The 144179-nt window shown below is 36.3% G+C and overlaps 7 protein-coding genes and 1 long non-coding RNA gene across 13 annotated transcripts in view; 5 read left to right on the top strand and 3 right to left on the bottom strand.

Moving 5' to 3' along the window:
* The window catches only part of LOC106075126 (polypeptide N-acetylgalactosaminyltransferase 13-like), a 61990-nt gene extending 18833 nt beyond the window's left edge, over positions 1–43157 (top strand). For 2 of the 4 annotated variants that reach the window (XM_056015471.1, XM_056015470.1), the window contains exons 2-12: positions 14378–14722; positions 16192–16394; positions 20086–20191; positions 21537–21745; positions 22681–22759; positions 23009–23157; positions 29112–29209; positions 33549–33633; positions 34646–34824; positions 37824–38467; positions 39505–43157. In XM_056015471.1, the coding sequence (XP_055871446.1) occupies positions 14387–14722; positions 16192–16394; positions 20086–20191; positions 21537–21745; positions 22681–22759; positions 23009–23157; positions 29112–29209; positions 33549–33633; positions 34646–34824; positions 37824–38467; positions 39505–39645 (2229 nt within the window). In that variant the 5' untranslated portion in view covers positions 14378–14386 and the 3' untranslated portion in view covers positions 39646–43157. Of the gene's footprint in view, positions 24–13433; positions 13690–14377; positions 14723–16191; positions 16395–20085; positions 20192–21536; positions 21746–22680; positions 22760–23008; positions 23158–29111; positions 29210–33548; positions 33634–34645; positions 34825–37823; positions 38468–39504 lie in introns of those variants that run through there. The other 2 variants (XM_056015469.1, XM_056015468.1) reach the window with 2 other exon arrangements.
* Positions 640–3265, top strand: LOC129923623 (uncharacterized). The gene is made up of 2 exons (XM_056015472.1): positions 640–985; positions 1535–3265. The coding sequence occupies exons 1-2, from the start codon at positions 894–896 to the stop codon at positions 3219–3221; spliced, it is 1779 nt and encodes a 592-aa protein (XP_055871447.1). The 5' UTR covers positions 640–893; the 3' UTR covers positions 3222–3265.
* A 10723-nt stretch (positions 43158–53880) lies between the features above and the next one.
* Positions 53881–80203, top strand: LOC106060678 (proton channel OtopLc-like). Its single transcript, XM_056016044.1, has 17 exons — positions 53881–54091; positions 56042–56609; positions 57807–57960; positions 61818–62313; positions 63276–63387; positions 64286–64400; positions 65961–66116; positions 67421–67601; positions 68063–68226; positions 69243–69450; positions 69853–69984; positions 70636–70902; positions 72366–72503; positions 73427–73593; positions 74259–74369; positions 75813–75883; positions 77247–80203. The coding sequence occupies exons 2-17, from the start codon at positions 56089–56091 to the stop codon at positions 77341–77343; spliced, it is 3090 nt and encodes a 1029-aa protein (XP_055872019.1). The 5' UTR covers positions 53881–54091; positions 56042–56088; the 3' UTR covers positions 77344–80203.
* A 1177-nt stretch (positions 80204–81380) lies between these two features.
* Positions 81381–99886, top strand: LOC106075224 (uncharacterized). Its single transcript, XM_056016451.1, has 7 exons — positions 81381–81474; positions 85210–85366; positions 87437–87530; positions 88135–88274; positions 93200–93370; positions 93670–93953; positions 95574–99886. The coding sequence occupies exons 2-7, from the start codon at positions 85297–85299 to the stop codon at positions 96792–96794; spliced, it is 1980 nt and encodes a 659-aa protein (XP_055872426.1). The 5' UTR covers positions 81381–81474; positions 85210–85296; the 3' UTR covers positions 96795–99886.
* A 1465-nt stretch (positions 99887–101351) lies between these two features.
* LOC106075223 (uncharacterized) lies at positions 101352–105251 on the bottom strand. Its single transcript, XR_008775746.1, has 3 exons — positions 105160–105251; positions 102331–102465; positions 101352–101565 (listed from the first exon to the last, which is right to left on the bottom strand). It is a non-coding gene; the product is annotated as an uncharacterized LOC106075223 (long non-coding RNA).
* A 298-nt stretch (positions 105252–105549) lies between these two features.
* On the top strand, positions 105550–119596 carry LOC106077951 (NADH dehydrogenase [ubiquinone] flavoprotein 1, mitochondrial-like). Its single transcript, XM_056015316.1, has 13 exons — positions 105550–105754; positions 111832–111905; positions 112143–112232; positions 113871–114019; positions 114620–114753; positions 115203–115267; positions 115386–115490; positions 115700–115891; positions 116692–116858; positions 117094–117247; positions 118359–118413; positions 118727–118836; positions 119440–119596. Exons 1-13 carry the CDS (start codon positions 105709–105711, stop codon positions 119512–119514), a joined length of 1416 nt encoding a protein of 471 aa, XP_055871291.1. The 5' UTR covers positions 105550–105708; the 3' UTR covers positions 119515–119596.
* Positions 119597–120979: 1383 nt separating this feature from the next.
* Positions 120980–127658, bottom strand: LOC106077952 (actinia tenebrosa protease inhibitors-like). Of its 3 annotated transcripts, none has more exons than XM_056015318.1 (3): positions 127526–127658; positions 125044–125132; positions 120980–122184 (listed from the first exon to the last, which is right to left on the bottom strand). In XM_056015318.1, exons 1-3 carry the CDS (start codon positions 127543–127545, stop codon positions 121187–121189), a joined length of 1107 nt encoding a protein of 368 aa, XP_055871293.1. In that variant the 5' UTR covers positions 127546–127658; the 3' UTR covers positions 120980–121186. The 3 variants fall into 3 exon arrangements, with proteins under 3 accessions (XP_055871293.1, XP_055871295.1, XP_055871294.1); XM_056015320.1 differs by having other exon boundaries at positions 127530–127636; XM_056015319.1 differs by lacking the exon at positions 127526–127658 and adding an exon at positions 126869–127068.
* Positions 127659–135474: 7816 nt separating this feature from the next.
* LOC106063326 (uncharacterized) lies at positions 135475–143960 on the bottom strand. The gene is made up of 3 exons (XM_013221659.2): positions 143831–143960; positions 142776–142997; positions 135475–141987 (listed from the first exon to the last, which is right to left on the bottom strand). Exons 1-3 carry the CDS (start codon positions 143877–143879, stop codon positions 141575–141577), a joined length of 684 nt encoding a protein of 227 aa, XP_013077113.2. The 5' UTR covers positions 143880–143960; the 3' UTR covers positions 135475–141574.
* Between the last annotated feature and the right edge of the window lie 219 nt (positions 143961–144179).

Here is a 144179-nt window from a genome sequence, read left to right as displayed (position 1 = left end):
ACTGCGTTCATTTAGTGCTAACAGTAAGTCGTTACATTTTGTCAAAGTCTTTAAATGTTGCAATAATTTAGCATCACCCGTGACATAATCAGACATGATGTAATCTATGTAATCAGACATGATGTAATCTATGTAATCAGACATGATGTAATCAAAGGCCATCATTGTGATATTATTATAATATGTATTACTTTTACAAGTTGACCGTCACGATGTTTTTCAAGGGAGAGCTTTGTATTGTATTGTCTCCACATATGGCATACACGTATTCGGAGGTGCCTATAAATCTATTCAACACACTACTAGGATACAAAGAAGTAAATCAGCGGGGGATGCACAGTGAGAAAACATAGATTTAGGTCAAAAATATCGATATTTTAAAATTAATTGATTTTAATAGTTTAAAATGTCTAGAATACGAATTCCCTATCAGAATACTAAAAAAAATACGTTTTATACATCAATTTTGTATTTTAAATGTATATATATTAGCAAAATTTTGATGTTTTGGTGAAAAATCAACATTTTGTAAGCTATAGTTGATAAGCTAATGTACGCTCTCATCCCTAACAGATGGTATCGATACAAAGGTCTACTTTTCTAGTTTCGATTATGTGCATGGTTTCTCATTCTATAAATAAATAGTACTGCAATAAACTTTCAAAATACGTCACTACCTCTTTTTTTTCCCTATATCCTCATATACACACCCACAAAGCCATATTTACGCATGCGCACCATCAAAGCTTCTTTGGTTACTGTACATACACGCATGCGCACTGAAAAAGCTTCCGTAACGACAAAGTATGCACGCATGCGCACATGACGTGAACCGGTCCTTCTTCTGTAAACTTCCATCACATCAACAATCGATTCATTATTGAAACTCAGAAATGCCAACAAAAGGTTATATGTTTGGAAAGAAAAAACGTTACTGTAAGCCCAGAGGACGACATGCTTCAAAGACAAATGCACAATTACAAAGGTAAGTCTAGATCTAGAGTTTGCTTTTTTTTATTTACTAGACAAGCGTGTGCTGACACATAAAATAATGAAACCTTGGCTCTTTGAGTTCGACAACTGTTTATCCAATGAATCACATCTAGATCTAGATCTAGAATCTAGATTCTATAGACATTAAATAAATATCATGAAAATGATTGCAAACATAGAGATCTATCCTTTTATAGATCTAGTCTATATTAGGAGCATAGATCACATTAGAACTAGATAATCTCTAGAGATTAGATTATCATGTATGATGATGTATTGAACAGTATTGTAGGACTTCAACTCAAGTCTTGGTCTTAGTTTTTTTTTTTTAGATCTAGTACATATTGTCATATATAGATCTACATTACATGTAACATGTCTCTATACATTCTTTACTTTTTATGATTAATACAATATATGATTTCTAAAATGCATTATAAAATTTAAAATAATCTTCATGTTGTGATAGATGTGACGTGTACTTTCATACTATTGAATTTTTTTTTAAAGACCCTCTAATTTATTTTTTATTTGTTTGCAGCTCTGTTTTGGATACAGCTGGATCTGAAGCAGCAACAACACAGCCTGCAAGTGCAGCTGAGCGAAAAATATCCCTAACTGCAGTTACTAACGCTGATAACACCAATAAGAGGCTGCCTGAAGATTTCATATACGTCATGATGAATTCAATGCAATTGACCACAATGGTCTCCTTGTTGTGCTGTCCACATTGCTTTGACAACAAATTAACTATGTGCATCACACAATCAAAAGGCATGGCTCATTTGATTAAAATCAAATGCCTAAATTGTGAAACATATTTGTGGTCCGACTGGACCTCAAAAAAAAGTAATGATGTTCATCTGGATATTAATGTCCGCGCTGTCGCTGCATTAAAAGAATCTGGAATCTCGCATTCTAAATTTGATAGGTTTTGTGGACTTATGAGTAAGCCCTGCATGCACAGAAATACTTATAACAATCTAGCTAACATAGTCAATACTGCTATAATTGAAGCTGGTGAAGAATGTATGATTAGGGCATCTGCTGTTGTGCATGGAAGAAACATTTCACAACCTCTAACTACAGATGAAAGAATAAGTTCAACAGGCTGTCCTGTTATTACAGTTTCTTTCGATGGGACTTGGCATAAAAGGGGCCACTCATCTCATTCAGGAATTGGCACAGTTATTGATTTTGATACTGGACTCGTCATCGACACCGAAGTCCTATCAAATTATTGCCATGTTTGTGATTCAAACTCTGCAGAACTAAACTTTGATGCCTCTAAGCATATGTGTCAAAAAAACTTCAGTGGCTCAGCAAATGCAATGGAGGCCGCATCAGCATCCAAAATCTTTTCGCGCTCTGTGGCATCCAGAAAACTTGTTTATGGCACGATGCTGTGTGATGGTGATAGTAAATCGCATTCATCTGCCATTACCAACTCAGGATATGATGTAGAAATCTTAAAAGAGGACTGCATTAACCACATCTCAAAAAGAATGTTTAATGCTTTGAACAATTTAAAAATGTCTAACAAAAAAGAACTAAATTATAGGCTTACAAAGCCAAAAATTGAAAAAATTACAAATTACTATTCCAAAGCTCTGCGCCAAAATGCTCCCGACATTCAAAAAATGAAGCTGGCTGTTATGGGCTCATTTTTTCATATGATGAGCTCAGACCTAGATCATAACCACAGATTGTGTCCTGATGGCGCTACATCTTGGTGTCACTTTAAGAGATCAGAGGCACTAAAACAGCCATATAAAAAACACAACCAGACCATCACATCAGAAATAGGTAAACTGTTATTTCCTATAATAAAAAGACTAACAGACACAGATCTGTTAAAAAGATGTTCTAGAATGGGAACACAAAACGCCAATGAATCTTTTCATTCCCTCATTTGGCAAAGATGCCCCAAAACAGAATTCGCAACATTAAAAACGGTAAGGGCTGCGACATACCTTGCTGTTTTAGCCTTCAATAATGGACCTGTTGGCATCAGATCAGTTTTTGACATATTAGGCATTCCCTGGACACTAAAAAACATTTCTTCTAGTGAGAAAAAGCAAAATGTCAAACTACAGCTTGTTAGAAAAAGAAAATCAATCGCATTAGTGTCCAGGAGAAAAAACTTGAAAAAACGAAGAATTGAGCATGAGCACCGGGCAGAGGTTCTAGAAGGTCCAACCTATCAATCAGGCCATTTTAATGAATAGTTTTTTTGTTTTTTTTTATTATCTATTATGTTGTTTTATGTTAATATTCCCTTTTTTTTCATTTTTATGGTTACAATAAATATTTTATATCATTTTAGAAACTTTAAATGCGTTTTTCTCAAAATGTATTTTTAGGTGCATGTTGTCCACAAGAATCTCAAAATCTTTAGTTCTGTATAAGTTAGACTAATAATTTTTCACATGTAGTTTATTGATAGTATATCATAGGTAATAGGCTGCAAAAATTTTCAATATGTATAATAAATTTCATTAAAAAATAAAAATAATGATGTGACCTCAGATGAAAAATGGGGTCGGAAAAAAATAAAAATTTTAAAAATTCATAAAAATTAAACCAGTAATAATTTTCAAAACAAAATTAGCCAGTTACCTATGGGATTCAAATATCTATCAGGTGCAATCAAAAAATTAAAAAAATTTTGAGTACTTTAGAATATTTTAAGAATTTTGTAAACATTGTTTATTTTCAAGATGGCCGCCATTTCCATAGCAACCCAAAAGGCTACACTCATAAAATGTGTATGGTTACTCATGTCTCTATATGTTCTATCAAGTCATGCATAAAGCTTTTCTATTTATCTGTAAATTACAAAAATTGAAATTTCATTGTGCATCCCCCTTAATTAAATTTTATTGAGCTTAATGCGTTCAAACTCAATTCAATAAAATGATTGATTCAAAATATGAATCACTTGCACAACGATAAAATAGAAGATAATAATTGGAATAAAACACAGTGAAGATACAAAACAAGCAGTAAATAATCCAATCGTGAATAAGCACATTAAACAATCTATTTGTACCAACGACCAATACTAATGACTTGCGACCAACCAACTCACCCCAAAAGATTGCTTCATATTCCTTGTATAGGTCTAGCAGTGTAAATAGATCTTTCTGGATTGTTTCCGACTAAAGTTCTGCCCCCCCCCCCCCCAAAAAAAAAAAAAAAAAGAATAAGTTCCCCTTTCAGACCTTACGATCTATAGTGCAGATGACGTAAAGGTCTATTTCTGTGACCCACAGTTAACGAGGGTGTCATGTGGCTAGCAACTGCCTTTACTTTCCCCAACTAATGTCAGGTACCCATTAGAGCTGGATGGAGTCAGAGGCGTCCGAAATTAAAAATCCCAGTCTTCACCAAGATTCAAATCCGGGACCCCGGAAGCCAATCGTTTTAACGCTTATCCACCCTGACTCAGTTCTGTAACATTCCCATAATTCTACATTCTCTCTATATCTAGTTTATGCAAATCAAGGCTATCTAGAATAATATGCTTTATTTTCTCACGCGCAGGCAATGTGACCTAAATAATATGAAATATAATGTTCATCAAACGTTTCTTGTGACATTCATTCTTAAGATATATAGAAAAAGATAAACGGTTCGGTGCGAAGGCAACATCAATAAATCAATAAATAAATTGATGTCAACCAGAATATAAATATATATGACTCGGACTTGTGACACTTGATGTAACTTAAAGAGGCGAGGGGGTTCCGTTATACAGGTCTCTGCATCTTGATTTCTTGCTATTATATACCAATCTATAGACATGATAGTTGATATTTATCATTATATTTTATAAAGTTATTAATCAAGGGGTAATGTAATCTATCCTAAAGTAATTAGTTTGACCGCAAGCATCACACTAAACGAAGCAACTAGAGTAAATCCAAACTAGAATCGCTAGAGCTTCATAAAAATCTAAATCCATTATTGTCCACGGTCAACTGTTTCCCCGAGATAATAAAATGGTTTCTTTGAGATATACAAAAAAATGCTGGATCAGATCACACGATGCCAACTTTAATTATTCAGAGCTTCTAGAACACTAGCCAAAATAAGTGAGTGCACATATCCATAATAGGCCTACTATAATGTAGGAAATAAAGTAGTTGTCAGCTCTACTTTTCAAGTCCAACGGAACGGAGCCTTTTCTTTATTCACTTCGGGGCTGGATAGCTTCGCGTCATGGGTCAGATATGGCCCGCGGGTCGTTGTTTGAGCATCCCTGCTTTAGAAAGTTTTAAATATGGCGTAATCAACTTTATTTTTGGTAGGAACTTCAATAGTCTCAAGTTAAGAAGACATTATTTTTGAGTGCTTGTAACGAAGTTTCTTAAGGCTTACAGTTCACAAGTAAGTCTACATTATGTCAACAGTTCACAACTGCGTTCTGTCTATTTGATCTAGAAGTCCTGCTGAAATCACCATGAAAGCTAAAATTGTTACAACAAAAGTGACTGATCCAAGGCTTACTACTAAGACTTCATCTTTCGACCGAGGAGATCAATTATTCAATTCACTTGACATAAAGGCTAAGAAAGACAAAATGTGCGACCTTTTATTGAATGCACAAAGCTTTCTGTTTTCATAATGTTCCTTTGTTCTGACTTTTAGCTGAAGAAATTACATTCTTGAACATATTTAAATGCATCCTAGAGTAAAATTCTATTTTTTTTTCTTTTTATCTCTCTACTCTAGTAGAATAAAGTAATTTTTATTGTCTAGTAGGCAATAGCGATCCTTCAGCAATGAGTCCTGGTCGTTGTTAATTGTGTCTATTTATTTCAATGTTGAGTCCTGGTCATTGTTAAGTGTGTCTATTTATTTCAATGTTGAGTCCTGGTCATTGTTAAGTGTGTCTATTTATTTCAATGTTGAGTCCTGGTCATTGTTAAGTGTGTCTATTTATTTCAATGTTGAGTCCTGGTCATTGTTAAGTGTGTCTATTTATTTCAATGTTGAGTCCTGGTCATTGTTAAGTGTGTCTATTTATTTCAATGTTGAGTCCTGGTCATTGTTAAGTGTGTCTATTTATTTCAATGTTGAGTCCTGGTCATTGTTAAGTGTGTCTATTTATTTCAATGTTGAGTCCTGGTCATTGTTAAGTGTGTCTATTTATTTCAATGTTGAGTCCTTGTCGTTGTTAAGTGTGTCTATTTATTTCAATGTTGAGTCCTGGTCATTGTTAAGTGTGTCTATTTATTTCAATGTTGAGTCCTGGTCATTGTTAAGTGTGTCTATTTATTTCAATGTTGAGTCCTGGTCATTGTTAAGTGTGTCTATTTATTTCAATGTTGAGTCCTGGTCATTGTTAAGTGTGTCTATTTATTTCAATGTTGAGTCCTGGTCATTGTTAAGTGTGTCTATTTATTTCAATGTTGAGTCCTGGTCATTGTTAAGTGTGTCTATTTATTTCAATGTTGAGTCCTGGTCATTGTTAAGTGTGTCTATTTATTTCAATGTTGAGTCCTTGTCGTTGTTAAGTGTGTCTATTTATTTCAATGTTGAGTCCTGGTCATTGTTAAGTGTGTCTATTTATTTCAATGTTGAGTCCTGGTCATTGTTAAGTGTGTCTATTTATTTCAATGTTGAGTCCTGGTCATTGTTAAGTGTGTCTATTTATTTCAATGTTGAGTCCTGGTCATTGTTAAGTGTGTCTATTTATTTCAATGTTGAGTCCTGGTCATTGTTAAGTGTGTCTATTTATTTCAATGTTGAGTCCTGATCATTGTTAAGTGTGTCTATTTATTTCAATGTTGAGTCCTGGTCGTTGTTAATTGTGTCTATTTATTTCAATGTTGAGTCCTGGTCATTGTTAAGTGTGTCTATTTATTTCAATGTATCTCAATCTTCACTTTCCATTTCCTTACATTTTTCTTTAGGTTTCATTATATCACCATCACATTTCTTTATATTAATATTCTTTATATCGCTTTCTCTTTTTCCTTTTTCTTCTTCTCTCTCTCTTACCTAGTTTTATTGCTTAAACAAGCAAAATTAAAAACAATTTTATATTGGGTTTTTATTTGAGGGGAAGAACTCTACATTTGTAGCCCTAGATCTCAATACTGTAATATTTATTTTCCTTTTTGATATCAATCAAAATTAATTAACTATCTCTAATTAATTAATTAAATTAATTTTGAGGTAGAATGAATAATTGTGCAAATGTTCAACTTGATCAGAGACAGACAAACAGACAGACGGAGTGAATTGATATATATATATGTTCTTTAAATAATCAAAGCGTAATAAAAGAGTAGATTACTATGATTAACGTATAATGTGAAAAATTCCAAATCTTTATTTTGTAATTTTGCGAAGGTTCACTTGGAGATTTTCCTCAAGTTGGTTTTCAAGGTATTCTATGCTCGGCACAGTAATATAGTTTCTCTTCCCTCACACCACCACCTCCATTGCAATCGCAATTCCTAGTTCAGCGCCCCCCCCCCCTTGTTATCTACCCTTGCTTTACATTCGTTCTGTACTTGAAGTACTGCCCAAGTTCCACGCAATCAATGTCGGGGCGTGACTTCTTCAAAGAGGGACGAGCGAGAGAAGTGAGACGAAAAGATAGGGCCCAGGGAAATGAGAAATGAAAAAAAAAAAAAAAGAGAAGATTTTTGTTAATTAAAATAAATAAATATCAATATCGGCTCCGAACCATGTAGAATATAATAAAGAAAAATATTCCAACAAGACCCAGGCATGAGATGAACAAAATGGTTTCATCTTGTGGGGTGTGGCAGTCTGTTGATTGTAAGGTTGTCTTTTCGACAAAATCTTTTATTTTGAAGTTCTTGTTTGTCCTTTGTCACGTGGCTTAGTCGCTATCTAACTGCCTCCCTTTTTAGAGAAAGAGAGAGAGAGGGGTGGGGGGGGGGGTGGGGGGGTTGGCGGGAGAGGGAAAGGGAAGACGTGTTAGCGTTGTTGTTTCTCGCTTGGTTAAAGGTCGTGGGTTCGAATTTCATTAAATCCTTAATGATTCGTTGGTGTTACTATGACTTACTAGTTGAAATGAAATGATTTATTGAGCCAGAGTGGTTTATTGGATAATCTAGAAAATGTAGCGTTAAGGCTCAGTAATCGTTAGTGACTCAATCGAGATTGAAAAATTTTAGTTTCATAAATTTATAGTCTTGGGTTCTCACTTTTTTTTTCTATGCTGTACTTTTCTTCTATTGAACCCCCCCCCCTCAATAAATCTGCATTTCATTTCGTATATTAAAACAGCTTAGAAACAGCGCACATCAAAGCGAGGATTTATAACTAATAGAAATGCAGCAGCACTCACTTTGCACCAAAGCTTCAGAGTGGTCATTGTTGCTATGCCGAGTACAGAGTTTGACTTGCACATTTCAATCAAGCTCCTTTTAGAAACAAATACGTCCTAGCTCAAAGCTCTTGATGGACGACAGAAAGTGACGACGAGCAAGACTTGAACCCTAGACCATCGCACAACTACTGGAAGCGCTTACAAGGGAGCGATGGACCTCATTCACCGAACAATGGTCACGTGACCACCATCGACGATTCACTTATTCGTATTGAAATGATTGGGAAGCAATGCGTTGCATTTGACTGTACTAATAATAAACGCAAAATATTATCTTCAATGACCATTGCTTGTGTTTGTCGTTGGCTGATACGCACAGCTTATAAGCAGTTCGCCTCGTATGGAAAGGTTGAGACAGTCAAGACGTTTAAATCAATAACTGATCGAGACTGAACTAACTAGTGGGACATGCTCCTTGATTTTTATGAGTTGTTGTGTATGGTGTGTCGTGTTTGGTGTGTCTTGTGTGTGTTACAATGGTTAGTTCTCACCCTGGCACACGCCACAATGATACACGTAAAAGTTCACACCATAAACAGACATGCACATAAACTTTCCCACAGACGTGCGTGATAATGCTTGGCACAAACATGCATACAATATAAACTAAACAATGTCAAGGACGCTAAATTTTAACTTCAATGCTGCCAACTAAATAAAAGCTAGAAACGGAGTAGCTAAGAAATTTGTATTTTCAAATTTTATTCTGCAGAGCTGAAAATAGCGCACAAAAATATTATCATATAGCATTTAAAAAAAGTTATAAACATTTCCTTTGTTGTTTGTTTTTTATCTTTTCCTTTCTTCTATACACCGGATACACCAAACAGCTTTCTATTTATGACTTAGCTTCTACGTAGGACAATCTATTGGTGTACTAATAATAACGCGAATGTCTTTGAATACGAATATCGATGAAGGTTGCATCCATAGACATAAATAAATATAGACTGGCCGATTAAAGAGTTTTATGAAACGAAAATTTGTGACTTGCAATTTTGTGTACTTTATTATACAGCATTTATGAGCAGTGTAAAAGTTAAGTATTCATATCTATTTCAGCCACACATCTATATATATTGTAAATAAGGAGGCAATGTAGTTTTGTTTAATCTCTAAGAATGAAGATCATGCAATTTTTCATAATTCGGAAATCCGAATACAATAGATATACATGTTTTCAAGTTACATCAAGTTACTTCCTTTGGCCAGTCTATATTTAATATCAGGTGACCGAGCCTCGCTCGGATGAATAATTTGTTAAGGAAGGATATATACCCGAAGTCATTTTGAGAATATTTTTGTACCAGGTGGCCGAACCTCGCTCTGTTAAATAATTTCGGAAGGTTATATACCCGAAGTCATTTTGGGAATATTCTTGTAATTACGAAAATGAACGATCGGATAAAGACTACTAATCTGAAGAGTTGTTTTAGTGTTCTGTTAGTTCTAATTGTAGGCCTAATTGTACATGTCGATTAAATTTAAAGTCTTTTAAGTCCTCCTACAGTCTAGACAAACTACAGCTCACGTCCGTCTTATAGTTTTACAATCTATCTTTTGCGTAAAACTATTGTAGGCTTACTATTATTGGCTTGGAAGAAAGTCTTTGCAATGTAACTTCTCTACGTTATAGGGTAAAACATGCACTTAGTGACAAAGTAAAATGGCGCATTTTTTCTTATTAGACTTAAATCATGGCATTAGTTTTCTAAAGAAACGTTTCCGTGGGGCACCTCTGTTACGCCAAACAATATGCTCGTTACCCATACGGGATACGTGCCCTGCCCAGCCTGACAGTCGGACTATAGAAAGTTCATACCGGCTTTTGCCATCCATCCATCCTTGTGGTACTATGGCCTGCTTTTACACATCCATCCATTCAGATCTCTCCTGGCCCTAACTCCAAGCTTTTTACCGAGGTTTATAGTTAAATCAAAAGAGGCTGCAGTGTACTCAAACTCGTTGACCGCTAGATGGATATCATGTTTAGTGTGAGCAAGTAAGGCGTAGAGAAGCTGTGTTATGACCAGTTCCTTTGTTTTGGTACAGGAGAGGTAGACACTGAAGCATGAACACATGGTAATAATTCACCAGCAAAATAATAATAATAATAAGGCTTGTCTTAGAGTCCGAAAATTAATGAGGATTGCAGCTGTGACCTACATATCTTGCCACATCCAGGGCAAGCATAACCATTGTCCGCGATGCTCGATTAAGATTTTCTTTTAGCGTCTGCGTCTGTCCTCGGCAGCAAATTTTCTTTTGGTCTCAAATGTGTATCCGCGGCCTTTGTATAGAGGGAATTCTTTAAGTCCGACAGTTACGCTGGACAGAGCAGTATCCTATATGGGAGACGAATCTTAGACGAACGCATGCCAAAGGCAGTGTTTTTTTTGGTGAGCTAAAAAGTGGTTGACGTAACACCGAAACCCTTAAAAGACCAGCTTATGGCGCAAACTTGACTTAGCTGACATAGAAGAGAGCACATGGTTGCATGCAACCTCAGAACGAGACAGCTGGAGGTCACCAGCAAAATAAACAACAAAGTAAAAGGTATCTACACCGCTCTACACAATTAAAGTGTAAACAACTTATTAAGCACTTAAAACACAATAACTAATCATATATCGGCACATTTAATTTCATTACTTTTCTTTCATAGTTCTATAATAAATCAATCTACATAAGAGTATAGGATTTATGTCTATGGTTGCATCATTTAAAGTGATAGTTTGCGCCTTTTGCTTTTCATCGTCTGTTTCCTTCGGCGGTAACCTTTTTTTTGGCCTTTCAAAGGTAGCATATAAAATAAAATAGATTTATCCGAAGGGTACGCCCGTCAACTTGTTCCCTGATTTTTAACGATAGACTCTGGTTTTGAAAACTCTAAGTTGAACCGAGACCTATTCCTTTACGACTCGAACACGAGCCTCTCACGCTCTGCTTGACTAAATTACGCTTTTTTTTTAACAATCCTACAACACTTGCTGTTTGCCCATGAATCCTTGAACTTTGATATTTGTGATACGCTATGTTGAAATAGTTTTAGCCCAGAGGCGTAGTGAGGGGGGGGGAGGGGTACGATACCCCGGGCGCCATCCTGGGGGGGGGGCGCCACAAGCAGAGAGACGCCAAGATGTAAAATTATTGTAGATATTTTAGTTAGGTAACAAATTCTAACCTTATTTGTATTATATTATTATTGAATACGTTTTATTGTATAAGTCTATATTTCTATATCATGTTCATGGAAAATGGGGGTGGGGCGCCAATAAAGTTTCTTGCCCCGGGCACACGTTTTGCTTACTACGCCTCTATTTAGCCTAATCCCAGCCCCCCCCCCTCCCTTTTTTTTTCATGCTCAATTAGAACAGCCCTCATGTTTACAAGCAACGAAGGCTGTCCCTTTTGGAAAACTAGCTGCTGCCAAGTATTCTCTTTTAAGGCGCTATGGAGGATAGTCACGATAACTTTCGAGTCTAAACATGTCGATGACGCTATAATTAAAGATCACTGTTGCCAACTAAAAGATATATCTTGGTTTATGCTACAAGGAATGAACTTTGAAATTTAATTATAATAATAAGGCGTGTCTTCGAGTCCGAAGATGAATGAGGAATGCATATTTCCCGTGGCTACGCAGCACCAGCCGCAACCTACATACTTTGCCACAGACAGTGCAGATATAACTATTTTCGGCCTGTGGTCGATTCAGATATTCTTTTCGCCGTCTACGTCTGTCCTCTGCAGTGGATTTTCTTTTCACCTCAATAGTGTATCCCGCGACCTTTGTAAGTGATCTCCAGCTGTCTCGTTCCGAAGCCGCATGTAGTCAGGTGTTCTTGTAACACAATGGTATTATATGTACATTTGCATTCTAGCGCATCAGTGCAACACCGCTTGTGTTTACGTAATAAAGGAGTTCTTAATATGTCTTCCCTCTTAAACACTAGTTTTTTTTTTGTATAACACAAATATTCTACAGCTATCTTTTATGTCAGTTATAGCAATTTGGCGCCTAAGGTGGTGTTTATAGTACCAAAAAGTGCATAACTTCTAAATTAAATAGTTATAAACATAGATTTATATATATATATATTATATCTAGACTGGAAATCGGAAACAAATTCTTATCCGTCAGTGATCGATTCACAGACCTATATAAATAGATTTTTATGTACGTAACTCTTTTTTCAATCTGTAAGGGAAGTCACCCCAATCAATCTTTTCTGTCTTAGAAAAGTAATGATCTTTAGTTTTCAAAGTTTAGAAATAATGCAAAATCATTTCTCAGATTTTCTTTAGAATGGGCTATTAATCAAAGAACTATATATTCACACAAATAACCTATATGAAACAAAGCCATTTCCTGTTAGTTTCCATTGAGATAATGTTTCAAAAATCCTATATCAAAATAATTCATGTCTGTTGATTTGAATCATATACATTTAAATAGATTGATTACCTAGATCTTTCTAGATTATGCATCTAAAAATTGCAAAATAATAATTATGAGAAGAGAGTACTTATTCTCGCTACTTTCAGGCTAGATCTAGATCTAAAAATTAAATTATATGTTACATAGGTTAGGATTGAAAAAAAACTTTACTTCTTATAACTTCTTATCTTCTTATCTTATATAATACAGACGTTACTTCAAAAAAGAAGATGATTACGTCCTACGCGTCATGCATTTAGTCATGCATATTTACCAATGACTTAAATTCTGCCAAGTCACTGGTTTTCCTGGCTAGCCTTGTTTCAACTTAAATTTTTTTTCAAATTTTTTGTAGTGCTAAAAGATCTCCTCTATGTCCAGTCTAGATATAATATATAAAAGTCTATGGTTACAAACGTTTCCAATTTTCTGTACACCGGATACACCAAATAGCTAGCTATTTATAAGTTATCCGACATAAATGAAAATCTTGAATGACAGTAGCACAGTAAATTGCAAAAATTTGCACCTTGATGTTTTTTCTTTTATGTGATTTTTTTTTCTTTTTTTTTTTTTTGCGCAATGAAGCACTGCTAGTAAACGGTTCTAAACAAAACGCCGTCTGATGTATTGTGATCATGTTGTGATCTTTAGGCTATAAATCTAGATCTAGACTCTAGTATGTTGATAGATACCGAAATGTTACAGTTTCTGTTTCAAAAATTTAAATTAACCCTTTAAACACTAGTCCAAGTAGATGCCCAACAAACTGTTCTTAACTCTTTATCAGCCGGTAGATCTAGAGCATTTTAATGACATTAAGCATTCCAGCCGAAGTGATCTATTTATAATCTCAAACATGTTAGCGAAAGCAAAGAAGGTATGAATACTAATATGGAGCTACATCTAGAATGTAGCCTAATAAATCTAGAATGTAATAAATCTAGAATGTAGATCTACTCAAAGTATATTCCAATGTTATAAGTGGTTATAAGTGGTGACACCCCCATCAAAAGGACCCTTCTTCTCTCTCTTCAAATTGCTTAATAAATAATGGTTTCTTTTTTCCCTTACGTACTTTGAATGTAAGGACTGAAGTTTGCTGATACTAAGATTCTCAAAAGTCCTTCAAGTTTCGATTTGAATTGTTCTTTGACATAAATCAGCTTGTTCGTAATTTTGGAACTTGGTGGCCGAACTGAGGTGCCAAGAGTTTGAATCCCTGTGAGGAATGTGATTTTGATCTTCGGGATTCTTAGGCTATTCCTAAGACTAATTGGTAGATGACTCCTAGGCCTCAGAAACGAATACAATTTACATCATCTTCCCCAATGAACCACAAAGTCTGTAAAAAAAAAAATGGGGGTTGGAGGAAAAGGAAGATGGGATTTGAAGATTGTGTTTAGATTTGTTTTAATTTTGTGATTTGTTTTCATTTTGTGATTTGTTTTCATTTTGTGATTTGTTTTAATTTTGTGATTTGTTTTCATTTTGTGATTTGTTTTCATTTTGTGATTTGTTTTCATTTTGTGATTTGTTTTCATTTTGTGATTTGTTTTCCTCCCTAGGTGTCGGAGATGGAGCGAAGGAGGAGGACTGTCCACAGGAAGGTTCTTGAGGACGATGACGAAGATGACCACAGCGATGTCTGCCTCTCGCCCAAAGCTGTCATCCTCCTGACCCTCTTCTCCATCTTCTTATTCTCCCTTCTCGTGGTGGTCATCGTTCTGGCTTTCGCTGGAGGCTCCGCCCCTGACTATGACGAGGAAGAAGCGATAGGCATCGCAAAGCGGAGCGGGAATGAGCAGTACAGCCTGCCGGATATGGCTCAAATCTCAAACTGGGGGCAAGATGGGATCGGAGTGATGATTGAAGCTTCAAAATTGAGCCGTGAACATCACGAGGAATACATTGTGAGAATACTATTTTATATACTATTGATAATCGTTCAGTCAACCATCAAATTAATTAATCAATAAGTAAATGAATATCAGTCAGTCATCATCCATCTGTTAGTAGTCATTCAGTTGTATTTCTGTGTATAAATATCTGTTTCACTCAAAAATTTCATAGATCCACCTATCAGCGACCAATCTATCAATTTGTTTATCAGTATATTCGTAATTTATTCATATTCTTATTTCTTAAAAAGTACTGTCAGCGCGCTTTCTTGTTAAACTGAGCCTTTAATGTATCTACCTACATATGTGTATTTTGTCTTTTGTTTTCTATTCTTTTCTATCAATATAAATATTCTCTTCTATCAATATAGATTTCTCTTCTATCAATATAAATATTCTATTCTATCAATTTAAATATTCTATTCTATCAATATAAATATTCTTTTCTATCAATATAAATATTCTATGATAAATATTGTAACGAATTTCACTATCCAGGCTCTCTGCAAACTGCACCACACGACACCACCAACTTAAAGAACCTGACAACTCAGGGCTCCAAAGTAACGTAACACTTTAATGTTCGATAAATTACAGCCAATACTGTACAATTGGCAACACGTAACACAAGGCTGTACAAATATTTCTCCGTTAACACCGTACCGCCATATCAACTCTTGCACTGGCCTCTCCGCCTAGTTCCGGGCTTGCACTGGAATTCAGAACTGACTTCACACACTGGGCTCGTTGTGTCGGACTGGATCGCTGACTAAGAACAAGTCGCCGTTCGTCTTGACTGTACTCCGCTCTGAACCGTCGTAATGCGCCGTACAGAACCACACCGAACCGTGCTGTAGTCGACCGGACTGTAGTGAATCGTCTGTAGTGAACCGTCTTGACTGCGACATCTCCGCTCTTTATATAGGGTCCCAGCTGGCCTTCTAGAAACGGACAGAACGTCACTTAACCATTCTGGTGATCACATGACCTGAGCTCTATGCACAACACCGATCCTTCCCGAACTGTCTTGGCTGACCGTCGTAACTCGTCACGGTTGACCTCTCGTCTAGCGCTGGCCTGGGGCGATTTGCGTCGGCTGTCTACACACATCTGTGCCACCACCAGGTTTATTACAATATGTCTTTCTATTGTATTCTTTTCTTTGTTATATATTCAATGGACCTCATTCACCAATCGTAAACAAACAACATTTAGTCACGTGATCTTATTGATAAACAACGAAATAAACTGTCACGTTACAACCATCATGAATTAAACATGAGATCGTAAATTATATAGAAGAGATAGAGCACCACGTGGCTAAATGTTGTTTGTTTACGATTGGTGAATGAGGTCCATTGTTGTATACTTTTATGAACATATTCTGTTTTTATTCTGTCATATATTCTAGTGTCACAATGAATTCTCACATATAATTAGTCCATTCGGTAGCCTATGTATATTTTGTTCTTATCTGACAGATAGGCTACAGACAGTTCTTTTTCAACAAATACCTAAATGACCGGATATCTATGAGGAGGAGATTGCCGGACACTCGGCCGGTTGGCTGTGAGGACGCCGCCGTTGACCATTCCCAGATGACGCTGACGGCTTCTGTTATTGTAGTATTTTACAATGAACCATGGACCATGCTACTGAGGACAGTGTACAGTATAGTCGACAGGTGACTTAGTTTATCTGTATACATTTTAAAAGTTTTGTGCAGATCCGGTTTTAAAACTAATTATTTATTCTGAGTGCAAAAATGTTACAACTAAAATCGATGCATCGTCTTTGTTAGATTTGGGTCAGTGATACATGGTTAAAAGCATATTTTAAATGAAATTACCGTCAGAGGCTTTAGCTTCTTTAGATTATGTTTATAATTTTGTTCTTAAAAAGGAAGTTTTACATAGATATATATTGTGAGTTAGAGATCCTAGGTGTCACTTAAAAAGACCGAATCACGAATAGAGATATTTAGAAACAGAATTAATGCAGCAATTGGACCCCACAATGAGCTGCTAACCACTGTCAAAAAATGTAAACTCAAACTCTATGGCCACATCACAGGGTCCTCAGGACTCGAAAAGGAACAGGGAACAGTACCAGGAAGAAGAAGAAGAAGAGGAAGACAAGGAAAGCGATGGGAAGAGAACATCAAAGAATGGACAGGTCTGTCATTGAATGAAATTCTATTCAAGGTAAAGAACAGAGAGGAATGGAGAAAGACTGTTGGCTGATCTTGTGTGGTGCCACAACGGTTCAACAGACTAAGGGATAGGTGAAGGTGAAGGTTAGAGAGAAAGAGAGAGCGTCATAGTTTGGAAATAAACTGTATGTGGAGAGTGCTTATTCAATTCCTTCTATTAGTTCTGCATTCCTCACTAATCTTCGGACTCGAAGACAAGCCTTATTATTATTACTAGTCGACGGCGGAGTAGCATACGCCGCTATTTTGCAGGGCCAATCTTAGGCCACTGCAACCTATGCGACCGCAGTGGGCCCAGCACTTTTATAGGACCCGCGTTAATTTTAGGTGTATAAATTATTAAATTAAACCAGTTTATAACTTATAACAGATTTCCCGCAGCATCCTGCCGATTAAACAGGAGGTCCTGGAAATCTCCTGAAATTGCAAAATATACGAAAAAGTCCTGGAAATATCCGGAAATTATTAAAATCTTTTGAAAACTCATACCAATCTCCTGAAATATACAGACGAAAATTGTCTTTTTTTTTCATTCTTAAATTACCTAGGATAACTCCCTCCGTCCGAGTTGCAAAAATAAAAGAGTGATCTTTCCATTGTATCCAAACTCTTGAGCGTGCTCTGTCGCTTCGATAGTTACTACAGAGTAGATTACTCTCCCCCCCCCCTCTTTTTTTAACGTGAGGTAGAAAAAAAAAGAGTGATATTGCTACGGTCCTGCCCTGCTCTGTTGTGACTACGTGTTCTCCCCCCCCCCTCTTGTTTTAACGTGAGGTAGAAAAAAAAAAGAGTGATATTGCTACGGTCCTGCCCTGCTATTTTGTGACTACGTGTTCTCCCCCCCCCCTCTTGTTTTCTCGTGGACTATCCGCAGAGTGATCTTTCTTTTACTCCTTACTACTCGTTTAAACTGTGGGGAAGAAGAGAATTATATATATAGAAGATAGATTATTGTTATTATTATTATTATTATGTTAGAAATGAACGAGTAGTCATTCTCTGGCGCTGCCAGGGTCGAGTTTCGCTAAAGAGAAACAAAATTCATCGTAGTCCCTTTAACAGTTTCCACTGAGGAATTTTCTGGTGATGTGGCAGGTCTGCAGCAGTACCGCCCTCTGACAGGCAACGAAGATGTTCCTAGGAATGTTAAGGGCCTTGAAGGTGTCTGTGAGGTCAGTTGTTATTATCCCCTCGGTTGATATAACAATGAGGTATATTGTTATTTTGGACAATTTCCATAGACGCTTAATCTCCAAGCCTAGGTTCCCATATTTTCTTTGTTTTTCTATCTCAGTTTTTCTTAAATTATGAGACAGTGGTACGGCGATATCGATAATGGTAGCGGTTTTTTCTTTTTTATCGATGAACAGCAGATCCGGGCGATTGAAATCTACCGTTTTGTCGGTCAGAATAGGCCTATCCCAGTACAGCAGATGTTCAGTAGACTCAAGAACCTCTTGCGGAGAGTATTTATAATAAGGGGGAGTGTCCTTATCCTTATTATTATTATTATTAGTTCACACTTTGGTCATAGTCCAAAAAAAAAAGAAAGAATTATTTATTTTGACATCACTTCCATAATATATCGAGCTGAAATTTCGCAAATAAACTCATTCAGCGTGAAAAAAATCTAAACGACACAAAACTATTAGCACTATTTCGTCCCGTTTAGAATGACAACTCTTGTTATTGTTTCGTTTATTGTTGTTCTCTTTTCTGTCATTGTTTTCCTTTTAGTCTTTACAGTTAGAATAACTGTTGATGTTGTTCCCGTGTTTTAAAAGTGAAAGTAGAACTATTGGAAGTGATGTTGAACTTCTGGTCAATCTATATCAAAAACGCTACTTTTGTAGTATACCGAATAACAATACTTATTTATTCTTATTAATCATTGAAATTTTAACGAGGTTTAATAAGAGTATGAACCGGCACTATAAAAAAATATGACTTGAATTTAAGCAGTTTGTGTTGAATGGCAAGACCAGCAGTTTTTTTTTTGTTCTTCCAAAGATGCTGTTCGTGTGTCTGGATCGTGTGTCTGGATCGTGTGTCTTCTTCATGTGTCTAGTTAGGTTTTTAGCGACGTGTCTGAATCATATATCTCGGTCACGAGTTTTTGTTTTCTGTATCAATCTTGTGACTTGTTCATGAGTCTTGTTCATGTGTCTTAATATCTTATCTTGGTCATGTTTTTGGATCGCGTGCTTTGGCTATACTGCCTTAATTATGTGTCTTGTTCTTGTGTCTTGATCTTGTTTCTTGATAGTGTGACTTGATCTTGTTTCTTGATTGTGTGTCTTGATCTTGTTTTTTGATTGTGTGTCTTGATCTTGATTGTGTGTCTTGATCTTGTTTCTTGATTGTGTGTCTTGATCTTGTTTCTTGATTGTGTGTCTTGATCTTGTTTGTGTATTGATCTTGTTTCTTGATTGAGTGTATTGATCTTGTATTTTGATTGTGTGTCTTGATCTTGTTTCTTGGTTGTGTGTTTTAATCTTGTTTCTTGATTGTGTGTCTTGATCTTGTGTAATGTTTTATGTTTACTACCGCTAATGTAAAAAAAAAACAACAACTTTATCTTATTTCGGCACTTACAAACGAGTTCGTGATTTAATTTATTCATAAAGTTTTTCCTAACGACTTCCGTTGATCAAACGTTTTTAGGTAGTAGCCAATAACTATAAAAGATTGAAATGGAATTGCGGTACAAACGTTTGATATAACATAAAAATAATAAAAGACATGTTGCCAGCTTTGCTAGTATCCATAGTTGTTAGTATCCAGCTTTATTATCCAGACTTTTAAAATTCAGACTTGCTAATATCTAGCTTGTTCGTATTGGTAACGCGGTAAAAGTTAAATATTTTTTAGATTCTCATCTATGGCGAATAACTATTACTAGCTAGCTATTTGGTGTATCTGGTGTACAATAGGAAGTCTTGATTAGCTATGTACTTTTATAGTGCACGATACATTGTGTGCACTTTGAAGCACTGTCAAATCAAATCTCGGCCCTCTTTTGCTTGTAGCACAAATACCTTATTTTTTAGTTGGCAACAACAAAATTTTATCGTGAGAATATCCAGTAACGAAAATTGGTTAGTCAAAAAAAAAGTGTAGAAAATGCGTCATGTTAGCAGCTAATTGTTGGATATATCATCAGGTCCCCAGCAGCGTTGCTGAAGGAGGTTATACTAGTCGACGATGGCTCCACAGCCGACTGGTTACTGTATCCAAAGTTGGAGCATTACTTGTCGGTACTCACAAAGGTGAGTAGTAGATCCTCTTTCAGACACATTGAGAGTTGGCGAATGTGGAGGAGCGAGAAAGAGAGAGACAGAAAGATAGAATAAAGACAAAGAGAGGTATAGAGCAAAGGTGAGAGAAATAAAAAGCGAGACTACAAGGGAGGACGAGTGAGAGAGAAAGAAGAAAGGGGAGAGACTAAAAGATAGAGAGAGAGAGAAAGAAGAAAGGGGAAAGACTAAAAGAGAGAGAGAGAAATAAAAAAAAACTAATAGAAAAAAATTAAGCCTTGAAGAGACATTAACATGACTGAACCTGTTATTATCTACCGTATGTTATTACAAAATTTAATAGGCCTAATTACGTTAATAAAATGTATGCTATTAATATAAATAAATCTTCTAGCTGCTAGCTGCTCTAAGTTCATTTTTATAGCACTGTAGTTTTATGACGGTGTAAATAACAACAGAATAAAGAAAAGTACGGTTTGACTTTTCGTGACTTGACATTGTACTGCAAACAGTTATTATTAATGAAGAGATTCACTTTCTTTGTCATTCTTTTAATTTTAACAATATTTTAATTGTATTTTTTTTTCTTTGTAACGAAACCCCATCAAACACTTCACACTATATGTACCACTTCTCACACTAAAACTTAATATTAGAAGAAAAAATCAGGCTTTAAGTCATGTAACTGTGAGTCAAATAGTTGTAAGTCAAAAAGCTGTAACTTGTGTAAGTCAAGTAGTAGTAAATCTAATAGTAAATCTATAAATCTACAAGAAAGGGGCCCCTACAATATAAAAAAAAATCCATATTTCGATGGGTCAGTAGCATTACGTTTTTATTAATTTTTTTTTTTTTTGACATTTTTACCAACAATACTTTAAATCTTACATTTGTCAACATTGTCTTTGTTATAAAAGTGTTCGCTTATAATGTGCTCCTATTCTCGTAATATATTGTAGATTTACTACAATTGTTTAAACCCTAAAAGTTTACACTAATGTTGCTATAATAGGCATATTAAATAATTTTTACAATTCTGTTATAATATGCATGCTTTTAGATATTAGTATATATTTTTAAAAATAATAAGTGGAGTTATATTCAAGCTTTCGAAAAAGTGTCGGGGCCTCCACATACTAAAGTCCGGCCCTGTTCTTAGGGACTTATGCAAATGCTCAGTCATTAAGCTTATACAATGCGACCACCAAGCGCATTAAACGGCAATATCTTACATTAATTTATTGAAAAAGTGAATTAATATTGAGATCATATGATTATTAAAGTTTTTAAAATTTCTTTTTACCTTGATAACTCATCACTTTATTTCCCCCTCCCCCCCCCTTTTCCAAAACCACAGGTTCAGATCTTACGCCTGCCGGCCAAAGTTGGTTTGACTAAAGCGCGCAAGCTTGGTGTAGCAGCGATGTCTGGTGATGTCGTTGTGTTCCTCCATGCCAGCTGCGAATGCACGACAGGCTGGCTCCTGCCACTTCTGAAACGAATTCTGAACGACAATGTCTCCATGGCGGTGCCTGTGGTGAATGCAATCAACGCAGATACGTTCAAGTAAGTAGATCATCGGCTGGTGCTTTTGAAAAATATAGGTCAACAAGAGGGTATTATGGAGTGTGTGTTTCCTAGGTGATATTGAAAGGGAGTATTTATTGTTATATGTATTGAGAGAGAGAGCATTAATTTAATATTAGTCTTGTAGAGTGATTCAAGATAAGCAGCGCTGTCGTATGCTGTGTGAAGTACGCCAGACGACTCCAGGATGCCAGGGTGTAAGGATGTGTTTTTATTGTCAGTTAGATTTGTTTTAAATGGAAGTTTATTTCACTTAATCTCAAGTTGAATCTGTCCATATTATAATATAAGCTATATTTATTTTTGTTCACAAAGTTATTGAAGTTATTTCAAGTATTATAAGTTAAACTATAACATGCCTACAGCGGTTTAGTTGTCTACTAGCAATCTTGTTCTATACACCAACGACTGCTAACAACAAAGAGGTTGTAGTGCCGAGTGGTAAAGCTATTCGCTTCAAAACCGAGCGGTCACGAGTTCAAATCTCGGTGAAGACTTGCATTTTGAATTTAGGGATTTTCAGGACGCCTCTGAGTGCACCCAACGCCAATGTGTAGCTGACATACTTTGGGGAAAGTGAAGTCGGTTGATTGTTGTGCTCCATACAATAATACAATACAATTGTTTAAACCTATTAATGTTTAGATCTTTGTATACTTTTCGTTGATATTGACTATATACCTATTAACAAGCCACATTTCATCCACAGCTTTGGAAGTTTCTGTTGTGTTAGAGCTTGTTTATATGCACCCTGAATCCTATATTGATCTATACAAGTTCGTCAGGGGATCAAATATTGGCCTACCATATATATATCTTTATTATTTGTGTTTGTGTGTGTGTCAATGATAGTGATGTGTAAAGTGTATTGTAGACTGTAGGTGTAGTAACTGGTTGTCTTTCTTTCTCTCAAGATATACAGCTGAACCCATGTCGATGACAACAGTAGGGTCTTTTACTTGGGATTTTAGAATCACCAAGAGACCGGTCAAGGTAGGAGTTTTTAGATAATGTGAAATTTTTTAGAGTTGGATCAATTACGATGTTTTAATTCACATTTCTTTTATTCACATTTCTGTCTTTCATTCACATTTCTGTCTTTTATTCACATTTCTGTCTTTTATTAACATTTCTGTCTTTTATTCACATGTCTGTCTTTTATTCACATGTCTGTCTTTCATTTACATGTCTGTTTCATTCCCATTTTTGTCTTTTATTCCCATTTCGTGCTATATTTGCTAGGAGGTGCCAACGTCTTGGGATGAAAGGGTCACTTGTCCAGTGGTGGCCGACGGCATCTTCGCTGTCCACAGGAAAACATTCCTTAGTCTCCGAGGCTATGATGAGCACCTGGAGGGCATGGATGCAGTGCACATGGAACTGTCCATCAGGTGAGTTGTTTTTAAGACCGAGACACATGAAACATGATTAACAAGACCGTAGGTCTAAATAGCTGGTACGTGAGGTGGGGTAAACCGGGAAAGTACACTGGAAAGAGAAGAATTAAAAGAAAATGAAAATCACAATGACATTACTAGAAAGTAAGAAATGCTAACTGATTAGCTAGGCGCTAAGTTGATGAGCTGAAGCGTTTTAGTTTGTTCCCTGTTAAGAATCTGATTTTTCTTTTCATTGCAGACCGTGTGAGTCTCATCGCACTAGGGCACCGTGTTGAGAACTCTATTCTCTGATAACACGGACAAGGAAAGCGGCAGTCCTTCTCAAAGCTTCTCTGTCTCCGTACAGAGCCAGCTCCTCATGCAAACCAGCTTTTGTTTCACTCAAATGGCCTTGTTTAGGGTGTAGTTTTGCGCACTCGTAAAGGATGTGGTTAACTGTTTCAACGTCGTCCTGACAATGCCTGCAGCGTGAGTCGAAGTTTGGCTTAAATTTAGCAAAATAGGCACCGATTGGACAGTGTCCCGTTCGGTACCTAGCGATTGTTACCTGTTCTTCCCTATTTAGCTGCCACCATTCGTCCGATTTTGAGGGCCCTTTTAAGTTTTGCCAGACTTCCCTTCCCGTATTACCGTTTTCCCAGCTTTTGCTCCATTTATTTCTTACCCATTCGTCCACTATCGTACGCGCCTGCTCAAAAGTCTGTGGCTCGTCCACAGGGTCCAGTTTTGTGCCGAGCTTGGCTAATAAGTCAGCTTTCACATTACCTTCCACATCCACGTGTCCAGGTACGTACTGGAATGTCGTCCGAATTTTGTGTTTTTCTTGGAGGCGTCCCACGCACGCCAGTGTTTTTGCCAGTGGTTCCGGGAGCGTATCTGCAGGGCTTTCAATGGCTTGTAGGCTCGACAGAGAGTCTGTAAACAGTACAATAGGACTGGGTTGCGCTGTTTTCTCGTTAAGTCGTTCTTCAATGTACTCTACTGCATTTTGAATTGCAACCATTTCAGCTACGTAATTGCTCCTGCCAGAACACGCACCTAGAATCTCATCGTTCTCAATCGTGCCAGGGAATTGAACCACCACACCATACCCAGAGGTTTTTTGTCCGAGGTTCTCTCTCGTGGAACCATCTGTGTACACTTTAATGTTATCAGCTGGGTACTGGGCGACAGTTTTCCTGGCAGTGTTTCGTAGGACAGTTTTTGTGCATTTCTTGTTAACTTCTGGGTCAATCAGCAATTTCCTCACCTCTGGGACTCCAGGAGCATTTGCCGGAGAAGAAGCCCCATGCAGAGCGAGAGCTGCTCTGTTCTGGGGTAAATCGACCTCTTTGGACAATTCCCGCACCGAGTGCATGAAAGAGTTCCGCTTCAGCCGATTTCCGCCCTGCCAATTGTCGACCAGACTCCTGACTGGGCAGCCCTCTTCTAGCCGTTTGAATTTTTCATAAGCGATCATAACGGCTCGCTCCCTTCGTAATCTCAGTGGTGGGAGATTTGTCATGACCTCACATGCCGCAGTTGGCGTCGTACGAAATGCACCACAAATGAGTCTAATTGCTTGGTTCTGCACTGAGTCCAGCCCCGCTAGAGACGTTTGTGAGGCATAGACTTGTGCAAGAGACGAGTACTCCATCCTCGACCTTACCGCTCCAATGTAGAGGGCCCGTAACACGTTCGCTTTGGCCCCCCACTTGGTCGTGGCTAACCGCTTGACTACTTTAAGGCTCTCTGACGCTTGTTCTCGCACTGTTCTCACATGGTCGGACAAACCCATTTTTGGGTCCAGGGTGACTCCCAGGTATTTCGGCCTGGCTTCCATCTTTAATTCGGTACCATTGATTGAGAGAGAAATCTTTTCTTTATAGATATCTTTGCCAAGAGTGAAAAGGGTCCAGACTGTTTTCGCACAATTAACCTCCATATTCCACAAACGTGTGTAGCAAGAAATCGTGACTAGGTCACGTTGGATTTCCGCAGCTAGAGCGGCTGCGGATCTCCCAGTTTTCCAGATCAGCAAATCGTCCGCAAAAAGTAGTGAGCGACACCCTAGGCGTTTGGTCAAATCGTTGATGAATACCAGAAAAAGTGTGCATGAGAGTGACGAGCCCTGGGGCAACCCCTGTTCGAGTACCTTCTTATTAGACAACTGCTCGCCATAACGTGTTTGAACTAACCTGTTCGTTAGGAAGCTTTTTATCCATCGATACATATTGGAGTTTACCCCGAGGTCCATCAACTTGAGCAACAAACCTTGTCTCCAGACTCTATCGTACGCCTGTTTTAGATCCAGAAAAACCGCGAGTGTCGACTCACCCTTCTTCTCCCTTCCGCCTCTCTGAAAACCGTCTGCCACCTCTTGCATAAAGACTGTAACCTGGTCCATTGCGCTACGCCGCTGTCTGAAACCACCCTGTTCCTGACAAATTAAATTGTGGGACTCTAGGTACCACGTAAGCCGTCGGTTAATGATTCTCTCCGCAATCTTCCCCACACACGATGTGAGGGAAATTGGTCTGTAACTCTCAGGGCTGTTTGCATTTTTGCCCTTTTTAAGGATAGGAACAATGGTAGCCAATCTCCATGCCTTTGGGAAGTCCCCTTGAATCCATGTCCGATTTAGTAAGCCGTGAAGTTTTAGGAGGCCAATCGTTCCAAGATTTTTTAGCATCTCAGCGCTGATGCCATCTGGCCCCACTGCCTTGTGTAGTCTCGCCTTTTTTATCGCGAAAGCCACCTCCATCATGGTAAAGGGCTCTGAGAATGTTTCCGTCCCAGCCTTGCTGTCGACCCACTTGCGTTTTTCGTTGGCTCTTCTAACACGGTCAAGGGCCATCGACACGGAAGATTTTTTGTGTGCTTTGGAGACTCCAGCAAAGTGTTTGTTCAAAGCCTCCGCTCTCTTCTTGTCAGTAATAACAGGGCCACTAGGCGTTTGCAGGGGCTCCGCTACCCTCGGTTCCCCCACTCCAGCCAAGTTGTTTAGTAACTTCCATGCCTGTCGTCCATCCGCGAGGTCCAGGTTCGCACAAGTCTCCGACCACTTTTTTAGGGATTCTTCTGACACCGTATCTCTTACCAATGCCGTGAGTTTATTGTAGGCTCGTCTCGTCTCCTCCGTTTTTTGTCTAGCATGCCGTCTTCGTGCTGCTTTTCGTTGCCGGACAAGACGTGCCAACTTTCGAGACCAAAAGGATCGGTACTTGCGCTTACCACTGGTTCGCGGAATGGCCCTACGAGCCGCAGATAAAAGAGCCTTCACAAAGAGACTGTAAGTTGCGTCAATATTCTCAAAATCAATATCAAGTCCTTCCAGGAGTGTATCTGATGAAATCCTGAAAAGCTCCCAGTCCGCCTTAGCGTACACCCACTTACGTCTAGGGCAGGCTGTTTGTTTTGTCGTTCCGAGATCAATTGAGACCATTAGCGGCAGATGATCCGATCCCAAGTCCCCCAGGACGTCTAGTCGACTCTTAGCAACTATGTCCGCAGACGCCAGGCACAAATCTGGTTTCGATTCCCCTCCATGCCCGGAGTGAATGAATGTGTTTGGAGAATCAACGTCGTTGAGGAGAACCAAATTTGTTCCGTCGCATAAGTCGATTACTTTCTGTCCCGAGAGATCGGTTGTTGTACAACCTATAACCTGGATTTTGGCATTGAAATCACCCGCCACTATCGTTCTGGTACTGGAGAGGCTTTTGCTATCGAGTGTAAGGACACTTCGCGGTGGATTATAGACATTTAGGCATTCAAATCTCTGTCCATCTTTAAATATTTCGACCAAGAGCGTGTCGGTCTCACCACATCCCCGTGAGGTGGCTCCCTTCACACGAGCAAGCAAAGGGTTCCTGACAAAAGTGACTAACTTCTGACATTTTACACAGGAACAGGTAAAGGCCGTGAAGCCCGAGAGCGAGGGCACACAGCTCCGTTTCCTACCAGCGTTGCCAGCTTCCTGCACCAAGAACGCATCGACCTCGAGTTCCGACAGCAGTCTCTCAATTTCAGGCTTTTTAAGGCGCAATTGCCTATTCGCATTAAATGATATGATTCTGAGTTGCCCAGTACCTTTAACATGTTTGGGCTTAGAGGGACCGTCCCTCTTGCGTTCCTTTTCCGAGCTTTTATTGGTCACATTTGGTGTGGGGGTCACGACTTCCCCGTCCGTGGTTTTTGATGGGTAGCTTGGCTCGACTTGCGTCGAGGGGCGCTGGCCACCCTGCAGCAACCCTTGGTTAGTTTTTGCTGTCAATATCGGTGAGCTTAGTGGGCGGACATCTTGAAGAACAACGACGGTAGCTAACTTATCGAACATCAACCCGTCGTTAGGATTGATAGAGCGGGGCCTATCGAGTGAGTAATGCCCATACTCGGGTTTAATAGATAAATTTTGTAAAGCCATGTGAGTGAAATACCCGAGTGCGGGCGAAACTGGTTGCATGTTAGACTGTTGGATTCGATCTCCTCAAGTGGGATCAATGCTACATACTCAGGAACTCGTGTTCACTGAGCTAGCTTCCAATGTCACGCTTGCCGCGAATACCTTGTGGTATAATGAGTGGTTGTCTAGACTCGTTGCTTTCACCGCCAGAAAGTTCGCCATCAGTGGGGCGACTAGATGCAATGTCGTACATCCGGAAACGTACCTTCTAGAGCCTACGGCGTTTATGGGGCGCGCTTCGCATTCCGGCGCACCCTAATCCAGCTTTTAACCAGGCACCCACACATTGGGTTGGACATCCTGGATTTAACAAGCTCCATCCACTTGGCCTTGAAAACCGTAGACGGAGGGGATCCCCGTTAGCCGCTGTTAGAGGCGTTCACAGCGTTACCAAAGTCCGCCGCGAGGAGGCCAGGATCACCAATAGGACTTTCATTGCAGACCTACCCTGATTATAGCCCGTCTGTGATGAGCATATGAAATCTATTAAGTGTATTTATTTGACAGTGGTTGTGCGGCGCTTCCCCTTAGATACATTTTTAAAAAAAGTTGTTTTTTTTTTAAATATTTTGCGTCTTGGTCTTAATTTTCGGCGTGGTAACATACGTGAAATAGTGACCTACAGAAACCTGTGACCTACAGAAACCTGTGACCTACAGAAACCTGTGACCTACAGAAACCTGTGACCTACAGAAACCTGTGACCTACAGAAACCTGTCTCCATTGTGACCAAAGCTCATAGAATATAGATGTTTGCATGTTTTAAAATCTCTATCTAAGGTGGTACAACAAATTTAATATGCATTTGTAAACATTTAACCCTGATGAAACTATAAACTAAACTTAAACAGCAAAGTTTATTTTCTGATCACGAAGATGTAAGCATCTTATTTCGCGTTCTATGGTTCTAATGAGATTTGAAAAGTATTAAGGATTACACAGTGATGTAAACCACATTCATCACCTTTCACCTATTACTTAGTCTTTTGGACCGTTAGGGTACCACAGATGATCATTCGACCGTCTCTCTCCATTCTTCTCTGTCTTTCGCCAGAAATAGAGTCGCTTTCAATGGCAGGTCTGTCCATTCTTTGATATTATATGACTTTTGTTTCTTTAGTCTGCCTCTCTTTCATTGCACTGGTTCTGTTCTCTGCCAAAAAAAGACTTTGTGGGTCCTGTGGATCTTATTATATGGCCGCACAGCCTTTGCTTTTTTTGGACAATCGCCATTTTGATCCGTTTCTAGATTCCCTCATTTGTGATGAGTTCTTTGTAGGTGAAACCTAGAATCCTTCTGTAGAGTGAATTCATAACACATATCTATGCATCATTTATGAATGCATCATATCGGGTGTAACCTTTATGAAGTCAGTCGTTGAAAAATAATCTCACCCCAACGTTGCACAAGGTAAATCTCTTGTGGTAACATTGCTTATAATAACGCAACACAACATTTTGACAATTTTAATAGATAACCTTTTCATTTCTTACCTTTAAGAACTTGGATGTGTAGTGGTGGTCCCATTGAGATGGTCTTGTGTTCACAAGTTGGCTACCTGAAACCCAAGCCTCGATCTCTGACAGAGGATGAATTAGGTCAGTCAAGTGGAAAGATATCATACAATCATATTAAAATATCTCAACCAAGAATGACCTAGGAAACAAGATAATATTGGGTGTTGTATCTCAAATTCTTCTAAGAAGTGGCTCAAAGGCAATGCCATAGGTGGTGTCAAGTGTCGCTGCCCCTTTCTCCAACTTCTTGAAAAGAAAGAAAAACAACATTATTATCCATTTTAACCAGGTGCCAAACTATACATAATTGTTTTAAATTTTTCCTTTCTTTAAAAATAAATATTCAGTGAGTATACCGATATATAGATATGAAGGGATTATATTTTTTAAAGAGCTCAAACAAAGTACATTAATAATAGTAACCATTTTTTTTTACATAGCTTATACCAACGTATTCTGTCTGTCCGGTACACATTGTGTACATGTTATTTCTCCCACACCCATACTAGGTTAAATTGAAACTTTGCACAATTATTTATTGGCATAGATACGACATGAATCAATTAAAATTAAACAACTAGTCAATTAATTACTGGCAATTAAACAACTAGTAAATTAATTACTGGTAATTTACTACTTTGTTTGATACTGCTAAATATGTAGGGTTTAGCCCCCTTAGGTACTTTTACAGGTAATTTCTCCCACACCCATTCTCGGATCAAGTTGAAATTTTAAACAATTATTTATTGTACCCAACAAAGCATGAATCAATTTAAGAAATTAACTAATTAGTCAATTAATTATTGGTAATTAATTATTGTGTTTGATATAATAAGGGAAATAACTTCTAAATTATTGAGAGATATAGTTGTAAGTGTAAAGTTCTTCATCTTAGATGAACGGGGCACCGCGATATGGATATTCTTCATTCACCATCAGCCTATCATACAAATTTGTAGTGGCTTGTGCCACGCATTCGAAAACATACCTTATAGACAAGGACTAGCAACTCGATATCGTTAAAATCATTCCGGCACCTATACCAATTAGCATTAAAGCTCTCGGGATGATATTTTGGGTAACAGATAGGATTAGGCCGTAGTGGCCGTATATGACATTTGCAAAAGCCACGCGTACTGCACTGTCACGATCTCTGTTGTTATATCACAGGGGTTCTCATCCTGTGGGTCGCGACCCCTTTGGGGGTCGAATGATCCTTAGCCAGGGGTCGCCTAACACCATTTGAAAATGGAGGGGGGGGCAATTTTTTTATCGGAATTTTTTTTTCTTATGTGTTGTAACAAGCATATTTGTACCATGGTGGATATAGATTTATATCACTAGTAGGCACGTAAAGAGACATTATTCAAATTACATTATTCGCAAATAATTTATGAAACGATCGTCAAGTTTCATTGAAAAATAAAAAGTGGGGGTGACAAATATAAACGCGGACATACTGCCAGAGGATACAGGGGCACTTTGAGTGAATGTAACATCCTTGTTTGAAAGTATACGTGTTGTTTTTTTAATAATTGTATTCAAAACCTAGATGTTACAGACCACATCTCCGTTGTTGCAGAATAAATGTTTCAACAAATGAATTTACTGTCCACAAATGCATCGAAAAACCATTGAGGGATCAAACATTTCTTTGGTGAAAATCTAATGTTACTTACTTAAACTTATGTCCTGTTGCGCCGTTCGGCGCATTGGGCAGCAAGCTGTCTCCACATCTGTCGTTGGCAATGTCTGAAGCCTCCTCATAACTGGTGTCCACTGTTCTGAGGTCCTCCATGAAGGTGTGTCGCCAAGTAATACGACGATGTCCCTGTTTGCGCTTTCCTCGTGTTGGCCTCCATGTCATCGCAACTCTTGGTATACGTAGTTCATTTTGTCGTAGAACATGTCTCGAAAACCTCATGCGACGCTCTGTCACAACCTCACTAAGTGTTCGACTCCCAGTTCGGCAAAGGATTTCCTTGTTTGAAACCCGATCTGTGTAACTGACTCCCAAAATCCGTCTCAGCCATCAGAAGATCTAATCACGTCAATAATACGCCATCGTATTCTAGTCAATGGAAATAAATTCATTATGGACCAACTCATGAACATGGACCTCGAACAAAAGAAAGTTAATAAAAGAAAAGAGAATGTGGTATAATTTTACTTCAATAGTTCAAGCAGGAATTCAGAGACCCCGATGCAGCATTTGTAATGAAGTTCTCTCTGCCGTATGTACTGAGGCCGAACAAACGTCTGAGCTTTGCCGATGACATCCAGTAGTTTAGGTTTGAATCCTGATTAAATTCAGACTTGACACAGATGGCAAGTACCATAATTAAAACATATAAGCCTATGAAGCTTCTTATTTTGGTGGCTCCCTGAGTTTTGAAACCTCACACCATTACCAAGGAGTTATTGCCAGCGGCCAAAGACATTGCTCGTTATGATTGGAGCAAAATTTATAATAAATTTAATGCAATTTCCATACCTAATGACACTATTCACAGGAGATTAGTTGACGTATCTTCTGATTTTAAGGAAAGGATGTCTGCTTCTTCTACACTATTTAGCATCCAGCCTGATGACTCCACTGGTGTTGTAAATTGTTCACAATTACTAGTTCCGGTATACTTTAGATGTATACATAATAGCGATTTTAAAGATGAGTTTCTCTGCAAACCTCTAAAAAACGACCTCTACAGTGATGTAACTGACAAAGTTGGTTCCATTTGAAATAGTAAAAGACCTATTGGACAAATATTTGTGGTGTCTGCACAGATGGTGCTCTAAGTATGCTGGGGTGTAGGTCTGGGTGTCAATGTTTGGTACAGAATGAGTCACACAGATGGTGCTCTAAGTATGCTGGGGTGTAGGTCTGGGTGTCAATGTTTGGTACAGAATGAGTCACACAGATGGTGCTCTAAGTATGCTGGGGTGTAGGTCTGGGTGTCAATGTTTGGTACAGAATGAGTCACACAGATGGTGCTCTAAGTTTGCTGGGGTGTAGGTCTGGATGTCAATGTTTGGTACAGAATGAGTCACCATTAGAGTCCATTGTAACTCATTAATGATTCATCAACATATGTTAGCAACTCCAATTTCAATGCATCTAAATATTTCTCTTCAATGTCAGTGACACAAAGTTGGATCACTTGTTTGCAGTCATTCTGTTCTATAGGAGATTTTTTCTAGACTTCCTCTTCCATTTCCAACAGTGTATCTGCCTGTCAGTCTTAATACAGAAACAAACTTGATGTGAATTCCTAATCTAGTGAAATAAAAACAAGCTCAACCTTCGCACTAACTTTGGCGTGTTTGAAAATACTGTCTCAACGATTTCAATGATTTGTAATACTTTTTAAATTATAAAATATGTATGTAATATGAATATTATAAATACTCAATGAAAAGTAAATAGATAAAAATAATAAAATCTGCTTTTTTAAAAAAGTAAATCACAATTTTTTTACACTAAATAAATAGGATACGTTTGTAACACTTAAATTAACATCATGGATATTAGATATATACATTTTGATAACCATTTTATATCATTAGCTAAATCACATTTGCCTAGACCTATGAAAATAGAAATTACGGCTGGGGGTCGCCTCCTAGTGAAAAATTGTATTAGGGGATCGCGGAGCTAAAAAGGTTGAGAACCGCTGTTATATCACCTTGTTAAAAAAAATCGTTCTCTTCGAAAAAGGATTGAAAGTTTTGGGTAGAGAGCCAAGAGGAAAAAAAAAGCCCTGGTCTCTTGTCTGCTGGATTTTGTTTTATGGACGCGTGTTTTAAACAAACTAGGAAAAGACAGCCAGTAACAAACTACCTAACACTTAACAGTTTAGTCATCTTAAAAAAACAACTAACACTTTAGGGGTTAAGAAATGTTAAAAAAAAGATGAAGCCCCAGGAGAGTCGGAGGGGGAGGGGAAGAGAAAATAACTATCGCGTTTTTTTTTTAAGTAGTTTTTTTTTCTGCTTGCTGCATTTCTTTCATTTAGATTTATATTGAAATGATTTATGTCATTCTCATTCAAGTCATTCATATTCATTTTATTCAATTTCATGTCATTCACTTTCATGCCATGTACATTTATATCATTCACTTTCATGTCATTCACTTTCATGTCATTCACTTTTATGTACTTTCAGTTCATCTATTTCATGTCATTTACTTTCATGCTATGTACATTTATGTCATTCACTTTCATGTCATTCACTTTCATGTCATTCACTTTCAGTTCATCTATTTCATGTCATTCACTTTCATGTCATTCACTTTTATGTTATGTTTCATATTTTTCGTATAAAACTAAGCAACGCCCCCATATGCAACACAATTCTATTTTTAATTACCAAATACTTTATACATTTAATAACACTGATTGCGTGTGTATGTACATTGCAGAGTCCAGCTACTCGAAAGACAGGATATTGATTTCAGAGAAATGGATGGGGGATTACAAGATATTTGTCATGGAGAGATTGCCTTCGTAAGTAGTTCGTCAATACGATTGCTATTACTTTTGAGTTATCTTCTCTTCATCAAATTCCGCCCATGCCCCCCCCCTTTTTTTTTTTCAAGATCAAGTATTACTTTTATTGTCCTAACATTGTTATTCTTCACTAAATGTGAATATCAGCATAAGTCTTCCTATCATGGGTATACATGTAAGTTTGTAATCTTTTGGAATATACTTTTAAAACTCTGTTTATAAGACGAAGTTGCCTGGGCTCCATAATAGATACTTAAGGAAGGTGTTAATAAGTTGGTCTTTGTACTGGCCACACGATACCCTCGTTATGTGTTGGCCATAGTAATAGTGGAGCGTAACATTGTCTGCCTATAGGTCGCTAGATCTCAAAAAGAAATTAAATTTTACTTCAGTGACCACAACTCGTGCTTTGCACTTTGTGACAATAACATAGCCGCTGCCTTGCCACGATCTCATTTTAGCATGGATACCTTCTCAGAGCTTCATTCACTCCTATATGTCTTTTACTAAGAATTGGGTCCTCCTGTATCTTTCAATGCATTGAACGGTATTTTGCTAATAAGAGTTACATATTACTATACAGATTGAATATTCTAGTTTATAGTAGTTATCACAGAGCAACATAGTATTTTGCAGCATATAAAGCTTTTTAAACTTGTTTTGAAAGTGGTATATGTGTAGGTAAAAATAATTTGCATATTACAGTATAAAAACGAATGGGTTCGCTTTCAGAAAACCAAAAAGCAGCTGTTGTACCTACATGGAGCACGATACATGCAATGGGGAGATCGTATTTAAAACAAAAATAATGCATCTAGTTGTTAGTATCTGAGCGTGCTACACGAAAGGACGAACAGACATAGAGTAAAAAACCAATAACGAGTTTCTCTAAGGGCACCCGCTGAAATCAACTCCGATTCATCTTACTGTTTATTTTGAAATATAATCAATACACGCCAACTAGTTAAAAGATAAAACCCTATTGTTGTTCGATATATTTCCTTCCAAGGTTGCCCATAGAGCCTGCGCCAAGAGATCGTCCTTCTCTTTCTGGAGACCTCCAGTGCCACAGTTTTAGCTGGTACTTGCAAAACGTAGAGCCGGCACTGATGCTGCACGGGGTCATCGCCAAACGAGGAAAGCTGACCCATATGGTCAATGAGACAGTGCTGATTATGGCTGTAGAAGGTCAGTCACTTTAGGAATCAGTCTTAGAAGTTCATTCTAGCTTTTAGTATGTTTAGTGCTCATTTATAGTGGTCAGTTTTAGTGGTTTTTGCCCAATTATAGTGGTCAGTTTTAGTGGTTAGTGTTCAGTTATAGTGGTCAGTTTTAGTGGTTAGAGTTGTAAATTTTAATAGTTAAGTATTCAGTTATAGTGGTCATTTTAGTGGTTAGTTTTCAGTCATAGTGGTCAATTTTAGTGGTTAGTGTTGTCAGTTTTAGTGGTAAGTGTCATCAGTTTTAATGGTTAGTGTTCTGGTATCGAGGTCAGTTTTAGTGGTTAGTGTTCAGTTACATATTCAGTGTTAGTGGTTAGTGTTTCAGTTATAGTGGCCAGTTTTAGTGGTGTTTGACTTATAGATACATTACAATGGCAATACGATACAGCTTTAAACGTACTAACAGTACTATTCTCTTTTATTTTGAGTGTCTTCAGAATGATTTCTCTGATTCAGAATTCCACATGGTAGAAGACAATAATAAAGATTCTTATGAGATTTGTTAAAAACAAAAAAACAAAAACAACAACTTATGTAGCGGAAATTTTAAAAAAATATTTTCGCTGCTCATTGAATTCCAGATGATTCAAATTTGACAAAGATGTCAGAGGTTAGGGTATTAAATTTACATTTAATTTGACTTCTATTGCTAGAGAGTTTAGTTACTTTCTAGTTTTTGTCTGGGTTACAAAATGGTAAAAATAACAGTAGAGGGCAAGAAGCGGGTAGTCCCGTCAGTTTGTTTTTTAGTTCAATTTTAAGTTATTTCTGTGCATTTACTTTTGAAATCTAATTGTGTTGTGCATTCGAACTTGGAAGTGTGTGTTTGTTGTATATACTCATTCTTTGATTTCAAGTAAGATAATTACGAAGATTAAAAAATCAAAAAGAAAAAAAAATTATAATATCCCCGACTACTCTTGGCCACGAAACCTTGTGTTAAGAAATACTAAAATTGCATTTCCCACCCAATGCCAGTGTCACACTTTGTACTATTCCTATAAATATTGTAAACCTAATGAACTAAATGAATGAAGAATTTAAATGTCTTGATTGGTTCTCTTGTGCCAGGTTTTTAAAAAGTTTTTGTTACAAGGCTCATCAATTTTTAAACAGATGCCGGAAGGCTGAAATGGAAAATTTATTATTTTTTCTTAATGGTGGCATGCTATGTTGATTAGTTTGAAAGAGGTGAGGTGAAACGTTTAATTTAAATGACCTAAAAAATTAATTAACGAAAAGTTAATTCCCTTAACAGTTTTCGAACGCTATTATTATTATTTTTTTTTTGGATCTAAATTTGGATAATAATTTAATTAAAGAAATAACACAATATTATCACGCCAAAGGCATGTATTCATTAAACCTATTTGCAATATTTGAAATGCGTAGGCCCTATGACTTCTCTATAGAGTATATTGAACCTAAAATATGTTTAATATGTTTAGCATCTCAAGGTACCGGTACCTACGTTTAATTAGTATTTTCACCTTTGTATTGTTACAAATGAACAGTGATAGATAGAGGTCAACGTATGACCCCGGCGAGATGACACAGCAGCTAGTGTTCCCTGGAATCTACATGTACAAACAAAGACAGGATGTGACGTGTCCACACGTGTTGTTCCAGGGGACGAACAGATCTAAGTAGGGGGACAGTTACTAATGAACAGTGACAGATAAAGGTCACTACGTGTGACCCCGACTTGATGACACTGCATCGAGTGTTTTCTGGAATCTACGTGTATAAATAAAGACAGGATGTGACGTTTCCTCACGTGTTATTTCAGAGGATACTAGCCGTGTTTGTGCAACTTTGGACAAGCGATAAGGGACTCTATATAAGCCAGAGAGTTAATGTGAAAGTCAGTCGTATGGAGTCGTGAGTGAGCCGTTACAGTCGATACAGACGATGTAAGACGTGTGCGGTTCTGTGGAAGAGAAATGTGTACGACTCGATGCAAGTTAACTAGGGTAGAGTTAACTGGAGTGGACTACTGTCGTTAAAGTCTATACAGCGAACTACAGTGGACTTGAGCCGTTACAGTCGATACAGTCGATGTAAGACGTGTGCGGCTCTGATTCGGTAGACTTGAGTACGACTTGGTTCAGCTTTGGGAGACCTGGAGCGACACTGGGAAGTGTGTCGTTGGTCTGTTCTGTGGAATACGGCTCGAGGAAAGTTGAGAAGAGATGAATTGCAACGAAGTGAAGAGATGAATTGCAACGAAGTATAGCTAACTGTAAACTGACAGATATTGTACAGTCTTCTACGCTACATGTTACAGTAACGAATTGTTAGAGTTAATAGTCATTAAAGTTATATGAAAGTGAAAGTTTAGTCGTCATGTTCTTTGCTGTGTTTTTATTTGTGTGCCAACTAATACATCTAGCCAGAAGATTCAGAAATACGTAACAGTATGATGAAATTATAATAAACTTATAAATAGATGCTATATAAAACTAAAATTTCGAAGTATGATTAAAGACTACATTTTGTAGATGTCATCTTCTTCTACTATTATTTTGTTTGAGGGATCAGATAAGTAGTCTAGTATCTGAGATGAACTGAGCCAGAGCCGGCCCTGTGCAGACGATATTCAATAAATGAAATGGGGCGATCGGGACCCTCGAAACTTTTGCTCAAATTACATACCTTGATGAAGCCTCAGAGGCTCTGGTTCACATTGCTTACCTTAATGAAGCCTCGGAGGCTCTGGTTCACATTGCTTACCTTAATGAAGCCTCGGAGGCTCTGGTTCACATTTCATACCTTAATGAAGCCAAAGGGGATCTGGCGCCCATTGGGATCTAAGTTTTTGCTGCAATGCGGCCGATGAGGCATGTGTCGGAAATTAATATTTCTAGATTGACAAAGGTTGGGCCAAACTTGTTTGAAAGTTTGATTAAAAATTATGATTTAAAATGTTTTTCGTGAAAATGTTTTTTTTTTTTTAACTTTAAGGTACGAATGCTGCTTTAGTAGACTGGTATGTGAGACCAACGACAATTTGGTACCTCATGGAATCAGGGCAGCTAAAAACGATTGATAACGTGTGTCTTGTTGCCAAAGTCAATAGAAAGACCAACCCCATCATCCAATTGGGTCACCTCAGTGTTACAAAGGAAGCAGCCAATCACGTACACTCCCAGCTTCAACTAGAGCCAAAGAAAGAGACTTCGGGAGAACTAGATGCCAGCCAGGACAGAAGACATGGCTTCAGAAAACTACAATCTTATTTCAAAGACTTGCAGCCATTGCAAGACGGTGAAAAGTCGGAAGACAATAACGACAACCATGCCGAGGAAGCCATATTGCAGTTCCGCAAAGAATATGCTCAATATCAGGAAAACGGAAAACCTGATTGGCTGATTCCAGACAAACAAAGTCTTGCGTTGACATCACAAGCCGAATCTTCCAAAGCGCAGCAGACGACCAAATTTAGTTCACATATATTTTTGCCAAAAGGAAGCAGAAAAGAAAAGGGTTCTTACAATATAATGAGGGCACAAACAACAAATAAATTGAGAACTGTTCCAGATATTAATGTCAAGGTCGAGTCTTGCCAGTCCAGATTTGGCAGGCGCAATCACTGGATGTTTACAAAAGTAAGTTGTTTTTTTTTTGCAGTCACTGGAGGTTTACAAAGTATTTTTAGTAGTCAACGGAGCTTTACAAAGTATTTTACTTTAATCACTGGAGTTTTACAAAACTAAGTTTTTTATTGCAATACAAAAGTAAGTATTTTACTTCAGTCACTGGAGTTTTACAAAAGTAAATATTTTATTGCAGTCACTGGATTTTAAGAACGTTAAATAACAATCACTGGATGTTAAATAAATTGTCCTAGTGCAGTCCATGGAGATTAACAAAATGAAATGTCCTAGTGCAGTCACTGGAGGTTAACAAAATGAAATGTCCTTGTGCAGTCACTGGAGGTTAACAAAATGAAATGTCCTTGTGCAGTCACTGGAGGTTAACAAAATGAAATGTCCTTGTGCAGTCACTGGAGGTTAACAAAATGAAATGTCCTTGTGCAGTCATTGGAGGTTAACAAAATGAAATGTCCTTGTGCAGTCACTGGAGGTTAACAAAGTTAAATTTCCTAAAGCAGTCCACTTACAATGGTAAGTGTCTAGGTATACTCCAGCAAGCCCCACCCCCACCTTAACCAAAGGACACTTGTACAGTGAAGCTCTCTCAGTTTAAACTTTTATCACAGAAACTGGCTGTATGATAGATCTCGTGCACAAATTAGGGTCTAATTCTCGGGAAAAAAAGGGGAGATAAGTGAACTTCTCTGAAGATATGATCATTATTTGTTTGAAGAACTTGACAAACATTGACGTTTAGTCTTTGTGCTTCATTATCCCTTCACATTTTCTACATAAACATGGTGCCCAGTTCGTACTTCAGTTTGAGGAGAGGGAGTTATCTCTGAACTGCTTTTGTTTTGATTTTGTTTTGGTTAAAGAGAATGCGCATAATAATATTATTATAGCTTTTATATTGCGCTACTTTCATGCTTATAGCATGCTCATTTAGCAACAGTCCGACATATTATATTAGCAATTTTTAGTCTTAGCACAATTGTTTTGTTAAATATAGAAATGTACTACCAGTTCTTGTGTTGTGTTCTCATCAGACTGGAGTCTTGCGTCACATTAGGCTCAACGTGTGTCTGTCTGTGCACAAAGGAACAGTCTACGAGTTACAGCTGCGGCAGTGTGATGACATGGACCCCAGTCAAATATGGCATTTCTTAGGTCTAAATCTCACCATGTGAACCAAGAGACATTCCTACAAGCCCAACTGTGATCAGTTTAGACATTGAATGACACAACAGACATCCAAGAAGTTGACATTGCATAAGCATAAACCACGTTATTTTTAAGTACATACATGAACGGGTTATTTCGCCTGTTGATGTTAGTCACACTAGATGTAAAGATCCTCCTACGAGTCGTACAATGAGATCAGACTTCTTGTACTATGGATGCCTTTAGAAAAGTCTGTGAGGACGTGTAGCTTGATTGACTAACGGACCGAAAAAATCTTTGGTCCGTGGTGCTGGCCACACAACACCATAGGTAACTATTGACGAGATTAATCGGTTTATCTTCACATCATCTGCCTCAAAGACTTTAAACTTTTAGCTTTCGAAATGTAATGTATACATCGTAAAGCATAAGACTTAATTTTATAACTTTCTAAAAAAAAATATTTGATTCGTTCCTTTTTTTTAAATTCAGTTCATGTTTTTTTTTTAAATTAACGTATCTATTTAGTTTTGTTTGATACATTATTCCTACACATGTGACAAAGTTCTTGTTAGTTTTTTAAACTGAAGGCTCAGTTAGTTTTCTTTAGCCTTTCATATAAGATAATATACATTGGTCTTAAAGCACTACACTATATAGAAGTATTGTTAGAAAAAAAACGGCTCATGCAGAAGACTGCCCACCCTTCTTAAATAAATTACCATTTATTTTAAAGATTAGAACTAGACCCACAAGAATAACCGCACGGTTTCCATTAATTATGAAGATAGAATATGCCCATTATGTACTCATGAAACAGGCGATGCCTTTTATTATCTACTGGTGTGTGAGCATTTTAAATTATACAGAAGATCGCAGTGGGCCCCCACTTTCAAAGGATCCGCATTTTTTATTGGACCCGCGCTAATTCAAGGTGTATAAATTATTATAAATTAAACCATTTTATAACTTAAAACAGATTTCTCGCGCCCTCCTGTCGATTTACCAGGAGCTTCTGGAAATCTCCCGAAATTGTGTAATCAGGTGAAAGAAGCTTCTCGTGCCTCAAACTAATGAAGAATTACTTGAGGTCAACAAATTTTCAAAGATAGATTGAAACATTTGGTAGTTCTTGCTTTTGAGCGGGATCTATGTAGGAAACAGAATTATAATGATATACTGTATGACTTAGCTACACGCAAGGCTCGTAAAGTAATTCTATACGTAGTAAAGAATGAATAAAATGCATAGACGAATTTATTTTCTAATTCAAACTCTTTAAATTTCACTTATTGTCTACTTCCCTACCCAAACTTGGCCCCGCAAAATCCGTTTCGAATAGGACCCCACAAGTCCGGCCCTGCTATTTAGTGTTTGTAAAATGTTTGTAAAATGTTTTACATGTTTCGGATGTTCCTTCAGAGTTGAAGATAGTTTACTTTTTATTCCAAACCTCCCGCAAGACGAAGGGGGATGGGAGCGGACCGGGTTTGAGAGTCCAGCGCGCAGCCATCAATAGCGACGTGTGAATACCCACGTGTTCTCCCCTCCCCCTCTTGTTTTTTCGTGGGATGACTATCCGCAGAAATAAAAGAGTGATCTTTCCTTTACTTCTTGCTTCTCGTCCAAACTCTTGAGGGAAGGAGAGAAATATATATATATATAGATAGATTATTCTCCAAGTGTGTGTTGCTATGTTGATGGCTTGGATTGTAATTAGGTGCTCGATAACCATTTCACTGTTTGTGAATCGCGTGATCTGGTAGTTGCGATACTGTTGTTCATTATTATTGTTATAATTTATATTACCAATTTTATTATAATTACTGTTCATTGATTATGTGTATATTGTTTTTGTTTACTATTTTGATTGCCTTTGTAGCACGTGTGCTTTGTGGCCAAACAAATACAATTGTGAAATGGTCAACGCGCTCTATTAGCTTTGAGCCACGAAAGAAGACTTGGGTTTTAGTCTAAACCAGATTTTTTTGGAAGTGAAGGCCCTGTCAAAGATTTTTGTGGAGCCCAGATAATACTTCAAGTTCTGATATAATTGCACTTCATAATATTAATAGATCTTGTTTTAAAAAGTCGTATTAGTAAAGGTAGAAATACAGTAGATGCAAATTTAGTCTCAATTTCATTTTTTCCCTTTATATTTAATATACAAGTTTTGTTTTTAAAAATTATTTATTGTGAAATGTTGAGATTCTCATTCTCGTGCTGTTCCAACCCAGATCTTAACCAGACGCAGTTCTGCTTAAGTCTTCACTTATTTCTCTGACTGTTCCATGACAGACGGTGCTATGCTCGAATGCGTACAATAAGTTTATTTCTCTCGCACTTGGTACCACATTTATGCGAATGTCTACTCAAGTCTAGAGGGACAATTTGTTTTAAGAAGTTTCACTTTCTTCCATTGGAAACATTTCTACATTTCATGTATGTGATACTCATGAATCATGGGATGTTGTCTATGTCGAGGTTTCTTTGTAATGCGGATGAGTCTTGTGATATGTTGTAGACTATATGTAATGTAAGCTAATGAAAAGTATTTTTGTGATATCTATGAATCGTCTGATGTAGGCGTATTGAAATCTCTGTGATGTTCAGGGCTATTGAGTCATGTGATATAGGCTATGTATCATGCCCTGTTGAGTCATGTCATCTAGGCAATGTAAAGTCACTGTGTGATGATCTGTTGAGTCATGTCAAGTAGGCTATGTAAGGTCACTGTGTGATTGCCTGTTGAGTCATGTCAAGTAGGCTATGTAAGGTCACTGTGTGATTGCCTGTTGAGTCATGTCAAGTAGGCTATGTAAGGTCACTGTGTGATTGCCTGTTGAGTCATGTCAAGTAGGCTATGTAAGGTCACTGTGTGATTGACTGTTGAGTCATGTCAAGTAGGCTATGTAAGGTCACTGTGTGATTGCCTGTTGAGTCATGTCAAGTAGGCTATGTAAGGTGACTGTGTGATTGCCTGTTGAGTCATGTCAAGTAGGCTATGTAAGGTCACTGTGTGATTGCCTGTTGAGTCATGTCAAGTAGGCTATGTAAGGTCACTGTGTGATTGCCTGTTGAGTCATGTCAAGTAGGCTATGTAAGGTCACTGTGTGATTGCCTGTTGAGTCTTGTCAAGTAGGCTATGTAACGTCACTGTGTGATGCCCTACTAAACTATGTGAAGTGGACTTAGGTCTTTGTGTGAAGTCAATTAATTACATACTATAGTTTCTGATCTACGTGATGGCTTTAAGTCACGTTGCAGACTATGTTAAAAGTCTCATTCTGCTGTGAGTTTATGCCGAGTTTTGTTTTGAATACTATCTGCATGCATGGCTGTTTGGGTTGCAAGGTTGTTTATGATAGTTTATTGTGGTTGAGCGATGGTTGTGATTTGTTGACATTAATACTTTTTAAATGTTATTTAAATTATTATTTCGTTTACTCTATTGATGCTGCTGATATTTTTTAACTGTTACAAACATCATTACAATATATTTTTGTTACTATGAATAAATAAATTGACATGAACAGAACTCTGTCTTGTGTTGTCTGATATTACATTCATAAAATATAACTAAATAACAGCAGCAAGTTTACATAAGGTAGCAGGTTTTTAAAATATGATCTATCGAAAAACTAACATATAAAATAACAGCATCATCATTACCTTAATTATCGGATAGGAGAGGCCGGTTCATCCTTTTGCAATGTCCTGCAAACTTTTCATTGGACGACCCTTCCTTCGTGTTCCCTCTACTGTACCTTGAAGGATGACTTGACAGTGAGTCATGTCTCACAATATGACCAAACCAGCTCAGCTTTGGTCTCTTCACAGTACTGAGGAGTTCCTCCTTTTTGCTTTGTAACAGTACTAACTCATGTGTTATCAATTTCCAGGTATCCGATACACATGAGATAAGATAGCTGCATGGCTAAAAAGGACTGCATTACATATGAAATGCTTCCAATGGCCTTCACGTGAGACTCAGATTATTGGCTCTTGTGGAATTGTTAACACTAAAAAGAGAAGGGGGAAAAGCGAGTCACTGGCACCTAAACAAGAAAGCTTCTTGGAGGAGGCACTCTTTAACCTTGGTAGGCTAGGCACCTAAGGGAAGTAAAACTCTGCCTTGAGGCTAAACCCAAACATGGGAAAGGCGTCGGGAGTTAATCCTGATAAAAATTCAGGAGCTGGTGACCCTTAGTCAGCTTTCTGTGAATCATTTCGTCTAATAGTCACCAAGCAGGAGGATAAACTGAAAAGATAAACTAAAAGACAGAAAATAAGACGCGTAGATCTATTTCCCTTACAATGCGATTGGGCTAATAATCTTCCCTACCCCCTAAGACGGACTAAAATAAAAAAAAAAACACTGACGGCCTAAATAGTTGCCACATCTAGTGCAGTCATAACCATTGTCCGCCGGTGGTCAATTTTTTTAAACGTTCATTTTCTAAATGAGTATAGAGTTTTTGTTTCCAGGCGACCTACCCGCTGTGAAGATTGTGTGTTAGAAAGCTTATATTCATTCACTCCGTCTGTATGTCTGTCTGTGTTTCTCACTTCCCATTCTAGGATCAAGTTGAAATTTTGCTCACATTTTTCATTGCTGATAGCAACACACGAATCAATAACAACAAAATCTTTAAAAAAAAATGCTTTAAAAAAAACAACAACAAAAGCTTATGTAAGGAAAAAACTGCACACTCATTGTCTTATCTCTCAATACTGCAAGGTTTATATTCCTTTAAAAATAGTCTTAATTAATTATTTGAGTGTTTATTATAGATAATGAAAAACTGTGCAAAAGTTTCAACTTGATCCGAGAATGGGAAGAGGGAGAAATAACGTGTAAAAGGTTTATACCGGACTAACAGACAGATTGAGAGTCAATATAAGCTTGGTAAAACAAAATAAATAATTAAATAATTATTAACCAATTAGTGATGGTTTATTAATTTTGTTTTATAGCGAAAAAGGGGAGATAAACATTGCTAAATTGAGTGATACGACAGCAATTAGACAGTGCTCTCCCTTAACTAAATGTAAAAATTTTGCTTGATGTTTTCAAATAACCTTCTCATTGTGAAGATTGTTTCTATTTCTAAGTACCCCCCCCCCCCCCCCGTCTTTTCTCATTTCTTCCCCCAGCTCTCTCTCACACACGCGCTATTTTATTTTTTGTCTCTATTTGAAACGTCTGCAACAAATCTTGTGTCCAGATTTTTGGTCTCAATGTCCTTGTTCATTAAGCGGTCCGCACCCCCAAGCCTTTGCAGGTTAAATGTATAAGCATTATGGCTGCTCTGACAAAATAAAAATCTAGCCGATAATGCCGAAACAAATATGATGTCCCAAGTTGTTTTTTTTTTTTTTTTAATAGATCAGTGTTTCATAGGACCCGTGCTAATTCTAAGTGTTAATTATTCAATTTAATCATTTTATAACTTATAACAGATTTCCCGCGGCCGTCTGATTTATCCGGAGCTCCTGGAAATCTTCTGAAATTGCAGAATATACGAAAAAGTCATGGAAATCTTCGGAAATTATGAAAAATCTTTTGAAAACTCATACAAATCTCATGAAACATATATAGACAAAAATTGTCATTTTGGGGTGTCACTCAGTATAAAAAACGCCAATCCAACGTTTTTAAATAAAAACGGCATTATGCATTAGCCGTAATTGTGTAATGTGGTGAAAGAAGCTTCTCGCGCCTCTAACTAATAAAGAATTACTTGAGATCAACAATTTTCGTAGATAGATTGAAACATTTGGTAATTCTTGCTATTGAGCGTGATCTATGTAGGAAATAAAATTTTTATGTTATACTGTATGACTTCGATGGTTCCCGGTCACTTCATCCCCGGTCACTTCATCCCCGGTCATTTCATCCCCTGGTCACTTCATCCTCTGGTCACTTCATCCCCGGTCATTTCATCCCCTGATATTTTCATCATCTGATAATTTTTATATAACAAATTGTAATTTAAAAAATCATGAAATGAGCAATATTTAATGTATTCATTTTTTATTTAAATGATAAAATTGTAACACGTTAATGTTTAAAAGGAATTAAAGCAAAACTTATACAGGCGACATGATATCACGAGGATGGGTGAACTCCGCCTTTATAAGAAAAAAATAAAACCTTATTTCAAGGCTAAAAATGAAAGTGAAACATATTCGTACTTTCACCACAGCTTGGCCTTTGTCGATAAGTTATCAGCGGCACGGTCACAATTATTATAATCGCACTTCTATCTCTCAAATGATTTCCACTACTTTCACCACACCTTGGCCTTTGATGATAAGTTATCAGCGGCACGGTCATAATTATTGTAATCGCACTTCTATCTCTCAAATGATTTCCATTACTTTCACTACACCTTGGCCTTTGATAATAAGTTATCAGCGGCATGATCATAATTATTCTAATCGCACTTCTATCTCTCAAATGATTTTTTACTACTTCCACCAAACCTTGGCCTTCGATCCGGATAATATAATGATATTACAACCCCAACATTCAATAGAAGCGCTATAGCTAAGTACACACCCAGATTTACAATATAATATAAGATTTCTCATTAAGAATACAAACTGGAAGAGGAAACACTGTAAACGCATTAGTAACAAGTCATAAAATGTCAAAAAGCATTCTACATAATCATATCTATTTATAAAATATTTAATTGGGGATGAAATGACCGGGGATGAAGTGACCGGGGGATGAAGTGACCAGGGGATGAAGTGACCGGGGATGAAGTGAACGGGGATGAAGTGACCGGGGATGAAATGACCGGGGATGAAGTGACCGGGGATGAAGTGACCGGGGATGAAATGACCGGTCACCGACTTCGATACACGTAAGGCTCGTAAAGTTCGTGGGGGGTAAATCTATCCGCAGAAATAAGAGAGTGATCTTTCCTTTACTTCTTGCTTCTCGTCCAAACAGTTGAGGGAAGAAGAGAATTATATATATAGATATTGAGCGATCGCATATTCCCCCTCCCTACCGTCTCTTATTATTATAAAAATTATAAAAAAAGAGAATGAAGGAAAAAATGAATCTATATTACATTTTTAAGTTACTAACCACCGATCAAGAGATCCCTTAGCTTTACGTACGGATTCACATGAAATAAAAATAAATAAATAAAAAAATAAAAATTAAAAAAAATATATAAATAATTTAAAAAATATATACCAAAAAAATTTTTTTTTCCTTTCATAGAATTTACATGAAATAAAGTAAAAAAAAAAAAAAAAAGAGAATAAAGGAAAAAAATGAATTTATTTACATATAACAGTTACTAACCACCGATCAAGAGATCTCTTAGCTTTAGGTACGGATTTGCATGAAATTTTGTATTTAATCTCATAGGCGCTCACTATTAAACTAAAAAGGAAACAAAATAAAAGCGCACACAGGCAACATCCATAGGACCAAGCGCCCACAAAACAGTTCCGGATTAAAGTTTCCCTACACTAGGCCGATAGTTACTGAACCCTAACCGTAACCATTAACCGCTACAGTCCACGGCAAGCAAAACACTAAGTCAAACACCAATAAAACCAGATAACCAGGCACACCAGAAACACCATAGACGCATTCCCCAGTAGGTGCTAGGTCCCGGGGGGTGGGTAAACCGTAGAAATAGGTTTCCCCCAGAGGGTGGTGGGCTATATGAGCTAGTTAGTGTAAGTTTCCCAGGGAGGAGAGGTAACACTTGAATGGGTTTTAGAACTAGCTTCCTACCTCACTAAGGTCCATGTCCTTGAGACATGGATTGTTTTATGTATATACTAGTCGACAGGAAGGGTCGGTGACGAAAGCCTTTTTAAATTTTATTTTAAACCCTTTTTCTAATAGAATTTTTATTATCCTAGACTCAAAGACATGTGTTTTGAAATACTTTTTAATACTTAATATTCAAAGTGTCTTACAAACGAAAAATTTATTTTTAAAAAACTTTATATCAATAAATATATTTCTTGACGCATCCAAGTGGTGTTGATAAATATCTAAAGATAATAGCCGGTTTTTTTTTTAAATAATTCATATTTCTTAACTTAAAATACCTCTGTGATATAGTTGAACATTAACAATGCGCTTAGCCAACATTGTTATTAATTAAATAGTACCGGTAGTCTTGATTTTTTTTCAATATATATTCCAGGGAAAATAGAGAGGGTCTCTGTAACTGTAAATATTTTAGTTAATAAACATCATTCACAGAAGAATTAAAACAATATTAAAATATATTTGTAGTAAACTTTAAAAGCTAACTTTGCTGAACATATGGGCCATGTTATTAAAGTACTTGCTAGTCGTTAGGAAGGGAAGATCCAATAACACTTTTTTTCATATTCTAAATCCTTTCCTATAGTAAATATTTTACTTAAGAAATTTTAGCAAGAGAATCTTTCATGATACAACATGATTTCGAGACGGGTTGCTATAGCTCACCAAAACGTGTATGAACTATAGTGCTATTTGATCTTTTTTTGTTATTTGTGTAACTTCTCCTTCATCAAAGATCTTTAGTTCCTTGGTTTACTACTTTTTGTTATTTGTGTAACTTCTCCTTCATCAAAGATCTTTAGTTCCTTGGTTTACTACTTTTTGTTATTTGTGTAACTTCTCCTTCATCAAAGATCTTTAGTTTCTTGGTTTACTACTTTTTGTTATTTGTGTAACTTCTCCTTCATCAAAGATCTTTAGTTCCTTGGTTTACTACTTTTTGTTATTTGTGTAACTTCTCCTTCATCAAAGATCTTTAGTTCCTTGGTTTACTACTTTTTGTTATTTGTGTAACTTCTCCTTCATCAAAGATCTTTAGTTCCTTGGTTTACTACTTTTTGTTATTTGTGTAACTTCTCCTTCATCAAAGATCTTTAGTTCATTGGTTTACTACTTTTTGTTATTTGTGTAACTTCTCCTTCATCAAAGATCTTTAGTTCCTTGGTTTACTACTTTTTGTTATTTGTGTAACTTCTCCTTCATCAAAGATCTTTAGTTCCTTGGTTTACTACTTTTTGTTATTTGTGTAACTTCTCCTTCATCAAAGATCTTTAGTTCCTTGGTTTACTACTTTTTGTTATTTGTGTAACTTCTCCTTCATCAAAGATCTTTAGTTCCTTGGTTTACTACTTTTTGTTATTTGTGTAACTTCTCCTTCATCAAAGATCTTTAGTTCCTTGGTTTACTACTTTTTGTTATTTGTGTAACTTCTCCTTCATCAAAGATCTTTAGTTTCTTGGCTTACTACTTTTTGTTTTTCTATTTCTCTCATAAGCCTATTTTTTTTTTTCTTTCTTGATTCTCACTTTAAAAAAAAAAATTATTTCTTTTTTTTTCTCTCTTTTCTCATTCACTCAGTCTCTTTTCCACTCTTCTAAATTCTTTCTTTTTATGCCATTATTTCCGTCCTACTTTCCCTTTCTCTCTTCTTCTTCCTTTCTGTGACAAGGGGGACAATAAGGGTATTTATTTTTTTTCCCAATAAGAGTTAGTCCCCTTACATCCCCTTTATACACTATTTAATTCTCAATTGTCACGTTCTCTCAGGGGCGGACTGGGTATCAAGATCGGCCCGGGCATTACCATATAAACCGGCCCACAAATGAATGGCGTCATATCATGGGCGTTTTTCGTTGGTGGGGGATTTTTTTCTACCCCCCTCTGCAATGTATATGTATGTGATTAATCTTCATTACATTCCGACTTTTCATTCTTTCGGGTGATTTTGTTTAGCCTAGAGTAGGTTTGTCTTCGCCCCAGATCCAAGCATTATTTCCGTTTATTAATCTTTAAAAAAATGCATATTCTGAGGTAGCCTATCTACAGTGCAATTAGCTTGTTACTCTTCCGCAAAAAAAAAAATCGCAAACCAAATCTGCTATTCACTGCACTTAATTAATGGAGTCCAGCGACTGGTAGAAAATGGTAACTATAGTTTTGCTTTAGTTTTTGTATTGGAGAGGGGGGATAACTACAAAACCTTTTTTGGCTACGCTTAGGAAATCCGGTGACTGTAGTTTACTTAAGTTGGCTGCACTGGGGCATTAAGTAAAGTTTCCTTTTCAGATAACAGATAATATGACTGCTCACATCACTCAACAAATCAAATAATTTTTGCGAGAACCTCCGAGAAAACTTTCAAAAGAGAAGTTATTTACGTCCATTGCGTATTCTCATGTCCTGGAGTGCGTGCTAGAATTGTTCTGTATTAGGGACCTAGTGATTGTGAGCCTAGTGTTCGGTCTGTCTGTCAGTCCATCGTCTGTATGTCTTCAATCTGCCTGTCTATCGTCTGTAGGTCTTCTGTCTGTCAGTCCGTGGTCTATCTGTCTGTCAGTCCATAGTCTGTATGTTTTCTGTCTGTCTATCTTTCCATCTTCTTCTACCTACATGTCTTTCTTCTACATGTCTGTCTTCTACCTATCTGTCTTCTTCTACCTGTCTGTCTTCTTCTACCTGTCTTCTTCTACCTATCTGACTGTCTTCTACCTATATGTCTGTCTGTCTTCTACCTGTCTATCTGTCTTCTCCTGTCTGTCTTCTTCTACCTGCCTTCTTCTACCTATCTGTCTGTCTTCTACCTATATGTCTGTCTGTCTTCTACCTATCTGTCTTCTTCTACCTGTCTGTCTTCTTCTACCTGTCTTCTTCTACCTATCTGTCTGTCTGTCTTCTACCTATATGTCTGTCTTCTACCTGTCTATCTGTCTTCTACCTGTCTGTCTGTTCAAATAACGGGCCTAGGATGTTATATTGACTCGATCGTGGAACCCTAAGTTGTGGACGTGTTTTTCGTGCATGTGCATGGCCTGTCTGAAACTGGACTCTGTTTTGTCTACTTATAATTGATGCATGTCGTTGTAGTTTATGTTTGGACTCAAATAGATTCACGAGAACCTCCGAGAAAACGTTCGGGTTCATGAAATTAGAATGCTTCAAATTAACATTCAATTGTATTTCTGCCCAACCCAATTGTTATTCATTTAGTGCGCACTATAGGCCAGGGCAGATATACATTTACCATAGACTGGCCAAGAAAAAAAAGTTTATTGTTTGTTTGTTTTTAAAATTCTTATTGTAAAAGCATAACACTTTTTTTTTTGTCCATGAGGATGTAACCGTAGAACACCGAAATCGGAGAATGTCGACTTAAACCGGTGAATGTTCACGTTTACCTAGTCGCTTGGTGTCTACATGACTCTCTACCTACATGAATATTAATGTTCGATAAGTTGACGTACAGAAAGTCATTATGTTCATCCTTTGGTGATACATCAGTCACTTTCTGTGGTGCATTAATGAGTAGCCTATAGTTATAACAAAGTCTACCAATACAGTATGTAAGTTTTCAAATTAAGCATAAATCTCTATTGATAGATTAGAAAGTGTTATCAAACTTTTTAAGTGAGTAGAGAAGCCGAACCGAATTAGCTTCTACGTGTAAATATGTGGATCCTTTCAATAAATATCGGATGGGGCAGCGCTATAAGCCTATAAATTATCAATGACTTCATACTAAGCATGATATCATGTCTAGTTAGTAATACATTTGTCTTTTTTTAACTAAATTTTTTTTTTGTAAGCCTTAAGTGTAGTATTTTTAGATCGATGTTATTAAAAATAAACAAAAAATGAAACTTACTTTTTCTGTACAAATCTCATATTGAGCTGTGAATAAGTTGAGTGGTTTGCAATTTTGCGGCTGTGTGTGTGTTAAAGTTAATTCCTATTAAGTATTGTTAAAGAGTCTTCTTTTTCCTCGTTCTCATTTTTAGATGACTAGACCAATATACGAGATGAACTGCGCAGTGGTTTCAAATCAGGGAGCTCTCCGTATAGTTTTCTTTCTATTGGGGTGTTTTGGGGCCAGTGTATTGCACGGGCCTCGTGGTAAACAGTTTTGAAGGACATGTCTCATTCTGTTGTGTCCGGTCCTGAGTCGTAAGATTAGAGTTTATAATAGGCATCATCTTTCTCGTGATTAGATGAGAGCTTGTCCATTTCTCATTTAATTAATTTATTAGTAGTTTCTTCATTTCTTCTGGATAGAGTGCAATTTAATTGTGAAAATGTTCTCCCACTCTTGGCGAGTGTGTCAGCCTTCTCATTTCCTTCTAGTTCTATATGTGCTGGTATCCATTATATCCGTTAAAGAGCTAATTGTCGCCCCAATTTTTTTTCTCCGTTATATCAATGTTTTCTAACTTAAACTCTCTCACCCCTCTTTTTCGTTAACTGACAATGGAACCTTCAAAAGACGGGGGAGGGAAGGCGCAAAAACAAAAGAGAGTGCCATCAAGCGTACATGCCGACCAGCAAAATGATCAGGCCAAACACAACCTCGAAGACACCAAAGAAGTGTTGAAGTTAATGCCTCTCGTGCATAGCAAAAGTACGATCTTACGTTTTGCAAATGATAATATGTAGGCTACAGTGTATAATGTACATTTGTTTAGTGTATGTTGTACATTTTTTGTGATATTCTTGTTGAATTTCAAACAAAATTAATTGTAATAAATAAATTAAAAAAAAACAACAACAACAAAAAAAAAAAAAAACGTATTCGGGCACCTGTGTCTCTCTCTCCTTGGGTGGTGGCAGCACTTTTTAACTAACCGAATCGCGTGACACTAACCCTAGCGACGCCTCTGCTGTAAGTGTCTGTTATTATTAAATGACGTCACTCGCTACAGGTATACAGTTTCCATTCAATGACCCATGAAAGCACGTATGGTACAGCAAAGGAGACCGCTGAGATTGCGACAGATTGGCAAACATTAAAGCGGGAAGTCCATGACAGTCAATGACGTAAGAAGGCAAACTGACCATTACATACCAACTGTCCAGCTATGTGAAATGGGTCAGAGGTGGACTTGGAAGTACAATGGGCCCCGGGCGAGTGTCACACGTAGGCCCGGGAACCGTAAGCGTTAACTTTATATACCGTACCACTTAATGGTCACAGGCTCGTCTGCCTCTAATGCTGTAGGCCTTAGTATTGTTACAAAACATTATATTTTACATAGATATCTGCACATCGATATTTCGAAATCTAGAGGTGGTAATAGCTTTCATGTTAATTGGTATCATATTGTTATAACTCCGCCCTGCGCACCGCCATCCAGACTACGTTAGAAGGTGCGCACTGTGATAAACTAGACCTAGAAGGATGTCAACATTAGGAAGAGGAGAGGAGAACGATTTCCGCCCAAGTAGAGAGCCAATATGGAGAGATTGTGCCTAAGATAGAAGCTGTTTGTGTACCTGTGATGTCTTGTCAATAAATATCGATGTGCCTCGTTGAGTTGCCTCACTTAAGTTATTACAATATAATGACTGGAAAGAATTACAAAATATTGAGCATTTAATCCTCATTTTTGAGGACTGGTCTGTTTTCCGAAGCTGACGGTGTCAAGGCGATTTTCTAGCCCCCCCCCCCCGTATCACTCGCCAGCCTCCTAAGGCCACCTCTGAAGGGGTGTTCTGTTTTTTTTTTTTTTTTTTTACTTACAGTATATTTTGTGAAATCTTAAACATTCATAAATTTTGCGGACCACGTTGTTATTATCATGTAATAAAACAAGAATAAAAAAAAAAGGCGACAGTATCACGCTGGGTTTGCTATACGAGGACGAGCCAGAAAAAAAAATAAAATGGGCAAAAGTTAACAATCAGGAGTTTCTGTTCATGAACTGAAGGTTAGGGGTCCCGTTTCATTTTGCAAGGCCCCAACCCGAGTTAACACAAGGTTCATTAACTTAATTAGTTTAGGCTTTTGACCTATTTCACAGTTTTGAATCCAACGATTATTATTATAGCTTTTATATAGCGCTACTTGCATGCTCAGAGCGCTTTTGGTCCAATCTCATTTGTGGACCGGTGGGAGGGAGGGGGGGATCTAGGAGCTGGTTTTCCGTGCTGCCTTTAGGCGCTCAGTAAACACAACTCTGCCCGAGTCGGGTGTCGAACCTTCTAGGTAGCCAAGCCAAGCCAAGTTCAAGCACACTTGGCATCTCGACCACGCTTCCCACAACGATAACAACTAGATCAGTATTGGGGGTTGTCTGAATACCGGTATCCAATTCATGTACCCCCCTTCCCCAGAGACAAGCCAAGACTTTAACACCTCTGTCACACACATACACAGGCACAGTAGCAAGCGTGTTGTGTGCTTATTTCAGCCTACGTCTAAGTCGACTGAAAAGGGTTCAGGGTACTAAACTAAAATAAAGTACATAGACAAAACTAAGCACGAGTGCTGAAACCCCAATGGCGTAGCACATTTCAGGACTCTGGGAGCCTCCGTGACCCGGATATATCGTTCCACAAAGACCGCGCCTCTGTTTCATGTACAGTCCATTGTGTAAACTCGTTTAGATATACTGAACCTAACATTACAGTGTCTGCGATTTCTCTTTAGGATTGTTTCTGTAATAAACGTGAGTTAATGATTCACTTGTTTGATACCATCTATAGCATTTATATAATTATAGACTACAGATCAAAAGAGATTTACTCAATGATATTTGACTTAATCTTTATCAGAGAAAGTTCCTTGATAAGACTAAACAATGTAAAGCTTTGATACAACATAGGCTAAAAGGCATAAAACTAAATCAATCCGATTCTCTAACAGTGTACACATTATAAACTCAATTGTAATGACTGAAACACAAATGTTGAACACTTTCTTACTATACATATAAACACATGATACATACTCTGAACACATTATAAGTAATATGGGGGATTGTCATTTCAATTTTCAATAGTTAACTTCACTTAGTCTAGTTTAGGATTTTTAAAAATCTTTTTTTTTTCTATAAAAAAAAACAACAACACTATTTACAAGGATTCGTGGGCGCCTCTGGGTACACCAAGCTCTAATGGGTACCTCACATTAGTTGGGGAAAGTAAAGGCGGTTGGTCTTTGTGCTGGCCATATGACACCCTCGTTAACTGTGGGCCACAGAAACAGGTGATTTTTACATCAACTGCACTATAGATCGCAAGGTCTGAAAAGGGAACTTCTTTTATTTACATGGGAGACTTTATTTAAATTGGGAGGGGATCTTCTTTTTTCAAATATTTATATAACATTTATTCATATGGTTTTGTTATTTACAAAAGATATTCATAATATTGTTATTATCCTTGAGGAAATTTCGTTAAATCTGTGCATCACATATAACAAACCACTCTAACGTTATCCAAAGAAATATACATTCATACTAGTTTCACTCTAACTTGTAGGCTATTTTGTTGTACTGTTTACTCATAACTGACAGAGTTTATCCTTGTGTTGTACTTCTACATAGCAATGTTGCATAAACATATAAACATACGCATTTTTAAAAACAAAATTAAATATTATGCGTTTAGTGTTTTGTATTACTAGTGCAATTAATTCAGCTAAGACCATGAAAACGTTATAAACGACCAAAAGGAAAGGACTCTTCCAGAGACCCATGATTGAGAAATTGGCCATTCATACCCCCCTTAGGTCATAGGTCAAGCATTAAGAAGTAAATGATCATTCGATCCGTTAGGCCAAACTCTTACTGAAGCATATCTTGATAAAAATCAGTTCATTGAATACTTATGAATATTAACAAAGGAATACTATAATACTACCAATAACATCTTCAACCGGCCAAATTAATAAGATGACGTAGTCAACACTTTCGCCCCTCACACGTCCATTTTGTAAGGAGGGAGGAAGGATAGTGCTTAGTGTTTAGTTTGTACTTTATAGCTTCTGGTATTCCTGCTGAAGATATTGAAATAGTATCTTTATTGCTTACCACACTATTCGGGGACGCATCTGAGTTTGTGTGAAAACACGAACTCTCTTTATAATATCTTTCTCTCTATATATTAATATATATATATTATTAAAAAAGACTATACGGGCACGACATAGCCTAAATTGTGCCGATGTGCCTAAACTCAAAACTCAAACTCAAAAAAGGCTATGTGGTGCCCGAGTGATGAAGCAATAATCTTAGTTTATAGTCAGGGGAAGGGCTCGGATTTTTATTACTAAGAATTTTCGGTCTTCCAAAGTTTTACAAGAAAAAAAAAACTATGGTATCAAAACTTGATCAGTCAATGATCTTACTCTAACAGCAGATCAGTGAAGTTTTGGTTATATTTTTTTCATATAGATTATTACCTGGCTAAAGAAACATAATTTTCACTAAAGTCTTGATACAAATCTACTTGTCTAGATAATGTTAGCACATGGCATTTAGTTGCTCGAATTGAAAGAGCATTCAGTTGTGTAATTATGAATGCCCAGTTTACAAAAGTGATGTGACCCAAATAAAACAGGTTGAGCTCTTCTTCGTTAATATTCTATCAACAAATATACAATGTTCATCTTCTAGGAATTGTGGTGACCGCGATGATCTGAACGCCTTCATAACAAGTCAGAATGTTGTTGCATGACCATCCCCAGGGGGACACAGAGCCAATGATTCCAGAAGTATTCATGAATCCAACCTTCAGCCTGACGCAAGCGGGGAGGCAGCAAGACATGACCTTTGACATGACCTTTCCTCACATCCCGCCGCTGCCCAACGTGTCCCTCCCCTCGGGTCTGGTTGAGTCCACCGCGACCACGTCCATGAGGATGTCCAGCGGAGGACTGGGCGCCAACAGCAGTAGCTGCGACAATCTGGACATCGCCAGCGGTATTCAGGGCAGTGCCAAAGCGTTGACCTGCACGGCGTCTGGACTCTCAGAGATGCCAGGCTTGATCTACAGGTCAGAGTCGACTCCGGAGTTGACGGAGCTGGCTCGGCCTTCATCTGTTGCTGGAGTTCTGTTATTAGATTCTGCCGACCAGGGCGCTGCTGGAAATATGAGCGGAGATGTTACAAATGCGATGATGTCCACTCTGCCGCAAGGTCATGAATTCATCGTTGACCGCAACACTATGACCTTACCTCTAAAGTAAGCTTTACCAGTTTCATAGTTTGTAGATAACAAATACAAATATGTTAGGTAATTAGGTAATACAATGTCATGTCCTTTACAGGGGGAGAGCTGGGTTTCCCTAACCCTAACCCGTCCAAATAATGTGTAAAGTTTGATAATGCATCAAAAACTTAATTATTTTATTGCATAGGCTGGTCAGCCACTGGTGCCTTTAATCAATTCATTAACTATCCAAAATGAATATTTAGCTCAATTAAAAAATACCCTCTTCAGTTTGCCTTTAATTGTTTTGAAGTATTATTATTATGATCTGAGCATATTCACACTAAGACGAATTCTATACAACTTTACGGAATATAGACAAAGTGAATAGATTAGTGTGTATAAGGCATTGAAGCTCACACGAAGCATGGTACAAGGATCTCAGCTATTACATTAATTAAGGGTAATATGTTAAGGCCAGTATTGCACTAAAAATTTAGTCTGTAAAAGATTTTTTTTTATAATTGGAAAGGTGAGGGCCAATTGAAATGGTTATGGAACCCTATTTATTAGTAAATTTTCTAACAAACTTTACGGTCCTTACTGCTATTCCACATGCGGTCCAATTTGACGTCGGTAATCCGACCTATTTAGGTGGCTACTCCACCGGACTTTGCCCGTCCGTCCTTGGTCCTTTCCAATTAAGTTACATGTTGAAATGTAATTTTACCCCAAGTTCAGTTTATATATTGTTCTGTAATGTCCATTTCAAGTATATGTTAGGTAATGAAATCTCCAAAAGTAAATGAAGTCCCTCGCGATGTTTAGATATCCACTTCTATCACTCGATTAGTTAGCAATAGTTAGTCTGTCGGTGTGGCAAGATTCCTTTACACATGTTTTGTCTCATTCTCAGATCAAGTTGAAACTTTGCACAATGTACACAACACACGAATCAATAATAAATGTAACATATCAATTAATAATTAATTAATGGTAATTGATTAATTTTGTTGTATATAGAAAAAGGAAAATACATCTTGCAGTATTGAGAGAAATAGCAGTAATTGAGCGATTCTTTCCCTTTTTAAGCTTAATTTTTTAAATTAAAAAAAAATATTTTGCTTGTTCACAGTTGAAGAAACGTTAACGCTATGATCACCTGCTCTTGTAGTATACATACACCGCCTTCACGACATGCGGCATAACTCTTTCGCTCAATGTCCCCAGGTCTGACGTCAAGCGTTCCAACCTGAAGAAGAGACTGTACACTCCCTCCTCCTCACTCACCTCCCCGTTTGTCCATCGCCATGGGAGCGCAGTGGAGAACACCAAAAAGTCCATCAGTTTCAGCAGCATTGTACACTTCCAGGGGAATCCCGACGTAAGTGGAACATTCATGATTCTGTTTCTCAAAATGTTTTGCATGTTTCAAATGTGCCTTCAGAGTTTAAGATAATCTACTTCCTAGACCTGTAGCATTTTACGTCTCGAGAGAACATCTTTTCCCTTTGCAGCTTCTTGTGTGACTAAAGAGGCCAATCACAGCTGCGGTTACTAGTTGGGCATCTGTAATCACCAGGCTCCTTTGTACTATCACCCTTCTTTCTACTACTGTTGTGTATGGCGTCTGCAATCTGGGACCCTTCCTTTATGCTTCCTAGACCAGTGTTTCCCAAACTTTATCCTTAACTTAACCATTCGCACAATTTAGGTAACTAGCGGAACACTTTGTTAATTCCCGTGGTGGCCCACTAGTTAATTATTCCAGTAGTTCGTGGAGCACCGGCCTCCCGCAACACTAGGGCTCACCGGACACACAGTTTGGGAAACACTGTTCTAGCACAAACCTCTCTTAGGACGACGGGGTAGGGCAGCGGGCAGAGTTCGAACCCGGGATTATCGAGACCACCGAAGGACATTCCAGAGCGCGTACTCACATTCTTGTTGGTCGCTTGCCATGGCCTGTCGTGACGTACATTCTAGCGTCAGATCTATCGATATTCTGAGCAAGGTTACTACTAACGTCATGCTTGCCTGATTGGTCTGTAACATTATAACTTCGGTAACTTAAAATTTCGAAAGAAGTAAGTAAGTAAAACAAAGAAACGACATTCGAAAGATAAAAAGTCGAAAGTTTAAGAAACAATTGATGTAGATGAGTAATTGGAAAGGACGAAGAAGACATTATTGGTTGTCGTAGGTTGTCTTACTCTCCCTTTTTTCCCATCCTCTCTCTCTCTCTCTCTCTCTCTCTCCTTTTCCATCTTCTCCTGCCACTCTTTCCTTCTGTCTCTCCCCTCTTCCTTTTACCCATTTCTCTTACCCTCTTTCCTCTTATATTTCCTTTTCGTGTCCCTAAAAAGTACGGTGCTTTGTTTTGATCTTATATGTCAACTTATTCCTAAAAGTGGACCAAGAATTTCGTATCAGACGATTCAAATCAATGAAAACTTACAACTGCTATGTAATGTTCTATGTATACAGTTTAAGTGCGGTCGCAATAAAAGAAAACAAAACTACACACAAAAAAAAAAACCCACAAAGAAAACAGACCCATGGATCACTGTATCACTTAATCAGTTGTTGAACTTCACCGCAATAAAGCTCAATGTAGAAGTACTTCTCTTATACAGTCTAAACTTGTAAGTCTTCAGCTGATTGGCTTCGTGACTGTTAAGACACAGAGCTTCTTGCCAACTATTTGATTTTCTAACTTAATGCGAATCGGTAAATAAGATGTTCTTTTACAACGAAAACAAAAATTATGCGTCTCTGAAAATATTGTTTGAGATGGCGTGTTCGTAAAGTGTAAAAACAAAACAAAAAAACAAAAACAAAAAAAACAACAGTCAAATGTCTGGTCATAAAAGTTTTCCCTCAAAAAGCCAAATCAATCTTGATCTATCTTTTCCAACTAAAAAAAAAAACACACTAAAGCATAGATTTCAAATAAAAAATAATAAAAAAAAAAGACTAGAATTTTTACATTTGGGATTTTTAGGGCGCCTCTGAGTCCACCCAGTAAAGCTGGTTGTGGTGGCCACATGACACCCTCGTTAACCGTGATCCACTAAAACAGATGACTTTTTACATCATTTTCCCTATAGATCGCAAAGTCCGAAAAGAGTACTAGTAGGATATCCACAGGCGTCTGGATTCTAAACCATTAGTCGTTGTCCATCCTTTAAAGTCTAGTATATGTGTGATATATATATTTTTTATTATAACACTCTCTAAGCTAAACACATTTTGAAAAGGAATCATAAACGCATATCCCTGTAGTTTATAAGGATCTTTTCTTTATAACCATTGAGTGAAAATGTCAACAATAGGCTCTTAAAAGTGTAAGTCAGGTCACACAATGACTTGTGTTAAGTTCTCCCAGGTGATATATGAGTGTGTTCTAGATCTGGTCTTCCCTGTCGTGTTGTCGTGTTGGACGTTGGCCCATAAATCTACTTATTAGTTACCATACGCTTGAGATTTTGGGCTCTAATTATTGCGGATAGTGGCGATTCGATTCCTTGACTTCAAGGCAAGGCCGTGACTGAGTTAAAATGTGACGAATAGCCTTAAGCTCGTCTTCTTAGGTTTAGAGCAAATTAAAATTCAAAATATTAGACACCACTTTTTGTCGTGTTTTAGCTAAGTAATTAGTACAAAGGTGAAGGTCCTCTCATGTGTAATAGTCAAAATAAGAATTATTTTTTTAGGTCTTGAGGGGGAAAGGAAATTCAGTCACAGGTGAACTTATTGTTTTGTTTTGTCAAAGAGCCCTGTCCATTAGTGAAACGGTAGGCCTAGTAGACAGGACCATTGGTAGATAGAAAAGGCATAGGTATTAGTGATTTCAGTTTTACTGTGTTACTTAACAGTTACAAGAAGCCACTACCTTACATTCTTTGTGGATTACACGTGACTCCCAGATAGGTTAAGTTTTTTTTCTTCTTTAACATGTATTCAAATAAATCGGATCTTGTTATGCATACATTAGGGTGAGTTTGCCAGTCAATATATAATATATTTATTTTTTCATTGTTTAACTTGCTCTTGTATTCATCTTATAATGATCAGGGTTCTAAAGGTTATTTCGCTCTTCGTATGTCTAAAAATTAATCTGTATGTTTTTGTTAGAGAATGATTTAATGTGATAATACAAGAATTTCCCGTCACTTTCAAGGCAGCGCATTCCGATCTCAAAAGAATGATGATCTTTCATTACCTTATCCCAGGATTTACTGTTGGAGATTTTCAGTTGAACTTCAAATTTGCCATCTAAAAAAAATACAAACAGAAGGTCTTAAAATGTTGATTCTAGAGTTGTTATAATGTGTATAACAGTTATCATATAACTTTCATGTCCTTTACTTTGTACACCGGAGACACCAAAAGCTTGCTATTTTTAGGTTTTCCGCCATTTATGAAAATCTCCAATAAGAGATGCACGTTTTGAACTAGGGTCCTTCTAATTTGATCTTTTCAAACTAATATGACAACAATGACACAAGTTTGACATTTGCGAGTTACAGAAGTTTATGAAACTTTCGGGTTTAGAGTCTTGATCTTGCATATAATGTACTACTCTTTACTCACTACTCTTTACTCACTACTCTTTACTCACTACTCTTCACTCATTCACTCTACTTTCTTCCTTCAATTACACCTCTTTTTTTTTAATTCATATCCTTACATAAAAAAAAAAACAACAACTCTCTCTGCTCGTACTGCCACGCATCCCATTCTCACCCCCCCCCCCTCATTCTTATGTTCCCCGAACAAACATTTTATTGAATTAAGTCTATAAAAAACACTTTTCTTTTATGGTTTAGGTTTTTAAACAATGAGCTTAGCTCACACTGGCATAGGCGTGAATCTGTTCATCATAAATCAAATAACAAACTCTACGTGCTTTAAGTAAGTGTTTCTCTTTCAGACCTTGCAATCTGTAGGGCAGATGATGGAAAGGTCATCTGTTTCTGTGGCCCAGGGTTAACGAGGGTGTCATGTGGCCAGCACAACGACCAACCGCCTTTACTTTTCCCCAACTAATGTCAGGTACCCCATAGAGCTGGTGGACTCAGAGGCGCCATAAGATCCACAAATAAAATATCCCAGTCTTCACTAGGATTCGAACCCTTGGCCCCCGGTTAGGAAGCCAAGCGCTTTACCACTCAGCCACCGCGCCTCCCATCTACATGCTTATATTATATATGCTTATATTATTCTTATATCACACAGGCTGAGACTGAGAATTTGATCGAAACGTCCACCTCTTTCACTGTCCCTAGAGCCAACAGTGAGACTGGCCCGCGGCCTTCCCTTCGTGACCTCTTCAAGCGAGTCGCTGTTGCACAGGAGATCTCTGGAAGACGCGATAAGGACATCTCGGGTTTCTCTAGATGGGACACAAAATCCCCAGAACAATCGGATCTAGATTCCGACTCCAAAGCTAAACCTTGGTCCCCTGCGGGAGGGTCAGAAGGAAACAAATTTTCCAGAGCTTTGAAGAACTTTCGCGGCAAACAGATGAAGGGTGCCAATGAGGAGCAGAAGCAGCGGTTTCTGGTGGTCAGGGCAGAGCAGGGCCTGCCGCCGACAAACACTGTCATCTCCACGATGGAATCGGGCCAGACGGCCAAGAACGAGTCCACGTTTCTCCCGACAGATAATGAGGATACAATGACATCCTTGTTTGGGAGCGAGTGGGCGGTACAGCTCAGGGCCAAAAGAAATGGCAAGTAGCCTATTGTTTTTACTAATGATAATTACACCATACCGCTGTAAGAAGAGTTGTTAGAGGCAGTTAACCAATAGAATATAACTCAACAGAACTTTAAAACAACATTTTTTTAGTGGTTTCTAGTATGTCATTTTTTAGTGGTTTCTAGTATGTCATTTTTTAGTGGTCCTGACAGGGTTGCGTTTTAAGCCTTAGCTCGTTTCCCCGGGCTCCTGACATTCAACATGCACCTTCGTGCGTAAAAGAAATAATTAACTAGATGTTAACAATACAATGTTTAATGAGATGAAAGTAATTAACAATGGACAAACTGATAAAGTAATATATCATTGAATTTAACAAATGTTATAATATAGCTGCTATGTTAATCAAATAATCATTCTGCATCTTGCTGTCCCATAGTACTAACACATCATATTAGTAAGTATTTGGCCTCAACGCAACAACTGTACAACACTGGCCCACTGCTGACTCTAGACAAGTGCAGATTTAACCTACAAGCCCATCACTAACCCCACCCCCTAAACAGGGGTAAACAGACAAACCTCAAAGAAATGTTAAATCAGCATAATAACAGAAAAACTCCATCAGCTGATAAACAATACAACAAAGAAAAGTTCGTTGTGCACCTAACAAGAATTGGTGCTAGAATAATATAACTTACACACCGACAGTCCCCAGATGAGAAAAAGCCGCTATTAGTTTTGTGGAGTATGTGACTTTTAGATATCGAAAACTACTTATGTTTTTATTGCGGTACTTTTTGTAGTAATTTATTTTAGGTTATCATGACAAGTTTCTAAGCGTTTAGGAACATTTTAAAATATAAAAAGATGTGCAACAGAGAGCATCATGTTTTGCTTGTCTATTTGCAATTTTAAAACTCTGGAATTCGGGACATTTTAATTAAAAAAAATAACATGTTTTGAAAATTATTCTTTATTTGAATTATCCAGGTATACCGCCCTCTGCAGGGAGTGTTTCCATGGCATCAGATGACGTCTTTGGATCACAGAAAAGTAGACACGGTTCTGGTGAACCCCAGGGATTTTTACCGGAAGTTCTTAAGTAAGTTCAAAATAACCTGTGAAACTTTATAAAAGACTAAAAATAGGTTAGCTTGTCATCTCTAACTGATAAATCTTTGTAGCTTATTCCTTTGGAGCATTAGGTGGCAAGGCACCTGAGTTAACTCAAACTGACTCAATTTTCACTACCCTTCTCTTTGTTCCTAATAACCATCCCTCCTTTCTTGTCGCATTTTATATTCACTGAGAAATGTTTTCGACGTCTTTTTGTTTTAGGGACATGAGTGAGCTGCAAGCATCCTCTCTCTCTCTCTCTCTCTCTCTTTCTCTCTCTCTTTCTCTCTCTCCGTGTTCGAAGATAAAATGTCTCATTTCCTAAATCTATGAGGTCGAAGATAGCTATAAAAGCCAATCTTTGCTTTATAAAGTTAACACACAAATGGCACGGGTAGATGAGGTCTGTTGTATTTTGGCTGTCCTCTTCGTCTCGAATCTTGGAACCTTTCTTCCAATACAGCTACAACTTATTATATACTTTCTGGTCGTTTTACCAAACCCAATTGACATTTTTATGCAAATGGATAATTTTTATGCAAATAGATACTAAGTGAAAATAAAATGTATGTTTTGTCCACAAAAGCTGCAATTATTGACCTTTATTTCTGTGGAAATAGATGAAAAGACTGTCTGGTTAAAAAATGTTTGTACACGTTAATTCTCCGACACCCAAACTCGGAACAAGCCGAAATTTTGCACACTTATTTCTTTTACCTGACACCACAAGAATCAATACAAAAATTTAATCAATTAGTTAATTAAATATTGGTAATTAATTATTTGGTTTTGGTATATCGAACAAGGGAAAGAAATTGTACTTGATTGAAGTGGTGTTATTAGCTGAATTAGTAAAAAAAAATATTTCTCTCGTTTCGTTGCAGAAATAGTTTAGTCATCATGCTGAGTGGTATCTACGGCATTGTGCTTGTGGTACTTGGCCTTGTTCTGCCCATCGCAGAAACGTATGCTGACCCCAAGAAGACGCATTTCTTTGAGGTAGAAATTTTTCGTTTGTGTTCTGGAAAATGTTTGATGCTCAATGTTTATCACCAAATACTTCTGGTTAGATATAAACTTTATATCTGGGTCCTTTAACATAGTTTGAATTTGTTCGCAATGTAAGTTTATAATTGATTCTTTTTAATGTCTGTTCGCTAAATTACGCGAACTCGCAAGAAACGTAAACACCGAGTTTAAAGATTTTCAGTCTGGGTAGATTTTGATCTTTTTATTAAATTACAAAAAAGTGATAGTTATTACAAAACCTCTATTCAAGACAGAACTTCATGTAACCGTCAGGAACCTGCATGGAGCCTGAACTTCATGCGTACTGCAGATTTCAAAAACGGCTTTAACTTGTGTATTTTTTAAATAGAAATTTAACATTTAATGTATAATGCTGAGAAAAGAGTTACTAGCTTGTTGGCCACATGGGGAAAACTCTAATTTGACCGTTATAATTTTTCAAAGTAAAAAATAAATAAATGTAAATTTGGCTTGAGAACTATAATTAGATCTACACGCAACATCGCATGGCTCAAAGCAGGTCATCTCTACCCTGAAACTGACAGAGTAATTAGGACAAAAATTTACGAGAAACATATCCTAAAACTCAATATTGTTGACCAATGCCGAAAATGTAGAAATGTGGGTGAGTCAATTGAACACATAATGGCGGGATGTTCAGCCCTATCGGAATCTGCCTACCTAGGTCGCCATGACCAAGTTGCAAAGCTAGAACATCAGCACTTGGCTTTGACACACAATTTGATCGGTAAGGATACTCATCCTTATTACAAATACTCACCACAAGAGGTACTCGAGTCTACGGATCATCTGCTGTACTGGGATAGGCCTATTTTGACAGACAAAACGGTAGATTTTAATCGCCTTGATTTGCTGCTCATCGATAAAAAAGAAAAAGCCGCTACCATTATTGACATCGCCGTACCACTATCTCGTAATAAAAAAAAACTGAGCTGGAAAATCAACGAAAATATGGGAACCTTGGCCTGGAGATTGAGCGTCTATGGAAATTGTCTAAAATAACAATATACCCCATTGTTATATCAACAGAGGGGATAATAACAACCGACCTCACAGACACCTTCAAGGCCCTTGGCATTCCTATGAACATTCTCGTTGCCTGTCAGAGGGCGGTACTTCTGCAGACCTGCCACCAGAAAATTCCTCGGTGGAAACTGATAAAGGGACTACGATGAATTTTGTTTCCCTTTAACGAAACTCGACCTTGGCTTCGTCAGAGAATGAATACTCGTTCTTTTCTAACATAATAATAATAAATAATAATAATAATAATAATTATTATTATTATTATTATTATTATTATTACACAGTAATCTGGCTTAAAGAAGAACATACAAATACAAAAATTGAATTAAATTGAGAAATTATAAATTGGATGCTAATTAACCTTTTAATTACATCCTGATACAATATTAGCTTAATTAAACTAACACATTTAAACTAACAAAAAATTCTCCAACAGACGTGTTTTGATTCTCTCTGACAAGATCAACTTCTCTTCTCTACCAGATATTCTACCTGTACCTGTACGCTGTCAGCATGATCTTCCTGGTCTACGTGTATACGTACCTCCTCAGGCGAGAGAAACTCAGCCTCCTGTCTTGGCCCAAGCGCTTCTCCAGTAGACTGTCCCTCAGGTTCAGCAGAACACCGTCCACCTCGCAGGTAGTGTTTTTAGTCTGAAGCAGCACTGCTGAAAAAGAAATTGTGAGCTATAGATAAAACATACGAAGTCCATAGTTTACCTGTGATATGCTCGTTTACAATTTAGCAGATTACGCGATATTTAGTACGTGAAGCATATCAGTATATAAACATCAACTGGGATTAAGGGGAAGTAAATGGGAAAAATCTAATTCGTCAAGTATATCAAAATTTAGCCTAAACTTCAATTTAGGGGAGGTTAACATATCAAATTAATGATTGACTTACTTGACTTAATCCTGTGCACTCCCAGGGGAGCATAGGGCCGCAACCACACCTCTCCACCTAACTCTGTTCTGAGCAGCTTTCTTCATCTGCTCCCATCATTCCAGTACCCACAGCTACACTGATGACTGACCTCCTTCCAGGTTTGCTTGGGTCTGCCCACTTTCCTCTTTCCTTGTGGGTTCCAATCAAGTGCCTGCCTTGCAACATTGGTAGCTGGTTTTCGCAGGGTGTGTCATATCCAACTCCATTTTCGTTTTGTGATGTCTTGGGCTATGGACTTTTGTCTAGTTCTCTCCCACAAATCGACAGTACTTATCTTTTCTGGCCACCTAATTCCTATTATCGGGCGTAGGCATCTGTTAACAAAGGTCTGGAGCTTTTCCATATTTGTTTTAGAGACTTTCCAAGTTTTTGAACCATATAGAAGGACAGACTTAACGTTTGTATTATAGATTTGTATCTTATTATGTAGAGATAGTCCTTTAGAGCGCCAGATTGCTTTAAGAGTTGAAAAGGCAAACCTAGCTTTATTGATCTGAATTAGTATATCATCATCAGCTCCGCCGTTTTTACTAACTACTTCCCAGATAAGTAAAGTGATCCGTATCAAGGATGTTCTCTCCCTGCAGCATGATTGAGTTCTCTTGTCTGTTGTAGATCCTCATAACTTCTGTTTTCTTTTTGTTGATTAGAAGTCCAGTCTTTTTCGCAATTTCTGAGAGTCTGGTCAGTTTGGTCTGAGCATTTTGTTGTGTATGGGAGAGGAGGCAGATGTCATCGGTGAAATCCAGGTCCTCTAAATGTTGTGTTAGTGTCCATTGTATGCCGCTTTTATTATCTAAGACTGTCTGTCTCATGACCCAATTAATGATTACAAAAAGTAAATTGAGTTAATTTATTGTTGCTTGCTTAGCAAACCCTAAGGCATAATAATTTCACTCTTCAATGAATAATTATATTTCACATTTTCAAAAACAAAAAAAAAGACCATTCTTCTTTTTAAAAATATTTTATTTTGTGGACATTTATATTCGCAGAGATCATCACTTGAGAAAGAGGCAAGCACTCCAGTGAAACATGCTGCCACCGGTTCTCTGTCTTCCAGGAACAGTTTCACCAGCAGTACACTCTCCACCAGGAGCAGACGTCGGAAAATTGGTTTCAATTCGGAGACATCCCATCACACTGGCAGTTTTTATCTCAGAGTCGGCGTCATTGGTGAGTGCATTTACTTATAGATCTTTTGTATTTGCAATACTAAAACCAATTAAAAATGTAAAAATTATGATTACGCAAATAGAACATTCTTAGAACTATAAAAGAGTTGTATATAATTTAATATTGTTTTAAGGAAAACATAGTGCACAAATGTTAAACTCCACAGGTACGGCTGGTACGTTAAGTATGCTAAACCAATATATCGATAAATAATCAATTTAAAAAAAATAGGAAAATTGGTTAAAAAAAAATTAACAGATAATAAAAATTTACATGGTAATTTTGCGCCTTATGTAATTGCAACTCCAGCAATAATTTTAAAAATATTAAAAATGTTTGTAAAAAAAAATAATTTTGAATGAGGCCGAAGCGGGACTCATAATTGTAAATTATAACTGACATAAGTATTACTATAGCAAAAGTAATAAATTAAATACATTTTTCTAAAATAATTTCAACAGGATTTGGAATAGGCAGCATGTTGCACAGCGGTCTTGTGTTCGGCCATTACTTTGAAATCAATCATCTTGGACATCCTTGCAGTGATATAGTGGAGGCCATCAAGCCCATAGCTCACTTGTGTTTCACATTTGTCCAGATGTATTTCATCTTTAGGAACTCCAAGGTAAACTACGAATGTCTTAGTTTGGCCAGAGAAGCATAGATAGGGGGCTCCAATAGCCGGAAACCTACTGAATGAGTCTTTTTCCGTTTAAACCAATACAAAGGAATTCATTTTGGGACAACCTCAAATTAACAAACTCTAATGGGTACCTGACATTTGTTAAAGTCAAGTCGGTTGATCGTTGTTCAGATCAAATGCCACCATAGTTGTTAACCATAGAAATAGATGGGCTTGCATATTTATGTCCTACTAACAGTTAAGTCCGGCAAACTTTACTTTTTGCATGTCCTGAAGTGCTTAGTCGACTGAGAATTTCACTTGTAATTTTTAGTTCCAGAGTACGTTGTCTTTTAGACATTGTGCTTGATAAGAGCTGAACTTGCGTTTTATCAGGCTGAACAGTTGTCGGTCAGTGTGTTTATCCCTTTCTTCTTCTTCTTGAAACTGTCAGGTAGAGTTGAGCCTTAGGCTCTTGGAACTCCAGGCCAACAAAAGTGAACAAGAGCTCCCTCTTACCGGCCTGAATGAGAACAGTGTACACTGTTCTGTCTGGCGGATGGATCAGACTCGCGGCAAGAGACCGCGTACATTAAGACCCCCTCCAATTTTCTTTTCTATACCAGGCTAACCATGCGGGACACGGCCCCTTGAGGAACAGCGCCTGGATTGTGACAAGGTTGTGGGAGCTTTTTTACAACTCCGCACAGTGCAATGAGGATGCTCTCGCACCCCCACGGGAGTCTTGTTTTGCTACGCTTTAGCCTAATCGTTTCCTCCTACGGTCGTTGCCACCCGGGCGCCACTATGAGGCAGGGTAGAAATGCCCGGGGTGTTTATCCCTTTAAAACCTCGCAACCCACTGGCCGTCCCTCGTCCAACGTCCCGCCCCCCCACCCCAAAAAAAAAAAGGTGGGGGCAAGTTTTATTTGTGTAATCTGAGAGATGCGAAAATCTTTGAACTGCTTTGCGTGCTCTAGTACTATCATTGTGTGATTGCGTCTTATTGTATGTCTCAGATGTGTGTCCACAAGTATAAGACTTTGGCCAGGTTCGGCCTGATCCACATGAGTGCTACCAACATCTGCGTCTGGCTGAGGTCGATCGTGGTGGAGACTGTCCACGTCATCATGTCTGACCAGAGGGAGCGGCACGAGGCGATAGAGCGGTCATCTGGAGCTATTAACGTGTCAACCGTCAATGGCACAAGACAGAATCTCTATCAGGGTAAGCTACCAATTTGACACCCTCATTACAGATGTTTTTTTTATACTCGTGCAAAGAGTAGTGGCCCCTGATTTTATATAAAACTTTGAGTACTGGCTCCTGATTTTATACTTCTGCAGAAAAAAAAATTAATCTGATTTTATACTACATGTACTGAAAATTTTGCGTTTTTGTTAGAAAAGATATACCTTCTGCAGTGAGTAGTGGCTTCTGATTCTATATTCCTTTGTAAATTATTGTTCCTTGATTTTATACTGACAATTTAGTACATGTATTTTGTTCGAAATATATTGTCTTTCACATTGAGTTGTAGCCCCTGATTTAATTTTTTTTTTTTAACCAATGAGCTCAGAAATTATAATTTTCTGTTGTTTTCACATATTTTTTTTTTGTCTTCGCCAGCGGCTTTAAGTGAGGATCTGGGAACTCTTCCTGAGGTGGACTGCCACTGGGACGCCATGATGGGGAAGATAGTGGAGAAGTCTTCACTCTATCTTTACCCGTGTACTATAGAATACAGTTTGGTCTGTGCTTGTAAGTTTTGTCTAGGCTACGGTCTGTACTATTGACCAACATTGCTTTCAATTTAACATTTCGTTTCACAAAATAAACAAATATTTTTACTGACTAACGTTAATATATGTAATTAGAATGTGTAATATTTGAATAATAAAGCCAATAGATTTTTAGCGGTCCACTTAGTGGGACTCAAGGAGTAGATGAAGAGACTTTAGAAGAATTCATGGGCACGACAAGAAATAAATGGCGCTGATGTGTTAAATAACCATAACACACAATGTCAGACCTAAGTTGCATTTACGATGATGACTTAGAATCAATTCATTATCTATAACAGACTTTTTGAGAATGATAAACGGTAGAGTGCCTTAGGTAAAATATTTTTTTTTGATCAGCACACAAAAAATTGTTTAAAATGGTTTATATGTGCATGCATATGAGTGCTTAAAAGTTTTCAAGACCGGTTACACTAATTTGACCACGAGGACAGACAATAACAAAAGTGGGGTGGATTTTCCTTTCTAGCCAATTAATCGAAAATACAGAAGTAACAAGCGAATGATCGAAGAACGCATTTGATAAATTACTAATTTAAAAACAGTGCCTCATATGAATTGTATAAAAAAAACAACATATTTATGATGACGTGTATTTGTTTTAAAACAGGTGTTTTGTATGTCATTTGGTCCAACGTTGGTGAAGGGACAAGCGCCAGAAGACTACAGAGTCTGGAATCCGCTTCGGACGACGGCGTGTCCAGGGAGAGCACCGAGGATGCCGAGGAACCGAGCCACATGATGAGCGTGGACTGCGCGGGGTCCAGCCGGGGTCTCTTCCTCGGGATCTTCCTGTTCGTCTTCTGTGTGGTGTGCATGGTCTCTTTCTACGTGTTGTCCAGCTCAGAGGAACACGTGGAAGCAGCAACAGTGCTAGGTGAGTGATGCTGGCAATCAGGGTCTTTCAGTGCTAGGTGAGTGCTGCTGGCCAGCAGGGTGTTACAGTGCTAGGTGAGTGCTGCTGGCCAGCAGGGCATAGGGCAGTGCTTCTCAACTTTTTTAAAGACCTCCCCTAGCATAAAATAAAATATCCTCAAATCAATAAAATCCGTCATCCTTTTTCCTACATTTTGAACTGCAGCAATGTATATCCTGGCGTCTAAAGTGCAGAGTACAGCAGGAAAAAAAGTGCATTTCAAGTTACAGCAAGAAAAATATAAAAAATGTTGTTTTTTTAAAAGAGACAATTCTTCCTTTACAAGGCTGGTGACTTTTTGTTAGAACGTTTACTTTGCGCTCAATATGACAACATTAAAAGATAGATTCTAGTTTAGTGATACGCCCATGGATTCTAGTTTGGTGATACGCCCATGGATTCTAGTTTGGTGATACGCCCATGGATTCTAGTTTGGTGATACGCCCATGGATTCTAGTTTGGTGATACGCCCATGGATTCTAGTTTGGTGATACGCCCATGGATTCTAGTTTGGTAATACGCCCATGGATTCTAGTTTGGTTATACGCCCATGGATTCTAGTTTGGTGATACGCCCATGGATTCTAGTTTGGTGATACGCCCATGGATTCTAGTTTGGTGATACGCCCATGGATTCTAGTTTGGTGATACGCCCATGGATTCTAGTTTGGTGATACGCCCATGGATTCTAGTTTGGTTATACGCCCATGGATTATAGTTTGGTGATACGACCATGACTTAGAAGTCTGTGCGCAAATGTAACTAGATATCTATTTATTTCTCTCTTTATTGAAGACGCATGTACAAGATAAAGATTGTCTAGACCGCCAGGCCAAATTTATTTATTAGATTATTATACTTCAAAAAATGTAACGGTTAAACCAGGCTTTTCCCAGTGTGGAGAATTAGCTAATAATTATTTTTTTCAAAGAACTGTCAAATTTCTAGGAAAATCGTGAGAACCTTTTTCGAGATGCGTATCCAGCTTGGTTTTTAATTTTTTGCTACCGACGTTTATTTTTCTTTTGTACATTAAGACTTTTCAAGCTGGGAAGAGGAATTGTAATAATAAAGAAAAGGTTGAGAATGGCCGATACGTAAGAGTGAGAAACAGTAGAGGTGCATTTGGCGTTAATTTGTCTGTAATGGGCATGGTCGTCCTAAAATTGTCTACATATAAAGGCCATGAAAAGGAACCAATCAGAACGATGGTAAAGCGTGTTAAGGACCGATTCGATTGTTCTTACGCGTATTGATTCCCGTTTGTAGAAACCAGTTTAAATTTCCTACTATAAGATAAAAAGGCGTTCATTGTTTTAATTATTTAGTGTTGTTTTTGTTTTTTTAAATTGGTATTATTGCTAAATAATAATAACTTGATCAATACGAAATTTCCAATGTTATGTGTATACAATTGTATTTCAGGTCACATTTCTGAAGATATTGTCTATATACTGGCCCTTATAGCCACAGCCATAGCCGGTCATCACATGAGCAGCCTGCACTACTCTACAACTAAAGAGGTGGGCCTGGAAGAGATTCTTATGTTGATCTCATTATCAGGTAAACAAAAGTCACTCAACAAAATTAGTTCAAAAAGAGCACGCAGACTTCAATCGAGCTACTGAGATCTTAAAGCTTGACCTAGCAATAGATATAGGAAGTAAAGGGTTAATTTAATTCTGTTCCCAATGCTTGTGATCTGGCCATATTGATATATGCAAATTCATACCCGTGGTTCATCGCTTGGCATCCAATCACTGTATCAATATCAATGCTATATATAGAATTTAAATATTACATATAAAACTTCAATATTATAATTACAAAGGAAGTTTGTACTTCAAACTCAGAGGTGACCCCAATGTGTCCACCTATGGGTGCGCATTTAATTAACATGAATCACTGCTAATTAAATCTCCCACTTAGTTTATATTCGCAGACGGCTGATTACTACACTTGAATTAGAACTATTTTCAAGAAGCGTGGAATGGCCAAAAAAAAAAAGACGGCAATTCAAATTTTTGGAAGCCTGATCGTAAAACAACAAAATGTCACTTAAATATATGTCGTGAACTAAAAGTGATCATACACAAGCAAGCAATTTAGTTCATTTGAAACCGATGTTTGCCTTTCTTTGTTCTAGAAGTTTTTGAAATAAAAGAATATGCCATGAAAAAAATATATGTGGTTTAGGGAATTAAAAAACTACCCCTCCCCCGAATTTCCTTTTGTTATACTTAAGCAGATAAACTAGGTGAATTGAAATTATTGTAGCATACTTAATAATTTTTAAATTTGTATTCAAAAGCTCATATTTATGCTAAAATATTTGTGTACGAAAAAAAAAAAGAAAAGAAGTTTAAAGTTATTTAATTAACTGGTATCAATTTTTTTTATTTTATTTTAAAATTATACCCACAAAACATTTATTTTACTCTTTATATGATGAAAAAACTGCCAATCAATTTCTCATATTGTTTCAGGTCTGGGTTTATTTGGAGTATTTAGTATTGTATCTGGGTCTTTCTACATCGACACACTGCGAGGAGGCATTACCGTCATGACCAACGTCCTGATGCTGTTGCAGGCTGGTTCCCAAGCGACCTTCATATTGGCAGCACTGCGAGCCTCTGCTAAACACCGCTCTCAGGTATAGCGTGGGAAGAAGTTCGTTTTTGACAATATAAGTGTATAAATGTATTAATAAATTTGTATTAATGAGCCCAACAAAGTCCTAAAGCCTTAAATTGAGCCACTTTGAGTCTCTTAAAAAAAAAAAGGAATCAACCATCCCACATATCACCAAAGATCCCATGAAAGAAATCTTTATCTTCATGAAAGATGTTCCAAAATGGACTTTTTGTTTTTCACTTGAAAGCAACGCAGGTTCTTTTTAGAAAAACTTGAACTTATATAAATAATATATAATGCATATAAATAATGTATAATGTTAACACGCATGACCATGAATCTGTTTAAACACTTGAACAACAATATAGTAAATTGTAAAATTAAACTGTTTGATGGGGTCATTTAGGAAACTACATCTTATAAGTAATAAACTAGCTTATGTTTCACTTAATCAATATTCTACTTTTCCATTGTTTTGAAATAACATGTTTATAAAATATATAAGTATATCAGAGGCGTAGCTAGGAATTTTACATCATTTGGGGGACTGTGGGGCTTGACCTCTTTGGGAGCCCCTGCGTTTTGCGTAATATTTGATATTCAATGTAAAAAACACTCATTCCCCCCCCCCTCCTCTCCCCACCCTAGCTACGCCACTGACGTATATGGATCTTTCTCCTTCAGGTTCGCTCCAAACCAGGAAGGCAGTACGTTATATTTCTACTGATCTCAAACTTTGCGCTCTGGGCGATGAACACATTTGAGACTCAGAGAATGGAACATAACGTGATACAGGTCAGTAGAAGGCGCAGCTCATGATATTAAAATAAACACATAGCATAGTGAATCGTAGCTTTGTTATTTAGTGTACAGGTAAATAGATTATAACAATATAAAGGTAAATAACAATACAATCTTTTTTTATTCCATGGGTAAATTTGAAACACAGTGATCTGCTCTTTATTTACACAGTACAAGAAAATAAAGCGATGTGGAGAAATGTGTTGGGACGATATAAGAAGAAATACCTAAGAAAATAATAAGTGGAAAATTCAAGATTACGCCCATGGAAAAAAAAATTATATGATTTAGAGAATCGAAAAAATACCCCTCCCCCAAAAAAAAAACAACAAACGAATGTTTTTTTTATATTTGAAAAAAAATTAGATAAATAGGGTGTAATTGAAATAATTGTAACGTAATTAATAATGATAAACGACAAAAATGTCAAGGACGCCATATTTAAAGATAACAATCGCAAACTAAATAATTTAAAAAAATTACTTTGTACAATAAGCGAAAGAAATGTGATTTTACTTGGCTTAAAAGTATACAGAATGGTATCGTATCTCTTTTTTGAAATGTTTCACTTATCAACACCAACCACAAACTGTAAACCGAATACGCCTCTAGTTTTTCATATATGATTTATAGATAGCTACTAATCTTTATAAATGTCATATTACAAAAGTGTGGAATATATAGCGATCGATGAATGTGCAAAATAAGCACAAATCGTTAATCGCAAATAATCATTAACAAGATAAACTCTGGAATGTAGTGAATAGTTACGGATTAACACGAAATTCCTTGTAAATTTTAAAATCTTAACTCTATAAGTCTTTAAACTCTTTTGTAATATTAAAATGTATTTTGCATAACCCCGCTTAAAAAAAAAGATTTATTTATTAGTAGTAAACTCTGGTTATAATTGTGTGCTCATATACTAAACGCGTTATATATTAGTAGTAAACTCTAGTTATAATTGTGTGCTCATATATTAAACGCGTTATTTATTAGTAGTAAACTCTAGTTATAATTGTGTGCTCATATACTAAACGCGTTATATATTAGTAGTAAACTCTAGTTATAATTGTGTGCTCATATATTAAACGCGTTATTTATTAGTAGTAAACTCTAGTTATAATTGTGTGCTCATATATTAAACGCGTTATTTATTAGTAGTAAACTCTAGTTATAATTGTGTGTTCATATATTAAACGCGTTATTTATTAGTAGTAAACTCTAAATATAATTGTGTGCTCATATACTAAACGCGTTATTTATTAGTAGTAAACTCTAGTTATAATTGTGTGTTCATATATTAAACGCGTTATTTATTAGTAGTAAACTCTAGTTATAATTGTGTGTTCATATATTAAACGCGCTATTTATTATTAGTAAACTCTAGTTATAATTGTGTGCTCATATATTAAGCAAAACGTTTCTATTGTGCAGGTTCAGTTTTACGGACCAACGGCCTGGGCGATATTCTCTCACATCTCTGTACCATTGGGCATTTACTTCCGGTAAGGTCAGATGACATGTTCTGTTTGTTCGTAAGAGTTCAATTTCTAGATGGCTGCCTGGTCGAGTGGTTTTCGCTCTCGATGGTTCCGGATTATTGACATAGTATGTGTTCCTCTATGGGGAAAAAATTGGGTTGCCCCTTAGAGTAAGCAGTGAACACAGTCCAGACATTAACAATGACCTTAAGATCTATAGGGCAGGTGATGTTAAGGTTATCAATTTCTTTGGCCAACAATTAACGAGCAGGGTGTCATGTGGCCAGCACAATGACCAACAGCCTCTACATTCCCCAACTAAAATCAGATACTCATTAGAGTTAGTTGGACTCAGGGGGCCCTAAAGAAAACCGAAATTCAAATTTCCAAACTTCACCAAGATTCGAACCCAGGACCTCAAGTTCTGAAGTTAAGTGCTTAACCACTGAGCCACATTTCTAATACAGAGCCTTTTTCTAATCATTATTCCAAGTCATTTGTTTCGTTAATTTTTGGTTGTTGAACTTTTAGAATACAACAAAGCCAGTTATTTCCCTTTCTTCAGTTTTCGGTGTTGTCCTTAGCGTCTCGTTCAGTCAAAGACCCTCCATTCATAAGTGCTGTCCTACCAACTTCTCTTTGTCCTTAGCGTCTCGTTCAGTCAAAGACCCTCCATTCATGAGTGCTGTCCTACCAACTTTTCTTTGTCCTTAGGGTCTCGTTCAGTCAAAGACCCTCCATTCATGAGTGCTGTCCTACCAACTTTTCTTTGTCCTTAGCGTCTCGTTCAGTCAAAGACCCTCCATTCATAAGTGCTGTCCTACCAACTTCTCTTTGTCCTTAGCGTCTCGTTCAGTCAAAGACCCTCCATTCATGAGTGCTGTCCTACCAACTTCTCTTTGTCCACCTTTCTTTTTTTACCTGGCACATTTCCTTTCAGAAAATCTTTTCAATTTCAGACCAACTTTTGACACGGCAGACCAAAATGGCTAGGCGGTCATCAAGAGATCTAATTGATTATTTCGATCCTATAGATTGCATACATGTTTAATAAACTGTCTGAGTTCTCAGTTCTTGCAGCTTTCTAAAGCTTCTCAATTCTTTGTCTTTAACCATTTCTATATCCAACCATAAAAGGCACATTAGAAAGACCACTTTAGCTAAGAGTGTTCTTATTCAAGATAGTCTTGAACTTATCTAAGATAATCATGTTCTTATCCATGATAATCTTACTTATATCTAAAACATAGACTAGAATTTAAACAGGATCCTGACATTTAGTAACATAGACAATAATGTATTACTTCATGACTCTAGATTCTACTGATATATAAACACCTGTTTGTTTTGAGTAATTTCGTGTTCACTTTGTTTCGTATAATTGTAGGTTTCATTCGACTGTGTCATTATCTACCATCTGGAAACAAGCCTGGAAGCTAAAACACACCCACGCCTTGGAGTCTCTCTCACACACACATCATTAGTTGAAGATTGGAATGAGTGAAAGTATAACATTGGGAAGGAGTGAAAGTATAACGTTGGGAAGGAGTGAAAGTATAACGTTGGGAAGGAGTGAAAGTATAACGTTGGAAAGGAGTGAAAGTATAACGTTGGGAAGGAGTGAAAGTATAACGTTGGAAATGACAAATGATGAAACTGAGTGGAGTTAACGAGAAATGAATTTCTTGGGAGTTTCTTGGACGAATAGATTGCTGATTGGACGAATAGATTGCTGATTGAGAGAAGAGATTGCTGATTGGACGAATATATTGCTGATTGGACGAATAGATTGCTGATTGAGAGAATAGATGGCTGATTGGACGAATAGATTGCTGATTGAGAGAATAGATTGCTGTTTGGACAAATAGATTGCTGATTGAGAGAATAGATTGCTGATTGGATGAATAGATTGCTGATTGAGAGAATAGATTGCTGATTGGATGGATAGATTGCTGATTGGATGGATTGCTGATTGGACGAATAGATTGCTGATTGAATGGATTACTGATTGGACGAATAGATTGCTGATTGGACGAATAGATTGCTGATTGAGAGAATAGATTGCTGATTGGACGAATAGATTGCTGATTGGACGAATAGATTGCTGATTGGATGAATAGATTGCTGATTGAATGGATTACTGATTGGACGAATAGGTTGCTGATTGGATGAATAGATTGCTGATTGGATGAATAGATTGCTGATTGGATGAATAGATTGCTGATTGAGAGAATAGATTGCTGATTGGATGGATAGATTGCTGATTGGATGGATTGCTGATTGGACGAATAGATTGCTGATTGAATGGATTACTGATTGGACGAATAGATTGCTGATTGGACGAATAGATTGCTGATTGAGAGAATAGATTGCTGATTGGACGAATAGATTGCTGATTGGATGAATAGATTGCTGATTGAATGGATTACTGATTGGACGAATAGGTTGCTGATTGGATGAATAGATTGCTGATTGGACGAATAGATTGCTGATTGGATAGATTGCTGATTGGATGGATTGCTGATTGGACGAATAGATTGCTGATTGGATGAATAGATTGCTGATTGGACGAATAGATTGCTGATTGGAAGAATAGATTGCTGATTGAGAGAATAGATTGCTGATTGAGAGAATAGATTGCTGATTGAGAGAATAGATTGCTGATTGAGAGAATAGATTGCTGATTAAATGGATTGCTGATTGGATGAATAGATTGATGATTGGAAGAATAGATTGCTGATTGGACGAATAGATTGCTGATTGGACGAATAGATTGCTGATTGAGAGAATAGATTGCTGATTGGACGAATAGATTGCTGATTGAAAGAATAGATTGCTGATTGGACGAATAGATTGCTGATTGGACGAATAGATTGCTGATTGAGAGAATAGATTGCTGATTGAGAGAATAGATTGCTGATTGAGAGAATAGATTGCTGATTGAGAGAATAGATTGCTGATTGAATGAATAGATTGCTGATTGAGAGAATAGATTGCTGATTGAATGAATAGATTGCTTATTGGACGAATAGATTGCTGATTGGACGAATAGATTGCTGATTGAGAGAATAGATTGCTGATTGAATGAATAGATTGCTGATTGAGAGAACAGATTGCTGATTGAATGAATAGATTGCTTATTGGACGAATAGATTGCTGATTGGACGAATAGATTGCTAATTGGACGAATAGATTGCTGATTGGACGAATAGATTGCTGATTGGACGAATAGATTGCTGATTGAGAGAATAGATTGCTGATTGGACGAATAGATTGCTGATTGGACGAATAGATTGCTGATTGAATGGATTGCTGATTGGACGAATAGATTGCTGATTGGATGAATAGATTGCTGATTGGACGAATAGATTGCTGATTGTGTGAATAGATTGCTGATTGTGTGAATATATTGCTACATGATCAGAAGCGTTGCTTGTAATTTATACATTGAATATTTTGTTAATGTTTGTGTAAATCATCATTATTATTTTTACTTTGATCAATGAATATTTTAAACTGCTAGTGAATGACAGCAAACATGTAGTAAGATTGATATTAATATGTGTGGAATCTCATCTCATCTCTGCCTCTGGGGCATAGGTCGCCAACCAGCTTCCTCCAGTTTTGAACTAAAGATGATATTTGGTTGAGAGTAAATCTGAAAGCTTTTGAAAGTAGACTGTCAATGTATTTCTGTTATGCTCAGCGTTGAAAAAAAAATGCGTCAAGTAGACAAGAAGAATGTCAATAATTATAAGAGAAGAATGTAAATAATCATAAGAGAAAGACATTTATTTTGTAATAATACAAATGACAATCAGACAGTAACTGTGTATATTAAGCACCATGGACCATTAAGAGATTTGTTAACATTATCGAAATTCTAGTAGATTTGATGCAGAGAAATAGTGTAGTTATATAGTTTGCATTTTAGTTTTAGAGTTTTAATTTGTTTGAAGGTATAGAGAATAGAAACATGAATAGTATCGAGTATTCTTTGGTTATCTAGACATTTAATTCACGTTATGTCTAAAAATGTAAAGCCACATTGTGAAAATGTATTTTTTTCCAATACGAATAAATACTATGACCTACCTTACTTTTAGGCAAAATAGTGCATAGTTTTATTGTAAAAGTTTACAGAAAGATGTTAGTCAAAAAATCAAGCTTGTTCCAGAATTACTTTACAAATATATAGTAACCACGTGACAGCTGTCAAAACAATGGCTCTGCATGCATTGCTTAATGTTTCACATCGTTTTCAAACATGTATAAATCTTTGCGTCTGTTTACTGATGATGTTTTTGAATAATTAAAATATAATTTGTCAGTTTATTTCCAATCCTTGTTTGTCTGTCTTTTTTATTTCTGCAATATCAACAGAACATTGCACTGGATATTTTTCAAATATAGGAATGTAGTAGTTCAATCTATAATATATTTACCAAATACTACTCACTGAGTGACCAAGAGATCTCAACTGATTTGCATGAAATGTCGCACACTGGCTGCTTTGACCTCATAGACGCTCATTAAGAAACAGTTTTGATAGATTCACAACCTGACGACCGTAATTCGCGAAAAACCGCAAGATTTCTATCAAACCTTTGTATTTTATCTTCGCCATTGCCTGATAAGGCCGAAGTTTATAAATAAAAAGCGAAAAAAAAATGAAATAGTTGGTGTGTACTGCTAGTAGAAAAAAATATTTTTTTAAAATCTGATCTCTAAAAACTAAAAAAAAAGTCACGTTTTAATCATTGAGAGTTTTGTTATGTTTACTCACTTTTGGTATTATGATCCTTATCAATCTCTTGAAACTGTTCAAAACACTAAGCATCCAAGCTCTTTATATTGAAGCCTAAGTATTCTCAATAAATATAATCCATTAAATGTAACTGTATAAAAAAAATATAATATAGTTAATATCTAAGTTAAAGTATTTCAATTCATGTGATCTGATCCATTCTGCCCAACGATTTGCACAGCGTAAGAGTTGAATACAAAACAAACGAAGCACTCTTTCAGGTGTGCGAAAACATATAATAGAGGAATCTGTAGACCACCTAATAAGACCTTTAAATTACATGTGATTTTTTAAAACTAAACTAGCTAGGTAGTTGGGTTGTGTCGATGTTTCTATTTTAAGAATTTGAACTAATAGATTAGCTCCCTTTATTTTTAAATGAAAGTGCTTTAAAATTCCAACTTTTGATACTCTTGCGTTGCCACTAACCTGTCAGAGAGCTAAAGCTGGGCGGCTATTCGAGGTGTGGGTGATTTAACGAAATGTGACTGCCTAGACCTTGAAGAAACATGCAACCGTTGCTTTCTTTTATTTTTTCAAACGGTTTGTCATCGTTGAAAAGAGAGACCGTGCACGTCACGTGAGCAGAACAAGACGTCACAGCTCGCGCAAGGTAAGCGGATGCTGTTGGCGGTTACTCAGGTGGTTGCCAGGCGACAATGACCGCGTTACTCACTATCCCTGCCCCCCCCCCCCCCAACTGTAACAAGTGCCGCACACAGCATCGTGCTGCCAGGACACAGTGAGCTAATGGTAACAAGACTTTCTGATTGGGAACTAGGCGAGACAAAGATGGCCGATTAGACAAGTAAGGAGAATGTCTTCTTTCTGTCATCTTTTCACTCCTTCTCTTTTCTATATAAACTATTTAAAAAATATTGCTATATTAATATTATATGATAAAAATGATTTTTATAATAGGCTTAAGCCAATAGTGTTTTATCATTGGAATAAGCACATAAGACAAAAAATATTCAATTGACAATTATCGTATGTTTTACTTTCTATAAATTGCGCTAGCAATATATTGGGTAAAAGCTAGAGACATCTTAATCATTAGGCTTGAGTTTGTGATCTTTATCATTACGTTTGAGGCCCTTCATCATTAAGCTTTAAAGATCTTTATTTTTCCCATTTGCCATTCTCGGATCAAGTTGAAACTTGGCATAAGTATTCATTGTCGCTGACAAACAAAAATAATAGCCAATTAGTTCATCGTTTAGTCCTAATTAATATTTTTTTTTATTTTATATAGAAATTCATTAAGCTAAGCGGAGAAATGTCTCGTGTTGAGAATTCGCTAAAATTGTTAAAGTATAGACTTTTTACAAATAAATTTGTTTTTCTTTTTTCTTCTATTCTTTTTTTATTAGTACTTGTATTATACTTGTATAGCTCAGTGGCTAACGCGTCGGCCTTCCATCATGGAGACTCGAGACTCCGAGTTAACATTCAGACTCGAGCAACTTGGTTTTGTTTTTTTAAAAATAGATTTCCAATCGCACACATTTATTATTATTGTTAGTCTAGAACTCTAGATCTATTAGAAATTTATTCCATGACTGATTCAAAATAATTGATGCAACATTCAATTTAAGCTTACATTTTACTTACTTTGTTTTTCTGACCAGTTAAGGTCACAGCATCATGGACTCTTATCATATGTCGCAATGTGTCTGCCAAAAGTGAGTTTCTGATAAAGCAGCCCTTTTAAGGTTATTGAGGGAAATACACTCAATTGGCAGCACCTTCTTTGTAAAAAAAAATAGAAAAAAAGAATATTTTTTTAAAAACAAAGCTTACCTAAGGGAAGAAACCGCTAAGTAATGCCATTTATCTGAAAATTACGAAATTTATCTCCCTTTCTGATATATATAAAACAAAATTTATTAATTAGTATTAAATGATTAACTAATTAGTTAATTTTTTTGTATTTATTCGTGTATTGTTATCGACTATGAATAATTATGCAAAATTTTAAGTTGATCCGGAATGGGAAGTGGGAGAAAAAACGTGTACAACACGTAATAAGGGAACTAAATCTATCTATATATATATCCACTTCTCTCATTAAGTAGCCTTTATTTCCCTTCTTTTTCAAATCAAACAAAATAATTAATCACCAACAATTGATTAACAAATTATTATTTTTTCATTTTATTGGTTCATGTCTTGTCAGGGTAATGAATAATTGTGCAAAGTTTTAACTTTATCCCAGAATGGGACATGGAGTTGATATAAGCTTTGTAAAAACCGAGGGCAAGCCTTGATAAAAACAAACAAAATATAAATACTAAAAAAAAAAAACCCAAAGATTATATAACAGAAAGAACTGCTCTATTACTGCAAGATTATTCTCCCTTTTGTATATAAACCAAAGACAGCCAGCCAGTGTGAGTTCATATAAACCTGATAGTTTGTTTGTCCGTTCAAGGTTTAAGTTGTGGACGTTGAAGTGCTTGATTGTGGGATTGTGGGATTGTTTGTTTGCAATGTGAATTGCTCCAAGAATCTACCAAGAAGATAACTTCCTCCTCCCTTGATTTCGCTTCCGTAACACGTATTTTAAATAGGTCAATATACGGGTTCAATTGGATAACCGAAAGATAATAATTAAATGTATTTTGGGGTACCAGTGTTGACTCTTTCAAAACTTTTTTCCTTCTCTGAAGAGTTGGCAGTCAATTCCTTGATGTCATCAATTATCGTATCTTAGTCTCTCTCTACTACAAAGTATTGAGTTTGATGTTGAATTTTTTTTTCATAATTTTTCAGGTGGTATTAATTATCTGTCTTAATTTTGGCGTCTTATGCATTATTACGCGCTTGCTGAGCGGTAAAGCACTTGATTTCCGAATCGGGTGTCCCAGTTCAAAGCCTGGTGAAGACTGAGTCCACCCAATTCTAATGGGTACTGACATTAGTTGGGGAAAAGTAAAGGTGGTTGGTCGTTGTGCACAAGATCTGAAAGGGGAACTTTAATTATTTTTTTTTACGCATTATTAATTACAAATTATTAATTTTTTTTTTTGCACGACATATGAAAGTAAAAAGTTAAGTTCCCTTTTCAGACCAAGTAGTCTGTAGGGCAGATAATGTAAAGGTCATCTGTTTCTGTGGCCCGCTTAGACTAGAGTGAAAATGGAACTCATTTTACTAAAATAATATTCTGATGTAAACTTTATAGATGATGCCAGAGTGTTAGGTGAATCTACATCTACATTGTTTCTATCCTTGTCATACTGTGCAATGTGTAATGCACAAGTGTAAAACTAATTTCCTCCACGATAAGAAATATATTATTTTTATTCTTAATATTATTATTAGCAGTAGTGTTTAATGTGAGGTGGATCATGTCCCATTCAAGTTCAAGAAATCAATATCCGCAATCGATCTCTTCCGTCCAACTCACCTGAAATTATTTTTTCAAACGTTTTTAAACATTAAGCCAGATGAAAACAAATGTTTGCTAAGCAACGATAGATTATCATGTCGACAATTACCTAGATCTGGTTTAAAATGTTAATTTTATTCAATTAAAAAAAAATCAAATGAAGACAACTGGTTTACAGGATTTTCGTGTGTCCAGCACAATGACCATCCTCTGTTAGTCACCTCTAACTCTATTCGTCACCCTAACTCTGTTATTCAACGCTGACTCTGTTAGTCAACCCCTAACTCGAGAGACACATCTGAATACAACCAATGAATTTTGATTGGAATTAAAGAGTTTAGACTGAAGGTCTGTCTCTCCCTTATTGGAGAGTTTCACTTTAAACTAAACAATGTCAAGGACGCAAAATTGAAAATTGACAGTTAAATAAAAGTTATAATCAGAAGATCTTAAGAAAACAATCAATTCTGCAGTGCTAAAATGTGCATCAAAACCAACATATAACTTTTTTAAAAACATAGCTCTAGCTTCTTAAACCCATCCTTTAGTCTGTACACCGGATACACCAAAACAAAAGCTGGCTATTTTTTGTTTTCTCGCCATCTATAAAATCTCCAATAGAAGTGACTTGAAAATTGCCAAGCATAGGAAATCCTTGATTTCATCTTTTATAGACACTGTGTGCGTGTGAAAGAGAGAGAGAGAGAGAGAGAAAGAAAGAGAGAGAGAGAGAGAGAAAGGAAGAGAGAGAGAGAGAGAAAGAAAGGGAGAGAGAGAGAAAGAAAGAGAGAGAGAGAGAGAGAGAGAGAGAGAAAGAAAGAGAGAGAGAGAGAAAGAAAGAGAGAGAAAGACAGAAAGAGAGAGATATGTTGGAATCAAGGTTTCTTAGCTTGAGAACAATTCCTGGTCCATGTAAGGATTTGAACTCTAGCCCACCTGATAGAAAGCCAAGTCATTTGTATTCACTCAGCCACGCATGCTACTTAAAAAGGAAATGAATCGACGCTTAAGAGAAAGATGGTTGAGGATCACTAACACGAAGGCCTAATTATTGTCAAAATCTACTGTGCACCGAGAAATGCTATTTCAACATTGGACTTTTTAAAAAATATATGCGAAAACTTTAAATCTATCGACTAATATTTCTAGATTCTACCAGCTCAGCCTAAAGATGGATCAGTGTTTGTTCTTGGTTGGATAAGCTGTAACATACTCTCTAATCCTGTTAGAACTAGAATGAAGTTTAAAAAGGCAACACCGATAGTTGTGAGCCTGTTGTTGGCTCTGGCTAGCCTGACTACTGTAGGTGAGTACTATGATATTTGTTTGGGGTCTATAGGCTTATGTTGGTCAATATAGGTGAGTGGGATTTTATATAGTGTGATGAAAACATTCCCAATATGCTTATTGTAGACACATTTTTAATATATCAGTACGCGCATATATACATAAAAAATATAGACACACACACACACTCACAGGCCCGTACACATACACAAATACCTGGACAGCAGTATCAGAAAATCAATGATGGTTCAAAAGCAATCTTTGTTGTTTAATTGTATGTACTGCTAATTTAAGTGGAGCAGGGTTGTGGTGGAGTTGTAAAGATCTTCTACTTATTAACTAATTATAGCTGGTCGTTGTGCTGGCCTCATGACCCTATTGGTAACTGTTGATCATAGAAACAGGAACACCTCACACCACCCTCTCCATGTCGACTAACTCTTATCTGATTCGTGTGATTGTCAAAAGAGTTGAGCCGAAAGTTCTTCCAACTCTAGGCGTGTAAGCCTGATTTAACAAACCGTTCTATCTGGGAGAGGTCCAAGTCAATGCCTATGTAAGACATTGTTATTTCCGATGAATCTGGCACTCCGGGCCTAAGGCCGAGTACACCAGGAACCCCTGCCATTTTCCTATGTTTTACCAAGCTAACCGTGCAGAACTCGCCATTAAAGTAACGGTCACTTGAGGAACGGCACATGGATTATTGACAGGGACGTGAAATATCTCTTTCAACTCCGCACTGTGCAATGGAAAAGCTTTCGCATTCCCTTAGACACTCCCACAAGAGTTTTGTTTTGCTATTCATTTAGCCTAATCACTTCCTCAAGTGATCTTTTCCACCCGAATGCCACGTTGAGGCAGAATAGCGTAGCAGGGACTAGAATTCAGTGCCAGAATTTAGTAAGTGGATGCCCTGGACAGTAGTTTTGTGGCTGCCTCTACCTTCTTCAGGCTTCAATATAAATAAACTTAATAGTATTAATAAATGTAAAATCATGTCATATTTGTAACTGTTTTTTCTTTAATTAGAATGTCTTACATTTAATAAGAATACCTTGTTAAAAATTGTATGTTCCTGAAATTTGGAGGATCTGGGCGACTGCACAGTCTACTACTGTTGTAAACCCAGCCCTGATTGGACGAAATAATCTTCCTTTTTGAAGGAACGTCGGGAACCTATAAAACAAACCTTTAAAACAAACCAACAAAAAAAATGTCTTAAAATAAAAGCACACACAGTTTGTCACACGTTATTTCTCCCACATCCCTTTTTGGATCAAGTTGAAACTTTTGCACAATTACTCTGTGACATAGACAATCGTTAAAAGAATAAAACTAATTACTGATAATTAATTATTTTGTTTCTTCTTATCTTATATGATACAGACGTTACTTCAAAAAAGAAGATGATTACGTCCTACTCGTCATGCATTTAGTCATGCATATTAACCAATGACTTAAATTCTGCCAAGTCACTGGTTTTCCTGGCTAGCTCAAGCAACCCATTCCATGCTCTAATACTAATAATTTTTAGGGATTTGTGTCCTCTTAGATAATTGTTAACGCTATTAATCAAAACGCATTATCGGATCAAGTTGATAGTTTAAACAATTATTTATTGTACCTAACAAAACAATAATCAATAAAAAAAAAAAGATTGTTCAATTAATTATTGGTAAATAAATATTGTGTTTGAATTGATATCAAATAAAAAAAACTTCTACACTACTGACAATGGTTATGCTTACCCTGGATGTGGCAAAATATGTAGGTCACAGCTGGGGCTGCGCATCTAAGGGAAATACTGCATTCTTAATTAATCTTCGGATTCGAAGACAAGCCTTATTATATATGTAGTGCGAGTTCTTCCCCTAAGATAATCTTTGCTATCTTTTTAAAAATGAATTCCTATATTTTGCTTGTTTGTTAGATAGTGCTTTACGTAGAGGTGATGTGTATATATGTACATGTATAGTGACGCACTACATTTCCAGTCTTCAAATGTTTACAATTTATTGTAACCGTATCATGGTTTCCAAGAGTACGGTATCTTTTGGGTTAACCGAGTTACGCTTTTGTTTCACAGTTGGTTCCCTCCCTTGTGACAACCCTAACCCGATCGAAGAGAAAGCTTACGTTGGAGCATACGAGATTTACTTCCCAGATACGCAGACCAACAGGTACCTCTTTTTTCTTTACTCTTATTCTTTTTGACAGAAAAAGAGTGAGAGAGAGAGAGAGAAGATAAAAACAAATATCTTATTCCACAATGTACGATAAATTCATATAAGAGCTCGTTCTTCCCAAACTGTCTGAATAAGCCAGCGAAACCAATGGCTAAATAGGGCTTACAGTATTGGCATCTTTAACTAATACTAGCATTCTAATGTAGACTTCTGTCTTTGAATGTTTTTTTTTAGTCTTGATCTATATCACCAATTTAAAATTTTCTTTACTCTGAATAGATTTATACTTGGGCGCAACCATGATTATTTTCTTCATAGGGGTGGAAATGGGTGTGTTAACATTTTTTTTTAGTGAATCTATCGTTTATTAGTTACGAGGAGCAAAGTAAAAAGAAAGTCACCAGATTTAATAAAAAAAGGAAGAAGACACCTTTTAGTATCACTTCTTTGCTATATTATTATTATTAAAATAAAATTAATTTCATTAACGTGAAACGATTGATAGCAGATAGAGAAGATGCTTTTACAGATTTAAATATAAATGTATTGATACTTAGATCTAGATCTAAAAGTAAATATCTTTATTGTTTTCTAAAAGTTTTTTTCAGCCAGCCCAGTGTCGCTGGAAAATCTTAGCGTACCGGAATGATTACGTCATTAACTTGGAGTTTTCAGACGTAAACTTGACCCATGGAGATTTTCTGAACTCCTGCAGCGAAAGAATTACTGTATACGATGGTAGGTAACATAGAAGTCATAATTCAACCCATTGGCGTAGCCAGGATTTTTTTTCGGGGGGGGGGGATTTTTTTCTCCCTCCCTCCCCCGCAAAAAAAATATATTTATAAGTATTTATGTGTGTGTGTGTATATAATCTTTATTACATTCTGATCCTTCATTCTTTCGGAAGACGCTTATTGTGCCCTACAATAGGTTCTTCCTGGAGTTAGTGGGAAAATTGTAGACTTCCCGTCATTGCTAGCAATGGCGGCGGAGCCCCGCCGCCATGCACTATTTCTGATTGAAAGCCAACAAAATGCATATTCTTAGGTATCTACAGTGCATTTTAATGCTATTAAAAAGTTTTATTTCAAAAACCCAATGTGCTATTCTTACTGACTATGACCCTCCCGCGCCGTTCGGCGCATTTGCCGTCAAGCTGTTTCCACAAAAATCTGTCACTGGTAATGTCTGAAGCCTCTTCCCACCTGCTCCGAGGACGTCCATGAATGTGTGGCGCCAAGTTGTACTACGATGTCATCGCAACTCTTCTTATGTGTAATTCATTTTGTCGGAGAACATGTCCCGCAAACCTCATTGGACGCTCTGTCACAATCTTACTAACGGGTCGACTCCCAGTTCGGCATAGGATTTCCTTGATTTAGACCAGATCTCTATAACTGACTCCTAAAATCTGTCTTAGCCATCTTTGTTGAGCCACATTTAGTGTTTTTCAATTTCGGCAGATGACTATTCACTGCACTTTATTAATTGAGCCCCGCCACTGGTAGAAATATATAACCTCTCTTAAATACCCTCTTTGAATTAAGTGATTATAGTTTGCTTTAGATTTTATATCGAAGGGGAAGTTTTATCGTCAAAATCATCTGTTGGGGGTTTTAAACTACAAAATCTCTGGAGTTATGTTGTTTTTTTTTCAATTCAAAACCCCTTTTAGCTACGCTCATATAATTTAGTAACTGTAGTTTGCTTTAGAATAATATTGAGGATAGATGTTTTCTACCTCAAAACGTTCTGTAGGGGGATTTTAAACTCAATACCATCTGAAGGGGTTTTAAACTTTAAAAAAAGCCATCTGTAGGAGAGAGATTTAAACTCAAAACCCCCAATTGTCTTGGCTACGCTCAAATAATTTTTTGTGTAATTTGCTTTTTTTTTTTATATTTAAGAGGTATTTTTTTTAGCATCAAACCACTCTGAAGGGGAGTTTAAATCAAAACTCCTTTTGGCAACGCTCATAGATTTCTGAGTGTGTATTTTCTTTTTTTTATATTGAAGATGTAATTTTTAGCTTCACTCCACTTTAACTCCAATGGAGGGGAATTTAAACTCAAAACACCTTTGAATATTCTCATAACATGTTGAGTATATAATTTGTTTTGTTTTTAATATTAAAGAGGTATTTTTTACCTTCAAACCCCGCTGAAGGGGAGTTTAAATTCAAAACTGAGTCAAAACCCATTAGCTACGCTCATAACATTTTGAGTGCGTAATTTGCGTTTTTTATACCGGATATTGAAGTGGTAGTCTTTAGCTTCAAACCCTACTGAAGAGGGGGTGGGGGTTAACTCAAAAACCCTTTGGCTACGCTCATAGAATTTTGAGTGAGTAATTTTCTTTTTTCATATTGAAGAGGGGGTCTATCATAAATTTTGGAGGGAGTTTAAAAATCAAAATCTTCATTAACTGTGCTCGTGAAATTTGGGGTATTGTCGTTTGCATTTTTTTTTGTTTTGTTTTATAGAAGAGGGGAATTTAAATGCGAAAACCCCTGGTAGGGGTTTTTAAAACTCAAACCCTTCTGGTAGGTGGTTTTAAACTCGAACCCCCCTGGTATGGGGTTTTAAACTCAAAACCCCCTTGACAGGGGTTTTAAAATAAATAAACCCTGGGGGGGGGGGTTTAAACTCAAAACCTCCTTTGCTATGCTAGGGCAAGTGATAGTTTAGTATTAAAATCTCACCTAAAATAAACAAAATCAAAGCAAAAAATCAGTCACTAAATACCGATCTCCCCCCCCCCCGAAGGGGGGGGGATTTCATTTCGGGTTGGGGGTTGAAATAGAACCCCCCTTCCCGGCTACGCCCATGAAATTTCAACCATCAATCTTCGATGTTTGAATCACTCAGAAAATGAAAAATTTACTGCGGGCAATATCCGGACCGTGACACTTAAGAAAAAATTATATCCATAATGCAAAAAAGAAGCCTCAGTGGAACTCTATGGGACCGATATTTTTGCTGTACACGTCTAGCATTGAGGGGCCTGAAATGGCTAAACACATGGGCCCCATTTGAGAGATGAACATTGGCCCAAAACGGGCGCCATTAGGGGTGAGTCTGGGCTCAGTTAGGGTGCCCAGATGAAACTTAAAGGATGAGACTGAGCTCTAGCCGAAATGACATAAAATGACATAGAAATAATTACATAAACAATTTACTAGTTGAAATTCATTGTAATTTGCATCATAAAATGTTTATGCTAGCACCTATTAACAATAATAATTAAAAAATACCAGAAGAAATTATATGCCTATGCTAGTACACTAAAAAAGAGTATGCAATATTCCAGTTCCATATTCTAAGTTTATAGGATGAACTACTCTGAGTTGTCCAGATCAGGCAGTTCTCCATGCAGTAATGTCTTCTAGCGGTCGGGCCTTTACTCCAAGTTTTTTTTATCCTGTCAGGCGCCATCCCCCCTCCCCCGCTGTCCTTTGTGCCGCTTAGGCTAGGATGTAATAATCAAATCTGAAGGAACATCCGAAACATTTAAAACACACTCTAGAATATCTTTTAGAACTATCTTATCTCTCAGCGGATAGGCCCAAGTACTTTGTGTTCACATTATCAGAAACAAAGACTATCGACAGTCTCTCATTCACCCTCCCCCACCAGGGCCCCAACCCACTTGATTATACACCTCCCTTGTTCTTCCCCTTTTCTCCTTCATTAATTCAGATGTGCTTGCGTCACGATAGGTCGTGTCTTAAAAAAAAAACATAAACATCACATATATCGATCCGAGTCAAACGATCGATTAGCCCCAACAATTGATTTTACTTGCTAGCAGCTAGCGTCTGACAAATCGATTACTCCTCTATCAGCAGAATGGACAGACACAACAGTCATCATCAGGTTATAGATAAGGTCAACGTTGTGTTTTTAAAAACAAAGTCTGCCTTGTTCCGCTTAAATTTAGCTCATAAGTAGGATGTAATGGTTAGCATAGCTCTATACGCGCGGGACTTTAAATGTACAAAGTGGTATCCCAAGCAGGTACTAGATCTGTTTACTTAAACTTTAAGTATAGAATAGAAAATGTAAACAAATACTCACGTGGTAAAGTCCTTGGCTTCCGAATCGAGAGGTCCCGGGTTCAAATCGTGGTGAAGACTGGGATTTTCAATTTTTGGGATATTTGCCCCTCTGAGTCCAGCCAACTCTAATAGGTATCTGACATTAGTTGGAGAAAAGTAAACATGGTTGATCCTTGTGCTGGTCACTTGACCCCCTCGTTAACCGAGGGTAACCGTGGGCCACAAAAACAGATGACCTTTACATCATCTGTCCCATAAGATGTCCCTAGACAAGGTCTAGTAAGGAAAACTTAAAAAAAAATACTTTAAAAAAAGCTTAAAATAAAGGTAGTTGTATCAATTAATGTGTAATTAAATTTGTAATAGATCTAGGATTATCAATAATAAATCTGTGCGATTAGAAATATTTTCACCCTTTGTTTTTGTTGAGCGCAATATAATGCTTTTAGCTTTCTCAATTATATATGGCCTCCTTCAGTCGCGAAGCGACTATGGATCATCTCATGGAAATGAGATGAATACCTGGGCATTAGCTGTGGTCGGAACGATGTCGCCCACACATCAATTCCCCCTCCCCCCACTCCACGCAGCTGATGTATCCAAAGGAACGGCAGTGCCGATACAGCTTTCTCAATAAGCTATGAATTTATCACTTGTCTGGACCAGTTGAAAAAAGGGGTGGGGGATGGGAGAAAGAATGTGGTATCAGTTTTATCTTATGAAATACAGACATTACTTCAAAAAAGAAGATGATTACATCCTAATGCGTGCTTCTAGGTCAATCTAGTCATGCATGTTAATCAATGACTTAAATTCTGCCAAATCATTGGTTTTCCTGGCTGATTCAGTGTTGTTACCGGTCGTTGACTTTTAGCACCAAACCGCTGGTAGACAACTAAACTGTTGTAGGCGTAATGTAACTTAACTAATACATTCAAAAAAAAAACTGAAAGACTTCCTTTTGTAAACAAACTAAATAGAACTTTATTTATAATATATACAAATATATACAAAGTCAAGTTGTAAATGAACCAGATGTAGTAGACTTTAGTCATAATATTTCTTAACGAAATCTAACTCACTACAGTGACTACAATAACACAACCTCTCAGTCTTACTTTCTGGAGTCGTCTGTCCAAGCTAAGACCAAGTGACGACAATGCCACCTATGTTGCATCATTCACAACCAATCGCTAACCTCTTCCGTGAGGTCACCATATAAACACACACATACACACCATGACACTCAGGCAACCCATTCCATGCTCTAATTACTAATAGCACTAAGGAAGAAGGAGCATTTGCATAAATTTGTCCTAGCATGTGAAACAATCAATGTGCCTTTATCTTTGTGTCTTTCTGAGTATTTTATTTGGCTATGTTTTTGTATTTGAAGATTATGAATTTTGGCTTGAAGAATTGGTTAAAATAACGAAAAAGGGGGGGGGGGGGGGGTTGGGCAGGGAGATGAGCGAATGAAATATTGAAAGTGCTATCTAGCATTTAATTGGGAGGTAGCTGGTATTCCTCGGCCGAACCCCAACACATGTAGTAAACGAAATAGAAGCATCTAAAACATCTAGTTTAATGTCTCCAACGCCAGGTCCTGATGTCACAGATTTGGTGCTGGCTGACTTCTGTGGTTTGAGGAGCCCTTCCATCGTGACATCATCTCGCGAGACTCTCGTCGTGTTTCGATCTAACGAGAGCACGGTGACCACTGGACGGTTTCGTCTCAAGTACAAGGCCATCAGGGATAAAGTAAACGACGATGGTGAGAAGCTGTTCATTTATCTATCTATCTATCTATCTATCTATCTATCTATCTATCTATCTATCTATCTATCTATCTATCTATCTATCTATCTATCTATCTATCTATCTGTCTGTCTGTCTGTCTGTCTGTCAGTCTGTCTAAATATCTAATAATCTATCTGTAAACCTATAGTCCATTCTCGAAAGATTTAATTACCAATATTACTTACTTTTTCAATTCAAATCGATCGTTACTTGGCTGCTGATTTATCCATAAAAACACAAACCCACACATTATTCATTTGTTTTTCACTCCAGATTCTAGTCAAGTGCTTCGGATAGCTTTCGGCGGATTTATCGGCGCTGTGGCCTTCGTGATAATTTGTAGCGGGGCCATACAACGTTATAAATATGGAAGGTCCAACGGGCCAGTCTTCTTGTTCTTTGGACGACATCGCGTGGACACTACTGCCATGGCCTCGACAGCTGGCTCCAGACACGCAGGCGGCTGCCCATCGACAAGAAGAAGAACAGCCAATGAACCAGCTCCGCAAGAAGCGGAAAGTGCGTCTTTAAGAAACAGGGTTGCCGGGTTCTTCCATGTAAGTGTAAAGAAAAAAAAGAAGAGTGGTAATTTAGTATAATATAATGAATTAATCAATGCGTCTTTGTCTTCGTGTCTTTCTGAGTATTTTATTAGGTTTTGTTTTTTGTATTTGAAGAGTTAGTTAAAAGAACGATGAGAGGCTTAGCAGGGGCTGCGCAGCCATGGGAAATACTGCATTCCTCACTAATCTTCGGACTCGAAGACAAGCCTTATTATTATTATGTTAGAAATGAACGAGTAGTCATTCTCTGGCGCTGCCAGGGTCGAGTTTCACTAAAGAGAAGCAAAATTCATCGTAGTCCCTTTAACAGTTTCCATTGAGGAATTGTCTGGTGATGTGGCAGTTCTGCAGCAGTACCGCCCTCTGACAGGCAACGAAGATGTTCCCAGGAATGTTAAGGGCCTTGAAGGTATCCGTGAGGTCTGTTGTTATTATCCCCTCTGTTGATATAACAATGGGGTGTATTGTTATTTTGGACAATTTCCATAGACGCTTAATCAGGACTTTATTCAACATTTTTATCTTTTCCTAAGTACGAAAGTTACATTCTTTTGTTTCGAAATGTCAATTTCGCTACTCTTTGACATGTGTTCAGTTTATAGATGTGGCTAGTTCTATGAGTATATGGCCTCTTTGTGAACTTGGGCAAGACCAATCGTCATAGAGGGGCTGAACTCGTCCTAACCTGTGGGCAGTGGAGATCAATAGCTCGTTGCCACGTCACAGGTCTGTACGACTTGGCAACGAGCTATTGGTCTCCACTGCCCACAGGCTGCCACGTCGCCGGTCTGAGTTAAGTCCTGCTATAACGAATGGTATCGACTTGAGGGTCACGTGGTAGAGCACGGAGCTCCAAATGTCACTGACGCGAAGGACAACAAATATTTACTTGTGACTTAAAGTTCGTTTCATTAGTCAAAGTCTGTCGGATCAAGCAAATAAAAATAAAATAATTTCACAATTTGATTCTTATGACTCTTACAATATTACGCAATAATAAAATAATGAGTTTAGCCAAATACAGGGATTCGCAGGTGTGCAAAAGTTAGTTTTCTATATCAGTGTTTCCCAAACTGTGTTCCGTGGAACCCTAGTTTTTTCGCGAGGCCTGAATTGGTGTTCCACAAACTACTAGTAGGCCACTACGTGAATTAATCTCCCTAAAATAAAACAAGCAAAGTGTTCCACTAAATACTCAGAATGTGTGAAGTGTTCCGTTAAGGAAAAAGTTTGGGTAGCACTGCTCTATATAATTGTCTCATTCATCATCATCTCCCAATTTTCAAAAAAATAAAATGGAAAAGAAAGATTACATCGTAGTTTCCAGTAAAGGTCGCGTTTCTTTCACATCGACATCCTTAGGGTAGATGATGTAAAGCTAATCTATTTCTTTGACCGACAATGAAAAAAAGGTGTCACGTGGCCAGCACAACGACCCGCCTCCTTTACTTTTCCCAGATAATGTCAGGTTACTGAGCTAACATCAAAACAGAATTCCGTCGTTCTAAATCACATCAGGATTTGAACTCAAAACCACTCCATTCCAAAACTACGCGCTTTAACATCAGGCCTCCTTAGTTTCAGATGGATTAACAATATTTGATATTTTCACAGTGCATAGTTATCAAGCTATACCCCGGACGACTTGACAGCGAATCCTCCAGTTCCGATTCCAGCGGGGACAGCTCCAGCTTACACCATGGCCCACGCTCGTCCTTTCGCTTCGGTCGCAGGCAGGCCAGCATCACAAGCTGCAGCGAAGCTACCCACGTATCTCAGGGGAGGAGAGGCAGCAGTAGTAACAACTATGAGTTTGACCCTCAGGTGATGCCCCACTTAACCATGGACGGGCACGAGAGCTTCGGGTACAGTACGATTCCTGTTGGGAACTTTACTTCAGATCCTTCGGCAGTAAAGCCACCTACGTATGAAGACAGTGTCAACAGCGTAAATCCTTTATACCTTCAATCCAGTGGTCAGGCTTTTTACAACCGTGCTTTCGATCTCAAGGACGAAGGCCAGGGCACCCATGAAGTTTTTCCCCCACCACCGCCTTACTCCGAAGTAAACTTGCAGAGTGGCTCTGATTCTTTGTTGGGGACAAGAGGAAACAACTGCATCTTGGAAGCTACTAGGACCCCATTGACGGGAGAGCAAAGCTGCAATGATCGATTCCTATCCACTCATTCTATATCCCAGGCAAATGCCATGACTGGAGATTCCCTGACACCCGTTTCCCTCACACAAGAGAATGAACAGCTTGATCCAGTGTTAAGATCAGGCGCAACATGTAGCGCCCCTGTTGTGGTGGATGTTCTTCAAATGTCAAGCATCGAAAAGCAAAATTCTTTCATTGCCCATGACAGTACTCTTAGCTCCAAAGATCACAAAACAATCGACCCTGTCAGCAATGATGAGCTCTTGCATCCGAACCAAACCATTTCATCCTCAGCACCCATGGAGCTTTTTCGTAGATCTGGCTTAATATCTACCTTAGCTATTGACAGACCAACCCAAAGTGCAACGCAAGAAATGGATCCTTCTAAAGATCCGTTGGGGAAAAAGCTAGAACTCCAGACGTGCAGCGAACAAAGGGCAGACTCTATTCCTAAATGTTCTGATACAGGCACTGAACAGATAAGCCTTGCACCATCTTTCCGACAGGGAGATGAGTGTGTGGATCAACCACACGTCTCCGCTTCTGCTTCTGTCAACAATAGTCGCCAAAACGAGCTCATTAATTCGGAGATCAACGCAATTACAGCCACGTCACTTCCTGGAGATGGTTTGCGAATTGAAGATTTAGACTATAGTAGCCGCGAAGAAAATGTTTGAGCATTGAATAGACAGAACATGAGTTACAGTAGTTGAATACGCTTCAACGTCTTTACAAGAATATATCTTCGGTTGAACACAAGCAGCTGAAATGCAGGCATACACATTTCTTTTTCTTCTTCTTTTTTTTATTTTTATACCAAACTATTTCTACCTTTTATGATCATTTTAACGATCTTGAATTGTATAAATGTGTTACTTATTTATCAAATCTACTTGTCTAATGAAAAATTTCATAACATTAGAAAAAAAAAAGCTATAAATAGCAAACTCCCGGTATTCATAATACAGAAGTGGACGTAATCATCTTCTTTTAGAAGTAACGTCTATATTTTATAAGATATGATAATTTATTATTATTATTTTTACATTTTAGCTCTGTAGAATCAAATTAATGGTCAAAATGTACACAAAGATTACTGTATTGACTGTGATAAAACGTTTGTATGATTATCTCCAATTTACTTATTGTTAATGAAGCGTTTCAAAGATAATGTACTTTAGTGACTATCCCACCCAATAAGTCAATAATTGTAATCTGTAATGTGATTAAACTATAGAGTTTTAAGTGTCTCGCACTCTAATGGTCAACTGCTGACCAGGGAAAGTCAGGATATCTTAGTTAAGTGAAACAAATATTTGCAAATGTGTTAAGTGCAAGGAAAGGATGGGCGCTGGAGGAAACAGTTCAAGATAAATGAAGCTTAATGACATTCCAGGAGCAGCGACAATCTGAATGTCCCACGGGACAGGGAGGTACATCTGCAGTAAGGCAGCCGGTGCAAATGGAACGGCTAGTAATGCCACTTGAGCTTGGCGGTGAAGGAGACAGCGTTTCGTGGGTGGACACAAATGTCGTGGTTACTAAAGAAGAAACAGCGAACAGGTTAGTGCTTAACTTATCGGACATAAAGCTGACGAAGATGTCTGTAGGCCTACTTTGTCAGTGAAATACCGTACGGTGAATGGTTTACATTTATAACTTTTGCCAAAATACATATAGCCTATATATGACCTGTATATAAGTAATAATTGCACAATTAATCTTGTTTATTGTTGATTTGACTGATATTATACATTTCTTTGTGATACAGATATCATAGGTTACAGAAACCATTCCAAATAAGTCTGTGATTCAAATTGTGAATTTGTTTACATGTGTAAAGTAAAATGAATGGCTTTTCTAATTTAAAAAAAAAAAATATTTTTGTTATGTTCATTTTTTACAAAGCTTATATTCACTCTCTCTGTCTGTCTGGTAAAAAATTTGAACATATTTTTAAAATCATATTTCCCATTCTCGGATCAAATTAAAATTGTGTATGATTATTCATTGAACCTGAACAAGACATGAATCAGTAAATGTGACTAATTTGTTAATAAATTGTTGGTGATTAATTATTTTTGTTCATATCGAAATAAGTGAAAAAAATACTACTTAATGAGGAATTAATTAATACTAAATAATTATACGATATATATGGATTTAGTCTCCTTATTAAGTTTGAAAATTTCCCACTTCCCGTTCTCGGATCAAGTAGAAATTTTGCATAATTATTCATAGTCGATAACAATGCACGAATCAATCTAAAAATTAACTAATTAGTTTATTATTTAGTACTTATTAATTTAGGACTAAGTAGTTTTGTTATAATGTCTTTTTTTTTACAAAGCTTATATCATTTTTTCCTCCTGTGAGGAAGGGGGCTAAACCCTGTCATTTTCATATAAGTGGTAGTAATTATTGGTTATTTCCCCTTACATAAGCTTTGGTTTTTAAAAAAAATATTAAAATTCCTTGTTATAATAATATTTTTTTTCGTTGTAAAAGTAAATTGATAAAAAGAAGTACAGCTTCTTATGATGTCTTTCCTTTCATTCCTAAATATAAACCATAAAGAAAAGCAGACACATTAGTTAACATTTGTGAAAAAAAAAAGTCCGCATTGGACACTCTATCTGGTAATCTTATTATGTGGTCTTTAGAGGGACCAATGCTGACTCTCAACTAAGTGTTTTGGTCCACTGTTATTCTCAACATTTTTGTAAAAGATAGACCGTACTATCATCCGCCCATGTTTCTTTTCCCTCTCTTTCTTCCACCTGGTTCTATTTCATGTAGGATATTTCTTGAAATACCGTTTGCACCTGAACAAGTTTTCATACCATGCATATGCCTAAATGTAATATTTTTGGCTTTGTCAAGTTAGTCAAATTGTGTCTATTCTGTATTTATTATTTTTTTTATAGACATTCTTGTTAGATGGTTTTTGTAGGACATGCTTTATATTCTTTTTGAAAGACTACCAAGGACTTTCCCCTAAACAAGATTTTTTTCTTACTAAAGTCAAATGCTATTTGGGTGTTTAAAACTTCTATGTTAATATTGTTGAACAATGACAGAATTAAAAGCTAGGCACTGTACTTTATAGTCCCAATGGGGATTTTCAGAATAGGCTAACCTTTTGGTGTATCCGGTGTAAAGAATACGGAATAGTTTTAAAAGCTGTTACTTTTATAGACATGTAAATCTCTATCGAGGATCCAATAAATATAATAATATATAACTTTTTAGCCCTGCAATCGAATATGTTAGCTCTTTTAGCAGCTTTTACTTGTAGCACGAAGTTAGTTGGCAACAGTGACGAAGCAATAAAATTTGCTGGGTAGAGTTTATTTCAATCTTCAAATTTTTTTTTCGTAATCGCTTTCGATCTGCCTATTTTGATGTTTTTCTTTTAGGGTCCATTTTATTACATCTACGTTTATGAATTTCACTTCCGTATCTCTCTCGTTGTATTTAATTGATTATAGAGATGTCTTTAATGTAAAGGAAATCAAAATGTAAATACATGTGTATAGAAAGTTATTGTGATTAACTAAATTACTACAATTCCCTTTTAGTGGAATATCGATTTTTCCATTTTAAATGTAGACCTACTTATTGGCTATTTCCTCTAGACAAGATTCTGTGTGGAATGCTTCACTTTTAGTCTCTATATAATTGTACATGTGCACTTTTAAACTCATTTTCAAACCATTATATTGTAGGCCCTACGATATATTGTCATTAAATACCTTTTTTTTAAATTTGTATTTTTGTATATTTAATTTATCGTTAAAGATTAAACATTCAATTGGCTAAAGTAGCCTTCTTTGACATCCCCCTTCCCCGCTTCCGTGATAGAAATTTAGAAATGTTAGGCCCTAATCTGTCATAGGTTTAAAATATTTATCACACAGTCAATTGAATTATCCATCATTAACATTTAGGCATCGAAATTTTAATGAAAACTAAAAATGTAAATGTCATGAATTAAAATTTCAGCACCCTACATGAACTTGGTAAATTTGTTGTTTTAATGAACTAGAATACTTAACCATACCCATAATTTAAATAGCGCATTTTTATTTTACCTTTGAATTAAAAAGACTGTTTTAAGCCAAGGATATTTTCTACACAATTCCACTGATACTACTACTTTTGTAGCTCTTATTTAATATACCACTTGGACTGCTGGTATACATCACAATTCTGCAGGTTAAACAGTTCACATATATACCACTTGGACTGCTGGTATACATCACAATTCTGCAGGTTAAACAGTTCACATATATACCACTTGGACTGCTGGTATACATCACAATTCTGCAGGTTAAACAGTTCACATATATACCACTTGGACTGCTGGTATACATCACAATTCTGCAGGTTAAACAGTTCACATATATACCACTTGGACTGCTGGTATACATCACAATTCTGCAGGTTAAACAGTTCACATATATACCACTTGGACTGCTGGTATACATCACAATTCTGCAGGTTAAACAGTTCACATATATACCACTTGGACTGCTGGTATACATCACAATTCTGCAGGTTAAACAGTTCACATATATACCACTTGGACTGCTGGTATACATCACAATTCTGCAGGTTAAACAGTTCACATATAGCCTACCTCTACAGCCATGTGTCTGCAACTCAAACGCCTCCACTACCAACACACTTATCTCAGGAACCAGTGCCACTCACTGCACACACTACCCTGGAATCACTTCTCTAAATACAGTAGCACTCACTCGCTTTACTACAGAACTTCACCTTGACACAAAAAGAACCTTTACACCACAGGTGTGGGTATATTTGCTTACCTTCTCGAGCAGAAGTATATGTCTTTACAATACCTCTATTAAACTTGTATCTTTGATGAAACTTCTCTATGTTTCGCAACGCAGAGTTACAACACTAACATTAATTCTATATTTTGACTTAGTTTAGAAGGCGCCTGTTACACATTTTGTGCTGAGATATATAGATACTTTAATACTAATAAATAGCTAGGAAAAAATGGCCACTACAATACAATACAAGAAAATTGAATTCAATGCTGTGTTTCTTCCATGTGTTCAAGTATAGAGTAGGCATAGAGGCACTTAGCATAGAGGCACTAACGAAGTATATCATGTAATTTGGGGAAACTTAACTATTCTCTAAAACTAAAAATGACACTCATAAAACAATCAACAAAAAAATGCATTCAATGCTTATCATCAAATTTGAATCTTTATTTTAATTCACGAATCAACAGGAGTAAACAATAAAATGCTACAGTGTATAGTTCAGGACTTCTACGAAGTAATAACAGTGTTTTATACCCTGTGCAAAACAACTATTATCGTTGCAGGAAGCCACTTGTTTAACCACTGACAACTGCAGAGAATTCCAGAACAAATTCTTGTTCTCAAGCTTTCTTTTGACAGAAAACTGAAATAATAAAAAACAATTTAGGTGTGGAAATAAAATAGATGAAAGCAAAATTGTTGAATCTTTCTTTTGACAGAAAACTGAAATAATAAAATAAAAAACAATTTAGGTGTGGAAATAAAACAGATGAAAGCAAAATTGATCAAAGTGACCATCTTTTACTGGTCCCATACAGGAAATGTGCAAGCACAAGTAATGTTAGAGTTTCTTGGCACCTAGCAAAAAAATATTGATGTAAGACTTGTTGTAAATCAAACACAGTAGAGGAAAAGAAGCAAGTTATGTTCCAGCCCCTCCACACTATCTAATTTTTTTTCCAGTGTGCAGACTAACTAACTGGATTTTATGCAAGGCAGAAAATTTACCATACATATATTTAACTTGACTATCTATTCTATGAATTTAAAATGTAACTTTACTTTTATATTGAATGATTATTCTAACACAACTTAAAAACACTAAAAAAAAAAAAAAAGGAAAATTTATACAGCTGAACAGCCCTTAGCAGTAAAAATATAAATAAAAAATGCAAAAAATTGTTAAAAAATTGGTTTATGAATTATTTTAAAACATTTTAATTGAATTACTAATGACATATTTACCATACGGTTAAGAGTTATGTCTTTTTTAAAACATCCACATTAGGTAAATCAATGGAGATTATGTCAGATGTTCGTAGTGTAGCATGTGGTATTATGCCCATAGGTGTTGACAAATCTGACACGTGAATATGGTGTAGGTCTACGTCTGTGGCACCAAACTTACAGGTCACTTTGGTCTTTTCATGCATGACAACTTCTGCCAGGCTTCCGTTGAGACATCCAAGCATTCTTAAAAATCTCTCTCTCAAGAAAGTGCGCTGTTCTTGTGCTTTGGTGTCTAGTCTCATCATAGCAGAATCTATTAAATTAATAATAAACACTTTTAGTTATAAAAAAATGATTAAAACAAAGCATAAATACAGAATAACTCTCCCATTTGTACTTTTAACTAAACAGAATTTGTTAATTAACTTGAATAACAGATGCTCCTTGAAATGTGCCTTTATCTTTGTGTCCTTTAGAGTATTTTACTAGGTTTTGTTTTTGTATTTTTGTGAACTGGGATTTTGTGATTAATATTACTACTACTTTATTTTAAGTTTACTGTCCTTAGTACTTCTTTTTAACTTTCGATCTATATTATTTTAAAAGATGTATTAGATTTATAGGGTTGCTCTAATGGTTTTTCAAAATAGAATTATTAACATATAATATTTAAATTCTGCACAAAAGTTGTGATAGTAAATATTTTACTATTTTTTATTTAACTGCTAAGAAACATTAATATTATATCAATTAGTAATTCTTGACATGTCAAAAAAAAAAAAGGGGGGGGGGTGTCTTTGAGACTTTTTTGGTGCTCGGCATACATCACTTCCCTCAAAAATATTGTTATAGTGGCTGTTAGGCTTAGTGACGACCTAGTCCATAGTTGTGTTAGTCACTGGTACAGTAATATAAAGATGTATAAGCATTAGGATAACTAATTTGAGGAAAAAAAGTAACATTTTCATCATAATTCCCTGTCCCAAAAAGTAAAAAGATCATTCAGACTGATACTGACAAACTAGCCACTTTGATAGGCTACATCTAGTCCACAAATGTTTCTAATTTACATAAATGACCAACCAAATTGCATTAGTTCAGGAATAAAAGTCAGAGTATTTGCAAACGACTGCATAATATATAGAACTATAAAAGCAACACAAGATACTAAAATGTTACAAAAAGAATTAGATGAATTACAGAAATTTGAATCAAATTGGAGCATGTCTTTCCACCCAGAAAAATGTCAGTTATTAAGAGTAACAAAAAAAGCTAAAACAAAAACTACTTATTTTATCATGGTAAACCAGTTACACAGACTAAAAACTCAAAATATCTAGGTGCAATAACAAATGAAAAGTTATCATGGAATCCCCATATTGATGAAATTATAAAAAAAAAAAATCAAGCAAAACATTAGGGCTTATTAAAAGAAGATATCGTTTGTTGTATGTTGAGTGGTTAGGTGAGAAAATACACATTGACATAGTTAGACAAGCAAGTAGATTCTATTTTTTAACACATTTTTTTCTATGCTTACAAGTTCTAGATCTAACTGCATAGACCAAGATCTATTTCTTTTAGGAGAATGTAAACTTTTCTGTATGCTGTATAATGGTTTTCCATTATAAAGTTAGTCAATAAAATAAAAAAATAATGAAGGTAGACACTTTTATTATGAAGATTTTAATTGAAGAGGGAAAAATAAACATATATATATAATATATATTATATATATAAATACATCCTTTTTATTGTAACACACATCTTTCATAGATATGCGGTGCTGAAACGTATACTGAGATCTAGGTCTACATTTACAATTATTTAGATCTCAAAGCATTATAATAACTAACTCTAGGGGGAAAAGCATTTTCATCCACACTCCTCCCAGCTGAAAAAGTAAATAGGCTGGAAGTCCTACTAATGTTAACAACCTTGTCAGATATATGTAGGCTACACATTTGGGCTATTCTGACATCACATAGAAATCTAGTAAAAATTTGACTGTTTTGGAAATGCAGAAAAACATCAATTACTAAGACAACTAAGTTAATATTGAAAATAAAATAAAAAGAATAATAATTAATGTATTCCTTATCTCTAATTTAAAACACATATAATAATGATATAAGAATTGTCGAAATCATCAGACTGTCTCTTTAACTTAAAATTAATTAAGAATAAGTCAATAACCTATAAGACTAATAACTTTTTATAAGAGATTTAAGTCAGTAAGTGTACTAAGTGTAAGACAGGGTCAGAGTTATCTTTAATTTTATATCTTATTTTATATTAGGTAAACTAATTAATTATTAAATTAAAAAACAACTAATAGTATACTTAGACTTATAGACTAATATAGACATAGTCCATAGTAATAGTACTAATTTACTAACAGTAAATAGAATCTACTACTAGTAATACTAATAAGTTTAAATATAAGCTTTACAAATACTGAAATAGAAAAGCAGAAATAGAATCTACTGTAGATCTAGTGACAATCTAAATCTAGTCTAGTACAGACTGAACTAGATTACTATATAGATGACCTGATGAGTAGTTCAGTAGTTCAACTTCAAGAGTTGAAGTTGAATAGTATAGACAGTGAGTTGAGTGAGTCTAGTAGACCAGTAAGTAGTACTACTACTATTACTAGTAATACTAGTCTACTAATTTTAAACTTACTAAAGTAAGTCTAGTAAATAAGTAGATTTAATAAATTTTAATAGTAATTATTTTTATTACAGTAACTTAAATTATAGTTAAATTATAGTATCTGTAGTAATAATATAGTAATAGTTATTACTACTAATTTCTACTATAGCTAGTATAGGTATAGTCCTATAGTCTATAGTAGTATTACTGACTATTAGTAGTATTAGTAGTACTAGTTTACTAGTATTACTATTAGTAATAGAAAATACATAATAGACTAGTAAATTACTAAATTAAATAGACTCAGTGAATAAATCATTAAATGATCAATTATCGGCTTAGTGCTCACTATCTGTTCTTAGCACCTAGATCTAGATCTGATCTAAATAGAAATAATTTTGAGTGTCTTTACACTTGTCTTGGGGACTGTATTGTTTATTATACCTCACAACTAGGTCTAGATCTCTACGTTCTGAAGTAAAGAAAATTTTGTATTTATAGCCAGAATCTGCAAACAAACATAGTCACATTGCAATTTTACCTTTACTTAGCAAATAAATTTTGAATCGATTTGCTTTAAATCCTTAATGAAAAAAACAAAATTTTAACAATTTAAAGAATATTTAAATATTACATACATCAGACAAAAATTCATTAACATTTTTTGGGCAATTTTGTGAGTTATAACTGGTTTTAATGAGATAGATTTATTGATAGCCAAATGGCAAATAAAGAAAAAGGAAATGCATCAACTTCAATCGTTCTTAGTCTACCTTGACAATGGATTAATGTTTATGTAAAGGTCGATGTTTATATAAACTGTAAAACCTTTAGAATCTAATATTTTTATCAATTTAGTGCACCGTCCTTGCTGTTGCAAAGGACCGGCGTTAAAGGAATGGCTGGTTTGGCTCGAATTTCTCCAAATGTAACTGTTTCGCTTTGTAAGTCCATCTAAAATAATCTAAATTTATACTCATTATAAACTATGATTATTCATTATTAGTAAGTAACTCATACTCATACTGAAGCAAATCATGAATGATATTAAATGATTATAATAATAGCATAAGCTGCATTGATACTAACTAAGTCACTAAGACTAAGTAATACTAATGACAGTTACAGTAGATCTAATAGTGATAGTGAATAAGTTTAGTGAATGAATCACAAGTGACACAAGCAAGGTTTTGCCAGTTTTGTGCAATTTCGGCCTTTTTTTTTTTGGTTTCATAGTTTATTAGATCTAGAATCTAGATGTATATAATATTAGATCTAGATCTATATAGATTTGATAGAGTATTTATATAATACTAATAGAGTCATAGAAATTATTTATTTAATTTATCCCCTTCTGCCCTCAAGTCATGCACTAATCACTGACTAGTCCTACTATTCTATTATTACTAAAGTATAATAATATTTATATAATATACTCATACTGGTCATAGAACGACTAAGGTTCATCTTAGGGCACACTTCCTCATGTGGCTGTCGAGCCCTATTTTGGAGAGACACTCCCGTCCACAAATAGCGCAGGTCATGGTGGCTTTTGCTTCGGTGGTAGAGGAGCTGGCCATTTTTTAGATTGTAAGTTATTTTTACTAAGCTGAGACCCATGTTCTTTCCACTGGCGGATCCAGAACTTTGGAGTGGGGGGGGGCGATTTTTTTTCCAAACCCTAACCCTAACGCCCAGTAAACCCTAACCCTATGCATAAACGTGCGTACAGCATATATATATATATATATATATATATATATATATATATTCGATATATGAGAATAAAATAAGACTGTTTCTCAATCTTCGGCGAAAAAAAAAACAGAAAATAAAAACAGTCTTTCTCTTGCAAGCTTGGGGGTCTGGGAGAGCGCTTTAAGCTTTTTCACTGGGGTTCGGGGCGAAGCCCCGACACCCAAAAGCGTTTTCTTGCATTTTTCTCTGCAGAAACGCATTCTTCTGACATCTACAGCTCATTATTTATCAGTGGGGTTCGGGGCGAAGCCCCGACGCCAAAAGCGTTTTCTTGCATTATTCACGGCTGAAACGCATTCTCCTGACATGTACAGCTCATTACCTATTAGTGGTGTTCGGGGCGAAGCCCCGACGTCCAAAAGCGTTTTCTTGCATTTTTCTCTGCAGAAACGCATTCTTCTGACATCTACAGCTCATTATTTATCAGTGGGGTTCGGGGCGAAGCCCCGACGCCAAAAGCGTTTTCTTGCATTATTCACGGCTGAAACGCATTCTCCTGACATGTACAGCTCATTACCTATTAGTGGTGTTCGGGGCGAAGCCCCGACGTCCAAAAGCGTTTTCTTGCATTTTTCTCTGCAGAAACGCATTCTTCTGACATCTACAGCTCATTATTTATCAGTGGGGTTCGGGGCGAAGCCCCGACGCCAAAAGCGTTTTCTTGCATTATTCACGGCTGAAACGCATTCTCCTGACATGTACAGCTCATTACCTATTAGTGGTGTTCGGGGCGAAGCCCCGACGTCCAAAAGCGTTTTCTTGCTTTTTTTCTCTGCAGAAACGCATTCTTCTGACATCTACAGCTCATTATTTATCAGTGGGGTTCGGGGCGAAGCCCCGACGCCAAAAGCGTTTTCTTGCATTATTCACGGCTGAAACGCATTCTCCTGACATGTACAGCTCATTACCTATTAGTGGTGTTCGGGGCGAAGCCACGACGCTAAAAGCGTTTTCTTGTATTTTTAACAGCTGAAACGCATTCTTCTGACATGTACAGCTCATTATTTATTAGTGGGGTTCGGGGCAAAGCCACGACGCTAAAAGCGTTTTCTGGCATTCTTCACTGCAGTAACGCATTCTCCTGACCTACAGCTCATTATTCATTCTATTATAAAGTGCCTTTTGAATAATGAGAAAAATATTCTAATATGAATTTATAGTCCCTTAATACATTGCAAATAAAACCGATTTGTTCTTTGAAAAGATTAGATACCCCACATATTTAGATTAAGGCCTTGAGGATCGCCGCCGAAAAAAAAATATTCGATTAAAAATATTCAATAAAATTCAAGCATAAATTGTGAGTTATAGTCCTAAATTTATTTAACTAGAAAAATATGAGATAGAGTAAAGGTTGGAAAAAGTCGACTAGGAAATGATTATCTGGCTTTTGAACTCATCTCAACCGAGACTGTTATATTGAAAAATTTCGCTTGAATTATAACTTTTCCAAAGCAAAGTCTTTCTTAAAATAGTTATGATAAATTCATGTGAAATTACACAAACTCTGTCTGGAAAGGGGAAGGGCGGTAAAATGAAAACGATTAATCCTCGCTCCTTTTTATAATTTCTGCTAATGATTGCATTTTGCATTAAAGAATAGGGGTTGGGCGACTCGATATAAGAATTTACTTTATAGCATATATATATTATATTAGTGACAGATTTTTTTTATTTTGTAATTTCTTACTATAATACAAAAAGAAAAGGTATTGATTTGTCCGATGGGGGGAAGGCGATTGCATGTATCGCACTTCCACCTGTTTATATTATATAGATATTCGACTAATTTTGTTCACATACTATGATTTCTCCATAAAAGTAGGACCGCCCCCCCCCCCCCCACTCAAAGGGTTTAGATGGGAAGGGTGGTGGAGGTATTCGCTCTTCCCCTTCCAATCGGCCAACAGGTGAACGAAATTATATAAAGACCGGTTAAAATACCAATAACAAGTTTTAATCATATAGATATTTAATTGATTCTGTTAGCAAGCTGTGATTTATACAAAAAATAAGACCGCCCACCCCACTCGAAAGTTTATGGTGGGGGGGGGGGCGGATTGATGCCATCGCCCCCTCCCGACCCTACCAAATCGGCCAAAATACTAGAAAGGGGGGGCGAAATAATCTAAAAATACGTTGAAATATAAATAATTAGTATATATTATTAACATAAGTAATAAATTCGCATACAAATTGTGTGAATTCGATACTATAATTCGTCCGCCCCCCCCCCCTTTGGGGGGGGGCGATCGCCCCTACCGCCCCCCCCCCCCCTGGATCCGCCAGTGGTTCTTTCACTGTCCATAGCTTTCTTGGTCACTGTCTCTCTCCATCTGGTGCGGTCTAGAGCTATGTCTTCCCAATTGTCAGTATTGATGTTCACTGATTTGAGGTCTTATTTTATTACATCTATTACATCCATGGGGGCGACCAGTTTTTCTTGTGCCAGTTGCGAGTTGTCCATAGAGGATGACTTTCAGGATGCGCTTGTCCTACTTCCATTAAACATGTCCAAGCCAGCGCAAACGGCGTTGCCCGAGGGCTGTAAAGATGCTGGGAATACCTGATCGCACAAGGATCTCAGTATTGCACACTTTTTCTTTCCATGTGACTTTCAAGATCCTACGGAGACATCTCAAATGAAATGAGTTCAGTTTTCTCTCTTGCTTTGCATAGGTAGTCCATGATTCACTGCCATACAGCAGTGTACTCAAAACGCATGCCTTGTAGACTTCCATTTTGGTCACCCTAGTTAGCTTCTGGTTTTCCCAAACTCTTGGCCTGAGTCTAGCGAAGGTCGAGGCAGCCTTCCCTATGCATTTTTTTATCTCCTCTTCTAGAGACAGGTCATCTTTAATTGTGGATCCCAGATAGCAGAATTCGTTTACGGCATCCAGCTTGTTATCGTCAATGAGGATGAAGGGTGGTGTTGTAGCAGGTGGTCCCATAACATTTGTTTTCTTTGTGCTAATAGTATAGCCATATTCTTTACAGGCCTGAGAGAAGCGGAACATAAGTGACTGAAGTTCCTCTTGCCTGTGTGCCACTACTGCTGCGTCATCTGCGAATAACATCTCTTACGAGGGTGGTTCTGATTTTAGTTTTGGCCCTCAGTCTGGCAATATTTAGGAGTTTGCCATCAAATCTGGAATGGAGATAGATGCCTTCGGTGGATTTGTCAAATGCTTTGTGGATTAGCAGTGAAAATAGTATTCCAAAGAGGGTTGGGGCCAGGACACATCCTTGTTTAACTCCTCTGTTTATATTGTAACTTTTGGAGCTGGAACCGTTGAATTGCACTGTACCCATCATATTTTGGTGGAAAGCCTTGGGTGGACAGCCTATTATCTGTAAAATTTTAAAGAGGCCATCTCTGCTGACTACATCGAAAGCCTTTTCCAGGTCAATGAATGCAATATACAAAGGCATCCTTTGTTCTCTGCACTTTTCCTGGAGTTGGCGGATGGAGAAAATCATTACTTTGATAAGTGCCTATGCTCCTACTCTGAGTTGTACACCAGAGGCCAAAGATATGTTTTATGACAACCTTTCGTCTGCTCTTAGCGAGATCCCAACTACGGAACAGGTTATCATCCTCGTCAACCTCAATGCACGCCTTGGATCTGACAACTCTGCATGGGACAGCTGTATTGGGCGTTTTGGTGTCAGAAAATGGTAATGGTCTTAAGCCCATCATTACCTATAAAATGCTTTCAATGGCATGCGTCTCAAATAGCATAGATCTGACAACCAGTCCAACTCCTGGCCTTCACATGTGGTTCAGTTACTGAGCCTGGCGGAACCGTTACCACAGACATTAGAAGGGGCAAAGGTGAGCAACTGGCGCCTAAACCAGTAAGCTTTGGGCAGGAGGGGCTTATTAGCCTTGGTTGGCTACCCATCTAGGAGAAGGAAAACTCTGAATCCAAACCTCCGCTGCCTTGCGACTATACCCAAACACGGGAAAGGCTTTTTTTCGTGAGACAACCCTGAGGAAAAATCAGGAGCTGGTGACCCTTAGGCAGATTGTGGCACACTGATCCCAAACTGTATTGGATATATTCCGTTCCTTTGGTCACATCAGTTGTGTGGAGAGGGGGAACTGCTGTGTGGGTGACATCATTCCGACCATAAACACTGCCCAGGCTTTCATCTCACTTATTCAAAGCCCTAACCCCAAAAACTGGAGAGGACACTCCAGCTTCACCTTTGGTGTCGGCCAAACACGGGAAGTGGCAGTCATCAGTTATAAGCTCAAATGCTCAATTGACATAGAGCAGGGCGCCAGGGGCCACTTTCATTGGTGGGAGGGATCCTAGGTTTCCAATGGATAGCTACTGCCCGCCTCAAGCTGGGCAGCCCCCAGCCAATAAGGTGCTGTTCCGTCATGCCTGTCTTCCTCGTTTGGGTACACGAGGATAGGACAAAATCTGAAAAGCAGGCACAAAGCCAATTACCAGTCGACATGAAGAAAAAAAAGAGGAGCTCCACTTTTAAACTGGGCACGTGGAATGTGTACACTACAGACTGGACATAATGAAAACTTACCAGATATAGAAGATGCCAGAAAATCTGCAATAATAAATGATGAACTACCAGGCTCAAAGTAGACATTGCCGCCCTTCAGGAAACTTGTTTAGCTGACTCTGGTTCAATGAAAGAAAAAGACTACACCTTCTTCTGGCAAGGCAGAGCCCAAAGTGAAGTAAGGGAACATGGCATTGGTTTCGCAGTTAAGAACACACTGCTGAACACAGTAGAGCTGAAGTGCAACGGTTCAGAAAGACTCCTATCACTACGCCTTAACACATCTATTGGAATATACTCCACTAGACTCTATATCACTATATGATGATGTTGATCACTTAAATCACAGTTAAGGCAAACTGTTTAGAAATTAGACTTGAGATGTCATGTCAATTATGTGTTTAAAAATAAGGCTGGGAGGCTTCATCACTTTACGGACATCACTTGGCTTAAATTTCATTTAAAAAAAATGATCAGCAATTATCAATACCCTATGTTTTGTTATGAATCTTTCAACCTTATAAAAAAAAAGTTTATTACTGCCTGCATTTTCTTTTTAAATTACCTGTGTTACATTGCTTTTAATCATTTATTATAATTTTGCACAATTTTGAAAATGAAAAAAAGTAAGTTAGGAAATAAAAAAATGTTTATTGTCTGGAAGCCTGTGTTTACAAAATGCTCTTTTTAATTGCTTTTCATATTGTATCTCTGATCTTGATATAATATTCAGGTCGGAGTCAAGGATTGCCTGTATTGTCAACATTGGTTAGACATAATGCAACTGAACCTGCAAAGAATGAAAAGGTTTTTACTCTTTTTTTTTTCTTCTTTTTCTTCTTTTTTTTTTTTTTTTTTACATATATATATATATATATATATATATATATATATATGATTATTAAATTTGATAAAAAATCAAAAAGTTAAAAAAAAAGAAAAGAAAATCATGCAAAATATCATCTGATACTTTTTATTTAAATAAATAAATTTCTAAGTATTTTTAATTTGTTTAAATACATTGTTTTATTATGTTGTTATCAGAAAACTTATGGACCCCTTAAAGACCAGGATAGAATATTTACTAATTTGTATGGACGTTATGACTTTAGATTAAAAGGTGCACAAGCCAGGGTAAGTAGATTTAGTTTTTGTTTTTACATTTTATTTTTATTTTAAAGATATTACACAATGTAGGTAATCATGATATTAACATTAAGCAAATTAAAATGGCTTGACTATCCAGATCCTAAGCATTCTCACTTAACATTATAAGGATAATATTGAATTGTAAATATGTCCAGATTATAATGTTTTTTGTTTGGTGTAATGCACAAATTGTAAGACAAATTTCCTTACGGATAATAAAGATTATTATTATTATTATTATTATTATACAAATTTGCATGCATTTGGGTTATAAAATGATATTAGCACAGAGGTTTAGTAAAAGTTTTTGTCATCAATGTGGAGATGGTCACACAAGATATGGAACATACATGAATTCAAAAACATGATTTATGCTCACAGATTGAAAATTTGACTGCAAGTAATTTTAATACATGGCTTTTAAGATTGATGGATTAGAAAGGATTTTCATCCTGTCTTATCTATGAAATTCAAATTGAACGCTACAGTAAACTGTCTTAACTGTGTGTACTGGATCCCTGATTAATCCACACTTGTATGTTACCAGCTTAATATGTATATATCTCCCAGATATTTATGTGTGGTGTATTTTATTGCTCTGTTTGATCTATATAGGTCATTTATTTAATAGTAATTTAACTCGTGAGTTGTGTCTTAAATTTGCATTCTCATGTATTTTGCCTGCTCTCTGAGAGACATCAGAAAATGTCACATTTTATCTGTAATAAGTGGTCTTATGTCTCAATTCCATAGAGATGTAAGGATTATATTAGACACCTTATTTATAGTTTAGTTATTTAGCGACGCACCATAGAAGACGCATATTGAACGGGACTAGTGACGTTTGGGATATGTTGGGTTAGAGACCGGAAAATCAGTTAGCGATAGAATACTCCAGGGTAACGACGTGTTTAGTGACAGAGACTTCTACTGTGGCCTTTTATTAGAATAAATATATGTGAAGTTGTTCATCAGTGTTGACTACATCTCTTCACTAGTTAAAACCGATGTTGATTGTTTCTGTCTGTATTGTTGTTCAACTACACGGAATACACCCGAACATCTACACCCAAACGCTTGCAGAGTAATTGGTTGAAATCCAACAGTCATCCATAGTTGACCTCAAGACAGCCTGAACAAGCAACATCACCTAAAACTTTATGGGTAACCTTAAAAAAATGAATTTGATCAATAAGTGCTGTGTTGTACAAAGTGCTTTGTGCAATCATCATACTTATTAGATTGAAGAAGTAGTCAGAGGAGTACTTCCCAAACAACATTCTGTCCCTGCTTTTGAGGGTTATTTTGGTCACAGATTATTGCCCCTTCCCTTTTTTTTTTTTTTCCAAGAACTTTTGATTACACATTATTTTGTTCTAAAGATATTGACTTCTAAAGATTAAACACATTTGCTTTTTTCAAACATTCTATACTGTAAGCAGTATTAACAAAGAAATTTTAATTTAAAATAAGCTAAATCTGCATCACTTTCTAATTTCTGCTAAGTGTAAATCTCAGTGGAATTATGATAAGCAATTCTTATGTACAGAAATTGCATAAATAACCCTTTATGTACTGGTTTTTCTAGACTAACATGTTTCTGTTATTTTCACTTTGTTTTAGGGTGCCTGGTACAAGACTAAAGAGATTATCCTGAAAGGTCATGAATGGATATTGAAAGAAATAACCACTTCTGGACTCAGGGGGAGGGGTGGAGCTGGGTTCCCAACTGGGATGAAATGGGGATTCATGAACAAGCCTTTTGATGGCAGGTCAGTCTAATTGTTGGTTGTAAGCAGTCCTACCTACCTAATGTGGCTCTGGGTGTGTGTGTGTGTGTGTTTGACTAGCTCATTATATCAGTGCCTATTTTAACTCGTCACTGCAAGCGTGACAGTAGAGAGAGAAGCATTATCATCATGATCATACCTTCACCAATTCCTGAATGTCATATATACCGTTAAAAAAACAACAACCTAAATATAAGCCTTCTTTGTTTTAAATAACATTATAACAAACTGTTAAGGTTTTCTAAAGAGTCAAGTATTCTATCAATGTTCCACCAAACATTATTGTTTTAACACTACCAGACTGGTGTAATGCTATTTTTCATTTTCAAAAAAGTCAGATTCTAATGATATCCAACCAATCATAATGAAACCCCATGTTTATTTTTTCCTTTCTGTTTACGTTGAAATGGTGGGGTTTTACCAGAACATTTGCAATTAACATGAACCATGCATGTAAAAGGTACATCTAGGCTTATAATTTGTGTAAAATTGATTGATATTTTGGTATTGTTTTATTTAGTCAATGTGTTAAATGAACCTGTATCCACATAGTTTAATTAGGTCTTTAATGTTTCACTACAGGCCTAAATACCTTGTTGTCAATGCTGATGAGGGAGAGCCAGGAACTTGTAAAGACAGAGAGATTATGAGACATGATCCCCACAAGCTAGTGGAGGGTTGTCTAGTAGCAGGCTTTGCTATGCATGCTCGGGCTGGTTAGTGCTTTCTTGAAGTCCACTTAATATTCTCTGCTTACCTTTTTTATTATTATGTCATTTATTTTAAAGTGATATGGAGGCTGTGAAATAGAGTGCTTGGTTGCCACTCTGAACAGGGGTCTGAGTTCAGATTTTAGTAAATGCCATTTCCGAATCCTCAAATTGGTTACTAACAATCTATTGAGGAAAGTGAAGGCAGATTAACATTTACTGGAAGCTATAGCAGTTTTGTTATACCTTTACTTGTCATAAAGAAATCTTTGTCCTTTGTAAAATCGTAGAATAATAATTAAAAAAAAAAATCTTGATTAATAAAAAAATATTGAGAGCTTTATTAACTGTTCAGAGAAAATGATTTTTGATGAATTCTCATTTTCTTGTTTACTATGTACTGAGATTCACAATAATAAATAAAAACAACAACATTGTTCTGTTTTATTCCATAGCCTATATTTATATTAGAGGAGAGTTCTACAACGAGGCATCTAACCTACAGATAGCTATCAACGAGGTGATCAAATAAACTTAGAACTTTCATATTTTTTTTTTTTTTTACTTTGTTTTTAACTTAAATTTATATTTTTTCTTGTACACGATTTACATTTCTGCTCATTTCACTTAATTCACAGGCTTACAAAGCTGGGCTAATTGGCAAAAATGCTTGTGGCTCTGGCTATGACTTTGATGTTTTTGTACACAGAGGTGCAGGAGCTTATATCTGTGGGGAGGAAACAGTAGGTTTTTAAAAAATACTTTGTCAATTCTTATTCCCTGCATTACTTTTCTTTAGTTAAGCATTTAAAAAAAATATTTCCAAGATACTCCCTAAGTATTTTAAACATTAAAATGTTGTCCCTTTGTGCTTTAAATGAGATGCGTTTGATAAATAGTCATTGTTTGTGTGTCAGCTTATTGCACATTTCTTTACTTTCCATCTGTGTAGGCACTGATTGAGTCCATTGAAGGGAAACAAGGCAAGCCTAGGCTCAAGCCACCATTCCCTGCTGACGTTGGTGTTTTCGGTTGCCCTACCACAGTATCCAATGTAGAGACAGTGGCAGTGGCGCCAGACATTTGCCGGCGAGGAGGAACCTGGTTTGCCAGTTTTGGACGTGAACGTAATCGTGGTGTGAAGGTTAGTTTGTTGTATTTTTACTTAAAAAAGACACAGTAAATAATAAGAATAAAGTGGTTCAAAGATCAAATCATTGTCTCCCATTTTGTTTACTTTAAGTATTTTTTGCTTTTAATAAAGTCTTGCTTGCTCTAAATACTTAAAAAAAACAAAATATATTCAAACCTAGTCGCATTGAATAATAGTTAGTCAGGTATTAAATAAATCATCGAACACATGAAAAGAAGTCTTGCGAAATGTGTTTAATGTACAGATTTATTTTCTACAGTTGCTTTAATAAAGCTAGATGCAAACCCACAATATTTTTGTATCGTATTGTGCTAATTACATTTTTTTTGTTTGCAATACCTGGCTGCTGTATTGTTTCGCAGTAGTAAGCAAAATTTAGCTTACTAATTTAATTTTGTTGTCAAAGTACTTTCATTTAATATTTACTAACATTTATGTCTTATGTGCCTTTTGTGTGTGTGCAGTCAAGCGTTTGTAGTGAACTGTGTAACATTATTTCAAGATAGAATCAAACTCTACATATTGTAAAAAGTATTCATCCACTCCTTATTCATGGCCTCATGCTGGTTCAGCAAAGGCTTTTCTATAGTGCAACTTGAATGCTCAGAGTGCTATGGTCTAATCTCTTTTGTGGACTACTGGGGGGGGGGGGGAGTATTTTAAAATTTTGTAAGAGACAAGTTTCTGTTTACTATTGTAGTAATAATATACTTAGATTTTGTAATATGTATGCTTTAAATCACATTATTGAATTATGTCAGTTAGATAATATGAAATTATTTTAAATTTAGCTGTTTAACATCTCTGGCCAAGTCAATAATCCCACAACAGTTGAAGAGGAAATGTCAATTCCTTTGAAAGATCTTATTGAACGCCATGCAGGAGGTGTCATTGGTGGCTGGGACAATTTGCTTGCAGTTATACCTGGTGGCTCTTCCACGCCATTGATACCAAAATCGTAAGAAGAAAATGTATTAATTTATTATCATTTGCATTGAATAAATAATGGCTTTTCCTTACATAAAATACACACACACACACATATATATACAAACACACACACATTACATGAAATGGGAAGGTTAATTCCTTTCATTTGGACTTTTCTCTAAAAAAAAAAGTATCCAGACGTAACTAAATTTATCCAGGCGTAACTAAATTCAAAGTATAATATTGTTTGTTTCACTCCCCAGTGTCTGTGATACGGTACTGATGGACTTTGATGACTTGATTCGAGTTCAGACAGGTCTTGGCACTGCTGCTCTCATTGTCATGAATAAACAGTGTGATGTAGTTCGTTGTATTGCTAGATTGATTGACTTCTATAAGCATGAGAGCTGTGGCCAGGTATTAGAGACATTATATTGTTAATTAATAAGGCATTTCTGTAAGAGGTAACTTTTGTAACTTTAAAAAAAAAAGAAAGACTGTCCTTAGTTTGGACTAATTCAGGCTTATTTCTTTTGATAGGTGATGCAAAATTTCTCAAAAATTTAAAAATAGGATAATAAATGAAATAAAAATATTCTCATTATTGTCTTGTATTGTCCAAAATAATATGAAAAGTCATATCAAAGCAAAAATAAATTAATGATGTCGATCTAGCTGCTCCTAGATTTAGATCTATATCTGTATTTTTAATTGTAAGTAGTTCCTGTTGAGAGTATATTTAATAGTGAACTAAGATTAATAAAAAATATTATGTACGGTATTTTTTATACAATTGAAAAGGAATTCATTTAAAGAATTGACAAAATATTTTCTTGGCCTTGAAATAACATACAAGTTGTATTCATTTAGAATATTTTTTCTTTTGAGAGAACTTTTCTTTCACATCTGTTTCTCATTCTCTTTGGTGTCTTTCCATAAGCTGTTACTCTTTTTAGAAGAGTTTTACTCTTCTCATGAGTATCTGGATCCTGTAGAATACATTTCTTATATAATAAGACGTTACTTCAAAAAAGAAGATGATTACGTCCTACGCGGCATGCCACAAGTGTCACTTCATTAAAGATTGCAATTTTTATTTGTATTATATTTAAATGGCAAGTAGAGCATAGGTTGGAAGTTGACAAACCATAACTTCTATGTAGCTCTTATAGCTGAGGAGGACTGTACCTTACTAGGATCCTAAACAAGTTTGATCTACAATGTTGTCACTGCATGGAGAAAACAAAGCGAGAACTAGTGGTGGGGAAGGGTAGGGTTCCTCCTTTAAATAATAATAGGGAGATCTTCAGTTCCAGCTCAAACTTCCTGAGGTAAGTTGTAAGAATCCTGGTCTCGGCTGGATGCTCATAGTGAAAAGAGTATTAGCTATAGAATACTACTAATTATCTTAACTCAGCTACTAAAGCTATAGTCTGAAAGAAAAATACTTATTTTTGATGTTTTAAATTTATTAAGAGTATTTTCACATTGTGTTTAAACAATTAAATTTTTTCTTCTCCCTTGGCAGTGCACACCTTGTCGAGAGGGAGTCAACTGGATGATGAAGATCATGCACAGATTTCGTAAGTTTTTTTCCAGCTTGTTGACATAGCATTTTATTTATGTGTAGTTCACTTTCTGTGAAATATTTATCACTAAGGAATTTTTTTTTTCTAGTTGCTAAACTTCTAGGAAATTCTAGGATTTATTACAATGTAGCTATAAGCTAAATAATGCATACATAGATTTTACTTGTACCTAATGACTGGCTTTCAGGCTTAATGTGTCTCCCCGTCTCAAAGAGATAGTAGCAAAAAATATAATGAAATATTCCATCCTCACCTTGGGTATATGTTGTATATAAAAAGAAATTAATGTAATTTTTGTTCCTTTCAGAGACTGGCAACGCCAAAAGAGATGAAATTGACATGCTGTATGAGTTAAGCAAACAGATAGAAGGACACACAATCTGTGCCCTGGGTGACGGTGCTGCCTGGCCAGTTCAGGTGAGTCTGTTGAAATAGAAATACTTTCTTCCTCTAGTTGGGTGATTCAGTATAAGAATTGGTAAGATATGAACATTTCAGGGGAATAATATTTGTTCACAGAATTTGTTTCTACATAATTGAGATACAGAAACTGTTTTCTTTGCAAACAGATCAAGAAATCTTATTTTAGTCTGTAAATGCATCTCAAAGAAGTGGGCCAGTTTGTAATTTGTAATATCTTTAATATCTATACATTTATATATAAGTTAAGAAAGTTATTTTACAAATGTATACTTTGTGTCAACATACCATTGCTGTGAAGAAAAAAATATTTAGAAATGGTTTTAGTTATTAAGCTATATAAAATCAATCCAGTTGCTAACACTTTTTTTTGTGTGCTATAGTTTACAATTCACTTTCTAATAAAGCAATTTAATTTTTTTATCTCCACAAAATATTCTCTTTTTTTAGGTATTGTTTCTTTACTCTTAGGGGTAAAACAAATTACTTCTTTGTTGATATCTTCATGAGAAAATAAATTTGAAATGTACCATGCAATAAAGAAGGAATTTATTTGCTACTCAACAAGCTAAGAAAAAATAATTTCTGTTTTACTCTAAGGGCTTGATACGACACTTCAGACCAGAACTTGAAAAGCGAATGGATGACTATGAGAAGAAAGCTGCTAGAAATTAAAATCTAATTGCTGCACTGATGTCAGCTGAAATAGCACCACTTGAATTTGTGCTGAATTAAAAAATAAATATTTTGAGACTTATCTAGTTGTTGTTTTTGATTTGGCCAGGTCAATAACTACAGACAGTGGTAGAAGCTGATACAAACTAAACATTTTTTTAGTTGTGAAAGTATTTGGTTTGCCATTAAGATCATCAATTTTCAATAGAACAAGTTTATAGTTAGAATGTTATATGTTCATTCAAGACTATGTAAATAATACTAAAAAGGCCTGATATTTTGTATATGCCCAGACTAATGACTAGTGGAATGGTTAATACTAAGAAATGTATATTTTTTGTAGTTTCTTTTCATTTTTTATGCTGTATGATTTTGTTTTAAAGTAAAGGTACTCAGGTTTCTAATATTATCATGCTACAAGTTTTAATAATTACATGTTTTAATTGTATTTAAATGCAAGCTTGAACTTCAATGTTTGGGCTGCGAAAATTATTTTTTTTAACATCAATAAAGATCATTAAAAAATATGTTTTTTTTATCCCCTGATAGAGTTGAACCATTTAACATTGTTAAAATCTGTAAACATTGGTGTGTTAACTACATAATGAAAACAGGAATTCTATCAGTTGAAGTTGTGATTTATAAAGATATAAACATTTTTGGGATATGATTTGTGTATGTGGATGTAGCCAAATGAGACAGCCCTGATATACAGACATTCAGGCTTTTCCTGTGTACAACACAATAAGAAATAAGGGAGACATATTTGAATTCTTTTAACAGACCACTGGATCAGAGAGATGCTCGTTGTTTAAGGCATCAGCTTGTACAGTATGTCTAAGTTATTAGGTGATAATATCCGTAGCGACACTCTTAAAAAAAAAATATTCTTATACAAAAAAAAAAAAAAAAAGTTAAAATTTTAACTTCTATTTTAAGCCAATGCATATTTTTTTAAAATACTACCTGCTCCTCTCTCCCCATTGACTTAATAGTATCACATTCAATCTTGAACGGTCTATCAGATATAGTAGAATTATGTGATATTACAGGACTTTTGAGGATAGAACTCTACAAAGATAGTTTAAAATTTCAGATATTACATTTTTTTAGCCTTCTATATAGTTTTGAATTCATAGTGTCCTGGCTTATGACATGCTGTTTGAATGTACTATTTATTTCCTAGTACTGTAACCTATTGATTCTCCTTGTTCCCCCATCTCTCCCTCTCTCTCTCTCCCCCCCCCCCATTTAATTTTTTTTCTTGGTTCTTTCAACTAAACTAAATACACCTGCTAATGTTTTTTTTTTTAAGATAAGCGCGCTATCTAAATTATTTTGAGCCCCCCTTCTCCCACCGGTAAACCTGGTTTGTCCCATACCCTCCCCTTTTCAGGAGTATACGTAGCCCAGGTTGAGAACCGCTGTTAATCTATTGATTAAGTGGGACTACAAAAGAACAAGCTGATGTTTTGTATTTATTCAGTAAAAAATGAACATTGTTTGTTCTAATCACTTTGCACATTGCGTTCAAGTCTTCCACATTAGATGTGTTTCTAAGACAATTTGTAAGTACTGCTGCATCAGAAGTATCAGTTGTCAATCTGACAATGATAGTTTCAGCCAGGTCTCTGTTTAGCTTAGTTTGACTCAGGGCAGGAAGGCCAAATCTTCAAATCTGGCTGGGCAAAGGAGTTGTGGGACCTTTATCACTGTCATTGCTGATATTCTCTTGGGATGTTGGTCCTTCATTTACGATATAGTGATGGCATGTGGCATAGCATTCACTGGGGGAGCGGAAATTGTTTCTGTTGCCATCGCAACCGCCGTAAACAAACCTTTCGCACGTTTTTGTGGTACTGTTGAAGTAGAAGGCTTCAATATATGCGCGGCACATTCCCGTGTCTGGCGGTAGGAGACATTCATCAGCAGACGACTCGATAGATCGCCTTGCCCTAAACTCACCATCCCCCACTCCCAACGATCGGTCGGACAGTGTGCAAAATTTTCTGCACTCCTCTTCAGTCTCGAAGCTGTTTTCGTTTCCTTGACAACCCCCGTAGACGAATGGCTCGCACGCCTGCGTCTTGCTGTTGTAGAAATAGCGGGGCATGTAGGCGAGGCACGGACCGCTAGCCGAAGGCAGGGAGCATACCCTTGATCGGCTGCTGTAGGAAGAGACGGGCACAGTGCACTGCTTGTTGCATTCTTCCAAAGTGTTGAATCTGTTGGGGTTGCCGTCACATCCGCCGTAGAGGAACTTCTCACACACTCTTGAAGTCATGTTATAGAAGTACTGGGTCTGGGCAGGACGACACAGCCTCGATGTCGGGCTATGAAAACAAGCAGACGTGGCGCACGTGTCAAGGCAGTCGCGATAACTGGGAAACGACTTTTTGACAGCGCTGCAGGCGCCGTTCACTGCCGCGTAGCAGCTAGCCTGGGTATAGTTGAAAGTATTTTGAAAGTACGGTGGCATGCAGATCAATGCGTTAGTGTAGTTTAGATTGCACACACAAGCAGCCCGGCACTCTGCCATTGTCTGGAAGTTGTTGGCGTTTCCATTGCAGCCTCCGTAAATAAATTCTTTGCAGTCTTGTGTATTGGTGTCAAAATAGAACCTTGTAAAAGACGCTCGACAGGGCCCAGCCTGAGATGGCAACCGACAATCTAGGGATAAAATATATATTGTTATCATTCTGTCGTTATTTACTCAACACATTCACAAAACATTTAGGGCCTAATGTTACGAGCAAATGAGACTCACCAACAAACTCATCTATAATAGCTTATGAAGACTTTAGTCTTGAGTAACAAACTGTAGCCTACTATGTCATTGACAACTTCGTTTCCATGACTCCATCTTTAGATTCGTCCTTCTCTCACTCTTTCAACACGCATTCGCACCATTCCACATTCACACTCTGCTGCGCACGTAACAATCAAACATTATATTGACTTACTTCGTAGCTTATAGATGTTAAGATCCAAGATAGGTTAGTTCAAGGCTCTTGAAGACAAGCCCTACCAAATATTCAATATTAGTACCGGTAAGTCAAAGTCTATTATGTGACATACGTTAGTTCAAGGCTCTTGAAGACAAGCCCTACCAAATATTCAATATTAGTACCGATAAGTCAAAGTCTATTATGTGACATACGTTAGTTCAAGGCTCTTGAAGACAAGCCCTACCAAATATTCAATATTAGTACCGGTAAGTCAAAGTCTATTATGTGACATACGTTAGTTCAAGGCTCTTGAAGACAAGCCCTACCAAATATTCAATATTAGTACCGGTAAGTCAAAGTCTGTTATGTGACATACGTTAGTTCAAGGCTCTTGAAGACAAGCCCTACCAAATATTCAATATTAGTACCGGTAAGTCAAAGTCTATTATGTGACATACGTTAGTTCAAGGCTCTTGAAGACAAGCCCTACCAAATATTCAATATTAGTACCGATAAGTCAAAGTCTATTATGTGACATACGTTAGTTCAAGGCTCTTGAAGACAAGCCCTACCAAATATTCAATATTAGTACCGGTAAGTCAAAGTCTATTATGTGACATACGTTAGTTCAAGGCTCTTGAAGACAAGCCCTACCAAATATTCAATATTAGTACCGGTAAGTCAAAGTCTGTTATGTGACATACGTTAGTTCAAGGCTCTTGAAGACAAGCCCTACCAAATATTCAATATTAGTACCGGTAAGTCAAAGTCTGTTATGTGACATACGTTAGTTCAAGGCTCTTGAAGACAAGCCCTACCAAATATTCAATATTAGTACCGGTAAGTCAAAGTCTATTATGTGACATACGTTAGTTCAAGGCTCTTGAAGACAAGCCCTACCAAATATTCAATATTAGTACCGGTAAGTCAAAGTCTATTATGTGACATACGTTAGTTCAAGGCTCTTGAAGACAAGCCCTACCAAATATTCAATATTAGTACCGGTAAGTCAAAGTCTATTATGTGACATACGTTAGTTCAAGGCTCTTGAAGACAAGCCCTACCAAATATTCAATATTAGTACCGGTAAGTCAAAGTCTATTATGTGACATACGTTAGTTCAAGGCTCTTGAAGACAAGCCCTATCAAATATTCAATATTAGTACCGATAAGTCAAAGTCTATTATGTGACATACGTTAGTTCAAGGCTCTTGAAGACAAGCCCTACCAAATATTCAATATTAGTACCGGTAAGTCAAAGTCTATTATGTGACATACGTTAGTTCAAGGCTCTTGAAGACAAGCCCTACCAAATATTCAATATTAGTACCGGTAAGTCAAAGTCTGTTATGTGACATACATTAGTTCAAGGCTCTTGAAGACAAGCCCTACCAAATATTCAATATTAGTACCGGTAAGTCAAAGTCTATTATGTGACATACTTGACTACGTCACATTTGACCCCCCCCCCCCCTAAATCATAGACAACAATTCCGAAAATGTTAGCCTCCTTCGGTCGTAGAACGACTAAGGTACACCATGAACACTATTTAATTAAGCAAGATGAAAGCCTGGGCATTGTTTATGGTCGGAACGCTGTCGTCCAAACATCAGTTACCCCCGCCCCCCTCCATCAGTAGCGCAGCAAGCTCTGTTAGGTTGTATCACAGTGTGCCACAATCTGCCTAAGGGTCACCAGCTCCTGAATTTTCCTCAGGGTTGTCTCCCAAAGCCTTTCCCGTGTTTGGGTATAGCCGCAAGGCAGCGGATGTTTGGAATTGAATTCAGAATTGGCTACCCATCTAGGAGAAGGAAAACTATTGAGTTCAGGTCAAAATCTCATCTACTTTATTTGTTAATTAGCTGCTTTTTTAAACATAAAATTACAAGATCTGCGTCAAACTCATATCCGTGTGTTAATTAATCTAATTATACATTTTAGATATGAACTGCTTATGGTTTAATAAATGATGAAAACAGCTTAAAGTGACGGGATAGAGGATATTATAAATAGAAAACAAACAAAGTTATTTTTTTTAGGATAAATGTAAGATATTAGTATAACCGTAAGCAGGGCCGGCCTTAGATAATTGGAGGCCCTAGGCGAAGTGAATATAGTGACTCTAAATTAAGTAGAAAAATAAATTGTGAAAATATAAAATAAAACAATCTTTTTAAAACCTAACATTGGGCACAAGTTTTTGCTATTTCTTGTAAAAAAATGTTTTGAGTCCTGTGCGAGGCCCTCAACCCCCCCCCACACACACACACCAATCAGAGACCCTAGGTGGCTGGCTAGTTTACCTATATCTAAGGCCGGCCTTGCCGCTAATTGCGACATGATGTAGTGATCAAGGATCACGGTTATAGCTAATTCGGATTCAACCAATTACTTTCGGAAGTTGCGTAAACGCGTCGAGCAGTATAAGCTATAAGTGATGAAATTCAATTGATAATATATTTTTTATTAGATTAATACAAACAAGTAATATACCAGTCTGTGTCCACGCGTGGACGAACATCAATATTAATATTTAAGTGACTTAACAATTCTTGTATTAAAATGTATGGAGCTGCTTACAGTCAGGATGCAGGGCTTCACTACTGGTTGCTACTACCAAAAATATGGCGGCTTGTAAAGTGTAGAACATCTTGTCTTCTGACTTTTCTCTGAAAGAAATGATTTTAAAATTCTTAGTCTGCTTGTCTATAAAACTGAACTATAATTTAGTCAAAGATTACAAAATCTCCGGTACAGTAAACTCATTTCATAGACTCTGCAGGACTGGATCTAGACTTGATAAGGCCCTAATTAATTTAAGCAATTAGAGATATATGGGACCCCTTGTAACCACCATAAGACTATTTGTTCTTTGCTCTTTCTTCCAAAAGACTGAAAATTTGGGGGTCCTCCAAACAAATGGGGGCCTGTCTATAGGTAAATCCTACAGTTGGTTTGTTTTACATGTTTCGGATGTTCCTTCAGAGTTGAAGATAATTACTTCCTAGTCCAAACCTCCCGCAGGACGACGGGGGATGACGGGGGATGGGAGCGGGCAGGGTTTGAATCCTGGAACATCGATAAATCTGAACGCACTAACCGCACTACCAGGCAGCTGAGGTGAACTAAGTGAAGTCTTATGAATTAATAGGCTCCTTAATTAAACGATCACGTTATTGAAGCTAGAGACCATTAAGCGGTTGTTGTTGTTTTTGCATGCTGAGCTGCGGAAATGAATAAAAAAAACCAAAGCAACAACGAACTGCGTTGCGCATTAGGTTCTGTACAGCTACACAATTTGTTCACTCCTATGTCCGGGAAAAAAATGCTCAATCTTTCCAATATGCCTATTTTTTTTTTCAAGGCCAGTTCTGGATTGTCGAAAACATTGGCCCGTTGGCAAACACTTGGGCACTGACCTAGATAGTAGTTGTTTTGCTCTTTTTGAGAATTATATAACTATATATGTAGGCCTATATAGCTTAAACAAAAAACAAAAAAAAAACAAAAAAAAAAAAAACAAAACGTTTCATTCCTCCCAAATCAACAACCTACTCCAGATTCAGCCTTCCTATCAATCAAATTCAATGGGATTGAATAATTTACATAAAAATAGTTTCTTTTATCTATATGTAATTGTCCCTAGCAGAAAGTCATTGGTTAGCATGCATGACAAGATGGACGTAATCATCATCTTTTTTTTTTTTTTGAAGTAACGTCTGTATTTTATAAGATAAGAAGATAAGATATACGCCGTTGCATGTGTTTGTGACTTAAAGTCAATCAAAGATCAAATAAACGTGTTGGGTTGTCAGGGAATTGCATTGACGATGACTTGTAGGCTGATTTTAATTTTTTTTTTGTATTGAAACTAAAGACCTGCAACCATTCTAGAAAACACACCAATAAGATTCATGCAAAGATAACAACACCTTGACTTAGCAGCGTGCAGTGGCCAAGGATGCCGAAAAGGAACGCTTTTTTTTGGCCGTTTTATGGGCGGACACTTGCCGGCCAATCCGAGGCAAAAGTCAGATAGCACTATTTAGGGAATGGTGCGCCGACTGCGCCCTCTCTCTATATAACGATATTTGAATAATTTCAGTATTAGGCCTCAGAAGAAAGCTTTTTAAAAAATATAATTTTATACTTCGCTCCCCCCCCCCCGTAAGAATTCTAACGATCTAAGGAATATTTATGACAAAAATTTCATCATTTTCCAAATGGTTTTAATTTCTTTCAGTTTCTATACGAATGTCAGACATTTTCTCTTTTATGTCTAGAAATTGCTTAACACCGTTCTGATATGACGGTACGACAGTTGGACCGGACGGAAATGTGAAGTTTAAAAATATTAATTGAAAATGCAAGTTAATTAATTTAAATTTCTATGAGCTAAGTTTACCTTAAACGGGACACCTGAAATAAAAGTAGCTTGTGTAAGTTGCTCAACAGTCACTAGTGAGATCAAAATCTTCACATTATGACGAGAAATAAGATTTCCACTACAGGATGATACAACGTCAGGTTGACACACTGGCGATGTCAATGTTGATTCTACTGCCAGTATTTCAAAGACAAATTTGGCAAGTTCATTGGAGAGGGGAAAAAAATGAATCACGAACTCTGACCAATGAAGTAAGGCATGTTAACTTGTTACTATTTATAATTATTTAACTGCGTTCGATTTGGCCCTATTTTTTTTTCAAGATTACAGATTAGAACCAATACAATTTTGTGAAACACTTACAAATTCGTATTGCAAAGACATTTAAACAAGAACTTGTTCACCATTAATCAAACGTAAAATTTATTTATTATTTGAGTATTATAACTTTGGCACTACAGCATTCCATAAATTAGGAGAGCGTGTGTTTGAAGTACAAGATTTAAACGTTTTCATGAACAGACAAATATCCAATAAAATGATTTCAGATAGAAAGGTAGGTAGGTAGGATAGGTATGTTGATAGATTGATTAATAAAACAGGTTCATTCTAGGTAGATGGAAAGACAGGTAGATAATTAGAGTGATTGATTAATTGATAAAATGTTTGACTAACCTACAGACAGATAAATACATAGCTATTCAGAAATTACATTAAAACGTCAACTACCACTAAGGGGACACAATCTAGTCCTCGATCGCCCTAACATCCTGTCAACGCATTGACATCACTAGAAGGAGAGACACGCACTTCATGTCTATTGAAACAAGTATTTCCGCATCCAAATCATTTTGTTTTGTTTTGTTTTGTTTGTCTAACAGACGACAGTGGGTGTTTACACTTTTCTATTTTTAGACCATCATATTCATTTACCTTTCTTAAAGCATACAAAGTAATCCTTCTCAAACGGTGTTCTACAGGAACGACCACCGAGTGTCTTGGCCAAAGGGGAGGGCAGAAGATTATTAACAAGTACAAACATAGGTCTCTTTCAGCATTCGATCTTCAACATTGGTTTCAGGCGTATTGTCGGGGGGAAGAAAGAGAATGATGAATAGTGCGTTACGTGCTAAGTGGACTCTTGTTTTTACTCTGGGAAAGGACAAAGATAATTTCTCCCTACCAGCCTTATCTTGGCCCTACTTGTTAAATCACTATTGCTTAGGATGAGTAATAAAACTTTGGTTCCACTCCCGGTGGAGTTCCGCCACTGCCTATACAGAAATTGTTTGATGAAACTTGAATCAGCTTTTATAACATTAATTCACACATTTCTCTTTAGCTTTCCGCTCAATGCGCAGAACGGCGCGGAAGGATCTGAGAAAGTCATCTAGCCTATTTGTTGACTAGAGTAACTAGACCTATTAATAGAATCGGTAGCGATTGAAGCCATTCGTCAATTGGAGAATTTCATACATGGCTGAAACAACAAACTATGAAGCTAACATTTTGGTGTATCCGGTGTACAAGTTTTGAAAAGTTTTTTTGTTGTTGTCACTAGCAACATGTTCTTGCCCCTCTGAGCACTGTCGAATCTCATGTTCTAAGTTCTTCCGTATGTAACACAAACTAGATTTAGTACAGAGGAAGTCTGAGACTTTTCTATGACTTCAGAATTGTGTAAATCTAATAGACAACTAAAGATAATAAAGGGAAATTGATACGAAGATCAACTGCTATTCATTTAGATATTGTTGAAATTATAGGTCATTTCTTTTTTAGTTGGTCGACAACAGTTCTAGTTAATGTCCTTGACAGTGTTTTGTTTATCATGAACATCTCTAATACGATCAATTTTGTTCATTTTTTTTAGAAGCGTTAAAATCACGATTTTAAGCTAATTCGCTTGTAGCACAAAATAGCACTTTTTATTTAGTTGGCAACAGTGTTCTTTTATTATAGCGTCCCTGCAATTGTTTTGAATCGATAATTTATAGTGACAAGCCCCTATAGCGGCTTAAAAGAGAATACTTGGCAGCAGCTAGCTTCCAAAAGATACTGCTTTTTTTTTACATGTGAACACGAGGACTGTTCCATTTGAGCATAAAAAGGAGGGAAGGGGCATGTGGTTAAATAAACAAAAAAAAATCGTGACAATCACTTACTACAAAGCTTATATCAACTCACTCTGTTGGTCTGGTCAAAAGTGTGTAACTTTACTTCTCCCACACCCATTCTCATAGTAAGTTGAAACTTTGCACAGTTTCTCATTGGCAAAGACAACACATGAATCATTTAAAAGAAAAAAAAATAGCCAATTAAATACTTGTTATTAATTATTTTTGTTTGATAACAAAAAAAACAAAAAAAAAAAAAAAAAAACAAAAGGAGAACAAACTAATCCTTTGGTATTCACGTAAACAAATATAATATTAATATAATAAATATGTTGGGTTTTGCCCCCTTAGATAATTGCACACGTTATTTCTCTCACACTCATTCTCGGATCAAGTTGAAACTTTATTTATTGTATCTAACAAGACATGAATCAATAGAAAAATATTATTGGCAATTGAATATTTTGTTTGATATCAAAAAGGGGAAATAACGTCTAATGGAGATATGTAGTTGTAGCTATGGAGTTCTTTCCCTTACATAAGCTTTTTACAATTTATTTAAAGCTTGTTTTTTTTTTTTTTTTGCTTTTTTTTGTAATTATTTTTCTTGCTTTGTAAATACAATGGATCCTCTCCTTTAAGAAAACCAAAACAAAAAGACACAAAGTGAACAATCTACTCCCACTCTCTCTTTATCTATACGTTTGTTCTTAATTTTTTGGTTAGAAAACAAAGAAGCTCGAGACACTGACGTCACACCTGTGACGTGGCAACAAGCTATTGGTCTAAACTGCCCACAGGTTGCGACGTCGCATCAAGCGCTGGGTCTCGGTTCAAGCCTGCTATAACGGTTGGTCTTGGCTAAACTATAATCTTACTACAGGGTGGCCTCCAATGATAAGAAGTGAAGATTTAAACCTAGGCGAATCTCTCTCATCCTCTCCTCCCCCCGCCAACCCCAAGTCTTATGGGAACACCCCGGAGTTTACACCAGGGCACGAGTCGAGAGCTTTGTTGTTTAATTCGTAGTACGACAGGGAAAAACTTTCTGAGCTGATTCAAGCCAGGCCAGGTCGCCCCACTGAGCATGTCACGATGTTCCAATCTGTGTTAAGAAGTGATCTTGAGTTTGTCAGGCAAATATAGAGAAAAAAAAAAGGACTTAGAATATATTGGAGGCTCGTCTTTAGATGTCGTAGCATACAGCTGTTCGTAACAACATTAACATTTGTAAAATGGTTTCATTTATATATAGATCTAGTTTGTTGTGCTTATTAATCTCTAACACAACTACTTTATAATTTATGAGAAAAGTTAGCACCGCCTAGTGACCAATATCTTAATTCCTTTAAAGTGTAGGATAAAAGTAGGTAACGAAAAAGAAGAGAAAGCAAAATGAAGAAGTGTATATGTGTGTGCTTGTGGCGATATATTTGGTAACCTAAAGAAAAATTTAGGAAAATAAAGATTGGGACAGATTTTGAAATAAATAGACAAATTTAACAATGTCAAGGACTCTACGCTGTTGCCAACTGGAAATAAAAATTCATATATGATACAAAACGTACAAAGCCTACAAACATTACAGAAAAAATAAATGAGTCCTAGATCCTGATTGGCGTCTTTATCAGATGGGAATATTAGATTCTGTGTTGATTTACTCAGGTGGTAGCATTCAGCAACTTCATGCTACAGTAACACTGAACTTGTGACCGACTACAACTTTAGTGGCAGCCAATGGAAACAAAGTTCTTAGTAGGCCTGCACTCGTCTATCTATCTATCTATCTATCTATCTATCTATCTATCTATCTATCTATCTATCTATCTATCTATCTATCTATCTATCTATCTATCTATCTATCTATCTATCTATCTATCTATCTATCTATCTATCTATCTATCTATCTATCTATCTATCTATCTATCTATCTATCTATCTATCTATCTATCTATCTATCTATCTATCTATCTATCTATCTATCTATCTATCTATCTATCTATCTATCTATCTATCTATCTATCTATCTATCTATCTATCTATCTATCTATCTATCTATCTATCTATCTATCTATCTATCTATCTATCTATCTATCTATCTATCTATCTATCTATCTATCTATCTATCTATCTATCTATCTATCTATATATATATATATATATATATAGGCCTATATATATGTCTGTCTGTGTCTCTGTCAATCAATCAATCAAATCAATCTACCTATCTATCTATCTATCTATCTATCTATCTATCTATCTATCTATCTATCTATCTATCTATCTATCTATCTATCTATCTATCTATCTATCTATCTATCTATCTATCTATCTATCTATCTATCTATCTATCTGTCTTTATATATATATATATATGTCTATATATAAGCTCATTAATTAGGTAATCATTTCCTCTTTGCCACCAATGCTAACTTCTCTGGAGCCTGTCAAACACACGAAATGTCATTTGTAGTCCTCCCACTAAGTTCATAAGTTCCTATTTACTTAAGAGGGAAAAAACGGTGCCCCAGGTTTGTGTATCCTCGGGAAAAAAAGGTTTTGAAGGATAGACTGTATTGAAATGAAGACTTACTGAAATGTTGCAGCAACGTCGTAAGAATGTGCTTTAGGATGACATTATTTAAGTGTGATAACAGGGCCGGCTTTAGGTATAGGCAAACTAGGTAGCCGCCTAGGACCTCCAAATGGTGGGGGCCTCGCACAGGAAAAAAAAATTGCGGAATCTGGATGAAATCTTAAAACATAAAGCAGAGATTTATGTCCACTAGCTCTAGGTCACTACTATAATTCATGGTTTATTTGTGAATGTTAAGATCTATTTGTTAGACTAACTATGTTAGAAGAACCTTGTTGCTTCCTATTGGTAAATATGTCAAAACGTTATTTCGAGTCTGGTGGGAGCTCTGACAGCCACTCGAAGCACCAAGCACGTTTTTACAAGCTACGACAGAAATCCGAGCACTCATTTATGAGAAGTGGTTTAAGTCTTGGGAGGAATCCGACAGGGCCCGTGGTGTCTCGCGACGATCCGTGGTGGCGGTTGAGGTCAGACCAGGTAATTATTGCGCAGTGTAGGATGGAACACTGTCCTATTGGGGCATACTTTGCCCGGTTCCGTCCGAACTATGACTCCCGATGCCGTCACTGTGAAGAGAGCGTCGAAACAGTGTCGCATATCTTGTACGAGTGTCCCCAGCTCCGGGAGCTAAGGGGGCACGTGTCTGGACAGTCACTCGACTTGTATGGAGGCTACGAGGCATTACGGCGTACGGTCCAGTTTCTTGCCAGAGGAATACGGGAAGATTTGTCCTTTCTGCTCTGTTCCGAATCGGAGTTCATCTCAGGTGACATCAAACGCTAACGAAAAGCAGAGAATGCAAAATGGTACTTTATTAAATCAAGGCAGGTCAAAGGGCAGGTTTAAGTATTTTCAGCCTGAATACCAGAAGCTATGAACTGCAAACTACCAACATCCCAAACTCATTATCTCCGCCAATCCCGAATGAAGAAACGTGTAGGCCTACGTATCGAAAGTGTTACCAATCAATACTTTTGTATTTTGGGACCAACTGGTGACATGATATCACAGGATACGGATATGTAATATTATGTGTTTTTAACTTGTTCTTAATATTCATTATTATTCATATGTAAATGTACCGATTATAAAGACGATATGGCCCAGACTTTCTCTCAGCAATGAAGAGGTCATTCCATATCACGAAGGAAAAAGTGACACATGAAGAGCGAGCATAAAGGTAGGGTCCCGGATTGATACACAGCAGTAGCAGAAGTTAGGGCGAAAGTACAACGGCGCCTGGTGATTATAGATGCCCAACCTGTGACCGCAGCTGTATATCAAGGATTGGCCTCTCTAGTCACACAAGAATTTGCAAAGGGAAAAAAGGTGTCTCCCAAGAAAAAAAAATTTAAAGAGAGAGATGATGGTTCAATGAGAACCTGGCCCTGATATTATTGACTGACTATCTAATTGATAGTTTTGTAAGGTAGGCCACCAGTCTCTCATGCATGACCTTAAGGAAGAGACTTTTCCCGTATGTCAAGTGTCACAATGTACAGAATACAATGCACTCCGCTTCTATAAATATTATATGTGGGATACTACTTCTGACCTCTTGTTTTCAATTATATTCGACTTATATACATACTAAATGCATTATTTCTTTTTGAAAGCAAAAGTAAACACTGAACTGAAAAAGTAAGTAGTTTGTATAACAGCAACACTTGTCGTTAGTAATGCATTGTAGATTTTTTCAACATTATTTAAAACAACAACAACAACAAAATAAAGTTAGCATTAATGTTTTTAAAATATACTGAAAAATCTCCTTCCTTACTAATTGTCTCCCCTGTTGTTTTTTTTACTATTAATATGTTATCTTTTTTTTTATTTTTTAAAAAAAGTGCTTGGATAGTTATTAAAATAAATTCTTTCAGAATTTTGAAAGATCTAAAATATCATGACATCAGATAATTTTTGTGATCTAAACAGGACGGATGGATAGAAAGACCAAACTAATAGCAGTTATTCCCCTTTTCGGAGCAGCTAAAAAAAAAAAGAACAAATGAATGATTCAATTCAATTCGGGTTCTAAAGTATATCAGTGAAAATGAAAAGTTCTAAAACAAATAGAGGAAACAATCAAAAACACTTGTTTAATGTTGGTAATAATGTTTATTTCAAACGGAACCAAAAATAAACAACAACTTAGATTTAAATTTTAGTATCTGTATTCATGTGTTTACAGTAAGAAAAACAAAGGACGAATTGTATTGAGACTTTACATGTGTAATTAAAACTAACATTGTACTATTCATATACATATTTATATTCATGATTTATGTGTTTATATTGGTGGGTAAGGGAGATTAACTAGTGGTAACTATAGCATTGTAGTTCTGTAGCATAGCAGTTATGTTACATTAGTTGTTTTTTTATTGCTTAAATACTTCAAATATATGTAGATCTAGTTGATAAAAAAATTGATATATTTTTATTTAAGATAAAAAACATAAAATTGTTTCAATATACATGTTTTTGCATTCCTTATCCCTAACTTTGTTGTAATCATATTTTTATTTTGGCCAATTTACAATAGTCTTGAAAGGCAACCATAGACATGAATATATATATGTCTATGAAGGCAACATTGTAACTAAAAGAATGTGTATAAATATTTTGGTATCTATCAATTGAATGCAATAAAAATAGTATCTGCAAAGATTGATATAAAATATAATTACAGTGGAAATAAAAAAAAATTAAAAAAGAAAAAAAAAGTGTAGGAAAAACTAAACAAATTGATACACTATTTGTAAAATTAGCACACAATTATTTACCCTTTGGCAATAATGCTAATAATAATTACATAATCATTCTTGATCTAAGTACCTGTTGAGGTGGCAGAATGGGAACAAAAGTACTCAGCTTTCTACTGAAGGTTTCTTGTTCAAATCTTGGAGAGTCGTCCATAAACAATAATAGCTGAAACTATTTAAGATTGTTATGAATTTTCATTTGGACATTAACAATTCTATCTTCTGAGGTAGGGTGATATACATATAGTAAAATTGTAGATTGCAAGTTGTTTTTTTTAATGACGGGCCTTGAGCTTAAATCTTTGTAAAAAACTGGCATTTCTAACTCCTGAGTTTCCCCAACATGTCCCTGACATTTATTAGAAGTAAAGGTGATTAGGCCCCTAATTATTTTCTGATTAAAAGAACATTTGTTTTTTCTTTTTGGTTTTTCAAAGAATTTATTGTCAACAAATAAAACTATTTCAACAAAAAATGTGGTAATTTGTTAAAGTCAAAGACAATTAATTAAAAACTAAATTACCACATGAGCAAAAGAAATTTTCTAGATTTTTTTGATGAAAAATCTAGCTCCTGGAGTAAATCCCTATTAATACTAAGTAGTGCTAGCTTCAATAGAAGGATAGTAGGTAAAACCATGAAAAAAATTTTAAACAAAATTTAAAAGTTGCTGGCCTGTTGACATTTGAATAATTTTTTAAATTTCTATAGTGGTGGCCTTTCTCTTATGGAAGCCATGGGGCAGTAGCCCCACTTGCCATTCAGCAAATCTAGCTCTCAATCCACTGACCAATGGAAATATGTGGGCGAAGTAAACTCACTTTGGAAAGCATCAAGAATGAAGGTGTCTTTTGAGAACCTTGAACAATAAACCACTGTGGACTAAATAATATCAGAAGCTGTGAAGAAACCATGGAATTTGTCGGTTGATTTGAGCATGTGGTTGTACATCTGGGTGAACTCATATAACTTATGTCACATAAGGCATCATTTTTCTATGGGTCAGTGCAGTTACATAATAGAACCATACTAATAGTAATGAAAAGGATGGAAACATGGTTGATATTAGATTCTTTAAGTTTATTATTATTAATTAATTAAGTTCACGCCTTAAAATGGTGGAAATTCAAGATTTATAATTAACCAAAAGAAGGAACTAGAAGAAGAGATTGCTTAACTCATCCGCAAAACAAAGAGAGAAATGGTAGAAGGGAGGAGAGAGAAGAGAAATCTACAGAAAGAAGAAATTTAAAATGAAGAGGCGGTGACAACAAGAATATAATAACGAGGTAGAAATCAAAAGCCAAATTTTAATGCTTGAAAATTTTATGTCCATTGGTTACTTCACAGGAAATAGCATTAATTAAACAAAGTCTACAGGGTCTTAAATACCCAATGTAAAGGGAAATCATTCTTCATAACAATATTTATTCCCATTTTTGTCACAATAGGATTACCAGTGATATTTTAGACTTTGAAGATTAGGCAACAACTACAAAACAAATTCTAAATGTATTGACAATGTACTAGCATGTGTAGCACACAGACAGTCCAACCCCACTATATTCAATTTTTTCTTTACAAGTGATTATTTCAAACCCAGCATATATGGCCAAAACTACTTTAGTGCTATTTTAACTATTTAAAAAAAACAAACTCAAAAAGTTTATGACTCATAATTTTTTAGGCTAATTAAAGTGGCCAAATGAAAATCGATACATTCATTTATTTTATTTTTACATCTGATTATTTCAAACCCAACATATATGTCAAAACTACTTTAGTGCTATTTTACCAATCTAAAAAACTCACAAACTTTATGACTCATAATTTTTTAGGCTAATTAAAGTGGCCAAATGAAAATCTACATAATGAGGTTTGGCCTAATAGTAAAGTAAACACTCAGTTAATATATAATAAGGCATTGTCTTCAGGTCTGAAGATTAAGGATGAGTGCATATTTCATGTGAAAACACTGACCCAGTTGCAATCTGCATATTTTGCCACAAAGATGTTTGCAGGTTAATCAATATAAAACAAAATTACAGCAGAAATTGCAAATTTAACAATAGATGATAAGAAATGCAGATGCAAAAACAAATTACAAAAGTAAATAAGAAAACATCATAAGGTTTTTCACCAGATAATTTACAATTTTCCTCAGTTCATTTCAAGAAAATAAATACATATAAGAAATTGAACAAAGAAACATAATAAATAATTTTCAAATAAGAGAAACATTAACAAGCTAGACAAGACATTGACATGCATTTTAAAATAGAGATTAGCCAAATAAAGTTTGTTATATTTCTTTGGAAAAGATCTTTAGTTGACATGAAGCCAGCAAAAATGTGGCTTAAAGCCAATCTATTTATTGAATGAAGTCACATTTCAATCGTTGGCAATGGGCCACATTTTCCTTAAAGTGTGTTACAAAACATCATATAATATTTAGTTCAGAACTATATTTAGTCACCTTCTAAAGAAGACAATTGTAGGACAAATTAGAACTACTAATTGCAATATTCTTAATTAATGGAAATCTTATTTAAAAAAAAAAAGTAACTGGCTCCAATGCAGATTTTTTTAAAAATTAAGCAGGCCTCCAAAAAATGTCTTTCACAATTAGCTCACTTCCAAATAAAATGAGCATTTCTTTTTTTTTTTTTTTTTGTTTGCAGGTGAAATACAAATTTATTTTTTTTTCAAATGCATTTAAAGGCAAAGTAAATACTAAACCTCTTCTTATAAAAAAAAGTAAAATAAACATGAACTTCATCATTCAGAGTATTAGCTAAAAGTTTAGTTTTTTTATGTAAAAAAAAAAAAGGTTTGAATAAGAATATGTCCAATTTTTATGGAAGAACTAGCAAACACCAATTTTATATCATAAAAAAAAGTATTAGTTCAACCTTTAAACACTGTACTTAAGTACGATACACATCATAGGTCAAAAATTGTATTATTTTTCTGCAATGTTATCCTTTATTGTTTTCATTTTAAACCTTATTCTAAAAATGAACCATGTTTAAAGCTGATTATAAAATATTCTTTATAACTAAATTAAAAAAAAAAACAACTATTAAGCTGATTACATATACTGATGGGTGGGCATCAATAGACTTTGGAAGAGCAGCTTATGGAGCCTAAATTGAGTTTCTTGGCTCTGACTCAATTAAAATGTGGTAGAGTTTGCAGTTTTGATGCGGAGGCAATTGCAGTCTGCGAAGCCCTAAAAGTCATTGAATCTCATTGAATCACAGCTCTGTGAGGGACATGTGAGAGCAACACAGATTGTCGTGGTAACTGACTCAAAACTACAGGCTTTGCAAATCCCTGGACCATGACCCCCCATTATTGACACATTTATCATGGCTTCATACAATATAAACCAACGCTATGGCATCCCTGTAACAATGCAGTGGGTGTCAAGTCACATAGGTGTGACTGGCAACACCATTGCTGACTCCTTGGCCCACCAGGGAGGGCTAACACCACCTACCGAGTAGGCTGGGAGTATTCATCATGCTCTGGCAACAATAAAAAAAAAACAGAATTGGAAAAATGGTTTGAGTGCTTGGACGAGTAACAAAAAGCCAGCAGTCTGGGAGCACTTCTGATTGCACTTCACTGTAGTGAAGGCTGCCCAGGCCTGAGCAAACTATTACAGCACAGGGGAAGAAGAGGAAACCTGATCTCTGTCTTGACAGGTCTGGGAAACAACAAAGTCACATCCTGTATAGTGACATGTAAGCACTATGTAAAACAGCAGGGTTTCAGTCCAGGGCTTCTGCAAGAAAGGCTTTGAACCTTTCAAGCCCTCACTCAAATGGAGTTTAATGATGATTAGATCTACATAAAACAAAAAAAATGTGTATTACAAATGTTTAAAAACTACAAAGCTGATTATAAAACATTAAATATAACTACTTATTTTTTAATACCATAACTATAAAATTGAACATAAAACATTCTTTATAATATAAGTAACATTTATAAACATAATGCATACTAATTAAACATAATAAAGATAAATAATAAAAGAATTGCACAAGATGGAGAGAAAATGTCTACTTCTCTGAAGAAGAAAGACATAACAAAAGATTAACTACTAAACCTTTCTTGGTGAGTATACTGAACAAACCTTTCTTGTTTTTTAGTGGGACTTCACACTCAAAGCAAGAATGATCTAATGGTGATAAAAATCACCCTCTGCGTAAGCATTCAATTGTCTCTAAAGAGTAATACTGTGATGAGGTTAAAGAAAAAAATGTATTTGTGTACATATCAAACTATATAAAGACAATTCTAAAATATATAATAACATTTTTCCTTCTGGAATACAAATTTAATAGTTACAAAGTAGCTAATATAAGCTGAAATTGAAGATAAATTTTAAATTAGCTGCATTTATTATCATACTTTATTCTCACAATAGGAAAAAAGTGATTTTGGATAGTAGGCCTATCAAAATCTGTACTGATTAACATTAAGATCCTGAAATTAAAAATCCCAGTCTTCACCAGGATTTAAACCCAGGACCCTGGTTTGGAAGCCAAGTGCTTTACCTCTCAGCTACAGCGTATTCAAATTTTCATTGAGAGTTGACAGTGTTAACCCATTTTTAATTCAAACCAACAGAGAAAAAAAAAAAAAATTTTTGAGACCTTAAAAAGATACCCATTACAGTGTCTATTGTCTATGATGATTAAACCTAAAGTTTTATTGCCATATCGTGTAATCCCCTATGTAAATAAAATGTTTTAAAAAGTCAAAATGATTAGAAAACTGATAAGGCATGCATCTTGATTAAGGCAGTAAATGATGTTTGAATGTGAAAATTTTTCAAGATTTCATTTTTTATCATCACAACGTTTTAAAAAATTATACATATACCTTAAAATACTAAACTCTACAACAATTCAAAATAATGTGCAAATATACAAAGCTGCCTTATGAATTTCATGACCAAAGGAAAAAAGGGCAATAAATAGTACAAAAAAACACACAACAGAACTCAATTAATGCTATGTTTAGGTTCAATTAAAAAAAACAAATGATCACAGAAAATTTTGCATCAGCAATACAAGCATGAAATTATGAATGTAAAAATTTCTTTGGTAAAATTTTAACAAGAAACTAGAAGTTGTAACAAGGATGTTAAAAAATTCATACAAATAATTTTATTAAACAAACATGGAACTATTAACTTACAATTCTGTTATGATAATTACTGTTAAACATAGATAAAGTGATTGAGTGTTCAAAATAAAAATAAGAAAAATATGTTTTTATAATATTATTTATAAAATATGCTGACTCTTTACAAGATATTTAGATTTGCTGTGATTGTTACACTGCAAAATGAAAGAAAATATTTACTTCTAAAAAGCAACTTTTTTTGTTGATATTTTTTTTTTTGGCAAATCAGCACAATTTAGTCAATGTCGCGCCCATAGTCCCTCAAGGTTCATTCTCCCATCACATCTCAAGAGCTAAGTAAAAGCCAAGTCACTAAAAATAAGGTCCATTTACAGTTAAGATAGTAAAAATAGTAAAAAATTTTGTTAATTCAATAAAAATATGTTGTAAATATTATATTTTCACAATTTCTGTGCCCCATCACAAATGAGACCCTTGCAGACAAACCCAACTCCCGGACAAAGCCCAGTATCTTCCCAGGGTTGACATTAATCAAACAGTGTTTTAAAGTTGTGTGCTCTAAAATATTGCCCACTAATCAAAAAATTTGTAGTCAATCTCTAACATCACTGTAAATAGTATTTATGGGTTGAGCTGGTCAAATAATACAAATGTTACTGCATGTATTGCAATTATAGCACACACTGCTTAAAAAAAGAGTAATTAAAAATTCTAAATATATATATATATATATATATTTAAAACCAAAATTATTGTATTTATAAAGTTTGTTTATCTTCAAAAAATATCTAGCAAGATTTACGATTATAGAGATTGAGGTAGGAAATAGAGAAGAAAAAAAATTGGAGATCTTTCACAACATAAGTGAGCAGCTCACAGACCATTAATGGATCCAAGTCATATTGTTAAGTAACAAAGTTCACATCAGCAGATACCAATGTATGTTTGCAATAGTATGAGAATAATATAAGAGAATGGAGTTATAACTGAAGTTCACAACAAAGTCATTAGTAGAGAGAAAAAAAAATGAACAAAAAAATCTAAACACACAAATAAAATTAATTGCTAATACTTAGCTGGCAATGTGCCATACAGAATTTTTACCTGGCCATTTTAGTAGTTAACAGCATGAATTGAATTTGTTTACATCATGAATTGAGGTTGTTTACAGCATGAATTGAAATGAATATGAAATTTGAAATTATTAACTGAATTTCAAAATAGTGTTCAAGAATTTTTTATTTTTTTTAATGAACTGAGGGTTACTGCTTTTGAGAAGATTAAAAAAGCGCAATAGTAATGCATTATAATAATGCTGAAAAGAATAGCCAAGGGAAAAGAAACACCTAAGGTCAATGCTTGCATTAAGTAGTACTAAACAATATGCTCTCAAGTTCCAATAAAAGATTAAAATATCAGCTCTACAACAAACAATTTGAAATGAGCATCCATTGAGTGTTACACATCAATCCCGATGCCATAATGAGGTGGAGATATGCTTGACGGTAATTTCAGTATCTATGTCAGATTAAATGGATAGCTGTGATAGTCAATAGTAACCTCATTGTCTGTTCCTGTCATACTTTATGAATAGATGTGATGATGAAATCTGTCTCCATCCTGGATAAAATGTAATAGTTGATAATTGAATCAATTTCCATCAATAAAAAACTTGATGATGAAGTGTGAAGGTAAACTCTTAGTATAACAGGTGTGATAGTAAACTCAGAGTATAGCTGGCATGAAATTTACAGGTCTGACAATAACTTCTGTGTTTATCATCCAGTACTTAGTGAAGGCATATGAAAAATGTAATGGTGAAATCAGTATCTATCACAAATTAAATGGACAGATATGATAGCAATCTCAGTGTCCACTACAAATTTAAAAACCAGGTGTAATGTTGATTTTGTGTCCACTCTGATGTAAGTGAATAGCTTTGCTAGTGACAGTGTCAACACAATACTGAACAGACAAATGTGCAAAGTGACTTAAGTGTCTGTCTTTACCAGACTTAATGGACATTTTCTGCCAAAACAAGAGTTTGTCAACTGGTGTAATATCTATTAGAGGAACAGTGTACCTAGACTTTCTGTGGTTGGTTTAATACCACAGACTCTGAAGACTTGCCTTTGCTAACCTTGTAGCCAGATCCTCTTCTGTTTTCTCGGATTCTTCTACTCTTTGCCTCTGCTTCCATCTTGAGCAGCTCAATGCTTTTGTGCTTCACATGTTTGTGTGGAGAGGGTCTGCCAGCTGGAGAGGTAGCCTGGGGCCTAGTGTTCTGGTACACATATGGGGTTGCCATGCAAGCATTGCAGAATGCAGAGCACCTGTCCAGGCACTCTTTGTTATTGCAACAGTTGTATTTCCGTGCCAGTTGATAAACTATTACCAACACCACTGCTGTACCCATGATGCTGACAAAAGGTATGACAATGTTGAGAATTTTTTCTTTGTCATTGTTATTATCTCCCTTGACAGTTGTTGTTGATGCTTAAAAAAAATAATTCAAAACTTAAAAACTACAATAAAAAATCAATAATTAAAAGAAAAAACCTAAGACAACAGATCATGTAATTATATTTATAACTTTTAGATTTTACTTTATAGTTCTATAGCTTAAATCCGGTAAAACACTTTTAAAAATAAAACAGACACTTAACTGAACTAACATTCTGTATAAAAGAAAAGTAAAGTTTCCTATTCAGACCTTGACATACATAGAAAAGATGATGTAAAGCACATTTGTTTCCATGTCCACAGAGGGTATAATGTGGCTACTTTCTCTAACTAATGTCAGAGTTCTCAGTTGGGTAGACACACAAACATCTCAAAAAACACTGAACTTCAAAATTCAAACTTGTGACTCCTTTGGTTCAGAAGCCAAGTGCTTGACTTCTTGGACATCTCATTTCCTTATGTACATTCAAAGAATATTGTTCAACTTAAACTAGATTAAAAAAAAAAAAAGTTAAGTAAAAAAAAATTTAAAAAAATAAAAAAATACTGCAATTTAATCGAGATTGATTTCAAACTAGTCGGTCTTAGTGTTAATGAAATAACTGAGTTTTTAAATTTTTTTATGTTTCAGATGTTCCTTCAGAAACAAAGATAATTACATCCTAGCCCAAACCTCCGACGGACAGTGGGAGATGGCAGAAGGGTTTGATAAGGTACTGCAGAGACGAGACATGAATGTATTCTACACTACCAGGCAGTGAATGTACATAGTTGAGGCTGCTATTTCCATATAGGCAGACTTGACTTTTAACAATACTTACTTATCTGTACAAGCTGCTCACTCTGAATGGTCTTTAGGAATAGAGTGTGTGTAATATGGGTGGTTGTACTTGGGGAAATAATTTCCCTTGGTCGTCTGGTGATCTTGGATTCACCTCCCTTCACTGTTCCATCAATAGAACTTGTCAGGTTGTGTGTTTGGTTAAAAGATGATTCGGAACACAATGACTGTCCATTTTTGTGTTGACACATTGCTGCTAAGCCTGTAAGAAGAAAATGTGTCAACAAATGTCAACATAATTAATCGATATTTGGAGAGAAATTAATAAAAGAAAAAGACTAGAAGCTTAAAGTAGTCTTAGATAAAATTATTATTGTATACATATTATGTCTTAAGAAAATATATTTATATAGTTGATCTACCTGTTTGGAAAATGTTTTCTCTACATATTCAACTAAAAATGTTACAAGTTAGCCTGATAAAGTAGGAATATCAAAAAGCAATTATGGGGCTTATGAAGGGAACTTATCTTAAATACACTGTTAGGTATAGTCATAGTTAATAATAATATAGTCTATAGTAGTATAGTCACTATAGACATTGACTATAGTGTCTATAGTTATAGACTCACTATAGACATACAGTGGGAAGCATGGTCGAGAGGCTAAGTGAGCTTGAACTTGGCTTGTCTTGGCTACCTAGAAGGGGGCTCGATGTTCGACACCCGACTCGGGCAGATTTGTGTTTACTGAGCGCCTAAAGGCAGCACGGAAAACCAACTCCTAGATACCCCCTCCCCACCACTGGTCCACAAATGAGATGGGACCAAAGTGCTCTGAGCATGCTATAAGCATGAAAGTAGCACTATATAAAAGCTATAATAATAATACGGCACGATACGACATACTGATACTTAGATCATAATTATTAGATAATAGTAATACTATAGATCTAGTTAATTAATATATATATTTATATAGATCTAGATCTAATTATAAAAATAATATAATATAATATAGAATCTATTATTATTATTATAAACAATCATTAATATTTATGATTATTCACAGATATTATTGTTGTTACGTTACGTACCACTAACCACAAGACTGACAAGAAGTATGTCTATTAGAAGTTTTAACATTTGTCTTTTTCAGTAATGAGTTGTCCATTTGCCAAGCAGATCTACTTCAGTGTCAATATTGAGCGTCACTAGCAGTGACTGTAGTAGTTGTGTAGTAAAAGTAAGCCATTTTTTTCTGACCTGTGACCTGCGTCATTAGCGAGTGGAAAGTAATGTTTACAAGAACTGCACTGACCTTTAAACATCCACACACAGTTCTTTCTGTTTAATAAACTATATAAATAAACTATATAAATACCTCTATTGTTATATTGATCTAGACCTGCCAATAATATTTGTTTGACTACAAATATATTTTAT

The sequence above is a fragment of the Biomphalaria glabrata genome, chromosome 17 (genome assembly GCF_947242115.1).
Source record: "Biomphalaria glabrata chromosome 17, xgBioGlab47.1, whole genome shotgun sequence".
NCBI classification, from domain to species: Eukaryota; Metazoa; Mollusca; class Gastropoda; family Planorbidae; genus Biomphalaria; species Biomphalaria glabrata.
This window is presented reverse-complemented; position numbering and strand designations above follow the sequence as displayed.

Bases quoted from the DNA above. Each gene is read 5' to 3' on its own strand.
- LOC129923623 (XM_056015472.1), top strand. From the start codon at position 894: ATGCCAACAAAAGGTTATATGTTTGGAAAGAAAAAACGTTACTGTAAG. The intron at 986-1,534 runs GTAAGTCTAGAT...ATTTGTTTGCAG, and splicing joins ACAAATGCACAATTACAAAG to CTCTGTTTTGGATACAGCTG.
- LOC106060678 (XM_056016044.1), top strand. From the start codon at position 56,089: ATGTTGTTGCATGACCATCCCCAGGGGGACACAGAGCCAATGATTCCA. The intron at 64,401-65,960 runs GTAGAAATTTTT...CTTCTCTACCAG, and splicing joins AGAAGACGCATTTCTTTGAG to ATATTCTACCTGTACCTGTA. The intron at 67,602-68,062 runs GTGAGTGCATTT...TAATTTCAACAG, and splicing joins TCTCAGAGTCGGCGTCATTG to GATTTGGAATAGGCAGCATG.
- LOC106075224 (XM_056016451.1), top strand. From the start codon at position 85,297: ATGAAGTTTAAAAAGGCAACACCGATAGTTGTGAGCCTGTTGTTGGCT. The intron at 87,531-88,134 runs GTACCTCTTTTT...GTTTTCTAAAAG, and splicing joins CCAGATACGCAGACCAACAG to TTTTTTTCAGCCAGCCCAGT. The intron at 88,275-93,199 runs GTAGGTAACATA...CTCCAACGCCAG, and splicing joins AAGAATTACTGTATACGATG to GTCCTGATGTCACAGATTTG.
- LOC106077951 (XM_056015316.1), top strand. From the start codon at position 105,709: ATGGCTGGTTTGGCTCGAATTTCTCCAAATGTAACTGTTTCGCTTT. The intron at 117,248-118,358 runs GTATTAGAGACA...CTCCCTTGGCAG, and splicing joins AGCATGAGAGCTGTGGCCAG to TGCACACCTTGTCGAGAGGG. The intron at 118,414-118,726 runs GTAAGTTTTTTT...TGTTCCTTTCAG, and splicing joins GAAGATCATGCACAGATTTC to AGACTGGCAACGCCAAAAGA.
- LOC106077952 (XM_056015318.1), bottom strand. From the start codon at position 127,545: ATGTATTTATCTGTCTGTAG. The intron at 125,133-127,525 runs GTTAGTCAAACA...CATTTCTTTCAG, and splicing joins ATGTATTTATCTGTCTGTAG to AGAAAAGTCAGAAGACAAGA. The intron at 122,185-125,043 runs GTAAGCAGCTCC...TTTTATCCCTAG, and splicing joins TGAAGCCCTGCATCCTGACT to ATTGTCGGTTGCCATCTCAG.
- LOC106063326 (XM_013221659.2), bottom strand. From the start codon at position 143,879: ATGTTAAAACTTCTAATAGACATACTTCTTGTCAGTCTTGTGGTTAGT. The intron at 142,998-143,830 runs GTACGTAACGTA...TTCTTCTTACAG, and splicing joins TGTCAGTCTTGTGGTTAGTG to GCTTAGCAGCAATGTGTCAA. The intron at 141,988-142,775 runs GTAAGTATTGTT...ATTTTTTTTAAG, and splicing joins TGAGCAGCTTGTACAGATAA to CATCAACAACAACTGTCAAG.